Below are 144,179 nucleotides of genomic sequence, written 5' to 3'. Positions count from 1 at the left end.
GCCTCTTTATTAATGACCACCAGGATGACTGGGTCGATCTACTGCCGTTCGCTGAATTTGCGAGGAACAATACGCTCCAGGAGGCTACCAGGATCTCTCCGTTTTTCTGCCTTTATGGCCTCCACCCGCAGTCTCTCCCAGGGACTTTACCGGTTTCAGGTTTCACCTGTTCCAGATCTGGAGGAGAGACTCGCTTCCATCCGTGCCACCTGGGCCTCTGTTCATTCCGCTCTGGAACGTGCTGCTCAGCTGCCGAAGAGACAGGCCAACAAGAAGCGGTCTCCCAATCCCTCGTACCAACCCGGTGACAGGGCTTGCTTGTCTACGCGGTTCCTGAGACTCCGGGTTCCTTCTATGAAATTGGCTCCGCCTTTTATTGGGCCCTTTCCTGTTCTACGTCGGATTAATCCGGTGGTTTACGAACTCTCGCTCCCCAGAACGCTTCGTATTCCTCGGGTGTTTCACGCCTCCTTGCTGAAACCTTTAGTCTGCAACCAGTTTATCCGAGGTGCGCAGTCTACTGCTGAGACTTCCAGGAGGGGTTTGGAGAGTCATATCCCTCAGGCCATTCTCGATTCCCGGCGGCAACAAGGCAGTCTACAGTACCTCGTACAGTGGAGAGGACTCGGTCCCTAGGAACGTTTCTGGGTACCAGCGGCACGCCTTTCAGTACCACGATTGATACGTGCCTTCCACGCCAGACGCCCTCCTCGTCCTGGTGGTCGCCCTGAGGGCGCCCTTTTGAGAAGGGGGTACTGTTACCTGTCCTCGGCTCCCACGTTGCCGCAACAGCTGCCGCGGAGGAGAGGGAGACCCCCCTCCAACGCACGGCCACCTCCACAGCAGCCGCCACGGAGGAGAGGGAGACCCCCCTCCAACGCACGGCCACCTCCACAGCAGCATACACGGAGGAGAGGGAGACCCCCTCCAACGCACGGCCACCTTCACAGCAGCCGCCACGAAGGAGGGAGACCCCCCTCCAACGCACGGCCACCTCCACAGCAGCCGCCACGAGGGAGAGGGAGACCCCCCTCCACCGCACGGCCACTTCCGCTGACGTCCTCCGAGGTGCCGCCGCTGTCTGATCTCAGATATTCCTGCCGCCGTCTGATCTCCAATGGCATGAAAGCCTCCTTTATTGTAATACTAGAAGCTCTCAAATTCCTATCACTTTCCACAGAAACAGATCGAAATATCTGACTCATTTGATCAGTTTTGGATATATCCTGTTTTGTATCCATTATTATAGAAACATATTGTGCTTGTTTGATTTCAGTAATAATTTAATAATGCACTTTGTTTGACAGAATTTCTATTACTTAATTTTGAATTTTAGAACTTCCCTTGAGACTGGGGTAACTGGAGAAGTTCCTTTAAAATTGGGTCATGCTCTGCAAGCAGTTCTATAATGGTCAGAAAGTTGCCATTGTTCACCTCCCCCAAACGCTCTCTGTGACCTCGGAAGGCCAGATTAGCCATTGCATTGTTAAAGTCACATTAACAATTCTACTTAAAACTTGCCTCCAAAAGTTTTTTCCTGTCTTATCTGGTTTTCATTTTCCTCATCTACAGTTTTATGGCGCCTCCACTGATCATTTACTACACAAGCTTCAATATGAGTTTGTGAATATTCATATTTCTGAATTTTTTTTTTTATCCATTCTCTGTTTATTAAATAAACATAATAAAAGAACAGTCCAGTGCGTTACAGAAAGATGTGAGGCATAGTACATGTATGCGGGAAGTACAAAGTACAAGCATATTGTCTGCATAGATATAAGGATTCCGTAGGTAGACAATATCAGATGAAGCAAAGAGGTATACTCACATAAAGGATTGACCGGGATCACCCTACAAATTATAGAGTGGCGACACTAGTTATAAACCACTTGAGAGTACATCGACAAGGAATCGTAGAGAAAACAGAGATACATATGAACCTCCATACACAAAAAGAGAGACCGATTAACAGAGAACAAGTTGGACATATTGCCTCAGGTCAGTGGTATGAGACATAGAATAACAGTTATTAGTATGGAGGAGTCAAATAAGGATAACCGGACAGGCTCATGGGTAGGATACAATAACTCCCAGGTCAGGGGAGGCGATGAAAGAAGCCCATGGCAGCCACATCCGGGATATCATATTGACCCTGGCAAGCCATGCCTCCACTGGGGGGGCTAATGGGCGCTTTCCAAAATTTTGGAATTATAGCCTTTGCAGCATTTATCAAGTGAATCGCTAAGGCCCTCTTGTAGCGTGCAAAAGAGAAGTGTGAAAGATGAAGTAGCAACGGCGAAGGACTGAAATCTGGGTCATCCACCCTTCTGATAACTCTTGTTACCATATCCCAGAGAGGCTGGATCTTAGAGCAAGACCACCAAAGGTGGAGATATGTACCCTCCCCGCTACCACACCTCCAGCACATAGGCGGAACATTGGGTAAAAAGTGGTGTAGTTCAGAAGGGACCTTATACCATCTTGTGAGTACTTTGAAGGAGCACTCCTGGATCCTGCTCGATATTACTCCCTTTGTGTGTTGCCAGCAGTATTTTACTCCAATCCTCTTCCGAAAAGGAGCAAGCTAGGTCCCTTTCCCATAAACCAAAATAAGGTTTAGTGTCACCAGGAGGGGAAATTAAGATTGCATAGATCTTAGATAAGAGGTGGGCTGGTTCGGAAGTGCCACTACAAAGCTGCTCAAATAATGTCAGAGGTCTGGACACCTTAGAGATTGGGAAACGTTTAAGTAGGAAGCTTTTTAATTGGTGGTACAAAAATGTGTCACTGTGTCGGGGGTGCGAGCCTGGAAAAAAGGATTGCAGTGACAGCAAAGTAGCCTTATCAATAACGCGAAGGACCCTTTTGTGACGCAAGGAGCTGAGAGAGCCTGTTATGAGAGAGGTTTGAGGGGATAGTAGGGTTATAGGATAAAGGGTAAAGGGGAGTAGGAAGGGAGGTAACAACGTGTCTATTGAGGACTTTCCTCCAAATTTTAAGTGTGGGCGAGATAAGCGGGTTAAAGGGAATAGTGATAGATCTAAAGTGATCTTCCAGCCACGGGAATGCAGAAATGTGGTGTGTCAGAAAGGAGTTTTCAATATGTAACCATTGCTTTGGTGCATTAACAGACCATTCCACAATTCTGCGAAGGTTGGATGCCCACCAGTAATATTCAATATTTGGCAGCCCCATACCTCCATTAGACTTATGGCGCGTAAGGTGACGCATAGAGAGGCGAGGGGAGCGGTCACCCCACACAAACCTGGAAAAGACCCGATGACACGTCTGGAAAAAGGATCTAGGGATAAAAATAGGGAGGGATTGTAACAGATGAAGAAAACTGGGCAGTACATTCATCTTTATTACGCTAATACGACCGAACCAAGTGTGGGACTGCCCATCTGCGGAGGTCCTCCGAGATTACTGAAAGTAGAGCCGAGTAATTCAAGCTAAACAACTGGGACACATCTGGAGAAATCCAGAGTCCCAAATACTTCAGGGCTTTATCGCACCATCGGAATTTAAACATACGGGATATAAGGGTTTTATCGTGTGCTGGAATATTAACACCTAATATTTCAGACTTCTGAAGGTTAATTTTATAGTGAGATAGCGCAGAAAATAATTAGAGTTCTCCAACAAGCGGAGCCATTGACACTATTGGGTTTGAGGACATGCAGAGCATATCATCAGCAAATATGGCTAATTTGTGACATTGCCCATGAATGAATATTCCCTCAATGGCGGGGTTGGCTCTTATCGCTGAAGCAAGTGGCTCCATTGCCAGAATAAACAGGAGGGGGGAGAGGGGGCAACCCTGACGCGTGCCGTTGTGAAGGGGAAATCGATCCGACAGGGTACCATTTACCTTTATTTGGGCCGAGGGCATCGTGTAAAGCGCTAAGATTTGACTCATAAATTTATCTCCTATTCCTAATTTAGCAAGGACTCTGAACAAATAGGGCCAGGCCACCCTATCAAATGCCTTTTCAGCATCCATGGAAATGAGAGTCAGCTGTAAGTTGTTGTGATTAACGTAAGTTAAAATATTAACGATTCTTATGGTATTGTCCCTTATGGTATAGCCTCCCTACCTGGGACAAATCCCACTTGATCTCTGTGTATTAAACGGGGGACGTAAGATTGGAGACGCAGCGCCATAACCTTAGCTAGCAGTTTGAGGTCCGAATTAATTAGAGATATAGGTCGAAAGCTCGCACATAGTTCTGGGTCCTTGCCTGGTTTAGGAACCACGGAGATGCAAGAACCGTTTATAATATGTGGCAGTGAAGCCGTCAGGGCCAGGGCATTAACCCGTAGGGGTAAATTTTAGCGCATATTCAATCTCCTCTAACGTAACCGGAGCATCCAAGACCTCCTTCGCATCAGAGTCCAGTCTCTGTGAAATGTGGGCCGAGAGGTACGAGTCTCATCTAGTAAAATAGTCCGAATCAGGGCTACCGGGGGAGGGTAAATTATAAAGAACGTGATAAAATTTGTAGAAACACTGAGCAATTTCCTTTGAGTCATAATGTAAGTGGCCACTGGAGTCCCTAATTTTCGGGATAAAGGTCGCTGATTGTAACGGATTCACCAAGAGAGCTGTAGTAACTCCCAGAGATCACCCACATATATCCTCCTCTTGTCCCCGGAATCACTTCCAGCACCAGCCAGCATGCGCACCTTGGAACCCTGCTATGTGTACCCAATAAGTAGACACACAACTACTTTGAATTGAGTACAGCAGGAATGAACAGTTTATTGTTGTAAAACATAGACTGATATAGCCACAGACCTTCATTAACATAAATCAACATTGATAAACAGGTACATGTAGACAACCCAACCTTTAATCCCCTTTAGCTACTGAATATCCCCCTGGTAGCCATCCTGTTAATGGGATTAGTTTTAACAATGGAGTTCCTGCCTGTTTGGCAGCCAGGCTGGAGCCATCTCTGAGTACCTTGGGGCCCTGTATGACAGGTCATTCTGTCACACTGATCTTTTAGCTCTAAGCACCCCTTGCCATTAATTTGCCAGGCTTGTCACCTAACTCATAGAAAAGTTTTTTAGTAAACAAAAAATTACATTGAGCATTAGAATCTAAAAGAGCCGCCAGGCGGTCCCTCAGAGACTGGATCTGAGATAGAGCTTCTGGGGCTAACGTCGCTTTATGCGTTCTAACCTATAGATTTGTTGGGTAAGGGAGATTGCTTGGGAAGCGGTACGTTTCTTAACGACAGATCCCAATTTAATTAGGTGTCCTCTGATAACCGATTTATGGGCTTCCCAAATTACAGGGAAGGAAAGGTCTTGAGTGGTATTGTCTGAGAAATAGTCTCGGAGTGACAATTCGTCAAAGAAGATAGGGTCATCTAAGATGTTCTCATTGAGTCTCCAACACCAGGGTTTAGTGGGAGTACAGGACAGTTTGATAACGGCAATAACAGGGGAGTGATCACTAAGGAGCTTAATGCCGATATCCGAGGAGTGGAGTTGTGAGAGATGGTGGTGCGAGAGAAATATAGCATCTATCCTAGTGTATTTATTGTGCACTATTGAGGAGAAATAAGTGTAATCTCGTGTAGTTGGATGCGTGGCCCTCCATATGTCCACCAATTGGTTAAAGTGAAGGGAGCGTTAATGTTAGAATAGGGCAAGTGAGAGGATTGGGAGGAAGAGTCAAGTGTAGGGTCAAAGATCATATTAAAGTCTCCTCTGAATAACACAAGGCCTTCCTGAAAATCTGCCAACCTAGTTAGTATGCGTGTGAGAAAAGTAGTCTCAGTGACCAGGTGTCAGAGCTGTCTAGAAGCTTGTTCGGTAGTGTGAAAGTGGGTTCCCAGTCGTCCACCTCGATCACGGGGAGACCCAATGCCTGAGTGAATGCTGGGATGTCAGAAACCTGTTTGACTGTATAAATGGTGGAGTCTTTCTTTACAATAAGGGCAAATGGGAATGGCCATTGATATGGGATGCGAGCGGCACGTAGAGCTTGTGTGAGTGGCTTGAGTGCTCTTCTAGTTTGCAGGGTGGTGGGAGAGAGATCTTGGAAAATCGATATGGGATGAGAGTCCCATTTCACAGGATCCATGTCTCTATATTTCTGCAATATGGCCGTTTTCGTGGGATAATCCTGTAGACGGCAAATAATATCCCTAGGAGGGATGGAGTCCTTGGGTTTCTGCCTCAGAGCTCGGTGCGCTCTATCAAATAGGATAGGGCTGGAGTCCTCCGTCGAGCGTTGTAGTATCTCGTTAAAGATAGTCTGTAATGTCGGAACGATATCTACGTGGGAAACCGACTCAGGAACCCCTCTAATACGCAGGTTGTTCCAATTTTACGCTGTAGTTGAGTTAGAAGATCAGCTCGCTGAAGCATCTGAGAGGAGAGGGAGTCGATGGTGGAGCAGACTTGTGGATGTTTGTCCTCCAATGTGCCACGCGGTCCCCAGTATGGCGGATATCTGATCGTAGTTCCATGAGACTAGTCTGAATGCCATGTGTCGCTTTCTCAATAATAGCGACCAGATCTTCCTTGGTAGGTAAAGCATTGATTTTGTCTTGCCATAGGAGATCAGCGGTAGGAACAAGGGGGGGATCCGAAACACTCTCCTCTGATACGGCTGCCACGTGGCCAGGCTGAGGACAGGACTGGTCCGTGAAGGAGTCACGGGAGTCCTGGTCAAATATGCCGTGGAAATACGAGCGTACTGAGGCATGTAGCGTTTTTTTCCTTGGTCACCGGAGTTTTAGAGGTACCAACGGGTTTGTTGTGTTTGCCCATTTTCTTTTAGAGAGGAGAAGAAGCTTATGTTTCAGGCGAGGTGCATGGGAGCTCAGGGACTAAGCATCCATCCATTTTAGCAGGCAGCCTCTGCCACTTTCGCCCATGTTCCCTTTCGCCCATGCAGGTTCAAACCCCACCTTTTTATGGTCTGCAAATAACCAGCATGGTTCACAATAAACTGCATTGCGTTTTGGAGAGTAACACAGCCACATTACTGATAGTTTAAGCCCTGTCTTTGTCACTCGCTCTTAATAGTGCTCAGAAAAGCACCTTTTCATTGAATCATTATCCCGCGAGAGGTCCTGGAGGTCTGCATGGGCCATGAACCAATATAAATTTTTTAACATTTGCATCTGTGAACGTGACTTGGTAATACCCCCGATCAGTCACATATTTCTCACCTACAATACTACTTTCTATACCACCACTTGAAGCTGCTCTATTGCTCTCTAAATCTGAATCAATGTCTGTATTGGTGGTGATGCCTAATGGTTGGTCTTGCATTGTGCTACAGCCTTCAGCTGGATTGTCGTCTTCCATCAGTGGAGATTCAGTAGAGTGAGTGTCCTCACTGACTCCTGTCTCACTGATGACATTTGCCCTTTCCTCCTGCACAGGTTTTTCACTTTGCTCACTACTAGCTATAGCATTCTCAGACACAGTTTTTGGGGTGGAAATGAAGTGGCTTATTTTGGGGAGTTTCAGAATTTTCATTTGCTCCTCTTGCCTTTTTACGTTTCTGAGCACCACTTTTGGACTGATTGGATAACATGATTGTTGGAAAGTAGTTTTTATCTGTAAGTAAAGTATATGGCAGATAAAGTATACAAGCCCTTCAGGCAAGGAACCCTATGCACAGATTATAGGGTTAACGCTTATAGGTTGAGTTGGACAGATACACATTTTATAGTGCAGCAGGGTGAAATAAAAAAAAGAAAATTTTTGGATTTTAAGGATTTAATTTGTTAAATGGGTGTGACATTCCGGTTTTATATAAAATGATTAGAGGTTTGTTTGTCTATGGGTTAAGGCAGTCAGAAGTTAAGCAGAGGTGAGTCAATTGGTCTCCTCTGCTCTGCTTCACACAGGGCAAGTTAATCACCTCTTCCTGTGATTGGTTTATGCAGGGAAAGTTTAGTTTCATTGGTTTTGAGACACTCATCATGTTCTTCTTTTAGTCATGAGGAGAAAAGGTGATGAGTGACTAAAAACAAATGTAACTAAACTTCCCCTGCATGATTGCTGCATTAACCAATCATAAGCAGGTGTGGACATTTGACCCAAGAGTGACTCACCTCTGCTTGTAGACCCCAGAGGAGTATAGCAGTAGGCGGAGACCAACAGGAGGCGGGGTTATCACAGCTGAGCCTGAACCTGTGAGAAGAGGGACAAGCAGCTTTTCAGGCTTCCAGGCTGGCTGAAAGTAAAGGTAGGAGGAGCAGGGCCTGTTTCTGACTGACTTTGAGCCCACATATTTGGATAATTTCACGTGTACTTTAAATCCATTTATTTATTTAAAGCTCGGTAGCGGAAATAGGTAACCTATATTTAGCATCTGAGTTTTTGTGATATTTTGAATAATTTTGGATATATATTTTTTCTACATCATATTTTTACATATATGGGATAAAGCATCCAAATAAAATATATTTTTTATATTATACGTTTATTTCATTACTTCTGTCTTCACAGAGTGCCAGTGTTCCTTTTTCTGATTGATATCAGTGTTGGAGTGGATGCTCCTTCCTGCTTGAGCACCCATGTGGGGTAGTTGCTTTCGCCTTGCTTTTTACTGATATGGTCTGAGCTGGCGCTTTGTTTGAACAAAACTCTTCCGTATTGTGCAAACCACTGCATCAAAGCTGGTAAGGAAGATTCTGGGTTTGTGTTGACTGACAGAATATCCCTATTCCCATATGAATCCTACTTGAACTTTATAAAGCAACTTCAGCAAGATAGGAGTCAGTCTGTTTTCCCATACTTTTGTATATATCATTATGCACTGGTGCTGGGTCAGGTAGGAGTCCCTGTGCAGCGGCAGTATCGGGCTCTGAACTTAGCTAGGGTGCTATGTCAAATTGCAGAAGACTGTCTGCTTTAGCCTTTTGCATTTCCTTTGGCACCGCTTGTAGACACAACTGGAAAATACCAGTAGTGTAAGAACAGGCTCACAGCAACAGGTTCTGTAGCGCACACAGGTATGGGCAGACAGCAATGGGGTCTGTAGCACAAGCAGACAGCAAGGAGGTCTGTAGCCCAAGCATTCGGCAAGGGAGTCTGTAGCACAAGCAGATGGTAATGGGGTCTGTAGCTCAATCAGATAGCAAGGAGATCCGTAGCACAAGTAGGCAGAAAGGAGGTCTGTAGCACAAGAAGACTGTAGCATGGAACCAAGGGATTATCCACACCAACAAGTCAAAGTCTTGATGATTCATCTAATTAGCAATACAAAGGAGCAAACCAGGTGCAATGTCAAATTCCACTCAAGGTTCAAAATAAGCAAAAACATGCAATCTACAGAATGTAAACAGGGCAAGGAGTTAGGCGTATACCCTGGAATTTATAGAACAAAAGTGAAAACAGAGTATCGAAGATATATGGATTAAACAAAATCAGGTCACAGAAATTTAACCAAAAGTTTGGCATATATTTCAGTTATTCCACTTCAAACCACTGGTAATAATGCTTTAAGCAATGCACAATTGATCCTACAGAAATAAATACAGTGATGCAATTAACCCTTTCCGCATAATATCTAAATAGAAACATTTTACTAACTGCAGACAGAGTGAGATTCGTGATCCGTGAAGTTTTCTAGTTGTTCTTCCAATATATTGTTTCTCACATTGCAATAGAACAGGGGTGTCCAAGTTTTTTCTGCAGTGGGCCACTTCATCAGAAATGTATGTGTGCGTGGGCTGCACTAATTTTTCACTGAAATAAAATATGGCCTTTTAGCTTTGTAATGCATATTAATAACACCGTGAATAAACCAAAAATTACGTGCTACTATAGTGAAGTGTGGTGAATAATAAATAGATCAATATACAAAATAATACTTCCCAAAAATTGACCGCAGCTGCCCAAACGACACTCTTCCTCAAAGTGTAAAGATATAAACGAACCAAAAATGTATGGGGCACAGGTACATATAAGGGGAAAAAAGAAACAACACAATATAGTGTAGATGGTATGTAAAATATAGTGATGAAGTGGTATGTTGCACTCACAAATAAAGAAGGTGATTCGAACCCATCAGCATGGACTATGTAAAATTCTTTAATGTTCTTCATATAAAAATCTAGAAAACAAACTAAAAATGGTGCAATATCTCAAGGTAAAATACAAGTGTACCAATAAGAATGCACTCACAATTTTTCATGCACAAAAGTGCATATGCAGACGTTTGGTATAAAAGTCCACCAAAAGGTAGGATGTAATGAAGTCCAATTGGATCTTTCAACGCGTTTCGCCCCTTGGGCTTCTTCAGGAGATCAATTGGTGAAATAATCAGCAATCCGTAAGTGGTTCCGTTCCCTCTGTCTGTTCTGTTATAGCCGTTTCCGTGTGTGTCGTCGCGTGTTGACCTTTTCCCTTGATGTCATCGCGTATCGTCTGTATTCTTTGATATTCTTGTTCTCTCGCTTGTTGTGGGTAAAAAACGAAGGCTGTCTCGCCTGTATACGGGAGGATCTTCAAAATGAGCCTCCCGATAATCAAGGAGAGAGAATAAGTCATTAAGAGAAGAAGATAACAAGAAGAATCCGCCTCGAGGGAGTGATTGCATACAATTAATATACTGGAGAGGAGAAAAAGAAGAAGAAGAAAAAGAAGAGGAGAGACCAAGAAGAGAACCGGAGAAAAGGACAGGAATATCCACCGTATGTTCTACAGTCGTGTGTATTTGTGTCTGCAAGAAAACATCGATCGTACCAGATATTGAACCAGAAAGTGTAACCTACAAGTATATTGTGTATAGCTGCAACGGACTCAACAAATGTAAAGTCCGTTAAATACGTGTAATGATTATGTAGGTGACTGTAATTAAAATAGCTATAACGGATGCAATATCCGCTGGAATATATCCATTAAAATAATTGAGAGTTTATTACTTATGTGAGATCAAGATGTATACAAAATTGATTGGATTCTGTAAATAAATATTTTAATAAATATACTAAAATGTGCATGTGATACCAAAGTGGTGATAAGTGTGCCTATGTGTAAAATGATAATTGTCCTGAATTAATGTGTTAAAATGATATTGAATGAATGAATATATATTGATCATGTAGTAATGAAATAATGAATTAATTGTGTTAATATGAATACATTGATTAAATTGTGTGTTGATGGTAATGATGGATAATAAATATCCTAAAGTGCTATGTGAGTGAAAAAATTATACATTTGACATGCTGCATATATATGTATATATTGGATTATACATGCTACATATATATTAAATTGTACAATGACATGCTGCATATATATGCAGATTAGTAAATCAGTGACTACATAGTGCCTAAATTATATTTAAACTATCATTAGAAAAAATGATATATAATCCATGCGTCTATATATATATGTGTGAAAACATTTTATACGTCTAGAAATGGTAATAAATATCCTAAAAATAATAAATATATAAACAATGTGTAAGATATAAATATATATAAAAATATGTAAATATATAAATATATGTATATATATAAATAAAATCTAAAATACTTTAAAATATTTAAAATTAGAATAAAAACTGTCTAATCCATAAAGGCTAAAATGTCTAATTCCATATTTAATCCCCCTTTTTTGTGCGTTTGAAATTTATATATCCATTCCGTCTCTCGCTTGGCTAATTGTTCTTTAATGTTTACCCATAATTTTAAAACTATCAAAAGAGAATACTTTACAGCTGTTTGCATGCCTCGGGACGCTATGTTTGGGATTTTTATTTCTGATTCCTCCAATGTGTTCTAATGCTCTCGTTTTCAATTTTCTGGAAGTCCGTCCTATGTATTGTGCACCGCACTTGCATTCTAATAAGTATATTACATTAGTCGTGTCACAATTAATAAAGTGCTTAACCTTAAACTCCTTCCCCGTATTTGTGCATCTGAAGTTCGTGCTTCCTGGGGTTTTTATTGTAAGAAAGTTTAAGTTGTTTTTCTTTCCTATTTCAGGTAGTGCACTGGGTGCCAGTAAGGACTTTAAATTATCTGTTTTTTTGTATATGACATTGGGGTGTTCAGGTATAATTTCTCTCAAAATGTTGTCCTGTCTTAGGATGGGCCAACATTTTTTAATTGCTCTTTTAATTTCAAATGCGTTGTCATTATATTTAGTAAAAAAGGCAAATTCAAAGTTCTTATTTGGCTGTTGTTGGTTCTTTTTAAAAAATTCTTCTCTTTTTCTTTGTTTGATGGATATAAAGCTTTTTTCTAGTAGATCTTGTGGGTAATTCTTGTCTTCAAATTTCATTATCAGCTTTTTACTTTGGGCTCTGAATTCCTTTTCTTCTGTACAGTTTCTTCGAATCCGGGCAATTTGTCCTTTGGGGATATTTTGTAGCCAATTCGGGTGATGACAGCTGTTAAAATTAATATAGCCATTTCTGTCCGTTGGTTTAAAAAAAGTATTTGTGTAAATGTCTTCTCCACATGTATATAGAGTGAGATCCAAAAAATGTATTTCTTTCTCATTTATACAGGAAGTCAATTTAAGATTGTAGTCGTTTTGATTGACGTATGTGATAAAGGAGTTTAGACGATCCCTAGAACCTTCCCAAATTATTAAAACATCATCTATATAGCATCGCCAGAGGACCAGATTTGCATCAAAGGGGTTGTTGGACCAAATGTGTTCTTGCTCCCAGTCTGCCACGTAAAGATTGGCATAACTGGGCGCAAATCTGGTCCCCATGGTGGTCCCGCACAATTGCAGAAAGTAGTTAGATTGAAACCAAAAATAATTGTGTGTAAGAATGAACTTAATGCATTTTAAAATGAATTGTTGTAAGGGGTCCATTTTTGCATCCTTTCTTAATACTCTTTCAATAGTTTGTATTCCCTTATCATGAGGGATTACTGTGTATAATGATGAGACATCAATTGTGGCCCATATGTAATTTGGTAGCCACTTTATCTCATTTAAAGTTTCTATTATGTGTTTAGTGTCTCTAATGTAAGAAGGTGAAAGAGTGACATATTTTTGCAAAAAGAAATCCACATACTGAGATGTGTTACTAGTTAGGGAATGTATTCCACTAATAATGGGTCTTCCTGGAGGATATACAAGAAATTACCAACAGACCCCACAAAGTCTTTCCAAATAGAGTTTAATGACTTATTACTAGAAGGAAAAAATAACGGAGTCTTAAAGAACCAGGAATTTTGTTTTTTAAATATAGAATTCCCCAAGGTGGCTGTCTTTTATTTTTTACCCAAGATACACAAGAAATGTGTATCTTGGGTAAAAAATAAAAGACAGCCACCTTGGGGAATTCTATATTTAAAAAACAAAATTCCTGGTTCTTTAAGACTCCGTTATTTTTTCCTTCTAGTAATAAGTCATTAAACTCTATTTGGAAAGACTTTGTGGGGTCTGTTGGTAATTTCTTGTATGTGATTTCATCATTTAAAATTCGATATGCCTCTTCTAAGTAATAAGACCTATCCATAATAACAGTGGACCCACCTTTATCCGCAGCCTTTACCACTATTTCTTTATTATCCTTTAATATTTTTAAACTTTCTTGTTCTTGTTTTGTGAGATTGTGTTTGCGTTTTTTGTTTTGTTCAATTTTTTCGAACTCATGGAGTAACATATCCGTAAAAACTTGTATGTGTTCACTTTTCTCCTGGTGTGGAAAAAAGTGAGATTTGGGTCTAAAGGCTGTGTGTAAAAAGGTGTCTGTTATAAGTTCATTATTCATATTTGGTTCTTTTTTCGTGAAAAATCTTTTAATAGTTAATTTCCGCAGAAATTTTTGTGCGTCCATAAATAGGTCAAATCCGCTTGGACCTTTATTTGGAGCGAATTTAAGACCTTTGGAAAGTAGTTTAAGTTCTGTGGGATTAAGAGTTACCTTTGAGATGTTTATAATGTCCTCATTTGTATCTATTTTAGATTTAGTTCCCTGTCCTTTATGTCCTCTGTGTCTTTGAAAATGTTCTTTCTTTTTATAGGCGACTGGGAGAATAACTGGAACCTGTTCTGTGTTTCCCTTATTGGGAGATTCCATCTCTGTTCTCTTCCAGAGTCCTCTTTTTGGGATCGCTCCTTGTCTAAAAAAGACTGCCTAGAGTCTTCCGTTATATTATGTTTTGTAAAGTTGTCTTGATTCCTGTCTGATAATGATGTTTTATTTGTTTGGTCTCTATCTTTATTTGATTGATTGTAAGGTCTAAACTCTCTCCTGTGATGTTCTTTCCTATTTTCTCTTGGAGTGTATGTCTCTTTAAAAATATTAAAAGAATTAGTTCATGCATAGTTAATGCATATTAATACAAGGTTAATTTGGCAATAATTAATATTTTAAATCAATATATAATTCTATCAATACTAAATTACTTAAACAGTAAAACAGAGGCAGTCCACAAACCATTTAAAACAGGTTGTTTTTTTTTGAGAAGTAATTTTATTTTAAGATATAACAGAAAAACAAGGCAGGATTTCCAATGCAGCTATAGTCAGGAGCATAACGTTGAGATGACATAAGTACATCCAAACATGTTACAAGGATGGTGAACAATCATGTGCCAAATGGCGAGATCAGACCCAGCACACACTGTGACAATCCCGCATCGGTGAAACACAAAATACATGAACAGTGAGTGCAGACGCTTGGACTGAAACAGGAGGGCCAATAGAATGCTTATCACGTCTGGCACCTGCACAAACCGTAACATAGCAACAGAAATCCGCAGAGACAGAAAGAAGGAAGAAAAGAAAGAGGGATAGAGAAAGAGAAGGGAGGAAGGAAGGGGGGGGAGAGGAATAACGACTCTCACAGCCATGATACAGCGACGTGGGGCGGCGCGAACCTCTCCAGCCAGGGGTCCTACGTGAGGTTGAAGAGGTGTGACGTTCCATGCAGATATGCTGTAATTTTTTCCAACTTGAGGACGTCCCAAATTTTTGCTTCAATAAAAGGGATGGCGGGGGCGTCTGACTTCCAAATCTTAGCGATAGCCAGACGGACTGCAGTGCAAATACGAAAGATTAAACGGTGAGCCGGTTTGGCCAGCGTGTCAAGCGGATAGTTTCGGCAGAGGAGGGCTGTCCAAGGGTCAGGATTCAGGCGGATACCTAGAGCTGCACTCAAGCTGTCGAAGAAGTAGGACCAAAGAGACGCAACCTGAGGGCAGGTCCACCATGTGTGCAAAAAGGTCCCCTCCTCGTCGCAACCTCGGAAGCAGAGAGGTGAGAGTGCAGGAAACATTCGATGGAGTCTGGATGGCGTAAGATGCCAGCGCGAGAGGACTTTATAGCAGTTCTCCTGAACCAGAGTGCATGCAGTAACCTTCCAGACGTTGACGTAGATCTCCCCCCGTTCCGCGGACTCAAGGGATTGGCCCAGGTCCACCTCCCAGCGCTGTTCGAACAAAGGTGAGGACGGAAACTTGATCCCCAACATGTGGTTGTAAAGATGAGAAATCGCACCACGCGGTTTGTGTGAGAGCCGGGTGGCTTGTTCATAAAACGTGGGAACGTAATCTGGGTGGCGCTGCAGAAAAAGGCGGACAAAATGCGAGCGCTGATGAAACCGGAAAATTTCTGTAGCCGGGAGTTCATAGCGAGAAATGAGGTGTTGGTAGGAGCAGGGTTTATTGTTCAGGGGCAAATCACCCACCGTGACTACACCTTTCGCGACCCACCAATGGAATGGGCGGAGATGACACCCAGCGGGAAAGTCTCGATTCTGAAAAAGCGGCGTCAATCGGGAGCCTTGGCTGGTAAGTCGAAGTCTATACCGCAGGCGGTACCACAGGAGGAGAGAGTGCGATAGATTTGGACTGGCAGAGATCATAAGCCAACCCAGACGAGCTCCGGAGCAAAGATCCGATTCCAGTTGGACCCAGCGGGGGGGGGAGTGGATCACTGAGAGAGACAGCAGCATCGCTAATTGTGCAGCGACGTAGTAGTCATAGAGCAGAGGGGCAGACAGCCCGCCAGCAGACTTCGGCTTGTAGAGAGTGGCTTTAGCGAGTCGGCTCCTGCGGCCCTGCCAGACAAACTGTATAATCGCCCTCTGGAGACTAGTGACGTCTTTCCTCCGTATTGGCAATGAGATAGAACGAAATAGATACAGAAGTCTGGGTATCAGTGTCATCTTTACCGCGTAAATCTGTCCCATGAAAGACAGGGCATAGGACGACCATGTCGCTAGATCACGCCTCAGGCGCAAGATGAGAGGCGGGTAGTTGATCTCATACATCTGTGAATGGGAAGGGGTAATATGTATGCCGAGAGAGCGGATTGAGGTCCATTGCCGTTTCAAATCGAAGTTAAGGGATAAGAGCTTTACTGTAGGGGCGGGGAGGGTAATATTCAAAACTTCACATTTATCTGAATTAATTTTATAACCGGATAATTTGCCGAACCTCTCTAACAGTCGGTACAAGTTTGGCAGGGAAGTAAGAGGAGACGTCAAGGATAGCAAGACGTCATCCGCAAATAAGCTAAGTTTATAAACATTGTGGCCCACCGAAAGACCCCTTATATCTGGATGCAGGCGAACAGCTTGGGCTAAAGGCTCTATGGCCAAAGCAAATAAAAGGGGCGACAAGGGGCATCCCTGGCGTGTCCCGCCCAGAATCGAGAAGGGCCTAGACCGGAAGGTACCAATGTCGACGACAGCAGAGGGGTGGGAGTAGAGGGCCTGTACGCCCTGCAGAAAGGCACCCGCGAAGCCGAAGGCACGCATAGTAGACCACAGATAACCCCAGTCCACTCGGTCGAAGGCCTTCTCAGCGTCTAGGGACAAGAGCATTAGCGGGGTCACAGTCCTACGACTCGAGTGGAGCAAATTCAACGTCCTACGGATATTATCAGGGGCCTCCCTACCAGGGATGAAGCCCACTTGGTCGGGATGAACCAGGCTAGGGAGAAGGACATTCAATCGAAGGGCAAGGATTTTAGCAAAGATTTTTAGATCGACATTAATAAGGGAGATCAGCCTATAGCTCGTACAGAGAGAAGGGTCTTTCCCTTCCTTAGGGATCATCACAATCTTGGCCCTCTGCATGTCCGGAGATGGCCGCCCCTCACCCGTGAGGAAAGAATTAAACAAGGACGTCAGGTGAGGGAGGAGAGACACGGCAAAGGATTTGTAGTATTTGGCCGTCAAGCCATCAGGACTCGGGGCTTTCGAATTTTTAAACAGCTTCAGAGCCGCCGAGACCTCATCCAAGGTAATGGGCGCCTTAACGCTTTCAAGCTTTGCAGCGGAAATTGAGGGGAGCTGACAGGTCGCAAGAAATTGTTGAGTATCTGAGGAGAGGGACGGGGAACAAGAGGTTTTCTTGCCATCATAGAGGTAGGAATAATATTCAGCAAACCGGTCAGCTATGACTTCTGGATCGGACGACAGGGAGCCCGCCCTGGTCTTGATGGCCCTCACAGTCCTGGAGCAGGTAAGGTCCCGGAGCCTACGCGCCATCATAGTATCCGACTTGTTTGCTTTTTAGAAAAATTTCTCTAATGGAGTCAGTGGATAACAACATGTTCAAGTGTCCCTGAGTCGCAACAATATCGCGGAGGAGACCCTGATCACCAGATCGTTTATGGTCTGTTTGTAGTTTGGCCAGCTTATCCTGGAGAGTCGTAATCTGTGATAGGTGGTGTTTCCGCTTGGCGGAGGCGATCGCTATGAATTGGCCCCGAAGGACCGCTTTGTGTGCATCCCAGACGGTGCCCAGGGAGACATCAGGGGTCAGGTTCTCTAGAAAGTATCGGAAAGAGATTGTGTGATAGTCCCTCGAATCTCCGGGTCAAGGAGCAGAGCATCGTTCAAACGCCAAAGAGGTCGCAGGTTGGGGGGTTGAAAGGCCGACAGGGTGATGGCATGGTCAGACCAGGAGATCTCGTGAATGGATGAGCTCAGGAGTGACGGGAGCAAGCGTTGGTTAAGGAAAAAATAATCGAGCCTCGAGTACATTGCATGTGGATGAGAATAAAAAGAATAGTCCCTGTCCGATGGATGAAGAAGGCGCCAGGCATCCCATTGATTTGACAAAATGTTGTAGAGGTTTAAAAAGATTTCTCGGGCAAGTACGTGCCACCGACAGGGTACAGTCCAAATACGGATCCATCACAGAGTTGCAGTCCCCACCGATGATAAGGCCCCCCGGTGGTGCAGTGAGGAGTGACCGAGCTAATTCATCGAAAAACGTCGGAGTTGGTGGGGTTGGAGCTTACACATTCACAATCGTGACCGGCTGGTCATGAATCAAAACATCCAGGCGGAGGAAGCGGCCTTCAGAATCCGAGAAGGAATGAAGAGCTCGGAAGTGCAGACGCTTATGTATTAGGATGGACACACCATTGTGCTTGTCAGGCGCAGCAGAGTGGAAATGCAAAGGGAACCATGGATCCCAATACTTGGGAACATTTGCTTTACGAAAATTAGTTTCTTGCAGAAGGACAATATCGGCTATGGATCTAAGATAATGTCGAAGCGCCAACCTACGTTTCTGCAGAGATAGCAGGCCTAAAGAGTAGTGTGTGCATACCAAGGTGCGGGTCCCCAATTGAAATGTGAGGCAAAGCGGCAGGAGAGAAAAAAAAAAAAAGGGAGGGGGGGTCTGAAATGCATGTGTAGGAGTACCGGGCCAGATGACCAACCTGTATAAAGGCATGGCCCACGAAAGTGTACTTGAGGTAAGTACCATGTAGGCAATGCTCATGTGTGCAAAGCGGCTAGCCCATCATGGAGAAAGTGACCACCACTGCCCCATATAGGGGAGGCAGGCGCAGCAGTAGTAGCTCAAGAGTCCCGGCACACAGGACACGGAGCCCTGCGCACATATGAAAACATAAAGTAAGGGTAGACAAACTAAAAAAAAAGGGGGGGGGGTGGCCCAAGATGCGAGTGTGTGAGTACTGGGCCAGAAGAGCAACATGTGTAAGGGCATGGCCCACGAAGGTGTACGTGAAGTGAGTGGCAGGCAGACAGCAACCATGTGTGCAATGCGGTCAGCCCATCAGGGAGAAAGTGACCACCACTGCCCCATGTAGGGGAGGCAGGCGCAGCATTCGCAACTCAAGAGACCCGTCACACAGGACACGGACCCACAGAGAGAGCCCCGCGCATAGAAAAACATAAAATAAATAAAAAGAAAAATAAATAATAAAAAAAAAATAAAAGTGTGGTAAACAAAAGTTTATGTGTGTGTAAGTATAAATGGCCTCACGACCAGTATGCGTATGTACGGGAATCGCAGGGCTGTGTGCATGTAAATATAGACCAGTGAGTGCACATGGGTGGTTCGCGGGGGAGCCAACGTATAGTAACGTGGAAAACACATCGGCATGGGGTAGGTACCAGCCCCACACCGGTCAGCAATGAAATAACACATAGCCCCCAAAATCAATGTAAAACACAGCAAAAATAACTGAAAAAAAATATGCACAATATAAGCCCTGAAAAGAGCTAAATAAAACCAGGGCACTTAGCTGTCCATCAAGCAGAGCACAGTCAATGGCATGGACGAGGGTCAGCCGTTCCCGAGCAAGGGGGAAAGTTCCACGGCCCGAGGAATCCAGCGAAGGCAGCAGCTTCAGGCAACGTCCGGAGACGCTGCAGGGCCAGCCTCCGCCCGGGGCGATGATCTAGGGGAGTCCAGACAGTGCGGAGATCGATCCCGAGGTCTCGAAGATCGCGTGGTCTCGCGGAGCGGTGGGTCCAGGGTGCGGGGTACTTGTAGTCCCAAACGCCGTAGGAAAGGAGCGGCGCCATCCAAGCCATTTAGCGTGAGGAGTGAACCACCATCCTGGACCAGGAGTTTAAAGGGAAAACCTCAGCTGTAGGAGGTCCCTTTCTCCTGGAGGAGATCCGTCACCGGTTTCAGGGCTCGTCGTTTGCGGAGGGTAGAGGGAGCGATGTCGGCATTCCAGATGGGGGTAATGCCCTCCATGGCAGGTAAGGCGTTACGCGTCGCTCGTAGGATGGCATCCTTGGTGGTGAAGTAGTGGCACTTCAAGACGATGTCCCTGGGAGGGTCACCATTACCCGGCCTCGGGCGAAGAGCCCTATGTTTCCGCTCAAGATGGAGTTTGGCCTCAGGTAACTCCGGAAGGAGCTGCCGCAGGTAACGGTGGAAAAAAGATCTCAGGTCGACCAGAGATTCCGGGACGCCTCGAACTCTCAGGTTAGACCGGTGGGAACGGTTGTCAAGGTCTTCCACAGCCTCCAGGAGAGCAGCGCACGTGGCCTCCAGCCGCACCATGTCCACATCTCGCTCACGCTGAACGGTGGTAAGTTCGTCGACCGCTTGTTCCAGATGAACCGTCCTGGTAGCCAGTGCCGTGAGGTCCGCTGATATCGCGGAAAGGCCCGTCTTGAGGTCTGACTGTAGTTCTTGTTTAACGGAGAGAATACAAGCTTTAAGGTCGGCGATGTCACTCCGCGTGCAAGGCCCCGCTTCATCTGCCCCCTCCAGGCCGTCGCCTCGTGGGGTCTCTTTTTTTCTTAAAATAATCCGGCACCTCGGAGGTAAGGCCCGGTTTGCCGCCCCTACGGGTTGACATCTCGCCGGTCGCCTGAAAAGAGCCACCAGAGTGCAGGTAGAACGGCTGTGAAAGCTGAGGTTGCCAGGGATTGAGCAGGAGCTAGCTCAAACTGCGTCCATCTTCAACAAATACCAGGTCACGCCCCCCATTTAAAACAGGTTTAATCAAATAAAACTGCACAATAAGGTTAAAAAATCTATTGAGATGACTGGTAACTAACTGACTGAACAATTTTTGAGAACTCTGGAGTGTATTCAGTCAGGCCACTTCTTAATGTGGCTCTCAGCTTGGATATGAGCAGCTTCATAAATGAGAACATGCTTTCACAGAGCAAAGTCGACCCAAACATTGCCCAGAGCTTGGCAACGTAGGTCAAAATTTCTGAATAGTTTTCTGATTTATATCGCTGACTCCAAAAGTCCAGAGACACTGGGTCTTCTTGGAGGGCATAGTTTGATTTCAGTTCAGTCAGTTCCTCATGAAATTTTGCCATGCTGATAATGCCTATTCATGACAATTCAGACACATCCTGAGTTTTGCATGACATGGGCATGTCTCTTCACTTCTGTATAACTTTGTAAAACTGAAAGGAAATCCCCCCTGTGCAGAAATAAATACCTCTTAGGGGTAACAGATAACATTAACATAATCCTTATCAGAGGGTCGCTATATGTCCCCTGCGTGTATGTCCCCCCTTCAGGCCTTCAATACTTGTCAAAAGGATGCAAAGAAAGTGAAAACATGAATTAAACTCATCAAAGTCCTTGAAACTTTTTTGAAATTGGGATTTTGTTTCAAGCAAATAGCGCTCCAGTTGTTTAAAATCTGGGATTCCATTGAGCTCAGGGGAGTTTAGCAATGGGAAATGAGTGCAATCTCCCATTGCCATTTGCTCGATCCACATGTCCAGTTTCAGACTCACTGTCTGGATTTCTTTGTACAAATCTACAATGCTTTTGTTTCTTCCCTGCAGTTTCAATTTCAGTGTATCTTGTAAATTCTGAAAGGAAGTACAGATTTGTCAGCCACTAAGGATCGGAAAGGTTGGGTCTCTGGGAGCCTTTTAATTCCAAAAAATCCATTTTCTGTGGAAGCAGCTCCTTAAACCATTTCAACACATTCCTGCGACTTAACCATATGACTACATTAAAATATTAATCTCCATACTCTGCTTCAACTTCTTCCAGGTATCTCATAAATTACAGATGGTTGAAGGCACAAGCACGGATAAAATGTACAATCTTTATTACTTCTTCCAAGAATGCAATGCAACGCACCTGACTTAAACAGTTCACAACACAAATTCTCCTGATGTATGATGCAGTGGAAGCTGTGAACACAAACCTTCTCCTTTGATTTGAACAAGCTGCTGAAACCTTAATGTTTCCTTAAAGGTGCCCCCTCTGTGGCAAGTGAAGTCAGTTTTTGCATGTTTAATACACATTTTTCAAACTCCTTACTGACAGCTTGAAGTATATCGCATCGTCTTGTTTGGTCATTATTTGGGGACTAGTAGTTAGGCTAGTAGTTCTTCCTTCACTTCAAAATCTTTGGTAACCAGTCTTATCCAACTGCGCAGTGTCTCTCATATTGGTGGATTCATCAAGTTTAATACTAAATGGAAGACAGGAATTCAGCTATTTTTTCAGTTGACCTTCAATATTCGACAAATTGACGATTCGGCCACCTGTCGTTTGTCGGTTTAACAGCATCATCTTGACTCTGCTAGCAGAGTTTCTTTTAGCATTTCTGCCTCTGCAAAAGATTTCTTCCGCATAGCCAAAATCCAAGCGCATCTTGGGCATGGCAATTTGAATCTTGTCCAGGGCAGGATTAAGACATTGTAGGCCCCTGGGCTACAGGTACTGTGAGGCCCCCAGAAATATCAGATTGGGCATAATTCGCTTGACAAATGTTCATTTTAATATACCTACTACGTCTTTATATATACGCGGAGCATCTGGAAATATATTTGTATATTTGGCCCGCTTCCCAGAGTCCCCACCCCACTGCAAAAAAAATACAGTTTTTTGTATTGCCGATTTGCAAGGCCGGACTGGGAATGAAAAGCAGCCCTGGAAACATTTGGACAGCAGCCCCATTGTCACGAACTGGGTCCATACAGACGACTGTAATGACCCAGAGCGCACAAAAATTGTGTTCAGGAGTTCAGGATGCAGAACCGGAGCCACAGGACCTGGTGCAGGGTGACTGCACTCACCCGGGTGTTGAGCACCTAGGGTTCTGCAGCCACTTACCAGCGTCCTGACATAGCAGCAGATGTTGTCCAGAACGAAGCAAAACTTAGTGATATCCTGCAGGCACCCTGAAAAAGGCATGAGACATAGCACTAGAATCATGTGCAGGATGCTGCAGGCTGGGAGAATGGAAGCTAAGCAGAGTAACAGCTGAAGCATAGCAAGCAAGGGACAGGGAGACCAAGCAAGAAACATAGCCAGACAAGACATACATGATACAGGACACCCCTCTACCGGGGATACAGGACAGGACACCCCTCTACCGGGGCTTCAGGACAGGACACCCCTCTACCGGGGCTTCAGGACACAACAAAGGACAGGGAACAAAGCAAGGAACACAGGGGATAAAGTAAGGAGCCGAGATCCTCAGACGCTTTTCCTTTAAGCAAGGATAGGAAATATTAACGGGGACATGGGGAGAGTAGAAAGGAACTGAGATCCTTAGGTGATTCAGGGAATAGAGAGCAAAGGTACATAAGAGACAAACAAACATGGATACAGGAACTAGCCTAGGACTATGTGATAATAATTGGAGATTCCGTCACATCATATGGCCATAGTATGCTTAGCTCCAATTTTCGGTGGGTCCTAGCACTAAACCCTGACTACTGAATAACTAATAAACTAAACATTGAATCCAAACACATATCAGAGAGACATAGCTGTGGACTGCAGACTGAGACAAACATAACAAACGGGTGGGGTACACTTTATACAGGAAACAGGAGCTGAAGCAAAGAGCAGAGCCGGAATCAAGGAATCAGAAGCACGGAACAGAGCACAAGGAAATCCAGGGACAGATTGTAACGAAAAAGGGAAAACCAGAGATATGCAGCTCCGCAGCCTAGATGCGGCATGACACCCATATATTTTATGTCGAGGTCGAGCTCTTGTACCCACATACATACATACCTGAGTCACACTATTTGCCATCCAAATAACTATAAATCATTCATTTTTATCACATTATTTGTATTAAAATCCCAGAAACCAAAAATGTTAAAAGGCTCAAATTAGTTACAGAGATTAGACATAATGGAATCAAAACATTTGCTACTGCACTGGAACTGGAAAAAGTTCCAGTTCTGCCAGTGGGTATGTAAAAGGTTCTCCCTTAAGGAGGAAAGTCAGGGAATTGTCCTCTGTAGTGCAGAATGAAATCAGGCCGTACAATTAAATTGGGTTTCACAGACTCTGAAAATCCCAACCACCATCCAAGTTCCTGCGACTATACCTTTGTGATAAAATATGCAGATTGAAACAGAGTAAATAACACAATACCTTTACTTTTTCTCTCACTGATTTCTGAGCCTTGAAAGTTTTTTCCTCTCAAGTGATTACAAATTCAGGAGGGCATTTTATCTCTATTCCTACAAAAAGTTAAGTGCCAGGAAATAGATGACCAAAGACACACCAGGATGGGCTCTACCACACCGACACCCAAGCACACACACCAGAACGGGCTGTGTCACACCGACACCCAAACACATACACCAGGACAGGCTCTGCCATACCGACACACAAACACACACACCAGTACAGGCACTGCCACACCAAACCCACACACACAAGGACAGGTTCTGCCACACCGACATCCACACAGACCAAGACAGTTTCTGCCACGACACCCAAACATACATATCAGGACAGGCTCTGCCACACCGACTCACCAAACACACACACCAGGACAGGTTCTGCCACACTGACACCCAAACACACACACCAAGACAGTTTCTGCCACTCCGACACCCAAACACACATCAGGACAGGCTCTGCCACACCGACTCACCAAACACACACACATCAGGACAGGTTCTGCCACACCGACAGCTGGACACACACACCAAGACAGTTTCTGCCACACCGACACCCAAACACACACATCAAGACAGGCTCTGACACACCAAACACACACACACACACACCAGGACAGGCTCTGCCACACCGATACACAAACAAACACACCAGGACAGGCTCGGCCACACCAACACCCAAACACACATGCCACAATTAAGCATAAAAAAAATATTGTCTACACTGCTTTGTCATTAACCCTTTTAAATTTTTGCCCCTTGTGTATCAATGCCCCAGCCAGGCCTCCCTTTTGTATTGATGAATGTGTTCTCCCCACAACCTTGTGTATTGCCCCCTTTGTGCATTTATGCCCCCACACCCTTGTGTATTGATCTATGTGATGCCCCCCCATCTAGACCCCTCTTAGTATTGATTTATGTGATGCCTACCAGCCAACCTCCCTCCCTTGTGTATTGATGCCCCACCCCTTTAGTATTGGTTAATGTGATGCCCCCCATATCCTTGTGTATTGCCCCCAGCCAGCCACCCCTTTAGTATTGATGTAGTGATGCCCAACCACCCTCTTGTCTATTGATGCCCCCCACTGCTATGTATATTAAACCCCAGCCACCCACCCACCCTGTTTATATTGATTTTATAATGCCAAAACCATGCCCCCTTTAGTATTATTTCATTTTTAAGGCAACCCCCCCTTGAATATGGGTGCCCTTTCCTCTAACCCCTAACTATTTTTTTTGGAAATACTTACTTTTTGCTTTTCTTTTTTCCGCTCTCCTCCAATGTGAGGATCCTCTCCTTGACACGAGGAACTCTTCTGTGAGCCCGCCCCCTTGAGTGTCACGTCTTCAAAGGGGCGAGACGAAGAGCCTCACTGCCACTGGGCAGCACAGTTTGTGTGCACCCCAGCCGCTTTAATTTTATTACGTGGCTGGTGCTCCCGGCCACGTGGCGGCGGCTCTGAACCTCGCAGCCCATGCCTTAATCCGCCCCTGATCATGTCACCTATGAATTCATTGCTACTACTGGCACATTCCTCAGTCATGCAGAAGTCCTGTGGTTGTGATTTTCAATAGACTTGTGCATTCGTATTCGGGCGAAGGGTGCATTTTCGTTGTTCAGCCCGAATACGGAACATACGAACATGGTGGGGGCAAAACGTAAATAAAGACACACAACACGAAGAATCTTCGTCTTCGTTTACTAATCTCCCTGGTCCCTTCCCCATCTAGCCTACCTTATCTACGCAGCATCGCAGGGGAGGAGGCCCCTGAACCTGCAGATTTTCGCTCCCATTATCTACGTAGCATCGCAGGGGTTAACTGGTAACGGAAATCCGTGGGTTTGCCATCAATTGGTTGATACCATTGGAGGCCCCTGCAGGGGACCAATAGACTCACTCGCACCGCCCTTTGACTCCTGACGGCGAACCTACAGACAAATATTAACCACTGCAATGCCGCATGGCCACTGCAATGCCGCAATACACATTATGGAGCCATCTTGGTTTCCATGTGTGTGATGTGCTCTCCCAAGTTCCTGCAGCTCTCACGTAATGGTTGTGGATATGTTTGGTTTGGTAATAATTAGCTGACATTCCCATCAGGTGCCTGGTATATGATGGGCTCCCAATGGCCCATGCTCTTACCACATTTTCATTTTTGAGTCCAGTTTTCTCACTATCACCTTCCTAGTTCATAACAGCGTAGCCCTTACTCACTGCAGAATGCGTAAAGTTATGGTACACAGGAGCAGACATCCTTTGAGGAGAGTAGGCATAGTGTAGGGCTTTTTACTTTTGTGTTAGGGGATTTGAGAGGTGGGCTTCTTCTGATGGGAGTTATCAACACATCACATCATGAGGCTTTCTCACTTTCTTAGACTGCTTGAAGATGTATTGGGAACCTAGCTGACTCTTCTGTGGCTATTTCAGAAAGTATTTAAATTAGCATGCTGTAACTCCGGGGTTATTGTTTATTCTCTTTATGATTGAAGGCTGAATAAAGGTTGCTCTCCAGGCTTGGTACAGACTTATGATGACCTAAATTGATTAAAACAACTAGGAGCATTTTTTACCTCTGTGGGGTAATTGCAGTAGGTACAACACACATAAAGCAGGATTCCCTGTAATAATGTAGCCTTTTATTAAGTATTCATTCAGTATACATATGTAAACACTTCAGATACATAGGCTGTATTTTACAAAGCAAAATAAACACATAAATAAAAACCACTTGTAGAACTACTCTGACGATTGCCAAGCTGTTTACATGCCTGCAGGTCCCTGACTAACCACAGGTACCCAGTTATACCAGGCCCATGAACAGAGCCGGCCTTAGGCGTTCTGGCGCCCTGTGCGGACTACTCCTCTGGCGCCCCCCTCACTACCCCCCCTCTCTGCCCCTTCAAACTACCCGCCCTCTCTGCCCCTTCAAACTACCCCCCCATGCCCCTTCAAACTACCGCCCCTCAAACCACCCCTTCAAACTACCCCTCCCCTCTGCCCCCTCAAACTACCCCCCCTGCCCATTCAAACTACACCCCCCCGTCCCTTCAAACTACACCCCCCTCCCTCTGCCCCCCCTCACTACCCCCCCTCTCTGCCCCTTCAAACTACCCGCCCTCTCTGCCCCTTCAAACTACCCCCCCATGCCCCTTCAAACTACCGCCCCTCAAACCACCCCTTCAAACTACCCCTCCCCTCTGCCCCCTCAAACTACCCCCCCTGCCCATTCAAACTACACCCCCCCATCCCTTCAAACTACACCCCCCTCCCTCTGCCCCTTCAAACTACACCCCCCTCCCTCTGCCCCTTCAAACTACACCCCCCTCTGCCCCTTCAAACTACACCCCCCCTCTGCCCCTTCAAACTACACCTCCCCTCTGCCCCTTCAAACTACACCCCCCCCCTCTGCCCCTCCAAACTACACCCCCCCTCCAAACTACACCCCCCCTCTGCCCCTTCAAACTACACCCCCCCACACTTACCTTGTTGCCGGAGTCCTGCGGTGAGAGCGGGAGGCATCCGTCTTCTCGCTCTGCCGGCATTTCATGTTGAGAGCCGGAATAGTCCGGCGCTCAACATGAGATGCCGGCACAGCGACGGAGTCACGGAGAGTAAGGGGCGCCGAGCGGTTGCCGAGAACTTCACGAGCAACCGCTCGGCGCCCCTGACCGGGACATAGATTTAAGCATCGTTTTTTTTTTTTAACTTTATTTAACATGAATGATGTTAAATAAAGTTTAAAAAAAAAAAACCGATGCTTTAATCTAAGTCCCGGTCAGGCGCCCCTGCAACCATGGCGCCCTGTGCGGTCGCACAGGTCGCACACCCCTAAGGCCGGCCCTGCCCATGAAATATAACTTACACAGCTTTTAGTCTCTAGCAGCTTGGAGCACCATTCACCAACATGCTGTCAGATCTCTCTCCCTGACTAGACTGGGAGCTACATTTTTAACCTTCCAGGAACATCAACCCTGTTGCAAATTTTTGTGTCGTCAGCAAAAATACCTTAAAATCAAGACCTTCTGCAATATCACTAATAAAAATATTAAAGAGAATGGATCCAAGTACAGATTCCTGAGGTACCCCACTGGTAACAAGACCTTGCTCTGAATATACACCATTGACTACAACCCTGTTTTCTGTCCCTCAGCCACTCCCTAATCCACTCAACAACATTGGGATCTAAACTCAGAGATTGCAGTTTAATGATAAGCCTTTTATGTGGGAGAGTGTCAAAGGCCTTCTTGAAATCCAGATACACAGTGTCAATGCCACGTGACCCTGCTGCGTTCCTACTTCCCCTGGGTGGTAAAAGTGACGTTCGCACGGTGTGCAAGCATCGCAGAGGTAAGCTGTGAGCCTGTGTGGAAGTTTGAGAGTGCCACAGACAAATATGCAGTTTAGGTTAGGGGGTGGGGGCGAGAGTATGACTATACAGTATGTGTGAATGTGCAAGTGAGTGAATGGATGAGCTTACACTGGCACCCAGAAAATGCAAATGCTTGTGAGTTGAAAAAACGCTCATTTACCTGTGACTTTAAATAGAAGTGTAACTTTTATTTCATCCCGCAACACCAGAAGATTACAAGATGGCTTGTGAGTCCCTCTCCTGCCACATTATATTAAACAATAATAGATAAAACAAAGTGTGGTCCTCAGGAGCCATGGATGCCCCCTCTGTAATATCACTAAAAAGAATGTTAAAAAGTACAGGTGCCAATATTGATCCCTGAGGTACCACATAAGTAACAAGACCTTCCTCTGAATATACCCCATTAACTACAATGATCTGTCTCTGTTCACTCAACCATTGCCTTATTCATTCAACTATTTTGACATCCAAACCCAGGCTGCAACTTATTTATAATTTTTTTATTTTTTTTTATCTTTATTTTTTTTTTTCTTGTCAAAAAAAAAGCAAACTTAAAACATATAACATTCTTAAATTTAGTTACAATACAGTATGTACATCGACATTTATCAAACTTAGGAGAAACACAAAAGGAACATTTTTACAACATCCTTTGTATATAAAAAAGAATCAACAAAAAAATAAATATAAATACATGAATACAATTAATGTAATTCGTATATCTGACGATACCGTATTTCTCTACCATTCATACTACAACATACTCACATAGAGGGGAGCTGAGAGATCTCTTCCGGGGAAGCTATTTATTCCCATATATAAGTGTTATAGAAGAAGATGGCTGCTTAAGTTGTTAGCTCTGCTAGCCGTCCACCTAATTTTACGCTTCGTTCCGCTCTAACCCTCTCATGGGTAAAACTAATCGCACCGGGGGTCCCTACCCTACCACTACCCTCCGAGCGCGATTAGCATTTCTGCTGGACACAAGTATTAAGCGCAACTTCCTGCTGACGCGTCATAAATTTAACGAATTCGGGGACAAGCCTGGTAAATTACTGGCTAGAGCCTTGAGGGCAAAGAGGGCCCAAGGCTATTTTCTCAGGATCCGTGATAGACACAATCGACTGCACTTCCATTCCCACAAGATCGCTGAATGTTTTCAGCACTATTACTCCTCTCTTTACAATCTTCCCCCTGGCTCGGGTCCCTCGGCGGATACCTCTCGGGCCACGGCGGATTTCCTTGGCGCGTATCTCCGGAGGGTCCTGGCCTCGGAGGACAGTAGGGTACTTGAGGACCCGATTACGCTTTCTGAGATTGAGTCGGCGGTCAGGAGCTCGCCCTCGGGCAAGAGTCCTGGTCCAGATGGTTTCTCAGCCATCTACTACAAAAAATTCCTTCCCCTCCTGGGCCCCCGCTTGGTCTCTCATTTTAACGCTATCGCTAAGGGGGAGCCCTTCGATCCTCGAGCGCTTGATGCTAGTATTGTGGTTATCCCCAAGCCTGATAAAAACCTCGACCTTTGCAGTAGCTACAGGCCGATTTCGTTGATAAATGTCGATGTTAAGATTTTTGCCAAGGTACTGGCTAATCGCCTCCGTCTCCTTTTGCCGGGGCTGATCCATCCGGATCAGGCGGGTTTTGTGCCAGGGAGGGAGGCACGGGACAACACCATTAAGGTCATTGACATTATTGCGCATGGTCAACACTTCCGGACCCCTATGGTCCTGGCCTCTATGGATGCCGAAAAGGCATTTGACCGAGTCTCCTGGTCCTTTCTTTTTAGGGTCCTGGAGGGGATTGGTCTGGGTATGCGCTTTCTCACCTGTATCTGGGCCCTATACAGCTCCCCTGTGGCCCGCGTTACTGTCAATGGTATTCAGTCTGGTGGGGTGACCCTGTCCAACGTGACACGCCAGGGCTGTCTGCTATCCCCTCTCCTGTTCCTCCTGGCGGTTGAACCTCTTGCCGAGGCGGTCCGTTCACATTCGGAGATTACAGGAATTGACATTGCGGGTCGCTCCCATGTGATTTCGTTGTTTGCCGATGACATCCTTGTGACGCTCTCTGACCCGACCAGGTCTCTCCCTGCTCTGTTGTCCCTTCTTGAGCACTTTCATTACCTTTCCAATTATAAGATCAACTTGTCCAAGTCCGAGGTGATGGGGTTTCACCTTCCACCAGATGTCTCCCATCATATCCGCACAACAATGCCCTTCCGTTGGAAGGAGGATTGTATCAAATATCTTGGCGTCCTGATTCCCTCAGACTTGTTTAAAATGAAGGCCCTGAATTTCGACCCCCTTTTAGCTACTCTCCATACTGACCTGGCCAAGTGGGCATTCCCTCATGTGTCCTGGTTTGGTAGGGTTAGTGTTCTTAAAATGAACATCCTCCCTCGCTTCCTCTATCTTTTTCAGACGCTGCCCATCTTCTCCGCTATATCTGGAAGGGTAAGCCCTCCCGACTCTCCTTCTCTTACCTGACACGGCCAAAGGCGTCCGGGGGGATGGGTCTTCCCAACCTGGAGTTGTACTGGAGGGCTGCTCATCTTCGACGCGTAGTCGAGTGGACGGTCGGCTCTGATCGACCCTGGCTCCAAGTTGAGGCTGCGGCTGTCTCCTGCCCCCACGCGGTTCTCCCTTGGATCACTCATCCAATGCGTTGTCTCACTCAGGCGCCCCACCCATTAATTACGCCCACCCTTAAAGCATTTAAGGGGGCTGTCTGTGCTGGAGGTATCTCGTCGGATCCCTCTCCCTTGTTTCCTATTTCTGGGCATTCGGATTTCACGCCGGGAGGAGTGGCCAGTCGTATGTCGTCCCTTCACTCGCTCTCTGTCTCTGTCCTTAGGGTATGCCATGTGTCTCAAGGAACCACCTTTCGATCGCTGGCGGAGTTGACGGGCCTCACGACCAACCCTTTTCAGGTTGTCTTTCTCTATCACCAGATTAAACATTTCCTCACCTCCTCCGGTGCTCATGCTGGTGGGGCTCGTGCCCCCACCGCGTTTGAACGACTGTGTCTGGCGGATAGGGTGCCTTCGCACCTTCTCTCTGCCCTCTATGCCATACAGCTCGCACCGGTGATGCTCACCAAGCCGTATTATTTTAGTCTCTGGGAGGGGGACCTTGGGATCTCTTTTTCCCTCGAGGAGTGGGAGCGGATGCTTCGGATTGTTCACGGGGGAACGGTGTCCAGCAGAGTGCAGGAAACCCTTTTTAAATTTATTACCCGATGGTACAAAGTTCCGATTGACCTTCACAGATTCCTCCCCCAAATTCCCTCGATGTGCTGGCGCTGTAACGAATCCCCGGGTTCCTTTTACCATATCTGGTGGTTGTGTTCGGCAGTTCAGCCTTTTTGGGATAAAGTGGCCTCAGTCATTCGTAGGGTGGCGGATCCGACCTTTGTAGCGACACCAGCTTCTGTACTATTGCACCATACCACTGTCCCGTACAGGTCCTACAAGGGTTCCCTCAAATTTCACCTAATTAATGCGGCCCTCACCACCCTTCCTAGATCCTGGAAGTCTACCAGCCCACCTTCTATGTCTACTTGGTTTCGACGGGTTGAATTCATCTATCAGATGGAGGTCCTCACGGGGGCAGCCAGGGGCGAGGATCACTCGATCGAACTCCAGTGGTATCACTGGCGCACATATGTCTCCTCCCTTACCGATTGCCCTGACTCTTTGGGGCCTTGAGCTACTACATGCTTTTCTCCCTCACCTAGGGTCTCTCCTTTCAGTCCATTTTATTTTATTTCATTTTGTTTTATTTCCATTGTTCTTCATATTCACGTTATGTTTGTATCCACATGATATGCCTTTGTACCTTCTTTACCTGGGGCCTGAGGCACGTTGGTGTTCCGACCAGGCCTCTTTGTTTTACTTCACAAGTAGGTACCCTCCAGGCACGTTTGCTGTGGTTGTTGTTATTAGTGGTGATCTGCTTTTACCCACTGTTTATCTGATGCGACTGTCATGTAGCACATATGTCTGTTGTCCTACTGTGGAACATGTTTTTATATGTCGGAGGTTTCAGACTCTCACCTTGTGTTGGGTGGGAGTTGATTTACCACTTAACACTTACCAAGTACATTGTATACTCCGACTGTATAGTGCTAATGCTGTGATTTTGTGCTGTGTCATACCTTACCTGCAATAAACGGTGAATTGAAAAAGTGGAAAAAAAAATAAAAAGTGTTATATACTATGTCGCCCAGGGGCTATACGTTAGGAGGGTATTCATTAATTAGAGAGGTCTACATTCTCTACACGAGCGTCTCGAAATATTTTCCACGGTTGCCAGATTTTTTCAAATTTATAATTCTTGCCAAGTTTAGAATAATAGCCTCTTTCCATTATATACTGGTAATGAATTTGATTAGCGATTATCTCCCAGTTAATTATGCCAAAGTTTCTCCAATTTCTAGCGATATATATCTTTGCAGCAAGACAGATATGCATAATGAGAATCCTTTGGTTTATGGTGAATTTCTCTAGGCCCATATGGAACAAAAACATCTGTGGATTAAGTTGATCTTGTGAGTGGAGACGTGAAGCCAACATCTGTGAGATGTTATTCTTAATATTTAATCATTGGGAACACTCTCACCACACGTGGAAGAAGGTGCCGATATTAGCACAACAGCGCCAGCATCGAGGTGAATTTGACTTGTTAATTTTATTAAGTCTAGATGGGACTAGGTACCATCTGTATGTCACCTTAATTTAGGTCTGTATTAACTTTACCGAATGGACATATTTTTTTGTCATTATAAGAGCTTAACGCCATTGATCCAAACGGAACTCCGTGCCCGGGTCTCTCTCCCATCTCAAGATTGGTGAGTCCTTCTCATCCCCAGAGAAGCTTTGAGTGTATTTGTACCCGAAATTTGTTTCTTTTTTTTGTGTAATGTCAACCAATGCTCCATAGCCAAGTTTTTCTGTATTCCTATTCGATTAATAAAATTCTTAATTCTTAAATATGTAAATAGTTCCGAGGATGGTAAGGAGTAAATCTCTCTAATCTGGCAGAATCTTGGATTAAAATATTACCAATGTAATGTACCACTCATGTACCAATTGGACAGATCTATGTCTCTTATAAAATAGTGAATAGCCTCGAGAGGAGTACAAGAAAAGAGAGATCTGTTTATCTTTACTTTCCATTTGAATTTAAGCATTGTTGTGAACGTATCATATATTATAGGGTTCGGATTAATTATATTTTTTAGTCGGGTTACATCAACCCAAAATAATGAATATAATTCTCCTTTCCTAATATCTGCTCCCTCTATTTGTAGCTATCTTGGTAGATTATTAGATCTTTTGTCTAAAGAACTGTCTAAGAACTGGGTCAGCATTGTTGCTTCATGGAGATTGTTAATGTTTGGATAGGATATTCCCCCCTTTCTGTTTTTTTCATTAAGATATTATATGTTATTCTTGGTCTCTTTTGCTGCCATATAAATCGATCAATAATTTGTTGATACTGTTTTAAAATATAGGAGTGCACTCTCAAAGGAATTGTTCTAAAGGAATAAAGTATTTTTGGAAGTAAGTATCCATTTATAAGGTTTATGCGACCTAACCATGAGATTTCTAAGTTCCTCCATCGAGTTGCATCTTTATTTTTTCCAGTAATTTTTTATTATTATACTGAATTAATAAAGATACATCATTTATAATACTAATTCCCAAATATTCTATGGCATGTCGGTTCCAAATTCATCCTTATCTTTTTGATTAAGACAGGTCGTAATGACCTGTGTTTTCCCTATGTTAATTTTGTAATTAGAGAATGAACCAAATTGATCTATTTGCGTAAAAGGAGCGGGAATAGAAGAAGTGAGGTTTGTCAAAGACAGAAATACGTCATCTGCATAAGGAGATATTTTGTACATATCTGATTTAATATGAACCCCAAGAATATTATGTGATTGTATTTATAAGTTTTCTATGAAGGATAGTGTTGAGTGCTCACTGAAATCTAGATAGATTTCTTATCACTGGTTTATTATTTTAGTTACCCAGTCAAAAAAAAATCTTCCTGTAGTAAGCCTTTACTTCCAGATATTTAACAATCCTATCCTTTAGCATGGTTTCCATTAATTTGCCAACCATTGACATAAGGCTTACTAGTCTGTAGTTCACTGAGATGTCACTGCTACCTTTATGTGACTTAGTACTACTATTGCCAACATCTAGTGTTCTGGAACAACTCCTACCAATAGTTACTGGTTAAATAAGTCCATTGTCACCCTATTTCTCTTTGTAAAAGTGTAACTAAAGTATTTATTTCAGGAGTCCGCTCCTCCAATACATTTACCACATCTGTGTACCATAGTGGCTTCCATTTTATTTGAGTCTTACTAACAAGGTGAACTGAGGGCAATATGGCAGCACTTGTGCTGAAAAGTGAATGGTGGGGAGGAATAAAGAGGGTTATGTATTAATTACCATTGTTCGGCTTACTGAGGTGAATATTTTGTCAAGCTTATTATGATGATGTTATGTCCATAATAGGTTGCTGTCCATCTTCTGTCTGACACAGACACACACAAAGGTGTAATGCACGTACACGCACACACAGGGGTCGGTTATCAAGGTTTTCGTGAATACCAAGAAAAACTGCATGGATGGTAACCTACCCCTACGAGACTTCATCTAATGTTTCCCTCTATACCTCTAGGGACAGAAGAGCTATGTTTTACATTTGGTGGAAGTATCCAAGGTGGTTTATTTATGGAGACAAACCTTTGTTTTGGTTACCAGTTTCTTACAAACCTCAGTTCCATTCTCACAAAGATTCTCTTGTTTTACATGTTCCACACCCAGGTTGGAATAAACTACTCGACATTATGCAATATGTTAAACAAATGGAATTCCTGATGTATTCAATCTCACACCGTATTGGGCACCGTATGGTCTACTGGAGTAGCAATAGGGGCATGATTGACAATTTTAAAAAATGAAGGCCAGTTTTAGGTAGATTAACCACATGTATACAATTAAAGTGGTAAGATCAATAGAACGGACCAAGATGGAGGGATGTTTCTGTTAGTTTGAAATAAAAAAATCTCTTGTTTCTCTCTTTGTTCTTAATTTACATGTTGTTTCTGTATGAACTTTGGAAAAACCAAATGTATCAATGCAGGTGCAAAATTGCATCGATGGTATTTATGACCTAAGTGGTTCTATGAGAAGATACCATTGTCATGGTGGGTTTTTTATGCTAATAAGAAGGGTGGAAAACATGGACTACTACTTTTCCAAATTTCTATTCATGGATTGTATTTGTAATGCTGTAATGCTGTAAGTATGTAACACAATTGCATATACTTTGTTCACGGATCCGAAAAATTACAATAAAAAAGTGGTGATAGCGTAAAATTGTTTTCTTACAGAAGCTTTTTGGATCGTTTAATTATGTAGGGTCCCAATACTTTCTAGAATTACTCGTTTTTTGTTTGCAAAACAAGGGCTGTACCTTGCTATAAATAAAGGGTTTGGATCGCTTGCTTTATCACAAACTCTAGGCAGGACTGCCCCCTGACTTACTTTTTAAATTCAAATACAATGCAGTAATTCTGGTTTGATTTAAATTTTTATTACTGTACCCTGTAAGCTTAGTACAATTATTTAGAAATTTCACCTTTTAATCATTCACAGCATTGACAGTTCTGGTCAAAAAATAGTCCCGCTGGACAGTTTTGCTGGTAGGTGACACTATTCCAGCAGTTCCAATAAGCATGAATGTTTCCAGTCACTGGATACAGCCCATTGGCTTTACCAACACAAAATCCTTTGTTACTTGAACTGTCTCCAGAGCTTTTACCTGTAGAGCTGGGAATATTAGCTGGTGGTGTTGAAGGTGAAAGAGGCTCACCTGTATAAAACAGCAAAGCAACTGTTTACTAAAACATAATGTAATTGTACTATTAAAAAGGTTTCTTGTTTTGTGTAATTTAGAATATTTGTATTTATTTTATTTAAGTGTATGACTTGTTAGTCTTAGTTGAATGAGGTGAAAAGTGGCAATACATACAATGAGATAAAAAAGATAATGATAAAATCATAACCTGTCTATGAAAAGTATAAGATTAAGTTAAGTGTAATGCTCGGGGTAACTGAAACGGATGCACACAATAAACACATACACAGACAGTATACACTGCACACACAGTACACACAATACATATTCCCATGGACTAAGCATATCCACATAGCACATACAAAGTACACACATAATATTTATGTTAAACCACTAGGCAAACAGAGATTATGACACTGGTCTTGTCTGGTTGCGCACTGCCACCTCGGCAGTTCCCTCAAGGGGCAGGCAGAAATGTCTGCCACTGGAGGAACAGTTCATTGATCACCCTTTAATAATTTTTTTTAAAAGCACTAATTAGATGTGTGGGACAGTCTCCCTAATGAAGGGGCTGTTTCACTAAAATCATGATAGGTGAAACCCACTCCTCATTTAAAAAAAAAAAGTTATAGCAACTTACAACAGATGGTGATTTTGATGATTATGCCATGCCACTTGCACAGTGCCAAAATACATAACATGCAGACATCGTTCAAATTAACTTACAGCATTGACAACTTTGATCAAAGACAAGTCCTGAGGGGCAATTTTGCTGGTATGTGAGACCTTTCCAACAGTTCCAGAATGCATTCTTGTTTCCCTTCACTGGGTACAGTCCACTGTTTTTTCCAACACAGAATCCAGTGCCACCAGACTTTCCATTGCTCGTTTTGGACGGCGAACTAGGAGAATTAATGCCTAAAATATACAAAAGTTTAGACACGCTTAAAAGTAGTAAAGTTTTACTGCTTCTCTATATTGTCTGATACCCATATAAGCAAGGTTAGCCTAACAACTTTCTCCTTCACAGGTCACAGATTTGGTGATTAATTCATAGCTTATCTTCAGAAGTATCATGGTTGACTTTCAACAAGGTTATTTTCAGTGGCAACATGACAAGGCTTGAATGACAATCATGTATGCTCCTCAGCATGGTTTTGTGATGTTTAGCTTAAATACACTTTCAATGTATTTGTCTAGATGCAGTTCAAAGCGGAACCCAACAGCATCCTCCGCATAATGACCTCTGTTAATTGCAGACAGACTAGCTGGTCATGTTGGTATCGCTAGCCTCAAACAGTCTTGAGTAGAAGGGAATGGGGGCAGGGAGTGGCTATGGAGTAATGCCACTCTGACCTCCCGTAAAAAGAGAAGACCCAGGAAAGCAGAGTTTCACCCAGAGACTCTGTGTTAAACCTGCACAGTTCCTAGGAATTCTAAGCACAGATTTTATACATGTATAACTATATATATATATATATATATGCATTTGTATTATCCCTTCTTAAGGACTCTATGCTGCATTTCATTGTACCACTTAGAACCATTGATTTGCATTTCTACTATACTAAGCAAATAAACCTTAGCATCATGTGTATGTACAGTGTTAGGGTCATCATGAATGTATGTGTAAGTATATAGTGTTTGAGTGTATATGTTGTATGTGTTAATGGAATTAGCATGCTTGTGTATGAGTGCATGGTGTTAGTGTGGGTGTTTCTGTAAGGTGTTATTGCTTGTGAGCATATGGTGAGTGTGCTTGTTACAGAATGGTGTTAGTGTGGCAAGTGTGAGTTGAGGGCATGTGGAGGGGTGGAAATGTCATTGCTGTGGTGGGTTGGCATGGGGGACCCTTAGAGCCTAATATTAGTGGCACCTGGGAGGAAGATCAGGAGGAAGAATGTGTGTGTGTGCATGTTTGCATACGTATATAGTGTTAGAGCAAGTTTATGTGTCCTTGCTTTACATGCATGTTGCTTTATTCTTTCCTCTGAAAACTTAATCACATAAAAATAAGCAATATAAGTTTCTACAGCAACAACCTATAATGCCCATTTTCGTGTTACATGACTACCAGCAAAGATTCTAAATGATGCAAAATCTCACTTTAATAAATAATTATTTATGATGAGGTTTGGGAATTGGCAACAGTAGTAGGAATGTTGTTTCTAATGACGCATTTAGTTACAAAAGTCTTGAATTCAGCAGAGTAGATGGTTATGGCAGTGCCATGCTATTTGGAAGTTTTAGTTTGTTATTCCTGTCAGCAGTGGTTCACTGCATTTTGGATTGAACCGAGGAATATGGTTAAGCTTTTATTTGACAGCATAATTGGATCAAAAGCCCTCTGCAGCCATACGAATTTTTCATACTAGCTAACACTGAGCAAACATAAACAACCTTAACATTTTTACAATGCTGTTTAGATTATTTGGGTGCTCAGAATTCATAAAGCATGGCTGCAACAGATAGCGATACATATTCAAGAATATAGAGGAATGTCCGGGAACTGTACGCCCCGTCCAACATACACAAGCATAATAAAGCACATATAATAACATTTAAAATTTTGTACTATTTGGGGGCAGACTGGAGGAAATTCTTTATGTCACCCTGTGGTAACAGCATGGCTGCTCGCACATTGTTCAACATAAGTTAAGGGTCTGATGTGTAAGGTGCCGTGATATGTGATCAGGGCTGCCATCATGGGGATACAACAATTACAGCTGGACCCAGCTATCCTCGTGGGCCCGCTCAAGAAGACAAACTCTCCCTCTTTGGAAAAAAAAGCTCTGCACTGGGCAGGAGGAGCACTCACTCAGGTAAAGGAAGTCTCAGCCAATCAGGAGAGAATTCTCAACTCTCACTATTGACTGAGAGTTCAGAAGCCTTTCCTTATTGGCTAAGTCTCCACACGGAGCTCAGTGTAAGCTGCAGCTAGCACTAGATAAGAAAAGTATTGTGAGTGTGATATTGTGTTTGTGTCTGTTTGTGTGTAATGACACATGATAAAAGAAGGGGTTACTAGTCTGAGACTGCTCATGTCTGATAATGGAGGGGTTAATTGTCTGAAAGTGCTCATGTCTGGTAATGTCTAAAATCAGCATGGTTCCCAAGGCTTCCTAGTATTTTATGTAATATAAAATGCAGTTTATGCGTATGTGACAGTGTGTGCAAATGTGAATCAGTATATATGTGAGATAAACTATATGGACATTTAATTATACATGTGACTGTGGCCCCTGCAGCTGCACTGGAGGCTGTGCTCATGGCCACATATATAATTACTCCCACTGCGTGTCTGCCAGTCAGTGCCGTACGGATAATGTGCTTCCATTAGGCCGGTCCAAAAATGTCACAAAGGACTGATCCGACCTCGACCAGGCCGGTCTAGGTTAGACTGGCCCTTTGTTAATAATCTTGGACCAGCACATGGAGGCAAGAGCGCAGCACCAGAGATGTAAGCTGTAGGCCCATGGCATGCAAGGAGCAGATAGAGAGAAAACTCCGGGTGAGGTATGGTGCAAGAGAGAGTATGTATGTATGTAAGAGAATTTACGTGTATTAAGTGTGAATTTGTAAGTATATGTAAGCATGAATGTGTATGTGTAGGGGTTTATGTGTGTGAGCATGTTGGGGGAAGAGGAAGTTCCCTGCGCTCCCAGGGCAAAGAGAGGCCCTGAAGAAGAAGACCATCCCTGAGCCAAGTGAGGCAATACCTGCCTGGACATTTTGTGTGCTGTCTGGGGGAGGTTTTCCAGAGCCTGGCGTAGCTGGGTCTGGTTGGGAGGTCGAGTTAGTGGGTGATTAGGCTGGTCAGTCTGGACCAGCATAGTTTAGGTAGAGAGGGCTCCAATTGGGAGCTAGGTTTTCTTTTTATGATTTGGTTTTGGGGTTTGAGCAGTTAAAGTGCTATTTTGTTACAAGCTGGTGTTGCCCTACAGGACTGTGCTTAGGACCCCTAAATGTGACATATATGGTCCTCATGCTACGGGGTTTGTCACAATATATATGTGTATGTGTGTATACTTACAGCACTGACAACTTTGATTGAAGATAAGGCCAAGTGGACAATTCTGCTGATAGGTGATTCCTTTCCAACAGTTCCAGAAGGCATTCTTTCTACCAGAGACTGGGTACAGGCCATTGGGTTTTCCAACACAAAATCCAGTTCCACCAGAACTACCCCCAGATTGTTTGCCTGAGTGACTGTTCTTATGACCAGAATCCTTGCTGTTAGGGTGTTCACTAGAGCTATTTGATCCAGAGTCAGTACTTTTAGAACCGTTGCCAGAATTACCTGTCTTGGGACTATTTTTACTCTCTGTGCTTTTGGAACCAGTATTAGAGTCATTGCTTTTGTGGTCAATTCCAGAGCTAGTGCTCTTGGGGCTGCTGCCTGAATCAGTGCTCTTGGAGCTTCTTCCAGTAGTACTACCCATGTGGCCAGTTCCACTGCCAGTGCTCTTGGGGCTACCCTCAGAGCCAGGGCTTTTAGGGCTTCCAGAACCATTGCTCTTGGGGCTGCTTCCAGTGCCACTACTCTTATGCCCAGTTCCAGAGTCAGTGCTGTTAGAGGTGGTGCCACTGGGACTGTTGTGACCAGTTGTAGAGCCAGTGTTCTTTGGGTTGCTGCCTGAATCAGTACTTTTGGAGTTACTTCCAGAGGTACTACTCGTGTGGCTTGTTCCAGAGCCAGCGCTCTTAGGGTTGCTATTGTTCTTGGGGCTACTGCTCTTAGGGCTGCTTCCAGTTGTACTACTCTTATGCTCAGTTCCAGAGTCAGTTCCCTTGGGGCTGCTGCCAGAGCCAGAGCTTTTAGGAACATTACTCTTGTGGCTAGTTCCAGAGCCAGTGGTCTTGGGGCTGCTGCCTGAATTAGTGCTCTTAGAGCTACTTCCATTGGTACTATGCTCGTGGCCAGTTCCAGAGCCAGTAATTCTGGGGCTACCGTCAGAGGCAGGACCTTTAGGGCTGCTGCCAGAGACAGTTTTTTGGGGACTGCCACCAGAACCATTGTCCTTGGGGCTATTTCCAGTGGCACTACTTTTGTGCCCAGTTCCAGAGTCAGTGCTCTTGGGGCTGGCGCCAGAGCCAGTTCTACTGGGAATATTTCCAGGGGAATTACTCTCATGGCTTGTTCCAGAGCCAGTGCTCTTGGGGCTACTGTCAGAGCCAGTGCTCCTAGGGCTGCCAGTGTTCTTGGGGCTACTGCCGGTGCTACTGCTCTTAGGGCTGCTCCCAGTTGTACTACTCTTATGCTCAGTTCCAGAGCCAGTGCTCTTGGGGCTACCCTCAGAGCCAGGGCTTTTAGGGCTGCCGCCAGAGAGAGTTTTTTGGGGGTTTCTGCCAGAACCATTGCTCTTGGGGCTGCTTCCAGTGCTACTACTCTTGTGCCCAGTCCCAGAGTCAGTGCCGTTAGGGGTAGTGCCAGAGCCAGTGCTACTGGGACTGCTTCCAGTGCCACTACTCTTGTGCCCAGTTCCAGAGTCAGTGCTCTTAGAGGTGGTGCCAGAGCTAGTGCCACTGGGACTCTTTCCAGAGCCATTACTGTTGTGGCCAGTTGTAGAGCCAGTGGTCTTTGGGTTGCTGCCTGAATCAGTACTCTTGGAGTTACTTCCAGAGGTACTATTCGTGTGGCTTGTTCCAGAGCCAGTGCTCTTGGGGCTACCATCAGAGCCAGCGCTCTTAGGGCTGCCATTGTTCTTGGGGCTACTGCTCTTAGGGCTGCTTCCAGTTGTACTACTCTTATGCTCAGTTCCAGAGTCAGTTCTCTTGGGGCTGCTGCCAGAGCCAGAGCTTTTAGGAACATTACTCTTGTGGCTAGTTCCAGAGCCAGTGGTCTTGGGGCTGCTGCCTGAATTAGTGCTCTTAGAGCTACTTCCATTGGTACTACGCTCGTGGCCATTTCCAGAGCCAGTGCTCTTGGGGCTGGCGCCAGAGCCAGTTCTACTGGGAATATTTCCAGGGGAATTACTCTCATGGCTTGTTCCAGAGCCAGCACTGTCACTAGTTCCTGAGTTGCTGCCTTTGGGACTACTACCAGAATCACTGCTTCTAGGGGAGCTGCCAGAATCACTGAGTTTATGGTTTCTGTTTGAGTCATGGCTGTTTTTGTGACTGTTGCCAGAGTCAGTGCTGTTGTCATTGTGTATTTTGGTTGGAGCAGCTGTTACTGGAGGTTTTGGAGATTGAGAAGTAAGTGTACCTGTAAATAAAGGTAAGGCAAAAAGGTCAAAACAGTAAACTCTATTTGATTAACTTTAAATTCAACATTATTTGAAGACTGTTTCTTAGGTTCCTTATCTGACTTGTGTTGTAATCTAGGTTTATAAGGGTTAAGTAACTGTTTAATAACTTTACCACTAGGTTTAAGGCAACTTACAGCATTGGCAGCTTTGATCAAATATGAGTGCACTGGGACATTTTTGTTGGTAAGTGAGCCCTTTCCAACAATTCCAGAAAGCATTTTTGTTCCCTTTAACTGGATAAAGTCCAGTAGTTTTTCCAACACAGAATCCACTTGAGCTGCCGCCTGATCTGGATGTGGAATTAGGAGAAAAATTACCTGTAAAATAATTAAAATAATATTGTAGAAATGCATTATTCCCAGGGTTCATGATTGACAAATATTTCATAACAGGGTAGGTAACATCTCACACCTATCATTTAAAATGAAGATGTCTCCTTTTGTATGGCAAGAAATGAAATCAATGCACTGAATCTCAGAATTCAGTGCATACAAAGTTTAGATAGTATTATGGGTTTCTTCTAGTAAATACAACATTCTAGCTTTGTAGGAAACTTTAAATAAGTCTGTTATTTTACTTATATACAGTATGCGCTGGCAATTTCAATGAATCCACACATTTGTGAATGACAGGTAAGTTTTATAAGGTGTTATTTGCAAAAATAAAATGTTTATATGGTAACTTACAGCACTGACAACTTTGGTTGAAGATGAGGCCACTAGGGCAGTCTTCTTGGTAAGTAATCCCTTTCCAACAATTCCAAAATGCATTTCTGTTTCCTGATACAGGGTACAGGCCACTAGCTCTGCCAGCACAAAACCCAATGGTCTTTTCATGCCGGCTGCCAGTGTCATTGCTCTTAGAACCAGTTCCAGAATCGCTGCTTTTGGGGCTACTACCAGAATGTTTTGGGCCAGAATTGCTGCTTTTGGAGCTGTTACTTGAATCAGAGCCCTTAGAAACAGTCCCAGGATGTCCTGTGTTGGGAACAGAGCCAGAGTTTGGCTTTTTATCAGAATCATTGCTTTTATGACCACTTCCAGATTCACTGTTATTAGGTTTAGTACCAGAATCAGGATGATTGGGTCTAGTGTCAGAAGTTCTGTTTTTAGGACTGCTACCTGAGGGAATATTCTTGGAGCCAGAGCCTGTATTTTTAGGGCCAGTGCTTCTAGGGCTGTTGCTACCAGAAACACCACTGTTATGACTGGTCCCATGTGTAATGTTTTTAGAGTGAATGTCATGGCTGTTGGATCCAGCATGAGACTTACTACCTGTTTGACTGCTGCCAGAGTCTCTACTTTTGGGACTACTAGAGTCCCTCCCTTTAGGCCTGTTGTTAGTGTTGTGGCCTTCAGTTCCAGGACTAGAGCTACTACTTTTAGGGTTAATATTAGAGGTACTGCTCTTGGGTCTGGATTCATTACCCTTGGGACCTTCTCCAGAGTTGTTCTTGCTTTTAGTGTGGATGGTAGAATCATGACTCTTAGATCCATGAGTGATTCCAGAATCATGACTTTTATGATTACTGTCTGTGGTATTATTATTATTGGACCTAATGTGAGACTCGTTGCCCGTATGACAGGTACCAGATGCATCTTTTTTGGGGCTGCTCCCAGACTTATGTTTCTGACATGCAGTACCTGAATCACTGCTCTTTGGACTATTGCCAGAATCAGTGCTTTCATGACTGTTTCTAGAGTTATGTCTCTTAGGACTGCAACCAGTATCACTGCTTCTGGGACTATTGCCAGGGGCTATACTCTTGTGGCTAGTTCCAGAGTCAGTGGTATTAGGGCTGCTGCTAGTGTCATGGCTTTTTGATCCAGTACCAGGCGCACTGCTCTTATGACTGGTTCCAGAGTCATGGCTCTCACTAGTGCTGCCTTTGTCATCTTTTTTAGGGCTGTTGCTGGTATCACTGCTCTTTGGACTTTTATCAGAGGGGCTGCCCTTGGGGCCAGGTCCCACATGTGTGCTTTGAGGACCAGAATCATCTCCATTATGGCTAATGCCAGAATCACTGCCCCTGGGATGCTTATCAGAGTTTTTGCTGTCGGTTCTATTTCTGTGACTAATGCTATGGATCTTTACTGGAGCAGCTGTGATAGGTGTAACCGAAGAGGTAGATGATATGCATCCTGGAATAGAAGAGGACATATTTTAAAATAAAAAAAAATGTTGGTTTACTGATGGCAGATGGATATCATGTAACACTTATATTTGAATAATGCAAACATGGCAGGCCTCTGATGGCTCTGATAGCTCAAAGACACAGTGCTATGAATGCAAAACTTTACAGACAGTAAAACTTAAACTATTCCTATCACAGACAACAAATAGAAGCAAATGTAGTGTTCTGTATGAAGGATAGCAGAGTGTGATTCACCTACCCACCTTTTAATCCATCAAATGCATTTTAATGCCCTAATAACAAATATTCTCAGAAGTGGCCTTAAAAACTGTTTGTTCCTAAACTAAAGACCTGAGGTTTTTTTTGTTATTTATACCAAATGTTCTTTAACCCCTTAACGACAAAGCCTGTACATGTACGGGCTTGCAGTGCAATGCAATAACGACAAAGCCCGTATCGATTGGCAGCTTTTGCAGCATCCACGGAAGCCTTGGGGTGTTGTTTGACACGGACATATACCAGCAGGGGTAAATTTATACCTGAAGTACTGCAAAAAAGATTTAAAACCATTAAGGCTGGTGGTAAAATTAAGGCATGGAAAGGGTTAAAATACCAGCTTTTGAAATACCTTGGGGTGTCCAGTTTTTAAAAATATATGGTTTGATAGGGTAAATTGTATTGGCCGGCTTCAAAGATTCCCGAAATAGGATATGTGGGCAGAATTTTTAACATGTCAAAATTCCAATTAGAAAAATGCACAACTCTCAAACCCATGCATGTTGGTTATCACTGCGCTCAGGAGATGTTGCTGAACACATATTGGGGTGTTGTTTGGCAGTGACATATACCAGGAGCGAATAATTTATACCTGGAGTACAATGTGTGTGAAAAAAATTCAAAATTTTTTTACTACCATAAAGTTTGACAAAGGCTGGTGGTAGAATTAGTGCATGGAAAGGGTTAAATACCAGCATTTGAAATACCTTGGGGTTTTTAGTTTTCAAAAATATATGGTTTGATGGGGTAAATTTAATTGGCCGGCTTCAAAGATACCCAAAATAGCACATGGCGCAGAATGACCAGCTTTGAGGAAAAAATGGTTTTGAAATAGCAAAACGCTACTGCTACTTATTGCCCCATAACGTGCAGAAAAAAGCAAAAAAACATAAAAAAACATTGGGTATTTCTAAACTCAGGACTAATAGTAGAATCTATTTAGCAGGTTTTTTCATTCGTTTTTGCAGATTTGTTTTATAGTAAATTAGAAGATATGATAAAAATAATGGTAATAATGACTAAAGAAATTTTTTTAAAAGAGCCATTGTCCCAAAGTGTACTAGGAGTAAGAAACGGTCTTGTCAATAAGGGGTTAAACCACTCATTGTTTTGTTCAGGACAAGAAAAGCTTTCTTTTGAAATCATTCTTTGAAACATATAATGCATAGTAATTATTAGGGCTAAAAAAAACCTGTACTATAGTATCCCAATATTTTTTTGCAATTTTGCTTACAATAACTTCGACACAGTAGCTGCCACTGCCTTATACCCCCTGATATGCCCCTGTGCCCCCTGATATGCCTTATACCCTGGTATGCGTTATACCCCCAGATATGTCACTCCATCCTCCCCAGATATGCTGTATACCCCCAGATATCCCATAGTGCCCTCATAGGGTTAATCTTCACTGCCCCCAGGATTTAGATTACCCTTAGTTTGCCCCCCTTTACCTCTAACTGCACCTTAAGTTAACCTTATTAAATTAATTAAATTAACCCTCAGTCCTCAGCATTAAATTAACCCTAAAGACCCCATTAACCACAACTGCCCCTAAATTAACCCTGAAAACCCAATCAACCACAACTGCCCCAAATTAATCCTAAACATCCCATCAACCACAACTACCCCTAAATTAACCCTAAACACCCCATTAACCACAACTGCCCCTAAATTAACCCCACCTCCCCTAACTTTCAGCAGCCCAAATATTAATTTTATACTCACAGTTAGATGAGTGTCTTAGCCATGTGGGACTGGGAGAAAGGAAGGGGCGGGGTCAATTGTCAGAGTGACTGCAGGGAGGGACTGTAAGTAGTAACTGCTGCTATGAGTCACACTGAATGAATAGATTATAAAACGAGGGGTATTTTTTCCAAGAGCATTTGCTCTGAAAAAACCCTCATTTTATAATCGATAAAAATCGATTCAACTAATCGATAATGAAATTCATTGGCAATGATTTTCATTATCGATTATTATCGATTTTATCGATTAGTTGTTGCAGCCCTAACGGCAACATTCCTTCATTAGAGTAATATCCCACATTGATCCCTTACATATACCCTACATTGTATTTTCTAATGATACTGGCCCAACTGGTTTTGGTGTAGTGAAGGTTTTCTTATAATGTTTAATTATATTGGGGCACTTAAAAAAAAACGTTTTTTTTTAAATTTGCGCTGTCCCCAGTGCAATATGGACAGAGATCCCTTTGTGGATTCTATATAAATTAGATATTTCCGAAATCAGGGCACCTAAATTGATGAAGTTGGATGGGATTTTCTGGTACTTTACTTCATTTTGTGAGGATTCATCGAGGAAAATATATTTAAAAAAATTAGTTTTTTTTTCAAATTGTCACTAGTCTTTACTAAATTTCTCATTCTACATTTTCAGCTAAATATCTAACTATGGTATTAAAAGAAAGCCCTCTATTTCCTTGAAAAAACAAATGTATACTTTACATGGGTACACTATTTGCAGGAAAGGAGAATAATCACTGAAATCAGAGGATTTCCAGTAAAGAATGAAGAGTTAAAAATCTCATTGTATGCAGATGACATCATAATGACTTTAACAGATCCATTAACATCTACAGAAAGGTTAATGCAAGCAGTAACAGAATACAGTAAAGTGTCAAATTACAAACTAAATATTCAAAAATCAATAGTTCAATTCAAGAATATCAACAAGTTGCTATTTTGGTATTAAGATTCCAAAAACGATTAATAAGATTATGGAAGTTAACTTGCTGAATCTATTGAGAGAAACAAATAAAACCTTAAAAGAATGGAACTAAAAAGGCCTCTCATGGTGGGGGAGAATAAATGCTATAACATCATATCTATTACCAAAATGGATATATCTATTTTCGATTAATACCATTAGCAATTCCTTCTAGTTGGCTCGAAATGGTTCAAAGCATTTTTAACCAGTTTTAATAACTTCGTATGGAAAGGAAAAAAAACAGAATAAATATAGATTTATTAGCAAAAAAGGTATCACAAGGAGGGATGGGTGTCTCACAAGTTAAATATATATGTATATGAAGCATATATTCTGCTACATATTCTTAGAACGCACATAGAAGCTCCTAAACAAGAAGGTTGGTACAAAATAGAAAAAGATTTCTGTGATCTAAGGGATTTAAATTTTATCATCTGGGGTAAAAATTTAAGTTTATTTGGAAGGTGGGAGTATGATTCTAAAACAAATAATTCCAATTTGGTTGAAATTAAAAGCAAGATTGGGTCTAAAGAACAAAATAATAGGATCAGTAGATGTTAACATTAGAACAAAGCATAGAAGACTTATCAATCAGAGAATGGAAAATAAAAGGTATTAAACTTATAAAAGATATATGTCATAAGAATGTAGTTAAACCCTTTGCTCAACTGAAACAGGAATACAATCTTTCAGATGATACTATCTTTAACTACCTTAGAGTAAAAAGAATGTTAAAAGATCATGCTACTTTTGAAATAAACAATATCAACTCAAAAGTAACTGACATATTTAGCCATGAGAAAATAAAAAAGGGGCGTCCAAATTCCTAAACTGTTTCTGGGATTGGAATAAGGATAAAAAATCAAAAATTATAAAAAAATGGGAAACAATGCTAGCAGTAAAGATAGATCAAATGGAATGGAATAAAGCTATAAACAAAGTTAATAAGGCCACACAAGATTTATCCCTTTTAGAAATCCAATATAAACTCTGTAATAAGTGGTATCTAACTCCAACAAGATTATCATATATCTATCCTCATCAAACTAAAATATGCTGGAGATGTAATCAAGCTGAGGGCAACTACCTTCATATGTGGTGGTATTTCAGTAAAATCAAAAAAATATGGGATATTGCTTTTGTTTTGACTAAACAGTTTACAAAAATAGAAATTAAAAAAAAGACCCTGTCTCAGCCTTATTACATCAAGGATGGCCCTCTCTTGATCCAACGCAAAAACCTTACGATACGTTGTTTATTAGCTACGAACAAGTTAATTGGCAGACAATGGATTCAACTATCGCCCAACAAAAATTAGAACTTCAATTAAAATACCAGATATATATGGAAAAAGGCGTAAACTGGATTCATGATTCATCTCTAAAAACCAGAGAGATGTGGGAGAAAATATCGAACAATTTTATAGTACATAGTAACAACCCTGATCATATCACTTAGAACTTAAAGGAAATATACATATCTTTCTTTTACGATCCTGCTCTCAACTTCCCTCTTGCAATTCCCTCAACTTTTTTTTTTTTACCGGTACATATTTGTCTTTTATTGTTATTATTGTTCTATGTTATTTTTGTATACTATATAGGTAGCAATGTTGTGCATAGGGCAAATATCAACTTATTTCTAAAATATGCACTGTTGTATGATAGTATTATATATAACTAGATTTTGTTTCGAGTGTCACATACATAAAATTAAAAAATAAGGTTGTCTTTACTCTTCTTTGAGCAGGAAATGCAAATTAAAGATTGTGCCACAATTTGTCAGACCAAAAAAGATATTGACTTGTAGTTTACATCTGCGGACACTGCTGCTGTCAATAAGCAATGTATCCATAATGCAGAAGAAAAATAAAAGATGTTAAGATAAACTATTTACATAAGAACTCACCAGAGGTGTTGATATGAAGGGTACTTTTTAATGTGGAAATCAGAGGGAACTTTCCCTGGTTACAGAATGTACCAGTAAAATCATCCAGATCAATAGCCCAAACCATAGCACCTCCAAAGTTATACTTCATAAGCCACTCTGCCTATAAAACATGAAAGACCAGGCTTCAGACTGATAATAGCAGTGCATAAGTTTCATTTAATAAACCATTGGGATGCCTCAAAATACCTTGATCTTAAAGCTGATGACATCGTCATAACCTATCCACTGACTTTGATGATACGCATATGGGACATCTTCAGGAAAAGACCACTCATTTGTGGCTCCACTTTTCAGGAATGTGCAAATCTGTGAAAATAATATCTCTTAAAAATGATGAATTTTCAGTATGCTATTCTAATATGTATTTTATTTTAGATTATTTTGTGCTACTTGGTCCTAGTTGATGCAGTAGTCCTGAGTTTCTGCTCTTTTAGTCCATCACTATACCAGGGAACTCTTGATATTTGATCCAGAGTTTCAGGATGTTGGTCCCAATCTCAGAATCATATAGTCTAAACATATATAAGACTAACAGCTGCTGCTTTTGTTATCAGTATGATAGGGTTGATAACCCTGCTTAAATAAACACCAAAACCTATTACAAGGAGAGCACGTAAGGAAAAAAGGTATATACAAAGTAAATCTTTATTAAACAATATGATTTAAATACATAAAAAATATATATAATAAAAAAGCATCTTGGCACCAAGACACATATAGGAAGGTACATTTCTCCACTCATGTGGAGACCAAAGAACCCTGTCTCCCTGTCCCTGAAGCTGCCTCTGGCAGCTGGGACACAATCTCCCATAGACTGGAGATTGTAGGGGAGGAGTCTCTTTGATCAGTCCTACAGGACTGATCAAAGGACTTCTGGGGGCTCGTTTTTGCTGTTGGTGGTCTGCCTGGGCTTCCAGGCAGACCACCAGCAGCAAAGCCCCCTACAAAACGGGAATTAACCCCTTCAATGCCGCGATCGCGGCATTGAAGGGGTTAACGCTGCACTGACGCTCTCATGGAGCGATCAGGCAGCAGGGGGTGTTGGGTCAGGTCCCCACACTTGTGTGGGGACCCATTCAACACACCACCCCCTTCCCTGAAGCTGCCTGTGGCAGCTGAAAACGCGATTGCAGATTTTTCTGCAATCGCGGTTTCTGCCTAGAGAATCACTCCGTGGGAGTGATCGTGGGCTTGGGGGCGGGTTTAGAGAGGCTGTGCTGTCTGCCCAGACTCCTGGGCAGACAGCAGCAGCAGCGCCCCCACGATCACCACGATTGTGGCGATGTGGGGGCAGTTTTTGGAGGAGACGTCCCGGTCTACTGGTGACCGGTAACCAGGAAGTACCAGGTACGTCCCGGACCTGAAGGGGTTAATAAAGATTTACTTTGTATATACCTTTTTTCCTTACGTGCTCGCCTTGTAATAGGTTTTGGTGTTTATATATGTACAGTGCACGTATCTCTACCATTATTGGTAGTTTGTTCGTTTTTGGTGATTATTAACCCTGCTTAAATGCAGTATATCTTCAACTAATGACAAGATTTCCATGAGGACTGGTATTAGAACCATTTCCTTAACATATTTGGTGAATCACTACATAGAATCTTCATGACAGGCTTTTAAGAGTTAATATTTCATGATTAATCAATTGATTTACAAAGTTTCCAAGTATCGCAGTACCCATCCTGTGCTTGCTGTATGCACAGCACTATGAAAAGTGGGAAATCATGGAAGCAGCCATATTGAATTCACCTGCTATAAGTTGAAAAAAACATTTTCACCAATATTTGCCCTTTACACATTGTAACCTCACCTGCAAAGGATCACACATTATTATAATATGGGCACAATAGAGTTTGTTTTGTGAAAATAAAACATTTAATTGGAAACATGTAGTGAAAATCAAAAGGTGTATTTCCAAATACACCTAGTACTAAGCAGACATTATGTCCCAGTAATATTATTTTTAGGGAGTCTTATCTCTCTCTTTAAGAAAAGATCAACAAACTAGACTGTGAGAGAGCTGCAACCTCTTCTCATAAAGTGCTATGGAAGGGATATCCACATTTCTTTTTTACAGCTTTACAAATTTTGCACTAAATAAGTTAAAATTACATAATAAGTTAAAAAAGCAAAGAAAGTAGAAACAAATAAAAATATAGTTAATATAATAATTTAGAAATAATTGCCTCGTAGTAAGCCAGTAACCCTGGTTGCTTGGTATAAGGCCCAGCAGGTCCAGGACCAGATGTAGGGGCACCAATTCCATTATTAGATGGATCACTAAGGACAAACGTGCGACCATATGATGGAAACCCAACAATGAGCTTTGAAGCAGAGGCACCGTTGTTCAGCCAGTAGTTCATGACATAATCCTAAAGGAAAAGAAATCAAAACATTTACATGTACATATTTTGTTTATATTAGTGTTTTCATTATCTTAACTAAATTAGAACGGAAAGAGTTCCGGCTGATAGAAAAGGGGACATGACTGCTGGCCTGTGTACATATCAGCATCCCGCTTTCCAATTGGAAGAACTTGCAACAATGTTGCAAGCTTGAAGGGATAAAGGAAAGTGAGAGAAGGGGTCTGAAAAAAAGCCTGAATATAAGACTACCTTATAGGAAAAAAAGTTTTACTAGTAAATATTAATTCATGTAAAAAAAAATTCATATTTTATAAAAGCTATGATTGAGAAAAATATATATTTTTATATGTCCTTTTATTTGCCAACCTGCACCCCCAGTTATGCACATCTGCCCCCAGGGTTGCCACTCTGCCCCCAGAAATGCCTTATACCCCCTATTTGCCACTCTGCCCCATGATGTGTCTTTTAACCCTCTATATGCCACTCTGCCTCCAGAAATATCTTATACCCTCCTATATGCCACTCTGCCCCATGATATGCCTTTTAACCCCCTATATGTCAGAGTGGCATATAGGGGATTAAAAGGCATATCATGGGGCAGAGTGGGATATAGGGGGTTAAAAGGCATATATATATATATATATATAAACTGCTAACAGCAATCACACTCCTATCAAGCCAAGGCAGCCAGTACATGCTGGAACCTGGGGATGATAGGAGTGTGAGTACAGCCTCCCTATGCCATGCTACCACCACCACCCCCCTTACACATCCATGCTATCACACACACACTCATGCACAAACATTTAAATAATCATTCATGCCATTAATCACACATACTTGCTCAAAAACCCTCCCCCACCCCCTTACCTGAACTGCAGATCCCTCACTCGAAGACTTCTGCAGGGGCCCGGCTGTGCGAGCAACTTCTCTGGCCCCGCCCCCAAAGGAAGGAGGGGGAGGCAGAGTTATGTGACACTCTTCTAGCTTCCTGTTCTCCTGCTGCTAATAGAAGAGGCGCTGCTCGCGACCAAAGCACCGGTAAGCAGCCTGGCCCCAGCGGACATTTTTTTGAGGTCTGATTAGAAGACGACCTCGATTATAAGACGAGGGGTATTTTTCAGAGCATTTGCTCTGAAAAAAACCTCGTCTTATAATTGAGCAAATACGGTTAAATATTTTGGTATGTTTGGGTGTGTGATCTTTGCCCATGTGTTTCTCTTTTGTGTTGTCACAGCGACAGAGGCCAGCACTTATCCAGTTTGTGATTCTGGTAATCACCCAAATGGCTTAGGGTAGCGTGTCTTGGAGGCGGCTTATGGCATTGGATGGACAAGAACTCTTGGTGCACTTGGGGGAGTAACCGCCTAGCGGGAATATACTCGCAGCAGCTGGCAAGTTGTTTAATGGCTAATGTTTATGATACGCTGGTCAGGGGGTTATCAATAAAGCTGAGGCCCTACCCACAATATTTTGTTGTGTCCTTATTGGCTTGTTGGGGCCTGTTTTTCCTTAGGCTATAGGCAGTCATGTAATTTTTTTTTTTAACAATAATGATTACATCGATGAGGTCATCGATGCTGTATTAGCATACTAGCTAATATTAAATGCTATTCAAAATCATAGCAGGATTCTAGTTATACACTTCACTTGGTTATGAAGACTTCTGGACTTGGACCAAAAATGGACCTAGACATTTGAAACACAACAGTCCACAGTATAAGGGCGTATTATATTCATGTCATTTAAAAACATGCACAAGACATTAGGCTCATCACATACTTGTCCTGTGTGCCCTATGGTCAGTCCAACCCAAATTTGCATCTGATTTGTAAGCATAACATAGTGTAACCATTACTATAAAGGTTTGGGGGCATTTGATACCAAGGACCCTGACAAAATAGAGAGTGAAAACACCCTGCTAAAATGCTGCATTCTATTTTCTCCTCTGTTGTCAGCAATTGGTTCTAGTTTTGGCAACATAAAATGGTTGAGCAGGGGGGAGGAAACTTGGAAGAAACTTGGGTTGGACCTTCATGATGCATAGTAAATCAAGGACTCAATGCTTGTGCCAACTCTCCCTTTTGCGAATAGAATAGTAATTCCTGGGGTGTCCTTTGTATATATGAGTCTAGTATGTATAATCCTTGTGATATTTATTGAACCCACATTTTAGTAAAAGCAGGAGTTGTGGTATACAAACTACATTACCTCTGTAGGCCTCAGTCCACTTTAGAGACTCTGAATGAAAGAATGATATTCTGTTTGGAGCTATTTGGCAACCTCTAGATTTCAGGTCTTGTATATATTTCTTAATGTAGTCTATACATTATAGTTTAAACAACATTGTAGTATTTCTTGGAGCCTTTTCTGCCCTGCCCTGCAGAAACTGTAAGCTAGTACGATCCAGGATCTGAATTCCATCCTGATGGTCAAATAAAATAGTGTTGGCAAACAACTGGATTGAACAGATGTGTACAACATGACCTCACCATTGTTTAAAAGACTGCTACTGTTGGTTGACTACATTTTCGCACGTGAAGTCCAAGTGATACTTACAACATTTAGATAGGAACTATGTTCTGTGTAAGCAGGAACGGGAAATAATGGACTGTTTTCTCCTGTGTATCCCTCCCATGATCCATGCATGTCATAAGTCATAACATGGATGTAATCTAAAGCACTGGGTGGTAAAAACACAAGTGTCGTTAAGAAAACTTTGTTGATATTAAAAAATATAAAACATTTACAAATCTACATGAGAATTAGAACCAGTCTCTAAGCAGCAGGTTTTGTGGCAGACATTTCAATCATTCACAGTGACCACCATTTTCTTTCTTTTATGCATTTTTTTTAATTTAGTATGTTCCATCTAACATGTGCAACATGTTTAATGAATCTGCCAGTTGCCTAGTTTTTTCAACCCACATCAACTTGCATATACCTGAATTTCTCAAAGTTAAGTGTATGCGAGTTGAGAGTAATTTTTGAAAGTGGAAATGTCAGAGGCTTTAGCAAATTTGCACATTTTATCCAACTCGAGTAAGTTTGCTGCTACAAACTTCCATTTGTCACAAGAACTCACAGTTTGATCTGATCAGAATAGTCTATGAAAAAAATTACATACTCAAAGCTTTGCAGAGACCTTTACTAACTATATGGCTCATACCAGAATGTATGCGTGTCAGGTCTATGTTATGTTACCATGGTAAATCTTCTAGCACCATACAATAAGTCCGTTAAGTTCAACCATTCTATTTATCCTTCCTGCTTTTGATCCAAAAATGTGTTAGTGTACAGTACTACAATTAGTGTATGTGTGTTGGTGTACAATGCAAACTGTGTTTAATGTTAGTGTAAGTGTGTAGGCTATCAGTGTTCAGTGGCAGACTGAGTGTGTGTTAGTGTATGGTGTTGTACTGAGTGTGTATGGGGATGCCAGTGTATAGTGTATCGGATGTCAGTGTTAAAGTGAATGTGAGTTTGAGGGTGTCAGTAAACATTGTTAGACCAGGTGGAGTGTCCATGTACACTGTGTATGGTGTTAGACAGTGTGCGTTGTATTTAGTGTGAGAGCTAGGAAGGTGGTGCACAGAGTGACATGCAGGGAGTAGGGGGAGCAATTATTTTCCCCCTACTCCCTGCATGTCACTCTGTGCACCACCTACTATGTGTACCTGGCTCAGCTGCTCCTGCACCCTACTCTGTATAGCTTTGATCGTGCAAGACTTTAATAATATTGCCATCTATATAAACACATGGGGGTATTCTTGCCAGGTGACAGATCCATGTAAGTTTGACGGCTTATGATGTATGTAAAAATAAACATATTCATTATGTGTGTGTATATATAATTAAATGAATTGTTTAAGTTAGATAGGCATTCCCAAAATACAAGAAATGTATATTTTGTATATACTGTGGTAAATGAGATGTGTCAGTGATGAAGCTTTACTTACTCAGAAAGCTGAGGAATCTGGAAACCAGATTTTATACTAGAGATACTTGAACCCACTGCTGCAGTCACCATGAGCCTCGACTTTTTGGTTTTCAAAGCTTCCATTTCAAAAGCAGCTCTTATTTCCTATAGGAAAATTAGTTACATAGTTAATTAGGTTGAAAAAACACATATAGTCCATCAAGTTCAACCATTCTACAAACTCATACTAGTTGATCCAGAGAAGACAACCCCCCCAGCCCCCACTAACACAGTAATGTAATTTAAAAAATACTTGACTTCAAGGCAGTTGGACTCAGCCTGGATCAACATTTCTTTTACTTTCAATCGGGATAACCCTGTAATGCATTTCTTATATAGAAAAACATCCAAACTTCAGATGGCAGTCTATTCCACAATTTAACCCACTCTAATACTAAAGAAACCTTCTCTATGGTGCTCAAAACTCCACTGCATATTTAAGATGTGACCTTACCAATGTTTGAAAGTTATGTCAAATATAAATTTTTTTATTCTGTAAAATATGAATCCTTGTGGCAATTCATTTTCACGTGGCATTTTACGTCACATTTTTGCTTAATATTTATTCATTTCTGTTTTCCGTCTTACAAATAATTCACATTTTAAAGTTAAGACACCATGTTAGGATAGGATAACTATATTAAACACACAAAAAATGTATATGCACCAAAATCATCAGATAAATACTAAAAACATCTGAATTCTTCACCTGAACCAAGATGGTAAACAGCTGTTTGTCTTGAGGTGGGCTGCCTCTAGAGCCGGGATACTCCCAGTCTATGTCCAGCCCATCAAAACTGTACTCACGCAGGAATTTGATTACAGAGGAGATGAATATTTGGCGGTTTTGAGCAGTAGAGACCATTTCACTGAATCTACAAAAAGATTAGTAAGATCTTGCGTCAATGTAGATTTATCTTTCTACATGCTACAAATAGTTTGGGAATGTTTCATACTCACGGAGCAGTTCCAAAGTTCCAACCTCCAATGGAAAGAAGGGTTTTCAAGTTACTGTTACTAAAAAGGAACAATAATTTGTTACGTTTTAGCTGTTTACTTGGCTGTATAGTGATTTTATTTCAAGACACGGAGGCTCATATTGTGCATGAACCCTTTCTTTACTCCAAACAGCAGCAAAGAAAAAATACATTGATGAAGGAAAAACAACCAATAAACATGGTATAAAGTAAGCCCCTCCCACATATTAATCATAGCAATAACACTATAAAAGGACTAACACAGCCCCTAATCTTCCTCTTTCTTTGCTGCTCCAGACAGCAGATAAGTATATTCCCTACATTATTACACAACAGTCTAATCATTAAAAACTTTCTATACATATTATTGTTTTTTCTGTGCTGAAATTGTACTTTTACTTTTTCGCCGTTTACTGTGGTTTCTCCTTCCCTTCGGGGAACGTCCGTTAATTAATTATTTTGTTTTGCCTATTTTTCTACTTTTTCTTATCTCATTTATCGTTTCTATATATTTTATTATTTTTATTATCTTTATTGGTTTTTTCATTCCTACCGCATCGCTTACCAGGCTCCGTCCCTCTTCACCATCCTGACTCGGCTCCCGCCCCTCTTTCCATCCCTAACCCGGCTCCCGTTCCTCGTTACCATCCCTGACCCGGCTCCCGCTCACGCGTCTATTGTCTTGCGTTCGCGGGAGCTTTATCTGTTTTCCTCCTTGCGGCCGTTTGCCGCTACTTACAATTTCTTCTCCCGGTCGGCTTCATCTTCGGGGACGCCGCGATCGCGGCTTCGATCCCCCTTCTTCTCTGCCGTTTTGCCGCACTTGCACTCCTCGTCATTATCAGACGTTGGTGTGTTCGCGGGCTTTCTCCTCTTCGGCTCCTCCCTCTCGCGTAGCGGGACACCATTCTGTCCGGCCGTGCGAGAGGAGTAGAGCCTTGGAGAATAACAGGTGCTTTCCCCGGTTGATAGCCACCTTTGATGTTGTTTTTTCCGGTCCCCTCCATTTAAACTTCTGTCCCACTTGCCGTTTTTTGTTTATATTCCTACCTTTTGGTGCCGTTTTTTTCCGTTTAAAACTTTTAATTTGCTAGTGTGTTTTAGGGGTTGATCCCTATTCATACTTAATCACTTTCATGTCTGACCCTCAATCTCCTCCTATGGAGCTGTCAGACCAGGAACCCTCAGCTAGAGGGGATCGGGATTCTCATTTTCAGGACGTTGATCCTATTAAAGAACTCAATAACTCCGTCACTCAGGCTATTGCTTCAGCCATGAGTTCCATGACATCTGCCTTATCAGTGTCTCTGGCCCAGGCCCTTAATAAATCTATGCCTGTTCATGAAAACCCTTCTGGCTCTGTCCCTAGGACATCCGGGGGTAGGAAAGCTACGTGTAAATCGCGTCATACGCGCCTACCAGCCTCCAGAACAAACATGACTGATGGTGACATTCCCATCCATGACAGCGTAAAATTAAAACGCAAAAGAGCCCTTACTCGCCGGGCAGAACGGGCGAGAAAATGGAAATCGGCCAAGACGCAATCTTCCAGTGCGTCTGATTCTGATGTGGGGTCCCTTGAGGAGGCTTGGGATTCGTCTGATTCGAATTCCCATTTATCAGAGCAGTCCGCCGACGACTCGGCTCACCCACCTGAGACCTCGGCACAGGCGGAGGGCTCTCAGGGTATCCCCCCTTCTAAGACCTCAGAACCTTTGGTCCTGGACCAATTTGGGGAGCCTTTCTTCGATCCAGAGGGGCTTCACCACCCCCGGTCGGCTGAGTGGCTGCCTTCTGAACCTGTGGCACGTTATTTGCAGGCTAGGGTCCGTAAACCCCTTAGCAAGAGCTCACGCAGTAAACTGCGAGCAGAGTGTCCCCGGCCTATTGTTCCGGGTAAAGTGTGCGAGACACCTACTGTGGATCCTAAGGTGATCCAATTCCTCTCAAAGTCGGGATGGAATCCCCGCAAGGGTTTAGAATCCGCCCTAAGGGCTACCCAGGACAAGCACCTGGACATCTTTGGTCCCTTGACCAAGATGTTTCAGCTAATTGAGGATTGGGTGGAGTCAGGTTCTCCACCAGATCCTATGGTTCTCCGAGGGTGGATGCAGAGAGCCATCTGCATAGCAGGAAACACCAACACGTCCCTCTCCATTGAACGCCGCAAGGCTATTCTTTTTAAGATCGAGCCCAAATTGGCCAATCTTGCCTTAACTGAAATGGGGAGCGAAGCCCAGGGGCTTCTTTTTGGAGACTCTTTTATTAAAGACTTAGGTCGCTACGTTGGGGCCTTTACCGCTCTTGATAAGGCGCAGTCCTCCATGCGCAAGGTGTTCCACCAACGGGTCTCTCCCCGGGCCGGCAGATTCCGGGGCCGTCTGTCCGGCCGTTCTTCCCAAGGCTCCTCCCGCACGGGCAGAGGTTCGTTCTCGTATTACTCCTCTCACCGCCCAACATACCAAGATTCCTACGCCGCGAGGTCTCCTTTCTTCCCCCAACGCGGGCGTCCCTGGAGGGCTAGAGGACAACGCGGATCGCAGTTCACACGCAGACCCACAGGTAAGCAGCTTTTATGTTCCCCATTCTTCCCCATGTCCTGTAGGGGGCAGACTCATCCATTTTTTGCAGGTCTGGCAGTCCATAACCTCAGACAGTTGGATTCTTCAGACGGTTCAGGGTTACGTCATCGAATTGATTGGGCGGCCTCCTCTGAACTCCCCTCCGCCGCTTTTCCGTTTCTCTCTGCAGAATCAAAACCTTGTAGATCAAGAGCTATCCGATTTAATGACGAAACGGGCCATAGAACGCGTTCCTCCACGCATCCCAGGTTTCACCAGCAACATTTTCCTGGTGCACAAAAAGGGAGGCGGTCTCCGCCCGGTTATCAACCTTCGCCTTCTCAACCATTATGTGCGCTACCGGCACTTCAAAATGGAGGGCATCCATCTTCTCAGGGACCTCCTCTTATTGAACGATTGGTTGATCAAAATAGACCTCAAGGACGCGTATCTCACGGTTCCGGTGGTGGAGGAGTCCAGAAATCTGCTCCACTTCCGTTGGCGCAATGTGACCTGGCGTTTTACTTGTCTGCCTTTCGGTCTTTCCTCGGCTCCGTGGTGTTTCACCAAGTTACTCAAGCCGGTGGTTGCCCTTCTTCGTTCCCGCGGGGTTCGTCTAATTATATATCTGGACGACATGCTCATCATGGCTCAAGACAAGGGTTTGGTGAAGCTTCACACCCAGTGGACGCTGGACCTTCTTCAACACCTGGGGTTTTTGATCAACATGGAGAAATCTCATCTCACCCCGACCAGACGGTTGGAATTCCTGGGGTTCGTCATAGACTCCACGAAGGGCATGCTCAGCCTGCCGCAGTCCAAACTCCATTCCATCAAGAAGGAGATTCGCCGCGTCCTTCGATTGCGTTCGATTTCCATTCGGCATCTGGCCAGGATCATCGGCTTGTTGGCGGCTTCCATCCAGGCGATCTTCCCTGCTCCACTGCACTACAGGGCTCTTCAGCGCCTCAAGATCTCTCATCTTCGCCAGGGCGCATCTTACGCGGATCTCATCGATCTCGATTCGGAAACGTTAGACGAGCTACGATGGTGGCTAGCCAATATGACCGCGTGGAATGGCAGAGCTATCTTCGGCCTCCAACCCGAACTGTCCATCGAGTCGGATGCCAGCCTGCAGGGTTGGGGCGCCAGATGCGGAGAGACGTCCACGGGAGGTCCCTGGTCGCAGGCGGAGGCACGTCTCCACATCAATTGCCTGGAGCTTCTCGCGGGGTCGTTTGCCATCAGGAGTTTCTCCAAAACGTGTGTCAATTCTTGCCTCAGATTGCGCATGGACAATGTCTCTGCGGTACGTTACATCAACCGTTTGGGGGGTACCCAGTCGGCTGTCTTAGCGGATCTGGCCAAGGATCTCTGGTCTTACTGTTTGGACCGCAATATTATGGTTCAGGCGGAGTACATTCCTGGCCTCTCCAACACGGTGGCGGACTGGAACTCTCGTTATCTGTCGGACGCCAGCGATTGGACTCTAGCGGCTTCGGTTTTTTCGTCTATCATGGTACTTTGGGGTCCGCTCCACATCGATTTGTTTGCCTCTCGTCTCAATTCCCGTCTCCCTATCTTTTACAGTTGGAGACCGGATCCAGACGCCCTCGCGGTGGACGCTTTCCTCCAAGATTGGTCCGACGGGCGTCATTGCGCGTTTCCACCATTCGCCATGATCTCCAGGACGCTCCTCCAGATTCGTCGACAACGGGCGATGGTCGTGCTCGTGGTGCCATTCTGGCCATCCCAGCCGTGGTTCCCCAACCTTCTGGATCTGCTTGTGGAGGTCCCTCGGTTGCTCCACTGTCACTCTCCACTGCTTCTGGACCCCGGCGGCTCCCCTCATCCTCTGATTCAGGACGGCAGCCTTTCGCTCCTGGCATGTTTGGTTTCCGGGTTTCCGGGCAGATCTCTGGAATTTCGGACTCGGCTCGGCGACTCTTGGCAGGAGCTTGGGCACCAGGCACTCACAGATCTTACTGTGCAGCCTGGCAGGCTTGGGCTTCTTGGTGCATGGGGCGGCGTTTGGATCCCTTTTCAGCCCCTGTGAATTCGGTCATTCTTTTTCTTTCTTCCCTTTTTGATATGGGTCGGGCTTACAGGACTATCAATCTCTACCGTTCTGCCATCTCTGCTGCTCATCTCGGATTTGGCGGCGTTCCTGTAGGTAAGCACCCGCTGATTTGTCGCCTGCTTAAAGGCATCCGTCTCTCGAGACCTCCTCAACCGAGATATTCTTTCACCTGGGATGTCAATGTGGTGCTCAATCTCTTCCTCTCGTGGCCTTCTAACTGCGATCTCTCTTTGCGCCAGCTGTCGGCGAAACTGGTCATGTTGTTTTGCCTTATCTCCTGTAAACGGGTTTCAGACGTCCGTGCTCTGGATTGGAACGCTAGATCTTTCGTTCCAGTGGGAGTTCGTTTCGATATATCTCGACGAACTAAGACTGCTATTAAGTCTGTCGTCTATCCTGCTTTCCCAGCTCAACCAGCGTTATGTCCGGTTCTTTGCCTCAAAGAATACGAGGCTCGCACCTCCCGATTCCGTAGCATGTCTGCTCCTCAGCTGTTCTTATCTTTCAGGCATCCTCATCTCCCTATTTCCTCGGCTACATTGTCCCGTTGGGTCAAGTGGGTTATGAATCTGGCTGGTCTGAATGTTTCTAGGTTTGGGGCTCATTCCACAAGAAGCGCAGCGGCTTCCAAGTCTATCGCACTGGGTGGTCGTTTGGAGGATCTCCTCCGTTCGGCGGATTGGTCCAGGGAGTCCACTTTTCGTGAGTTCTATTTTAAACCGATTGAGCATGTTTTTTCTTCTGTGGTTTCTCAGCTTTGAACTTGCACAATATGAGCCTCCGTGTCTTGAAATAAAATTACCAGATTTTACTAAAACATGACGTAAAGTCATGATTTTATGAAAGACACGGACGCGAATATTGTCCCACCTCTTCTAAATTGTTTCTTTCCTTACTTACCTTTTACAACAATTTTTTCCCTCCCATTGGTTGTTTTATGTACCTCGCTGTTTCCGCAGGTTTCGTTGGATCCGCGGTGACCGGGTTTGAGGTTATGTGTTTTTTCTTGGGTCGTCCTCATGCCATGTTTCTGATATTTTCCTATGAGTTTTATTCGTGTCTAAGTGGTTTTTTCGTGTATTTACCTCAGTGCCGGTCTTTTGGGACTAATCGATTCCATATCCTGTACCTTTTTCTGTTTTGCAGGTTGAGTTTTCTGCAGTTGTTTCCGTCTTCGGTGTTTTCTTGCGGACGAGTTTTCCGTTCTTCCGGACTTGGCGGTGTTGAGTTTTCGTTGGATTTGTTCCAGTTGTGTTTCCTTTGTTTCCGGAGTTGCTGGGCTGTGTCGTATCCCAGTCAAAGAAAGAGGAAGATTAGGGGCTGTGTTAGTCCTTTTATAGTGTTATTGCTATGATTAATATGTGGGAGGGGCTTACTTTATACCATGTTTATTGGTTGTTTTTCCTTCATCAATGTATTTTTTCTTTGCTGCTGTTTGGAGTAAAGAAAGGGTTCATGCACAATATTCGCCTCCGTGTCTTTCATAAAATCATGACTTTACGTCATGTTTTAGTAAAATCTGGTAATTTTCTAAATTAATCTCATGAGGACAGCTAACTTAACAAGTACAGCGATAGTCTACATCTACCAGTGTTGATAAACTTAAAATACATCCAGAATGAACATATCACAAAAAATAAAGCATATACATGCTATAATATATTTGCTTTTAAAAGGTAAGACATTTCTTATTTTCTTTCCACATACACTGAAGTATTTCAACTCCTTTATGTTTTTCCTTTGACTGTTACAGAAAAGGCAATTTTACCCCTGTTCTTATACATTCTCCCCAGTATTTTCAATCCTATACCATCAAATATCTTCAGTTGCTTAATTCTAAAATGGTTCTGACCCTATTTTTTTTCTGTTCACCCTTTCTGCTGGTTCATTCCTGAGCTCTAGAGCACCAGTGTTTATCCCCTGTGTAGAAATATAAGGTTTTTAACCCCTTCGTGACAAAGGCTGATTTTACTTTTTGTACCCTTCGTGACAATGGCCGTTTTAACATTTCTGCGCTGCTCGTGTTTAGCTGTAATTTTCTTCTTTCCCAATTACTGAACCCACACACATTAGATATTGTTTTTTTCAGGACAAGAAGGGCTTTCTTTAGATGACATTGTTTTGATTGTATCGTATTATTTACTATTAAAAAAAGTATAAAATATGGTGAAAAATTTAGAAAAAAATGACTGTTTCTAACTTTTAGTTGAAAAATCTTTTACTCATCTATAAAAGGTAATAAAAAAAACCTGCTAAATAGATTCTACTATTTGTCCTGAGTTTAGAAATACCCAATGTTTTTATGTTTTTTTGCTTTTTTCTGCACGTTATGGAGCAATAAGTACAGGTACCGTTTTGCTATTTCAAAGCCATTTTTTCCAAATCTGGTAATTCTTCCCCCCATGTGCCATTTCGGGTATCTTTGAAGCCGGCCAATGCAATTTACCCCATCAAGTCATATATTTTTGAAAACTAGACAGCCCAGGGTATTCCAAATGCTGGTATTTTAACCCTTTCCAAGCACTTATTCTACCATCAGCCTTTGTCAAACTTTATGGTAGTAATTTTTTTGCATTTGTTTTTTCACACACATTTTACTTTAGGTATAAATAAACAGGTTCTGGTATATGTCACTATCAAAAAACACCAATATGTGTTTAGCAACATCTCCTGAGTACAGCGATACCTCACATGAATGATTTTGCCTGGCTGTTTGGGGGCAAAAGGGCCACATTTGGGGCATGCACATTTTTCAATGTTGCACTTTGGCATTTGGGGATCCACTGCCCATGCCCTATTTGGTACATCTTTGAGCCGGGCCATTTCAGTATGCCCAACAAAACCATATATTTTTGAAAACTAGACACCCCAGGGTATTTTAAATGCTGGTATTTTAACTCTTTGCATGCACACATTTTACCACCAGCATTTTTTTAAAGTTTGCAGTAGTATTTTTGTGTGTGTATTTTTCCCACACAAACCTACTTTATGTATGAATTTACAGCTCCTGGTATATGCCGCTGTCACACGACACCCCAATATGTGTTCAGCAACATCTCCTGAGTACAGTGATACCCCACATGCATGGGTTTGTCATTTTTGGGGGGAACTAAAAGGCCACATTTGGTACGTGTGCATTTTTCTAATTGGAAATTAGATGTGTGGCCATCCTTCCCCCCGTGTTAATTGGGACCTTGTTGAACCCGGCCAATTCAATTTACCCCATCAAATCATACATTTTTTAAAAGTAGACACCCCATGGGCATTTAATATGCCAGTATTTTAACTCTTTCCATGCGAGAATTGTTTTAAGCTAATATGCTAATTTTAGGACTTGCTCACAAAAATATATTTTTTATATATATATATATTTTTTTGCCTTTTTTTTTATTTTTTTAACATTTTTTTTCAACTTGAAGGTTCCCCTGATAGTGACATCAGTGGGAAATTATTTTTACATTTTACTGTTTTTTTACTATTTTTTTTCTAATTATTATTAATTTTATTTTATTTTTAATTTATTTTTTCTAATCACACTGTGATTAGAAAGCTGAGCTCCATTGACTTGCATGGTTGAATGCAGTACCTATATTCAACCTGCAAGTGGAGCCAGAGTTCTCTAGAGGGTCTGGAGACCGTCTAGCGAACTTTTTAGACTTTATTGTTTCTTTATTGAATTTTCCCGGACCGCCGCCATCTTGCAGATGGCGAAGATCACCGGCAGCTGCGGCTGTGACCGCTCTCCGGAGCAGTCACAGCCCATCCAAAGGTAAGTGTTTGGTGTCGCTGGATGCCTCCTGATCGAGGCATTCCAGCGACACCATTTAAGTTTAGGAGGCGATCGTTGATCGCCTCCTAAACGCTTTTAAAACGGGCGTCCGCCGCCATACAAAGTATGGCGGATGTTGACGCCCCGGGGAGGGGCCAGAGATGGCCCCTTTGTGCCGATAATGGCGTTGCTGAATGCCTCGAGGTCGAGGCATTTCAGCAACGCCGTTTCGGTGCAGAAAGCGAAAATAGATCGCTTTCTGCACCCGTTTAATGACGTGCCGGTCCTGGCACGTCATTTGTCGTTATCGACATGAATTTCCGTGACGTGCCCGGACCGGCAATTGTCATCAAGGGGTTAAAGCCAGTGCAATTCAGTAATCCAAAACAGATGATGAGTTATTCAATAGAGCTAGATCATAGAATAATGCTGGCAGTCTGCAACTAGCTACTTGGCTTTTTAATTAGACTATAAAGCTTTTGTTTACCCATAAAATTTTGAACTCAATGGACTTTATTTTCTAAATTTTGTTTGTTATGCTGCTATATATTGGTGGACGGTTGTTAAAAACCTTCACAACCAAGGCAAGTCCAACTAGAACAACATTATTAAAAGTGTTCAAGAAGGTGAAGTACAAGAACATTCTTGCTAACAGTCTCGGAATGTGGGAGCTTGTCCCAGTACTATGTCGGCAGTTGTTAGTCTAGATTCAGGGCTGGTTAGGGGATCTTCTTCTAACTGGCCCAAAATGAAGGGAGGACAAGGTCTGTTTCTTCAGATCTTTGGTTCAGCGCTCACTAATTCTGAGCACCAGGATGTGACATCATATACTGGTGCTTAGCATGAATGTCGCGCATACAGCATGGGATTGCTGAAGCAGAAGTCTGAAGAAACAGACCATGTGCTGCCACCACAGAAGAAAAAGATAGCAGGTGGAGAAGGATAAGAGATGGGGAGAAGGGGGGCAGTGAAGGAAAGGAAAGAGATGGGGAAAAATGGGTACAGAGGGAGAAAGATAAGACAAGGATGGCAGAGAAAGAAATGAAAGAGATGAGGGGCAGATAGAGAAAGGAAACAGATGGAGAGAATGGGGCAGAGGGAAAAAGAAATGGATGGGTAAAAGGGGGGCACAATGAGAAAGGAAAGAGATTGGGATGATGGTGAGCAAAGGGAGAAAGGGAAGAGATGGGGAGACGGGACAGAGGGAAAAAGGAAAGAGAAAGGGGAGTGTATACGTGTGTATGGGTAGTGCATATGTATGTGTCTAGGGGCAGATATGTGTAAGGGCACTGTATATATGTGCATATGGGCAGTGTATATGTGTGTGTGTATGGACAGTGTATGTGTGTATATATCGGCAGTATATATATGTGTGTGTATGAGCAGTGTATATGCATATGTATGAGCAGTGTATATGTGTGTGTGTTAATGGGCAGGCTTGTGTAAGGGCATTGTATATGTGTGTGTATAAATGGCAGTGCATGTGTGTATATGGGCAGTGTATATGCGTGTATGAGCAGTGTATATGTGTGTGTAAGGGCAATGTATATGTGTACAGGCAGCTATGTGTAAGAGACAGTGTATATGTGTGTATGGGAACTGTATATGTGTGTGTATGGGCAGTGTATATGCATGTATATGGGCAGTGAATGTGTGTGGGCAGTGTATAGGTGTGTAAGGTCAGTGTATAAGCGTGTGTAAGCAGGCATGTGTTAGGGAAGTGTATAGGTGTGTATGTGCATTGTATATATATGTGTATGGGAAGTGTATATGTGTGTAAATGGGTAGGGTATGTGTGTGTTTGTGGACAGGCATGTTTAAGGACAGTGTAATAACGCAATGAATGTGTTTGTTTTATGGCTTATCAAAAAGTATGTTTTATATTTGTTTTGTGATTTGGTAATATAGCTACTGTGTGTATATATCTATATAATGCGTGGGTTAAACAAGAGGGCTGACCAAGGATTTGGCTGTAAAGCAAAAATCTATTTATTGTAACATTGTAAAAAAGAGTCTTTCTTGGGCTTTTTGGCACTGAGGTTTAATCCTAGGTAAATTCTCAAGCAAGTAGTTGTGCTGGAAAGTATCCCCAGAACTTTTTGGCAAATGTTGGTAACTATGCAATAATTTAAGGCCACCATTAAATTATTGCATAGTTACCAACATTTGCCAAAAAGTTCCGGGGATACTTCTCCTGTCTCTGTCTATGATTACTTTTAACAATCTCTGCATACTTTCTGTCCCTCTCACTTTCTGTGCCAGTTCAGCCGGGGCACCTGGAATGTAAATCTATCCTACATAGAGCATATATAACTTGTATATGTTTTATAACTGTTACTTACTATTTTTTCAGGTTCTGGAAAGAGCTATACATGGTGACATCATTCCATTCAATGGTGGTGATCTGGTTTTTGGACATTCCAGCAAAAGCATAGACCAAGTGAGTACAAAGGCATGGGTCAATATTGTCTGGCATGAACCTCCCCAAACCATTTCTGTATTGGGCCCAGTTGGTGAAGTAACATGTAAGCTGGTAGGCAGAGCCTGAGTGGCAAAAATAAAAGATAATGATGATAATTGCAATGATCATGATGAAAAAATATTATTTATGAAACAAGAATATCTAGAGATAACAGAAAATATTAAAATCATGAACAATATCTCTGCCACTGTGCAAATTTGAAGTACTAAAATATTTACTAACAACTAATTTGTCTGTTTTATTTACATCTATGCATGATCCAGAATAAAGTCACCCTTTCCTCTATTTGAAGTTTACAATTACAGGGCCCTTAACAGTATGCATAATGTATACTCCTCACATGTTGTTTCGGTAAGTCAGATTGTTATGTTATATACGATTTGTTATGTCCTGTCTACCCATTGTACAGAGCTGGATGGATTGTATGGATGGCACTATATAATAATAGTAATAATAATAGGTGATTTGAAATGTTTGAACTCTCTTCTACTCTCTTTTACTCACCAGAAAACTACAATGAATAACCCCTAATGAGTATATGTTGCATACCGTACATAAAAAATGCAAGTTTTACTACTTGTTTACTTATTATACATAGTCAAGCGTGATGGAAGCTGTAATCCACAAAAGCCTTTGACTGAGGATGATGAGGCAACGTTTGTTATCGTCATACTTTCTTAACTTACCGAACTGAGCACCCAACAGGGCCACCAACCCTAAAAAACAAAGTATTTATAAATATTACAAATATTTTTATACCAACATTAGAGGCAAATTAGATCTAAAGTATATGTACATCCGATTAAGCAAAGAAAGTCTCAGACCATGGCTGTCTGCATGATTTTTTTCCAGGGGGCAAAATATCCTTCCCACCTTGCCATCTCAATACCCCCTCCCCATTGCCTACCTTGGTTGGCTCAGGAAAAGGGTGTCCTGGTGGGAACCAAATGTTAGTTACCCATTAATAGGAAATTATATATATATATATATATATATATAACCATAGTAGTAGCAGCTAACAGACCAGCATGTACCCACGCAACTGTTCAGCCATTAATGGCTGGCTGTATATCATGGGAGCTCCAGTCAACAACAGAAAAATTAATGTGTAGTTAGGCCATACAACCCCAGTCTATAACTACAATTCCCATGAAGTTCAGGCAGCAATATGCCTGCAATACATAAACTACTAGAGGGAGCGGACAAGAGCAGACGAAACTCGGACAGCAGGGGATGTACAAAATTAAATTTACCAACCAACAAGTGTTTGTTTCTGCCACTATGTCTATTTAACCTACACCAGCCTATTGTTTCTATCTCCCATGCTGCTGTTGCAGTGGCCCACTGGGGGGGGGGGGAGTGACCCCTTTTGTCCCCCCAGACGCCTAGTGCAAGTGCTAAAGTAGTTCTGAAAATGTGAAATGTATATAGATATACTCTTTTAATATACTATTTGGTGCATCTTATGGCTTGTACAACAATCTTATTTTCCCTTATCTTCACACTTCCATTAACTTTACAATAACATAGGGCTGTTGCTGGTGTTCAGTAGAAAAATAAAACACATTATTTATCTCTCTCTTCAGTGTAATTCATAATTAAAGCCAACGTTACCCTTGTAAATCTTATTCTTTTTACAACAACCTGTATATACGGTATATATACTGTATATATATATATATATATATATATATACACACAAAATGAAAAATTCATACAGTATTGATGTGGTGTAAATGTTAATATGTGAAGTAAACTAGCATTCTTACTTTAGAGCAAGACACCTGTCTTTTGTAGAGTACTGGATATATCTATATCTATATATATCTATATATATATATATATCCTTTTGTAATAGAACATGATCAGAGTGCTTCAAACATTTTAGTTCACCTATTTTTGCTCTCAAGTGGTTTATTTCCTTCTATGAACCACTTGATAATGACTCTATAAACAGTTCCATTGGCCACGGATGTTCTCTTTCAAACTTACCCTTGCTAAAAGAACTGAATGGAAGCAGTCAGCAGTTTTGTATAAGGCAATCATTGACAATAAGATTATTAAAACGAAGGGTGCAATATTAAGAGCACAAAAGAGATGTTATATTCATCTTCATAGACTTAGACACGTAATTAGGCCTTAAACGCCCCCCTTATGAAGGTGCAGGTATTCTAAATCACTAGGTCATTTTAAAGACTTTTAAAATGCTTATTGTATCCAAAGCATGACACATTTTAAAACACACTTTGGAGGATATTGACACTATCTTATTATATTGCAGCCAGTAAATATCTTCTTCTGAAGCACACTGAAATCGCCATCAGCTCCTAACAAAGACTCCCAAGGACATACTTCTCAGCTTTTTGGGTTTCAAGAATTACACCAGTCAATGTTCCGGATTTGACTTCTCTGCTTTCTCATACTCACCCTCCTTTCTTCTTTTAGTATGTTTTCCACCACATAAAATCTTTTTCATCCTGTCACTGGCTTATTTATTTCTGTGGTCCCTCTGTGACCTGCCTCTGCGGCATTCTCCTATACAATCCATTCAGCTGCGGCATATTTACTGTATTCTGTTTTGTCCCATTTTCAGTTTTCCTCTGTGCACTTCATTGCTTGCATGCCTTTTATTGATATATAGTTCCATGTCACCCATTTCTCCCTTTCCCTTGCTATCTTCTTTTATATGCCCCCCTAAAGGTTAATTATATTCAGCATCTTAAAATCCTGTTTTTTTATCTGAGTTTTGATTAATTAGATTTCATCATGTAATGATATATTATTCTGGTTATTTTGTTATACGCTATATTATGAAATACAATTTTGTTTACAGACGCTGTTAAATATATGTTGACCATTGCAATATATAACATTATCCTCATTATATTTTGTTAAAATTTCAGAAATGCATACTACTTGTTATGTCCTGTCCACTCATTGTACAGCGCTACAGAATTGGATGGCGCTATATAAAACAATAAATAATAATAAGTATCAGTAGAAATGTGCTCAACCTGCAACTAATTGTAATGGTGTTGGGTTTATTTACTAAAGGGAGAGTTGTCAGCAGAGTTATGGTTTCAAATCACTTTACTATTTGTTTTGTAGGGGCAACACTGGCAGGTCCCTTCAACATAAAGCGCTGAGCAGGCCCTGTATAATGTGAAAAGAGACATTGAAGAAATCTCACTTATTTAACAATATGCTATACAAGGCCAGCCAAGATTTTCAAGCCAAGATAGTTAAATGAAGGAGCTGAAACTCTCCTGCAAACCCAACCTTTTAATATATGGAGATAAAATTAAACACATTTTTGAATTTTTATAAAAGAAACTGCAATGCAGCTACTTTACTAAATATGTCTACTTACCTGCGAGGAGGATAACCTTAGCCATCACTGCCTCTGTACTAACACAAATTAGCAAACTTTGTGGTTTTATACCAAACACTTGAAACAGAATACGCAATCAACATGTTCATTATGTAGGAGGTGCTTCCCCAAAGACACATATCTCAAAAAGTTAGTGATATCAAATGATTATGCATACACACTGTTGCTCTGTGCATTGGGACTTTTCCATTAAATTACATGTTGTGAAGCATGACATACAAAAAAGTTGGTTTTCTGATGCACTAGATGACCTTCAGCCAACATTCAACTTGTTTTGACTACAGAGATATTTCCAGCATGGTGTGGGTTGTGTGACCTATCCAATACTGATAATATCTAATAATAAGGGTGACATTTTTATTGTTTATTCTGAATTGATTAGTCCACTTTGTATCTTTTTTGGCTAACTGTGATTCAGTTTTAGAAATGGAAATTAAATAAGCAAATTAAGGAGAACTGATAAGTACAGTGAGTTGCCAACATATGAAGGTCAATATGAGCATTGGAATGCAGAAAGATCACAGGCAAAAAACATTCATACCAACCTCAGGTCTAATATGGCACTCAATCTAATATTTAACATTAGAGAGGATACATCATCTAAGAATTTTTACGAAGTAGCAAAATTGACATGATAAGATACATAGAGATGCTTCTGTGAAAAGAGACACACAACCTCCAGATAACCACAAGGAACATATGCTGAGGAAATGTTCCTATGCTTAATTTCTGTACAGTCTTACATTTCACAAGAAAATTTATTATACCTAGGAACTTCCCATGGTAGGTGATCCAGAGTTCTCCCTCTGCTGGGCAAGTTGCTTTGTGAAGGGCTCGGGCTAACCATACACCAGGGACACAAATACTAGAACGGAACGGAAGGCCCCATACAGCCTTTAATGGGAGGGAAGTAGGCAGGGAGTAACGTATAGAAATAATTCTGGAGTAAAAGCAGAATCTTTAATTTTGTTTCTCTGTTATCAGAGGCTATGTAGTTTCTGTGAAGGCAGTCAATTAACTAGGAAATTGTGCAGAATTTGTGAATTGTGGCCTTTACATAATTGTAAATTGTCCCTTTTTAGCATTATGTATTATTATATATTATTAAATAGACCCAGAGACAAATCTTTGCTAAGTGCTGTCCTAGGCCTGACCTTGGGCAGTGTCATAGTTGCCTCATATGACTCACCTCTGTGGCCACCACTATCTATGCTTAGCGTGTAACAGGGTCTATCGTAACCAAGGCTGGGTTAGGGTACCCCTGTTTTGTGCTGAGGAGTCCCCAGTCAAACTCCCATAGGGATAGCTCCAGCTACCCAAGGATGAGTCACACCAAAATTTGTGCAGTAAAACAAGAAATACGTTTATTAAAAACACATAGGACTTAAATAGTGCCTTACTTCTATTAACATTACTTTAACAGACGCACGTTCTCAATGTACACAGAACCCAAACCCATATCCCATTATAGATCAGGTAAGGGGATTAAGTGATACAATGGGTTTTCCCCACCTGTGTTATCCCCCCTGTAGTGATGCTAAGCAAGCAATAAAGAACTGGAAAAAACAAGCAGAGGGCTGGGTTGTATAGCTAGATGCACTAGTAGCATAATGAAACAGATGGCTCGACCACTTTACAGATCTCTGGTCAGACCTCACCAGACAGTACAGTTCTAGAGACAACAAATCCATAGAAGAATACTGCCATATTGGAAAAAAGTTCAGGTGAGGACTGAAAATATTTTTTTCCTGAAAAAGCAGTTCCATAATTTTAAATCCGGTACCCAGCAAGCCCTGCCTCCAGCCACACATCACCGGTGAGCCTCCTGGCACGCCTGCAGTCTTTTTCAGCCTCACCTGGGTACATACTGCTTGGGACATCTGTGCTGTCTCCTGGCGATGTGACATTACCCCTTGAGGCTGGCCAAAAGCCAAAACTTCCCTGCTTTGTCTGGATGGTCTGCATGGAATTTCTTCAGTAGAGCTGAGTCATGCAGATCACCTTGTGACAGAACCCTCCATCACTGGGGTCCCTGGAGAGGCCTGAGAGCCAGCCTCCTCCCTATCGACTATGGGCCCAGGCCTTGTAGAGACTTCTGTGTGTGGATACAGGGGTTCAGTTTCTGCTGATGTACCCCATGTTTTAGCACTCAGAGTCTCAGAACTGTAACGTCAGCTGGACATCCTGTGGTAGGAAGAAGGCTGATTGTCTGTGCATTGTTAATTGTATAGGTGTGAAGTGTCTCCCCTGTTATTGTGTGAGTTAGCCCTTGTCTTAAGACACCCTGTAGGTATGACTATGTGTCACTGCTGCATACCTAATTATCAATTACATAACAGGTAGCTGTTAATCCTGTGAGCTCCTGTTATCCCTGTGTCCTGGCCATTGTCTGTCTTAAGCCAATTATATGTCTATCGTCATTCCACGTCTACGTCCCCAATTAATGTAATTATTTATGTCTTATGTCATTCTGTCCTTCACCCGGATATTGTGTTGCAGGATTTGATCTAATTACTTCCTTCCTGCCATGGTAATTAGATCATGTGATATTTGTCTTGCCCCTTTTCTTACTTGTGTATATATAGCTCTGTATTTGGTTTTAATAAATGAGTCCTGTTTTCACCTCAACATGAGTGTTGCCTGATGTTTGGGGTGGGCTGTAGCCTCGCTGTGTAGCTAAGCTTCGGATAGCCACAGTGCCAATGCAGCTACGGTGCAGCGACGTCCCCCCTTCTATCTACAATGCTGGTTCTGCCCGGCGCTGAAGGGGTTACTTGTTGGTGTCCTGTGGCGGGAGTACCCAGTCGGGGTACAGGTCGGTCCCGTCACACACCTTTCTTCAGGACCATATCCCTTCAAGTGTACTAGGTAGGTTATGATCTTCCTGACATGGCTTGCACCTCATATTCCAAATCGGGTTTTTTTGTGAATCTATCACTGTTGATGGGATTAAGCAAAGAAAAATGAAACACACAAGGTATCTGGAGGAAGGAAGAAGCGGTTCATAAATCACAGGATTAATCCGACGAAGGATAATAAAGGGACAAATATACAGTGTCTATGGTGACGAATAAACCTGCAGGTTCCTTGAACAGCAAGGAAAAGGGTTTGTAACTGTTATTGCAGAAGAAGGTAGAGGTTTTGGAAGCTTCATGAGAATGATATTCCTTGCAAATTCTGCCCATTGAAGGAGTCACATGACCTCCCGGTGCTCAGTCATAGAAGCCCCAGCAGAAGTGCCGGGCGGTATCAGAAGTTGTCTATGTGAGTGGCATATGAGTGCCACAGGGGATATAAGGCATATCTGGGGGGTTGAGTGGCATATAAGGGGCAGAGTAGCATATAGGGGGTATAAGGCAAATCAGTGAGGCAGAATGGCAAATAGGGGGATAAAAGACATATCAGGGAGGCAGAGTGGCAAAACAGGGGTATCTGGGGCAGATGTGTATAACTGGGGGACAGATGTGCATAACTAGGGGGCAGGTTGGCAAATAAAAGGAAATAAAAACAAGAAATGCATTTTTCTCAATCATAGTTTTTATTAAATATGCTAGTAAAACTTTTTTCCTAAATTCAGGCTTTTTCTTTTTTTCATAAATTATTTAAATTTTTGGGGGTCGTCATTAAGCAAATACGGTAATTTACCTACCCTATTACTATTATAGTACAGCTTTTGCTTATGGAAGAGTATTGGTTTATTTATTCTTGTGGTTTTATTAAAAATTTCTGTTTTAAGTTTATGTAGTGTGTGACAGAATGACCTGTCATACAGGGTCCCAAGGTACTCAGAGATGGCTCCACCCTGGCTTTCAAACAAAGATAGCATGGGTAGGAACTCCATTGTTTAATTGGAGGTTGGGTTGTCTACATGCACCTATTTATCAATGTTAATTTATGTTAATGAAGTTCTGTAGATATATGAGTCTATGTTTTACAACAATAAACTGTTCATTCCTGCTGTACTCAATTCAAGGTAGTTGTGTCTACTTATTGGGTACACATAGCAGGGATCTATGGTGTGCATGCTGACTGGTGCTGGAAGTTATTCCGGGGACAACACGAGGATACTAGGTGATCACTGGGAGTTACTACAGCTCTCTTGGTGAACCTGTTACATAGTGTTTATTGGATCTTCTTTATTTAACCTTTCATTTTTAGCCAATGAGATATGTAAATCTGCAAAATTTTGGACTCTTTGAGAGTGAGCCTATTTTTATAATAAAACCACGCATAACACATTTTAATATGTTCCATAGTGATTCGTAACTGTGGCATCATCATTTATTTCTAGGAACTTTCCGTTTGTTTAACGAGATCCTTCCGATTGTGTTCGGTTTCTAAGAGGGATTCATTTGATCCCCATCTAGGATTATTTTTAAATTCCTAAAATATTGAAACATGATCCAACCAAGTAATTGGGCCAATACACAAACTCTTAAATAAATTTAAGTACTTGGATTCAGCTAATAAGTAAAGGAAGATACATTAAAATATTTGAATAAAAGGAAATAAAAGATACAATCTTAAATCTCGAGAAAAATAAAGCTCCTGGCTCAGACGTATTCTCTGCAGGGTTGTATACAACATTTGAAAAGATAATATCACCTTTATTATTAAGAACCTTCAACAAAATAGCAGCAGTGAAAGCGATACCCTCTGAAATGTTAAGAGCTACCATCATTCCCATAGTAAATACCCTAGTTTTACTGCTAATTATAAACCAATTTCATAAATAAATTTGGATATTATTTTTTTTTCTAAAATCTTGGCAGAAAGATTAAAAAAGATTTTACCATATTTAATACATGAAAATCAAGTAGGATTTGTAACAGGGAGCTACGCTACCTATAATACCCGGAAGATTGTTAATATAATTAGTAACATTAACCATAGCAAATTGCACTTGGTGATCCTCGCATTAGTTGCAGAAAAAGCATGCAACTGTGTAAACTGGCCACATATGTCTAAAACATTAAAAAAAATTGTGGGCCCCTTGTTAGATTCTCACTGATTTGCTATTAATGCCCCACTAATATATGCTCTTTCTATAGAGCCCTTGGCGGTCTTGATTAGGAATACTCCTGATATTTACAGTCAAAATAAATTTACAAGATATCATCATATGCAGACTGTCAAGGTAACCCCCTGAGGCTGAGGACACATCAGGCAGATTTCAGTTTGGGAGGGGGATACTGATGGATTTCTGGGGAGACTCCTTGCCTGCCTGCCCAGCCCCCTCTTTGCTCTAAGTCCCCCTGTGCTCATTGGGGGGCACAGAGTGAACAGGAAATCTCATCTGGTCTGCCGGAACCAGACCCCCATGAACTAGCCAGCTATGGCCTACATGGCCTGAAATGCTCCATATGCCTGATCGGGACCTAGCCGCAAATCCGTGGAGCTGTGCAGCGGCTAGGAACCGCAGAGATGCCAGCTGACATTTAGAACTGCGCCGCTAAGGATACCTGTTGTCCCACCACGTCGCTCTTTTGGGGTTACACTATGCTCATGGTAGACAACACTTAGTGGTGGTTACGGAGAGGGAGCGAGATTTACCCAGTCGAGGCTATGGAACTCTGGCCCAGCTACTGTGCGAACTATTCCCAGGGGAGTTTCCGCTGCTGTCACTCAGGGTCCTGAGGTCGGATCAAGTTTCTTTTTGGACCATAACATCCTCGGACCCTAAGCTCACCATTGGTACCATGATATTGAAGCCACTCCCTCAGGATCACCCCAAAATAGTGAATCATTGTCAGGTGGGCATTGCTGGCCTTAGAACTGTATGGAGGTGCCGGACTGTCTGGTAGTTCTGTCCTGTTTTCACCTCATCATGAGTGCTGTCTGATGCTTGGGGTGGGCTGCTATGATCATTTATTGTCCTTTTTAAGACATTAGTCACAGTGCCAACCAAGCTCTGAGGCAGCGTCATCCCCCCTTCTCTCTACAACGCTGGTTCTGTGTGGTGCTGAAGGGTTAATCACTGGAGTCCCTGCAGGAGTGTCAGGATTCCATCCTACTAGCCAGGACCATGCACAATTTATTTTGCTGTCATGTGTGTCTGCACACACTAGTGGCCGCTCTTCCTTCTCTGGAGCACCAGTATTGATTGTTTGGGACAGCTGAGCCTGATTACCTGAGTGGAATCCTGCCTATATAAACCTGCCCTGCCCTTCAGTCAGGGCCTTTGCATTAACGTGTTTGGACCGCTCTACTTTGGCCCTGTACCTGACCCTGTGTTATTCCTACCCGTCTGCCCTGCCAGTGGGTTCTGCCTGTGCTGTGTTTCATTGCGCCTGTCTGTACCATCCCTCTAGCCATCATGCATCGTGGGGAACAGACAGAACCCCTTGTATCCCCTGCGACTGGGCTCCTACCCGACCTGCTTACCAGGGTCATGACAAGGAGGAAGCAACGTTTGGCGGGAGTACCCAGCTGGTGTACAGGGCGTCCCGTCATAGTTGACTATTGGGAAATACCATAAGTTCTATGCACAAAAATGAATAAAATGAAGCATATGGGCAAAATACAGAAATAACTTCACACAACGTCGCATTTCTTAGATTGTTGCAATTACTAGCCATAAATAACTAGTCATGTAGAGCTAACATACTAAGATGTAACATAATATTATCATCACCCCATAAAAAGTTACAGTGAAAAAGCCGTCACTTAAAATACGCATGGAGACAGATCTCCAAACAAAGATTCAATATCCTATTAAATTAACTAATCAGACAACTGCTAAGTTATTATTATCGCTGTGCAGTATGTAGTAATATGGAGATGAATAAAATAAAAATAAATAGGCTGTGATGGATATCCTTATTCTAGTGCAGATCAGGTGCTACAGTGTGTGGTCACCAGCTAGAAATGCCTGGCAGGTTCTGTCCAAACCTTATGGTTAAGCACCCCACCTACCACACAGGTGGCCTAAATTGCATGAGATTCTCAGTGGTTTAAAAGGCAGTGCAGTCCCACTGATTCAGCTCCTGGAGAAGTTTAGATATTCAAGACAAAGAATAATCTAACAGGGAGTCCCCATATTTATACATACACTATATAAACAAAAGTTAGTGGACACATTGCCATAGGCAAACATTGGCAGTAGAAGAGCTCAGGGTCGACCATGCAACAATGAGTACAATATTACAGTCACTGGTATGGTAGACGGCTCACATTGAATCTACACAGTTTCCTTGGTGAGGCACTGCACCCCCCTCTTACACAACCGTGTGATTGGCAGGCATGAGCAAACACAGTCCAAGGACAAATAGTAGAACCCTTCACAATAGGTCAGTGACTTGAAACGTGGAGCTGTCATAGGATGTCTCATTTGCCACACGTCAAGTGATATTATTGTGAAATTAAAAGATGTAGGAATAAAAGCAGCTCAGCTCCAACAGTATTGTATGTGAAAAAGAAGTAGACCATGAACACTCACAGAGTCCCTGCAGGAGTGTCAGGATTCCACCCTACTAGCCAGGACCATGCACAACTTATTTTGCTGTCATGTGTGTCTGCACACACTAGTGGCCGCTCTTCCTTCTCTGGAGCACCGGTATTGATTGCTTGGGACAGCTGAGCCTGATTGTTGAGCAGCTGCACACAAGCTGAAGATCACTATGCACAATACGAAGCGTTGGCTGAAGTGGAGTAAATTGGAGTCTGAAGAAGTGGAAACGTGTTCTCTAGCGTTATAAATCATGCTTCTGTCTGATGGATGCTTCTGGGTTTGGTGGATGCCAGAAGAATGTTGTAATGTTTGGTGGACTATACCCATGTGTAATGTTAATGCTACAGCATACAATGCCAATTTAGACAGTTTTATGCTTCCAACTTTATGGCACTAGTTAGGAGAAGACCCTTTCCAGTCTTAGCATCACTGTGCCTTTATGCACAAAGCAAGGCATGTATAGAATATATACCTTAGCCCTACTGAACACCTTTGGGATGAATTGTAACACTGACTGTGAACCTGGTCATGGAGTGACTCCTTACCTGCCTCCCCAATCCCCTCCTATGTCTAAATCACCCTGTGAAACCCTGTCTGGTTTGGCCTAACTAGACTCCAATGGACTAGCCGGTTATGGGGCCTGACGCAAATCCATTGAACTGTTCACATCTCTCTTGTGGGGTTATACTGTGCTCGTGGTGGGCAACAATCAGAGGTGGTGACGGAGATTATTTGGAAAACCTGATTTAATTACCCATGTTTAGAACCAGGGTTTACCCAGCCACAGCTCTGGAACTCTGGCCCAGCTATCATGCAGACTATTCCCGGGGACCCTTCCAGTGCTGTCACTCAGGATCCCCCAATGACGGAGTTCTCCATAGGTTCTCTGGGATTGAGGCTACTCCTTCGGTATCACCCCAAAATAGTGACTCCTTGTCGTGTGGCCATAGAACTGTTTGTAGGTGCCAGGCTGTCTGGTAGGGAGGGGATTATACTACTGATCTAATTATGTTTGTGTGTATTAATATCTGTGCTGTTCGTGTTTTCCACCTCAATATTAGTGGGCTGCTATGACAACTTAGCACTGTGTAGCTGGAGTCACAGTGCCAGCACGGATCCATTAACTTGCTGTGCTGCTTTGTCATGCCAGCACTAGACTCATCCAGTGTCGAATGGGTTAACCGCTGGTGTCAGAAGGAAGCACGATTTAGTGGGTGTACCCAGTCAGGGTACAGATCGTCCCATCACAGGCTAAATGGGCACAAATTCCCACTGACATATGCCACTCTTGTGGCATATGTCAGTGGCATATGCCACTCTTGTGGAGAGCCTTCCTAGAAAAGTGGAAGGGGGCAACTCCATATTAATACCCATGTATATGTCCAACAAGATCATATAGATGTTATCGTCAGGTGCCAACATACTTTTGGTCATACAATGTGTAATATATATATATATATATATATATATATATATATGCACACAGTATATTTTAAAATTATCTAATAATTTTATAAATATTTATTTTTATGGAAGATAATATAATCATAATTAGACACCAATGCCATTTCCTTCTGTTTTTTTTATTAACATTTGAATTAACATTCTTCTTCAAGCCCAATTACAGCAGTTGCAGCTGGAATCAAATACTAGGCCTGTTTGACAGGACTCCTGGTACGTGTGCCCATTAAGGCAGTTAAAGAAGCCACTTTTATTTTTGGGATTTGGGTAAAGACCATTTCCCTTTCCAACACAGAACCCACTGTTGCCGTCACTTCCACTGGCAGTTGGAGCTGCTGCAGTTGCTGGTTGTGCAGTGTTTGGCGCTACAGTTATAGTTGGGGTCTTACAGTCTGCAAGAAAATAATAAACAGAATAATTTGTACAATGGGTACAATGGGTCAGGGTTTGGTTGGTGCATTTATCATGTTAACCTTATATTATTGGTGCTATTTTGGTGCATATTTTTTTTACCCATTTTAAATAGTAAACATGGTTAGGTTTAAAGGCTAGTTTCACCATAGTGGTCTTGTGACCCTTTTTGCCATTTCATTATTAATTAATGTATAGGGCTCATGAAACAACTCCTCATCTGCTCCTGGATTCCAAGAAACACAAAAGATTGTTGGTGGTATCTGCTGACATATGTATTAATAAAACTCACTTGGAAAGGAGATACCCAGTGTAGATTTCAGAGTGTTCATCAGTGGGTATTTGCCCTGTCCACAGAATTTCCCACTGAAATCATCCAAAGGAAGAGCCCAGACCATGGCACCTCCAAAGTTGTTCTTCATAAGCCACTCTGCCTGTTAAAAGAAAAAAAAATGCAACATCACATGACATTATGAAGTATACACACACATCACATCTCACATCATACATTTCAAAACAGTACTTACCTTGATCTGGAAACTCTTTTGGTTATCATATCCAATCCATTGACTTCCTTTATAGGCATAGGGAACTGCTTGAGGGCTGTTCCATACCACAGTAGCACCTTGTTTTAAGAAATCGCAAATCTGTGAAAAATTAAGAAGACACATAAAAATAGAAACTTTTTAGATGCAGTCATAACTCCTATATTAAAAACCTGTATTACTGTCTACTGTTTACTCACATGACAATCATGCGTTAATAAAAAGGAAGAGTTAGTCACAATTTTTCATGAATGAATAATTATTTCTAGGAAACGTTTGGGTATTCAACAGAATTAACAATGATACTTACAAACATTCATTTAGGTAATTGTTAAATTTAGCTGAGTAAAACAACTGAGGGAAACAACAACTTTAAATCAAATATCTCCTAAGCACTTGCATCGATTTACAAACTCAAGCTATGTCAGTTATCCTGGATAGTAATACCTCAAAGTATGCCATAAATCCAGCCTCCTGTGTGTACGGGGCAGCTGGACCTGCACCTGAAACTGGGGCACCAAGACCATTGTTGGCGGGGTTACTCAGTGTAAAAGTGCGTCCATAGGCAGGGAACCCAACCATAAGCTTCTCGGCTGCAGCTCCATTATCTTTCCAAAAGTTCATAGCATAGTCCTATAATGATACATCACAGTCATTTTTAAGGTTACTCAAACAGGTCACTCAGCATTTTTGCATTAGCTATATCCATATTTGACTTTAAATAACAGCAAACACGAGAACCCAGGAACGTACCACATTGAAGTAAATGTAACCACCCTGATCAGCTGGTCCCTGGAACAGAGGACTGTCCTCTCCTGTAAAACCTTCCCAAGAGCCACGAAGGTCGTATGTCATAACGTTAATAAGATCCAGGTACCTTTGATTTAGTTATTGTTAAACGAAAAAGAAGTTAAAGATTTAAGTGTTATTTAGTGACACTGAATAGTAAAAGATGGATCACATATTTTGAGTTTTCAAAATACACACATTTTGAATGACCTCTGGTAAGCATGGTCCTTTTTGTGTACCACGTACTCATGCATTCCTTTTTAGAACTGTATAAAAGATTTATAGAAACAAATGTGTAACTGGGTAATGTATCTTTTTTTTAATAAAAAGTCTCACTTAGACAACTGTGGAATCTGGTATCCTGCTTGTATGGTTGACTTGCCAGCCGATACAGCAGCAGACATGAGTAGCCGAGGTTTGTTGCTCTGACTAGCTTCTTGGACAAATGCCTCATGCATTTCCTGCAATATAATAAGAATGGGGTTATTTTTTTAGCATATATTATATATATTAAATGCAACTAAATTAATGCATGGTGGTATTTATCCTATAATAGTGTATACATATTTATATTATGTCTCCATAATTTGGATGACATACTTCAGTCAAGAGGTACCTAAATTAGAGATTAATTCCTATTATAGTAGTAATACAAAATCTTCACTTGCTTGGCAATGATGGCAGGTCAGCTCATCATGTCAACATCAATTTACAGCTTATATCTGATGTGTAAAAAAAAACTGTAGAATATATATTCCTAGTTGAATATGTTTCAGGAAAAGAAAACAGGAAAAGACACAAGTCAGTTATTCCCCAATGTATTTATTGTTAGTCGATCAAGTGGTAAAGTAAGTCTTAGTTTATCACCTGAAGCAGGACAGAAAACTGCTGTTGGGTCTGTGGAGGGCTTCCTCTGTCTGAATCACCAGGATATTCCCAGTCAATATCCAATCCATCAAAATCATACTGTCTCAGGAACTTGATAACAGAGTTAATAAATGTTTGCCGGTTTTCGGAGGAGGATACCATTGTGTTGAACCTAAGGAAAACATTTACATTTTCTGAGTAAAACTGTAAAAGGTGGATTTTGAAAGACTGAGGGGTAATGGGCCTAGACTGCATAAATAACACTAGATATTGGCAATATATTTGCAATAAAATGGCATACATACACCTGACCAGTAGTCGTCTGATCTTAACAAACACAAAGCACATGAATAGCAGTATCGGGTTTACCCAGATGTTCCATAATTCCATCCTCCAACAGACAGGAGTGTTTTCAATTCACTGTTACTGTAAATAATTAATAAAAATCTATTTCACAAAATAGTTTTGTCATACATTTTTACTTAAATTTTAAAATAAAGAAAAAGTGAAAAATAAAAGTTTGTATGCTTTTGTGACAATATTGCTTGTCTACAAATGGTTAAAAAACTGGATTGACTAAATGAAAATCAAGAAAATGTATGTAATGTAATTAGAACTTCCACTCATAATAGTATACAAAAATCACCCAGATGTAGATTTTTGGTTTATATTGAAAATACCAGGATTAGATTAACAACTTCTTTCCTTTTTATCAGGGAATATCATTAGATTTTTTTGGTAAAAAAAGAGACATCAGAAAGTTGGATTTCATAAAAACTTACTAATTCTTTAGGGCATTAAAGGAAGCATAGAGGGTTGGATCATTCCATTCAAAAGGTGCTATCTGGTTGTTGTTCATGGTAGCAAAAGCATAGATCAGGTGAGTACACATGCAAGGATCAACATTATCAGGCATGTAAGTGGCCGGTGCAGGGTAATACTGAGCCCAGTTGGTAAAATAGCATACCAGTTTAAAGGAAGAACCTATTGAAAAAGACACAGTTGTTGTGATATGCTCAAGCGGAAGGAGCATTTCTCATCATATGAATCATTTAGATAAAATTGCCAAAATAACAACATAACCTTTCATCATGGTTGTTTCTAACCACGGTTATTTCATTATTCTACTTATTTCCATGAAATGCTTTTTTGCAAATGAATGGAGGGATTTTGCAGAATGCACCCAAATGCATTTCCCCTTTCTCCACTCTTTATTAGTTGTTGTGAAGGAGATGTGTTTACATGAACGTATCTCCCTGCACGTCATGTAGTAACATGTCAGTCAACTCCATTGTTGGCTCTGTGAATGCTACAGAGGGGGCCTGTTTGGAGCACTATTCAAATGTGCAGAAAGCGCTCTCATTGATTTTAATTAAGATGCTTTCCTTGTCAGTTGCAATAATCATCAGACCACAAAGTACGAGGGCTGCAGCAGGGCACATATATGGGTTAGGAGTAAGGCTATTTGGAACATGTCCTGTCCAAGGGCCATATACCTCATATATACTTGCTCTCATATGCCTACTCAACCTCTCCATGTTAATTGACCCACTGTGCCAGTCCCTTCACCAATTTCCAGTAGCCTTCAGCTTAAGATCCCCTCATACCTTCTCATTTTCTGTTATCATTCAACCTTACGAGAGAAGAGCCCATTCTCTTGCATGCTTGCAATCGACCAATTTTTATTGCCATTTGTAAGACCCTTTAATAGTGCGTGTACACTATTTTACAGTAATGCTGAACAGTGGCGACTCTAGGAACAATATATGGGGGGGCACATAAGATACCACAGTCAAAACAGTAGTACTAAATAGTGCAACTGAAAAATAAATAAATAAATATATATATATAAGCAAGATGGCAAAATGCTAGAGTATCGCAGTGTGCAATGATACCTTTTTTATTGGATTAACATAATAGTTAAAAAAAGACAAGCTTTCAAAAGCTTCCCTTCTCTTCCTCAGGTATTGCTTCAGACCTGAGAAAGAGAGGAACACTATTGAACGTTTTTCTTTTAGTTTACAAATAAGTGCAGAGACAGAGAGACAACCTCTCACGCTGCCTGGTTGTTGTGAGCAGAACTGTAGCTAGTGCTCCCTCATCACTATGCGCTGGCTATCGATGCAGAGCGCCGGGATAAGACGTCATATCCCGGCGCTCGGCATCAATTGCCAGTGCATAGTGATTACGCATGGAAGTGACAGACCTTGCGCTCCCTAATGTTGGGCTGCTTAAAGCGGGATTGTGATCTCCCCAACCAGCCCTGCTCAGCGGATTCCTGCTGAGCAGGGTTGGTTGGGGAGATCACAATCTTTTAGCTGCCTCGGCGCGGCCCTGAAGACCGGCCCTGGGGAGGTGGCCTCCCGCTCGTCCTTCCCCTATAGATACGCTACATTTTTAGGGGTAGCAATGTGATTCACCACAGGGCCCCAGAACTATGTTTAGATGGCACTGTGCCATTTGGTACTGCAGCTGGGGGGTTTCCAAACTCGGTTGGGGGGGCAAAAGGGGGCCCAAGGAATTATCTAGGGGGGCAGTTGTACCCCTGTACCAATGCCTGTGCTGCTGAATGTATTTTTGTTAGGCAGCAGAATGTTTAATTTGTCCTGTTTTCAGTACTGTGCAATATATATAGTCCTACAACATAAAAAGTTCCTCTATACAATATTTAACAAAGTTAGTTGTAAAACATCAGGAAAATACATCGCAGTGATGTATATCATTAGACTGGAACAAGTATGGTGTTTGAGCTGTCTTTTACTCAAAAAGTTAGTTTCAGAAACATTTTAAAACGTTGAACTGTGCTCTTACCTAGCTGCATTTGCAGCAACAGGACAAGACCTGAGGAAGATGGAAAGGGGATCATGTTATTTACAAAACTACATATATATATGTTATAAAATGAAGAAAACTAATTTTATTATGTAAAAAACTAACCTGTGAGAAGTAGCAGCTTGTTCATGTTGCTCTGTTCTAGTAGGAATGGAAACATTACTGCCTGGCTTATATAGATCGCTATCTAACCTCTAACTGTCAATGATACATGCACTGTAAACAAAACCTTTACTGATACAAGAAGTTTTACCTTTTTGGAATCTGTGGTAACTATTTTTTATTTGAGGTCATTATACCAATGACCTCAAATAAAAAATAGTTACCACAGATTCCAAAAAGGTGTACAGAACAATTTTTGGATTTCTCCCAAAGCAAATTACACTGAGGATTTGCTAAATAGGACATAAAAACAAATAGTTGCGCCAGCCGACACCAGCATCACACAAGGGTATCCATGAATGTATAAAATTAATTTATGAAACGTCCGTGGACAATAAAATCAAAAGGAACAACAGAACGAAAAACAAAAAGGCTAAACCGCTTGATGCGTTTTGCACAAACTGGATATCCTTGTGTGATGCTGGTGTCGGCTGGCGCAACTATTTGTTTTTGTGTCGCACTTTGAGTCCTTTTGCCTCTGCAGCACCCAGCTATACTTGGATTTATTATTTGAAACTATATGGGATTGTACCCTCTCTATTTGTTTCTTTTTGCTAGATAGGACCTTGTAGAATATTTTTTTAATTGCTTCTGCTGATTCTTCCAATAAATAGTAATATTATTATATTCATTTTTGTATTCAAATGAGAATAAACTCAAACATGATAACTGAACTAGAAGGAAAAATAATTTTATTGATAATCAATACAAAGTATGTGCAAAAAGACACTATACTACAATAATTAAAGAAGTGCATTAGAGGCATTACTAGCAAAACCCTCATTATATAAATTAGAACCATGCTTTGGTTCAGCCTATGGTGTTTAGCCAGTAATGGATGACTGTATATCACAGGAGCTGCCGTTAACATCAATGCCATACAATTCCCATGAAGTTCAGCCAACAGTATGGCTGCTGAACATTATTGTAGATGCATTCAACAAAAGTTAGTTATTTGAGGTCTGATTATATGACGGCCTCGAATATAAGACGAGGTATTTTTCAGAGCATTTGCTCTGAAAAAAACCTTGTCTTATAATCGAGCAAATATGGTATGTTGACATGAGTTGCAGGAAAAGGCATCAAAGTTGAATGACAACATGTCATTGCATTTCCTAAGGAAATTTGTAAATTTGTAACATTTGTAACTGAGGTCAATATATCTGTCACTATTCTAGTGTATGTTAGGTGGCTGTAAGTTATAAAAAAGTAAGTTAGTCGTAATTTTTTTGTTTGTGAATCAATTTGTTGTTTAGTGAAAACAGCAGTATGCTTTTTTACTTTCATAAACTAAATACTTGGGATAGCAGATACGTCTCATTTGAGCCCACGCAAACATTTGAGGGCAACTTTATAACAATATAATGTTAAAATAAACAGACAAAACTAGTGTAGGACACATTCTCAATACATACATATTTATATACAGTATATACACTCACTGGTCACTTTATTAGGTACACCTTGCTAGTACTGGGTTGGACCCTCTTTTGCCTTCGGAACTGGCTTCGTTTTTCATGGCATACTTTCTACAAGGTGCTGGAAACATTCCTCAGAGATTTTGGTCCGTATGGACTTGTTGGCATCACGCAGTTGCTGCAGATTTGTCAGCTGCACATCCATGATGCGAATCTCCCGTTCCACTACATCCCAAAGGTGCTCTATTGGATTGAGATCTAGTGACATTGGAGTATAGTAAACTCATTGTCATGTTCAGAAAATAAGTTTGAGATGAAGTAATGTTTGTGACATGGTCCATTATCCTGCTGGAAGTAGCCACCAGAAGATGGGTACACTGTGGTCATAAAGGGATGGACATTGTCAACAACAATACTCAGGTAGGCGGTCGCATTTAAACAATGCTCATTTGGTACTAAGGGGCCAAAAGTGTGCCAAGAAAATGTCCCCCACACCATTACACCACCACCAGCAGACTGAACCGTTGAGACAAGGCAGGATGGATCCATGCTTTCATGTTGTTTACGCCAAAGTCATCTGCCATCTGAATGTCGCATCCACGGCTCAACATGGCTCTGAAATTGTGGATGTCTTTTTTGGAATGCAGGTCAGTGTTTTAAAGTAAAGCAGGACCTCTGTGTGATATCCATTGTTTAAATATAATGGAAGATCCAAACCTTCATGAAAACACTTAACACTTCATTTTATACTAAGATTAAGAGGATTATATTAGCACCACAGTATCTCTTAAATTTGATATCACTTGGAAATCTCTACAATTATAGTACAATCTTGTACAAAATCACTAATAAAAAAGGTTGATCACTTATTTTTCAGTACTGCAACATTAATATAAGAATTGTGAAAATAAAGAAACAGAGCGATCCTCACAACTTTATAATAGAAATTTATAATAAATTTATAAACTTTAATTAATAAACTTTATAATAGAAATTGTGAGTTGCTCAGAAGCCTATCACAGGTTATTATATGTGTGAGTTATTTGGATTTTTTACTATTTACAACAACACCATAGTCTACTGTATGTCAGGTGGCTGTTTATTTAAGTTAAAGAAAAAGTGAGTTAGTCTAAGGTATAAGATAGAAAAATATATCTCCACAAATGAAAATGTATCATTAAGTATGTAGCAGTGTCACCCTACCCCTGAAATAACAACAACAAATCTTATAATTAACCCCTTAAGGACTGGGCTCATTTTTTCTTTTTGTACCCTGTGGGACCGAGGCTGTTTTAATACTTTTGTGGTGCTTGTGTTCAGCTGTAATTTTCTCCTCACCCATTTAGTGTACCCACATAAGTTATATATTGTTTTTTTCAGGACAAGATGGGCTTTCTTCAGATACCATATTTTGATCATATCATCTTATTTACTATAAAAAAAAAAATAAAGAAAAACATGGTAGAAATCGAGAAAGCAGAACAAAACATCCGGATTAATGTGTGTTAAGTTATTGTTAAAGCAGTATTCTATTTGGTATTATTATTATTATTATTATGTATGCCATTTAATAATAAGAATACATGCTTTTTGTATAACCAGAAAATAAAATATATAAAAAAGGGTCAGTTTTTTTGTTTGTGAATTAATTTTTTGCTTAGCGAGAAACAGTAGTATGCTTTTTTAATTTCATAAAACAAATACTTGAGGGTTTGATACTTTTTGATTGACATACTAGGCACCTTTAGACCATACTCCTGTAAATACTCGCATATTAGAGAGTAGAGACATAGAAACTAGGCATCCCACCATGGATCACTTCCTGATCATTATGCATGGCAAACATTAACTCATGAGCAGGAATATTTCAGCAATTGCAACACAGCAAATATATCTCAAAAAATGTCACTGAATGGTGCCTTCTAATGTCAGCAATTGAGAGTACCTTTCTCACAATGTAATATTAAAAAATATCTACCAAGTTCCCTGTTTATAAAATAAACAGACAAAACTAGTGTAGGACACATTCCCTGTACATGCATGTTTTTGTGTGTTTTATGGACCTTTAGCTCCATTCTCACATGATGTTTAACAAATTGAGTATCACAGATTTGTTATGCGTTGAACCTCACAAATGTCCCATGCATGGAACATTACAATGCATGGAACATCTGTGATGTCACAGTTGTCTGCCTTTTAGTCCAAGCTAGGACAGCAGTTCACATTGCACTGAGTGATTTCACGAAGTGAGGTCTGATATATTTTATCTTGAAAACTTGCTAATGCTTGACAGGAAGGGTTTGGTTTAGTCTGGGTCTCATTTAGTATCACACGTTTGTATTCGTTTAGGATTTACCTTTTTCTCATCAGTTTAGTTTATTGGAAACTGACAGATAAGGGGTAGCAAAACCTTGATAGAACCGCAATTTCTATGTTGGCCAAATAGCACTGGGCATTTAGCATTTTAGGCCTGGTTATTCCACATTGTGACTGTTATAGTGGTTAATCAGGCCCTATTCAAAGAACTTACTGGGATCAATAAACTAGCACAATGTTTTGATGCTAAAAGCATAGCAACATCATTTTTCTAACACTATCCTTTCAGATTTGCTTTTCATGATAATATTGTTTTTAAAATAATTTGTATAGTATGTTTTATTGGCACTGAAAGGAACATAAAAAATATTTTAGGAACATCCATATATTTCTCCCATAGGTCCTCTAAGATGTGACCCCTCGCCCCACTTTATATGATTACTCCCCTTTCATACCGTTTACTTTTTAGAAAGTTCTTTCTTTAGAATTTGACATTCTAAAAATGTCAAATGATTTTGGTCAAAAGCTATTACTAAAACATAGGTTCTGCTTAAATGTTGTCTTCCAGAAAAAAATTGTGAGATGATGGAGGTGAAAAAAAGAGCCAGCAAGAGGTCTTTTTCAGAATGCAGGTCAGTGTTTTATTGTGAAGCAGGTCCTTTATAGAGACGCAGGACTTCTGTGTGATGCCCATTGTTTAAATATAATCTATGATCCAAAATTGCATGAAAATATCAAACACATTATTTTATACTGTCATATTAAGAGGATTATATTAGCACCACAATGTCTCTAACTTTGATATCACTTGGAAATCAAAAATTACAGTACAATCTTGTACAAAATTACTAAATAAAAAGCTGATAAATTATTAATCAGTACTGCAACATTAATATAAAATCTTGTGTAAATAAAAAACAGATCTACGCAACTTTAAAAGAATAATTATGATTTAGAATAAAGGCTCATAATGTGAAATGGTTTAAAAAAATGAATGGTGGTATGATACATTCCTGATTTCTACGCTATAGAAGGTGCTATAAAAATGATTTCTAAATCAATGATCATTTAAATCCCTGTGTTTCTGTTGCAACACTCTTAATCTTAACTGTATTATTTTAACATATAATATATATACAAACGTCTTTATCTATGTTTCATCCCCTTCAGCATGACCATGAAGCAGGTAACATCTGAAGTGGAACCTTTTTCCAAAAACAGCAAAATAGGCTTTGGGAAAAAGAGCATGTGGAGACAACGTGAGTTTCAAACTTTATATTATAACTGATAAAACACAAACCAGAAAATGTCACTCTTTTCATAGTAACAATTGTAATGGTTAATATTGATGTTAACCTGTTTTAGTTCTTAAACAGATGTTATTTACATTCATTCTACCTTCTACCTCTAAATTGAATTGTATTTAATCCTATTCCCTTATTTCTCTCATCCAGTTCGGCAAACAGTGGAGCTGAAGCAAGCCACTAAATGGTTTGGCAGGTGGAAGTTTGACCACCAGGTGAGCCCTAATAATTTCTCATCACAAGTTGAGCATACATCAAAATCTGACTTATTAAAAAAGCCAGTATTTCAAAAACAAGTCCTTTGTGCAGTAGATTTACTTATATTAGGTTTGGAAATTAGTGTCAGGAACTGTATTATTTTCCCTTTGTGATAAAGGTAATTGTTTGAAAGTTTTATCTACAAGAATAAGTTAACAACTCCTAAATATTAAGTAAGGTGTGTTGATTTTATAGAGGATTACAGGAGTACACTATAATTGTCAAATGTTTAGTTTACATAAAGATGAATTTATAATAATGCTTTATTTTTGTATAAGATCAGAGAGTGCCTGTTTGTTTGTGCAAACCTCTTTTGCCATTTAATATATATATATATATATATATTATAATAATTAGTAGTTAATAATGCTAAAACATGTTGAATCATTGCAACTTTCTGTGTTTATTTTATTTCAGTAAAAGGATCTGGGGAGCCATGTACCTAAAAAAGAAAATGATGATGTTGCGGAAGAACTGGATTGTGGGGGATAAGCCTACATGTTGCAAATAAAAATTTTAAAAATCCTTTGCTCACCACTATTTATTGTAGCCTTCAGTATATAAAAAAAGAAAATCAGAGGGCAGAGCTTAAATCCCGGATGTTTGAGCCAGCTACACTAGCAGAAAGCAAACAAAAGTAGCTTTTCTCCTTGGAATTTTAGTTCTGAACAACGTTCAAAGATTATGTCATCTGAAGTGACACTACTAATATTCTACTAATGGGATACACTTTAATATAGGACCTACCAGTACATTGCTAAGGCTGGAGGGCAGAAAGTAGATACAAGACTGATTCATGCTTTAGGATTCTGCTTATTGAAGCTACCATAAGGAAACATGGATTATTTGATTTTTAACTTTCTTTAATTCTCTAATAGATTTTTTGCACGTATAAAAATAATTTATTTACATTATCTAAACATTCATAGTATAAACATTAGAAATTCAGAATATACATTACTAAAATCACAATGCATAAATTCACACAGTTTTTTAGAGTAAATATTTCATCCAGTTTCTCTAAAGGTGGCACTATGAAAGACTCTTAGGAGTGATCAAAAGGGTCCCCTGACTTTTTCGTGTTGCTGAATGCATCTATATAGAGGTTCCACACAGAGATCAGCAACACTGGCTAAGCTTGATTATTGATCGACCCCTAAGTACCTTTTTATTAGCTGCCGGGCTCTGTCATAATTAAAAGGCATATAACCTTTCAATATGGTAAATACACTGCTCATAGGAGTAATAGTATGTGGTTCCCTACATTAAAGCAATGGTTGATTTAACCCAATTGTTGTTAACGGGATGTATTTCTGTGACGTGCCTGGTGTCTGATTGTACGCACACTGTACCAACTTTTATCTTTATTTTATTTCAAATTGTTAGCTTTTTCTTTGCACACCTAATACCTGCTTCTTTTTTATCCTGGGAATTTAAACTACCAATAAAATTTGATTTATTAAAAAAAATATCTGTCTTTTTGGTTTGCTTGTTAGACATGGAGTCATGGGTGGACTGGGGATATCTAAATGACTGGCACTTTAAGGGCAGTGGACACCCAGTAATATATATATGCAGCATCCAACTAGATATGCGTAGCCACACATCTTGATTTCTTACTCAAAGTATGGCCGTGTGTAATCAAGTGGTGAACACACACTACAGGACTCGATCTGCTGCTGGAGTGGCATTTTACACAGGTATATAATAAATGGAATCCCATAGAAGTACCTGTATACTCGTTGGGGGTTGAGGGAGTTAATATCAGTTGAGTTAACTTGGTAGATCAGACTCAACTACAGTCACATACCAAACTTTATACACCCTAATATTATTATAAGAAAGCAACTTTAAAATACAGTATTTGCTGAAATATAAGACGACCCCCCAAAATGTGAATATTAATTTAGGAAAAAAAAGAGAAAGTCTGAATATAAGACTACCTTATAGGAAAAATATTTTACTAGTAAACATTAGTTCACATATAAACTATAAAAACTATGATTGAAAAAAATGTTTTTTTGTTTTTATTTCCTTTTTATTTGCCAACCTGACCCCAGTTATGCACATCTGCCCTATGGCTTGCTACTCTGCCCCCCAGATATGCCTTATATCCCCCCCCATATGCCATTCTGCCCCTCCACTCCCGAGTTACCAATGATTCCCCAGACTTGTTCCTCGTACTTCAGACTCCCTGGTGTCTAGTGGGGGCAGCCGGTGGACGTCTGCGGAATGTGCGTAGACAACCTCCGCTGCTGCTGGCACTTCCGCCGGGGCTTCTATGATGGAGCACCGGAAGGTCACGTCACGCATGCTCTCCTTTATAGAAGCCCCCAGAGGAAGTGCCAGCAGCAACAGAGGTTACCAGAGAGGAGGATCCAGGTCCCCTGTAGTGCTGCGGGGGATCTGGATCTTAGTCTTATAGTCAGACCTCTATTTGAGGTCTGATTATATGACGGCCTTGAATATAGGACAAGGGGTATTTTTCAGAGCATTTGCTCTGAAAAAACCTCAAGCAAATATGGTATGTTGAAAAGAGTTGCAGGAAAAGGCATCAAAGTTGAACGACAACAGGTTATTGCATTTCCTAAGGAAATTTGTAAATTTGTAACTGAGGTCAATATATCTGTCAAGAAACACACATCAACACACTATTCTAGTGTATGTCAGGTGGCTGTTTATTTAAGTTATAAAAAAGTAAGTTAGTCGTCATTTTTTTGTTTTGGAATCAATTTGTTGTTTAGTGAAAACAGCAGTATGATTTTTTACTTTCATAAAATAAATATTTGGGATAGCAGATACGTCTCATTTGAGCCCACGCCAACATTTGAGAGCAACTTTACAACAATGGGTCGGACCCCCTTTTGCCTTCGGAACTGGCTTCATTTTTCATGGCATACTTTCTACAAGGTGCTGGAAACATTCCTCACAAATTTTGGTCCATATGGACATGTTGGCATCACGCAGTTGCTGCAGATTTGTCAGATGCACATCCATGATGCGAATCTCCCTTTCCACCACATCCCAAAGGTGCTCTATTTTTTTATTTTTTTTTATTTATATTATTATACGTTTACTCACTTATTTCATATAATCATTTATATCACATTTCATTTTATTACATTACTATGTACTTCATTACACTTAATACATATGACACTGTTCTTTCACTTCCCAAATAGAATGCTGTAATATTTTACACTGCTCTCTTTTTTAATTTATTTATTTAATGTTAAATTTTTCCCTTTTTTTTTTAATGATAATATAATTGATTGTACGTATGAATTAGTCTTCAACAGAGAAAAATAGTGATGCAATACGTACCTATATAAAATAAGCTATTGGCTTTACCAATTACTGCTGACACGAATATACTGATATAATATAGATGATTATATGTATGAATTAGTGCTTAACAGAGAACAGTGATGAAATACGTATTTATATAAAATAAGCTATTGGTTTTACTAATTACTGTTGACATGAATATACTGAAGTTATTTTTATATATATATATATATATATATATATATATTTATTTATTTTTTTAAATTTTTTTTTTACATTTTTTTATAGAAATTAACATGACACATATGATATAATATAGATGATCATACGCACGAATTAGTCCTTAACAGAGAAGAATAGTGATGAAATACGTATTTATATAAAAGCAGCTGTTGGCTTTACTAATTAATGTTGACATGAATATATTGAAGTTATTTCGTTTTGTTTTTTGGTTTCTTTTTGTCTCGCCCGCGAACTCCAAAGAGGCGATCTCCGGTTTATGACATGCCACATAGATTTGGTATATATATGTGGCTTAGTTTAAGTAGGTCTAGGAAGAGGGGAAAGACCTCAAGGTTCTCTCCAAACTGGATGTTTGGGAGGAACCTGAAGACGAATGTAGAATCTTTATATCCTGTCTATTTGTGTTTTTTATATAATGTCTATGTATTAGTTTTTTTATATTATATGTTACATGTGTTGCTCGATTTTGTGGAGTCAGGAATATGAGTCGTTAAGGTTTAAAACAGAATGGTACGATTCTTATCTCTAAATGTACAAGGGGCAAACAGTCCATATAAGAAATTCAGAATAATGAGGCTTATAAAAAAGTAGAAAATTGATATTTGTTTCCTCCAAGAAACTCATTGGCTTAATAATGACGATAATTATATAAAAGGAAGACATATAGTGAAAGCTATAACTGCCTCCTTAGCAGAAAGAAAAAAAAAGGGGAGTTGCTGTGATAATTACATCTAATATAACGGTAGAAATTATATTACAAGAAAGCGACCCAGAGGCTAGATATGTAATTATTATTTGTAGAATACAAAATGAATTTTTCACTCTAGTTAATTTATATGCTCCAAATACTAATTCCGTGAAATTTGTGGAAAATGTATTTGCTAAAATAGAAAACTTTGCTAAAGGGACAGGAGATTTTAACTGTATTTTAGACGTAAAGTGGGACAAGATGTTATCTAGAGGAAAAGTAGTTGATACAAAAGTGGTTAAAACCGCTAAATCATTGACAAATTTTGTTAAAAAAACCCAAAATTATTCGATATTTGGAGAATCTTTAATCCCTCGAATAAGGAATATACACATTTCTCTGCCCCACACGCGTCATATGCGCGAATAGATTTCATTCTGGGAAATAAAATACTGGTGGATAGGATTAAGAAAGTGTTAATTAAAGATTGTGTGGTCAGACCACAATGCCATCATTTGGGAAATATATTCAAATAAAACATTCTATATCCAGAGAATGGAGAATAAATCCAAATCTTTTGAAAGCGCAGAAATATGTAGAACAAATAAAAAATATCACTAACCTTTATTTCCAAGAGAATGATGACGAACAAATATCACGCTCAATGTTATGGTGTGCATATAAGTGTGTAATCCAGGGACATCTGATTAAAATTGGTAGTATAGAAACTAAAAAAAAGGGGTAAAGATTTACCCAATCTATACTTAAATTTACATGAATTGAAAGCACAAGCTGCCTAAGCGGCGCGCTAATTGTCCATTGCTGGACATTAGTTATATAATAAGGGTCACTAAAAGGTCAGGATAGTTAAGGCATAAAGTTTTGGTGGGCTAGGCTAGCTAAATCTAATTCTAGGTTACTGGGCAGGCAGTTTATTTAGCGCAGCTGATTGGTTTATCAGCTGTGCTGTAGCACGTGGTTTGATTGGGCTTTCTGTGCGGCGGGAAAAATAAGCACAGCTGATTGGTACAGTCAGCTGTGCTTACAGCGTGAGGCAACTGTAAAATAAATAAATAGCTGCTCGCAGGGTGATTAAATTCACCTCAAGAAAAATCTTCAAGGAGCTGTTGCTGAGCAAGCGTCCCACCCCCCCTCCCTTTTGTTTTAAATGTAAGGTATGTAATATGTTATATTGTCGTAGTTTTATAAGGGGTAAAGGTCGCCTCTGTGTTGAGGTGGACAGAGGCTTGGTGTTACACAATCTGGCTGAGAAAAGGGGCGGATTGTATTTGGTGTATTATTTATAAGAAGTTATTTGGTTATTACGTTAAATGGTTTGTGTTGTTAATGCCTCTTATACCCTTTTAAATAAAGCTACGGCCAATTTTATCCAATTTACAATTCTGTGTCTGTGGTTATTTTATTGATTTGTTAGAGGTTAATATGTACATGCAATGGACATTGGATACGATAAATAAAAGATCGCCAACCAAATTTAGATCTAGTATAATATTACAAATAAAGAAAAAAATAAATGAACTAGAAACCTAAAAAATTAATACAAATTTAGAGAGATTAAAGCAGAGTTGGTACTATAAAAGTAACAGAGTGGATAAGATTCTAACAAAGCAAAAGATCGTATCTATAAGATAATTGAAGATAATAAGTGTTATATGTCACCAGAGGGTATTGGCAAAACATTTAATCAGTATTATAGAGCACTATATAATTTAAACCCCAGTGCAAATACAGAAGAAATAAAAAAATATTTAGAGGGGGCTACCTATCCCAAAGATCAGTAAAAATCAGTTAACTGTATTAAATAGACCTATTGAGGAAATAGAAGTGAAGACAGCTATACAAAATCTTAAAAATCATAAAAGCCCAGGTCCAGATGGCTTCAGTGGGGAGTTTTATAAATGTTTAAATGAGAATATTTATAAAATATTAACAGCTATGTTCAATGAAATTAGTAAACAAGGGGAAGCCCCGGAAGAATTGCTGAGAGCAAATATACTCCCAATACTTAAAGCTAATAAAAATGCAAAGGATGTTAGAAATTATAGACCTATTTCGCTTATCAATGTAGATATGAAGATATTTGCAACGATTTTGGACGAAAGATTGAAATTAGTGATAACAACCATAATACATTCCGATCAAATAGGCTTTGTCCCTCAAAGATATACATACGATAACATTAGACAAGCCATTGATGTTTTGGATTGTGCACAACTAGAAAAAAAATAATTGTGCTTAATGGCACTTGATGCAGAAAAAGCCTTCGATCGAGTAAACTGGGATTTTATGTTTCAATCAATTAAGGCTTTTGGGATTAATGGCCAATTTTTGTTAGCGACTCAGGCATTGTACTCTAAGCCGTCAGCAAGAACAATTGGGCAAAATATTAAGGCTAATTGGTTTAAATTGAAAAATGGTACACGGCAAGGTTGCCCTCTATCACCTCTACTATATATAATATCTATGGAGGTCCTAGCTATTGATATAAGAAATAATGGGAATTAAAAGTGAGCATGTATGCCGATGATGTTCTTATAACGGTAGAGGACCCTGAAAAATCAATTGAGACCCTTATGTCAACAATAAAACAATACTCAAATGTTTCAAATTATAAATTGAATATAGGAAAATCGGAAATTATATCATTAAATATTACAACCCAAACTAAAATAATAATACACCAGGAATATAATTTCATATGGAAATCAGAGTTAAACTATTTAGGAATAAAAATTACATCAAAATTAGAAGATATGGCAGAAAGAAATTTTATAACCCTCCTATCCACATCTAATTATACATTGAATAAATGGAAGAATATACAATTATCATGGATAGGCAGAATAAATGTAGTCAATGCATATATACTTCCTAAATGGACTTATTTGTTTCGCCATATGCCTCTAAAAATTCCGAAACCTTGGCTGAACATGTTACAATTAAGTATAAATAAATTTTTTAACAAAGGGAAACGGATGAGGTTGGGAATTAAATACTTGACAAAAAAAATGGATAGGGGAGGCTTAAATTACCCTAGGATAGAAACTATATACGAAGCTAGCCTTTTATTACATACGTATAACTTGCAACTCCACTCAAATTTAGATCAACCTTAGTATAAACTGGAGAAATATATGACAGACATTGAATACTTATCAGCACATATGTGGCAATCTGATTTTAATGTAGTCCGTAAAGTTAGCGAAATAAAAAGATAACACAGGTGAATGGAGAAAGTTTAAAAAAAAAATTAATCTCTGTAATAAGATCTTAGACAATGCAGAATTATATTTAATAGAAATGAATGTCCCAGATATAAACCTAAAGATTTGGAAAAATTCAGGGATAATAGAAATGAAAGATATTATATACGAGGATAAAATAAAAACATTCAACCAGTTAACTTTAGAATACAAATTGCCTAACTCGGAAATATTTACATATTTAAGAATACAATCATATTTAAAATATGCATGATATAAGACAGATAAAGGGATTTATGAAAAACTTGAAAGAATATTTAATAAGAGAAGTATAAAGAAAGTTATGACCAAATTATATGCATTGAATAGACGAGATTACACCAGAAAAGTTCTTAGTAAAATGGGCTAAAGATATAAGGTTTCAAATCACAGAAGAAGAATGGTACACAGCAATAAACATCACATATAACACCTTACACTCTATAACAATTAGAGAAAACTATTTTTAAGTAATACATCGATGGTATCTGACCCCAATGATGCTGAGAAATATGTATGCTAACACATCGGATGTGTGCTAGAGATGTCATGTAGATAAGGGAGACTATAAACATATCTGGTGGGGATGCAAAGAAATTAAATCTCTTTGGGAGTATACCTATGAGTTAAGAAAACTGGATAATATCCAAATTGAGAAAAAAAGATTGCTCTTCTTCATACTCTCCCAAAGAATATATCTATAGAAAGAAAAATAATAATAATACATGTGCTAGCGGCAACCAAGATATTAACTGCTAGAGCCTGGAAAGAATCTAAACCAATATTTAAGATACTGTTGGTAAAACAAATAATGTTCCAATTGCAAATGGAAAGAGGTTTAAACTGGGTCAGTCTATCATATAGAAGAAAGTCAGAAATTTGTGAAGACTGGATTAAAAAACTAACGAAATTTATGAATTAGTAATTGGGTAAATAATTCTATTCCTGACTCCATGTTCGTTTTATTTTTTATTTTTTTCCCCCGTTTGTTTTATGTTCTTTGGCGCTTACTATGATATGACCATAAAGAGGTCTAATGATATGAGACTATGAACGATTTAATTCGGTTAAGGTGCCATGAATTTGTATGCATATTTATGTTGTTTCTTTTTTGTTATGTGTTGTATGAGCTGTAAAAAAACAATAAATATGATTAAAACGCAGAAATTGTGAGTTGCTCAGAAGCCTATCACAGGTTATTATATCTGAGTTATTTGGATTTGTTACTATTTACAACAACACAATAGTCTAGTGTATGTCAGCTGGCTGTTCATTTAAGTTAGAGAAAAAGTGAGTTAGTCTAAGGTATAAGATAGAAAAATATATCTCCACAAATAAGAATTTATCATTAAGTATGTGGCAGTGTCGCCCTACCCCAGAAATAAAAACAACAAATCTTATAATTAAAACACACTCTCCAAGAATGGAAGAAAAAAAACAAGGGATTCAATAATAAAGTATTAGACAACTCTGGCTTAGATACTAGGGAATATAACATACCAAATAGTTATTGAAATGACTGGAGGAATGCAGGAATCCAGGAAATACAATTTATTATTATTATTATCTTTTATGTATATAGCGCCAACACTTTACGCAGTGCTTAATACAATACATATATTCAATGGTTATGACAAGATGAGAATTGACAGACTAAGACAAACCCATACATTAGGTAGAGACAGCCCTGCTCGCAAGCTAACGATTTTGAGGGAATGGGGTGACAAACATAAGCCACGGAGAAAGGGTGAGAAGTAGTGTGGTGGTTGCATCAATGACAAGGAAGTTCTAGCAGCTAAGATGGTATGCTTCTCTAATGAAGTGGGTTTTTAGATGTTTCTTGAATGTTGTGAGGGAGGGCAGGGTTGTAGGTGTGAAGCATGAATTTATAGTGATTAGGATTTTCTGAAGTAGCGATCAGCCGTGCGGCAGCACTTCTGAAGAAACCGTGTGGTTTTGGTATGCCACGGTTGGTGTTTCAATTGTCGGGGGTAACATATAGTAATTGGAGCTATGCTGTCAAGGGATGAGGCTTTAGATATTAGTATTACACCATTCGAACAATTGGTAATAGAATTCAAATTACCTAGATAAGAAATCTTCTCATATATGAGGATAAAAGCTTTTGGCTAATATAACATTCAACAGCAAAAAAAAAACCTCTAAAAAGAATAATGTCTAAATCATATGAAATAATTAAAAAAGGGGAGACTGAGCCTACTATGATGATGACTATATCATCTAGAGATCTTAAAGTACAGATGACGAAGAAAGAGTGGTATAAAGCAACAGAAACAACTTATAATATAATTCATTGTATAACAATAATAAAAAATTAATTCAAGGTCATCAAACTAAATGCAATGTTTCCAGAAGTATCAGACACTTGTTGGAGGTGTAACGTAAAGAAAGGAGATTTTAAACATATGCGGGGGACATGTATAGAAGTGAAGAAACTATAGAATATGGAGAAAGGCCTAGGTTGGATAACCCGTGTGTCTCAAACTAAAAAAAAATAGGAATAGATGAGGTTTGGATCAGTAGACTGAGGAATATGGAATAATATGTGTGTGTTAAGTTATTGTTAACCCCTTCAATCCCCTATAGATGTACCGGGACGTCCAAAAAAAGCCCACTAAGAAACCCCTATGGACGTACCGGTACGTCTAGCCCTTCATGCAGCGTCAGGGACACATCCCTGCCGCTGCACGGGAGACCAGGCTGTCGTTTGACAGCCTGGACTCCCCCCTGGCAGCAGAAGCCAGCGTTGCTGGCTTTCTGCTGCCCGATCTCCTGTAACAGCTTCCGGTGCGAAGCCGGAAAGCTGTTAGACAGAAATGCTCGATCGCGCTTTCCCTTCCAGGTCACGTCACTACTGACGTGAGCTGGAAGTTCACGGGAGGATCGGGTAGCCCAGCAGGGTCTCTTTAGTGCCACACATCCGGCAGCAATGTTACACGATCGCTGTGATGAGTAATCACAGCGATCGTGTGACCGTTACTGCAAATGCTCTGCCTCTCTCCTCCATCTGAGAGAGAGAGAGAGACAGAGCATCGTGCAGAAAAAAAAAAAATCAAAAAAAAAAAATCAGTACATAACCACCCATAACTTACCCTAAATTAACCCTTTACTCCCCACGATCTTAAAAAAAAAACACAAAAACACATTTTTTTTTTAATTTTGGTTTAGTTGGTGGGTGCCCTGTAATGTCCAGAAAACCACAAAAAACTAGGCATGTGGGGTATTTCCGTAATCAGGAGAGGCGGCTGTACACTTTAGGCTGTATTTCTCTGCCGTAACACATACCCTGTGCCAAAAATCCTCAGCAACACAGAAGTGTTGGTGAAAAAAGTGCACGAAATTAGAGCAACGGCTGACTTTGGCAGTGTTTTGCGGCCAAATGGTTGCATGAAAATTGTCCAAAGGCTCCTGGTGAAAGACTCTGGTAGACCGCTTTCCAAAAATGTGTACTTTTATGGGAACATGTTCTCCTGTGGGACTGCCAAGCTGCTTCATAGATAGCATTGGCTTAGCACACACCGTGATCCAGTTTGCCGGCACGTTACAACTTATGCCCTGTAATGTCCAGAAAACCACAAAAAACTAGGCATGTGGGGTATTTCCGTAATCAGGAGAGGTGGCTGTACACTTTAGGCTGTATTTCTCTGCCGTAACACATACCCTGTGCCAAAAATCCTCAGCAACACAGAAGTGTTGGTGGAAAAAGTGCACAAAATTAGAGCAACGGCTGACTTTGGCAGTGATTAGCGGCCAAATGGTTGCATGAAAATTGTCCAAATGCTCTTGATGAGATACTCTGGGTTGTCTGCTTCACAGAAATATATACTTTTATGGGGGTATTTATAATTAGGGGGTGCTAAGCAGCCCCAAATGAAACATAGATCTACTAAAGCAAACTGAAAATTTCACGTTTGGAATCTATAACGCGCATGGTCCCGTTTGTGCCCTGTAATGTCCAGAAAACTACAAAAAAACTAGGCATGTGGGGTATTTCCGTAATCAGGAGAGGCGGCTGTATACTTTAGGCTGTATTTCTCTGCCGTAACACATACCCTGTACAAAATATGCTCAGAAACACAGAAGTGTTGGTGAAAAAAGTACACGAAATTAGAGCAACGGCTGACTTTGGCAGTGATTAGCGGCCAAATGGTTGCATGAAAATTGTCCAAATGCTCTTGATGAGATACTCTGGGTTGTCTGCTTCACAGAAATATATACTTTTATGGGGGTATTTATAATTAGGGGGGTGCTAAGCAGCCCCAAATGAAACATAGGTCTACTAAAGCAAAATGTGAAAATTTCACGTTTGGAATCTATAACGCACATGGTCCCGTTTGTGCCCTGTAAAGTCCAGAAAACCACAAAAAAACTAGGCATGTGGGGTATTTCCGTAATCAGGAGAGGCAGCTGCCGTAACACATACCCTGTACAAAAAATCCTAAAAAACTACAAAATACTAAGAAGCGTTGGTGAAAAAAAGTGCAGGAACTAATTTCTGTGGCCACCTTTGACAGTGATTGGTGGCCAAATACCTGCATGTAGAGTGCCCAAATACCCCTGATAGGATAGCCTGGATTGTCTGCTTTACAGAAATATATACCTTTGTGGGTGTTTTTGTTTTATTTGTTTAAAATTAGAGTCGCAGTCCCATCATACCTAATGTAAAAATTTAACGGCTTTGTATAAAGTAATGTACACCTTATAGTATGTTGCCTATATGTGCTGGGAAAATATGGGAAATCTATATAAAATAGGTATTTCTGAAATCAGGATACCTGAATTTTTTTCTAATTTTTGCTAGTTTTTACAAAATTTCTAATTCAAAATTTTCAGCTAAAAATCCAACTATGGTATCAAAAGAAAGCTCTATCTCTCCTTGAAAAAACAATATATAGTTTATATATTATAAATTAATTTATTCACAGGAGAAGAGAATCATCGCTGAACCGACATTACGCAAAAATTGTAAAATTGCTCTGGGCTTTGAGGTACCATTGAAGGGGTTAAAGCAGTTTTGTATTTGGTATTATTATGTATGGCATTTATTAATAAGAATATATGCTTTTTGTATAACCAGAAAATAAAAGATTATATAAAAAAAAAAAAAAAAAAGGTCAGTCAATTTTTTTGTTTGTGAATTAATTTACTGTTTAGTGCAGGGGTGGGCAATTAATTTTCCCATGGGGCCACATGAGAAATTGGAATGGTTTTAGAGGGCCAGACCTCTACAAACTACAAACTCCGAAGCCTTGTCCATTTTGTTAACTTATGTGCTGTTTAATAAAGTTATTCAAGCCTACGTCATTGGTAGAGGTGCTTGAATAAGTAAGGCCTGAATAACTATTAGCACAGCACAGAAGTGAACAAAATGAACAAGGCTTCGGAGTGCATACCGTATTTTTCGCTCTATAAGACGCACCTGCTGATAAGACGCACCTAGATTTTAGAGGAGAAAAAAAAGGAAAAAATATTTTGAGCTAAAAAATGGGCTAAAATATTTATTACAATAACTGAATAAGCTATGAACACAGTAAGACACACGCAGTAAGACACACACAGACACAGTAAGACACACACAGACACAGTAAGACACACACAGACACAGTGAGACACACACAGACACAGTAAGACACACACAGACACAGTAAGACACACACAGACACAGTGAGACACACACAGACACAGTGAGACACACACAGACACAGTGAGACACACACAGACACAGTAAGACACACACAGACACAGTAAGACACACACAGACACAGTAAGACACACACAGACACAGTAAGACACACACAGACACAGTGAGACACACACAGACACAGTAAGACACACACAGACACAGTGAGACACACACAGACACAGTAAGACACACACAGACACAGTAAGACACACACAGACACAGTGAGATACACACACACACAGTAAGACACACACACACAAACACAGTAAGACACACACACACAGTAAGACCTCCCTCCCTAACCCCCCTTCTCAGTATCTCCCCTCTAACTCCCTAACCCCCCCTTCTCAGTATCTCCCCTCTAACTCCCTAACCCCCCCTTCTCAGTATCTCCCCTCTAACTCCCTAACCCCCCCTTCTCAGGATCTCCCCCCCCCCGCCCCGGTCACTTACCTTAAACTCCTGTGTTGGAAGCGTGAGGCGTTTGTCTCGGGTGCCGGCGCTTCACTGCTGATCGCCGGCGTCTGACGTCATATGCCGGCGCCCAGCGTAAAGCGCCGGCACCCGAGACAAACGCTTCCAACACAGGAGTTTAAGGTAAGTGACCGGGGCGGGGGGGACACCGGACTCATTGGTGAGTCACCAGGACACTCTTTGCGGGCCGGTCCGAGCTATTCAGCGGGCCGGATGTGGCCCGCGGGCCGTGCTTTGCCCAGGTCTGGTTTAGTGGAAACAGTAGTATGCTTTTTTACTTTCATAAAACAAATACTTGAGGTTTTGATTGACATACTTGGCACCTTTAGATCATACTCAAGTAAATACTGGCGTATTAGAGAGTAGAGACATAGAAACTAGGAATCCCACCATGGATCACTTCCTGATCATTATGCATGACAAACATTAACTCATGAGCAGGAATATTTCAGCAATTGCAACACAGCAAATACATCTCAAAAAATGTCACTGAATGGTGCCTTCAAATGTCAGCATTTGAGAGTACCTTTCTCACAATGTAATATTAAAAAATATCTACCAAGTTCCCTGTTTTTTAAAAAATAAACAGACAAAACTAGTGTAGGACACATTCCCTATATATGCATGTTTTTGTGTGTTTAATTGAACTTTAGCTCCATTCTCACATGACGTTTCACAAATTGAATATCACAGATTTTTTATGCACTGGGCCTCACAAATGTCCCATGCATGGAACATCTGTGATGTCACAGTTGTCTGCTTTTTAATCCAAGCTAGGACAGCAGTTCATATGGCCAGGGGCGTAACTAGAAGCCTCAGGGCCCCGGTGCGAGAATCTGTTAAGGGCCCCCCCACCCCCAACCCGTCTACCCACTTCCCAGGCTATCTACCCTCTCCCTAGCCCCCCTTTGTAGGTCACTTACCGTGCAGTCCTGCGGTGGGGATGCAAGGCCTCTGTCTCGCTGCTCTGCCGCGGTGTGCACGGCTTCACTGCTGAACGCCGGCATATGACGTCATATGCCGGCGCTCAGCGTGAAGCGCCGGCACTCGAGACAGACGCCTCACGCTCCCACCACTGCAGTCAGGGCAGCGCTGAGGTAGGCGGCGGTGGCAGGGAGCAGATGAGACAGAAGCAGTGGCGACTCTACAAACAATATATAGGGGGGGCACACAAGATACCACAGTCAAACTGGGGGGGCATTCATAATTTCCAAAAGTAATGTGCTATGGAATTATACTTTTGTTATTGGGCTAAAATAATACTTGATCATGGGAAGCCTGAAGCCACAATTGAGTGCGACTAATCCTTGAAATAAATATTATAACACAATAAAAAAAACTTTTCCACTAAATGATTTCAGGGCCTTGAACGTTTTGTCCCCTTAAGTCACTACAACTTCAGGAGGGCATTTTATCTCTGGATAAATATAAATTAAATAATTCCTACTGTAAGTTAAGTGCCAGGAAACAGATGACCAAACACACACACCAACACAGGCTCTGTCACACCGACACCCAGACACACACACCAGGACAGGCTCTGCCACACCGACAACCAAACACACACACAGACAGGCTCTGCCAAGCAGACACCCACACACATCAGGACAGGCTCTGCCACACCCACATCAAAACACACACACACCAGGATAGGCTCTGACACACCAACACCCAAACACACACCAGGACAGGCTCTGCCACACCAACACCTATACACACACACACCCGGGGACAGGCTCTGCTACACTGATAACCAAAAATACACAAACAGCAGGACACAATCTATGTCACAGACGTCTACATCAGGATGGATTTTTCACACTGCATTGTCGTTTATACCCCCCTTAGTATTTTTGCCCCTTGTGTATTGATGCCCTTGCTGCCCATATATATTATTAGCCCCAGTTGACGATAGCAGGTATAGATCAACACATTAACACACAAACCAAGCTTTGCATGTATAGATCAACTGAAACTCACTTGTGATCTCAGCACTGAAGGTATATATCAAATAAACAGAATCAGACATACAAATCCTGTATTTGCAGGTATACAATAGTATATGAAAAGTAGCATTGCAGGTATAGATCAAATAAATACATGGAAACAGCATTGCAGGTATTTATCAACTGAATAAGACATACAAACACTGTATTTTCAGGTATACATAAATGTATGGAAAACCAGCTTTGCAGGTATAGATCAAATGGAATTCACATAAAAACACGTCATTAAAAAGGTATATTTTAAACCCCCTAAATTACAGGCATAGATCACAGGTTGCACACCCCAAAGCCAGCCCTGGCGTCCACACTGCCCACACAGCAATCACACTCCTATCATACCCAGGCAACCAGTAAATGCTGGTACCTAGGCATGATGGGATTGTGCTTGCTGTGATTGCTGTTAGCAATCACACTCCTATCATGCCAGGTCAGCCAATACATGCTGGTACAGAGTGGCTGTAAGTGATGTGTAGACCCCATACTGCTGGCAGCATCAATACACAAGGGGGCACCTATCTAGGTTTCAGCATGTACTGGATGACTGGGCATGATAGGAGTGTGATTGCTAACAGCAATCACAGTCCCATCATGCCTAGGTTCCAGCACTTGCACACCCATGCTATCACACACACACTCATTCATTCATTCATATACTCATTTATTCACAGATTAATTCCCTCAATCACGCATACTCATTCAAACACCCTCCCCACCCTCTTACCTGCACTGCAGCTCCTCGATGCCGCTCACCGACTTCAGCAGAGGGCGCGGCCTCCCTCTGCATTCTCTGGTACTGCACAGAGGAAGCAGGACTGGAGCAGAGTCATGTGATGTCACGTGAACTCTGCTAGGTTCCGCTTCCTCTATGCAGTACAGAAGACCCTCCCACAAGTAAGTAGCCTGGCTCGAGGTGCGGCCCGCGTAAGATCGGTTGCCCTGGCTGCCGATCCTACGCGGGCCGCACCCTCTCTCTCCTCCGCATAAAAAAAAAAAAAAAAAAAAAAAAAGGACGGGATTTAAAGTCGCATTGCGACTTTATTCCAAATTCGGCAGGGGGCAACAGGGGGGGCAAGGATTAAACTTGCCCCCCAGTAGCGACGCCACTGGACAGAAGGGTGCCGAGCGGTTGCTGAAAACGACCGCTCGGCACCCCTTGGGCCCCCCTGACTGGCAGAACTCCCGGGCCCGGTCGCGACCCCGGTAGTTCCGCCACTGCATATAGCACTGAGTGATTTCACGAAGTGAGGTCTGATATATTTTATCATGGAAACTTGCTAATGCTTGACAGGAAGGGTTTGGTTTAGTCTGGGTCTTATTTAGTAACACGTTTGTATTCATTTAGGATTTACCTTTTTCTCACCAGTTCCGTTTGTTGGAAACTGTGACAGATAAAGGGTAGCAAAGCTTTGGTGGAATCGCAATTTCTATGTTGTCCAAATAGCACTGGGCATTTAGCAATTTTGGCCTGGTTGTTACAGTGTGACTGTTATAGTTGTTAATCAGGCCCTATTCAAAGAACTTACGTTTTCATGCTTAAAGCATAGCAACATTTTTCTAACACTAACCTTTCAGATTTGCTTTTCATGATAACATTGTTTTTAAAATAATTTGTATAGTATGTTTTATTGGCACTGAAAGGAACATAAAAAATATTTGAAGGAACATCCATATATTTCTCCCATAGGTAATCTAAGATGTGACCCCTCCCCCCACTGTATATGGTATTATTGAAACAGGTTCTGCTTAAATGTTGTCTTCCAGAAAAAAATTGTGAGATGATGGAGGTGAAAAAAAGAGCCAGCAAGAGGTATTTTTCAGAATACAGGTCAGTGTTTTATAGTGAAGCAGGTCCTTTATAGAGAGGCAGGACTTCTGTGTGATGCCCATTGTTTAAATATAATCTATGATCCAAACCTACATGAAAATACTAAACACCTTATTTTATACTGTCATATTAAGAGGATTATATTAGCACCACAATATCTCTAACGTTGATATCACTTGGAAATCTAAAATTACAGTACAATCTTGTACAAAATCACTAACTAAAAAACTGATAAATTATTTTTCACTACTGCAACATTAATATACAAAAATTGTGAAAATAAAGAAACTGATCTAAACAACTTATAATAACAAATAATAACTGTAACAATAGAGGCTCATTGGTATTATAATTTGGTGTTTTCATTAAGTGAAAGGGTTTAAAAAAATGAATGGTGGTATGATACATTCCTGATTTCTATGCTATAGAAGGTGCTATAAAAATTATTTCTCAATCAATGATCATTTAAATCCCTGTGTTTCTGTTGCAACACTCTTAACTGTATTTTTTTAACATATACATACACATATATACATAGACACACACATACACATACATCCTCATCTATGTTTCATCCCCTTCAGCATGACCATGAAGCAGGTAACATCTGATGTGGAACCTCTTTCAAAGAGAAACAAAACCGGCTTCGGGAAAAAAGAGCATGTGGAGACAACGTGAATTCCATGCTTTATATTATAACTGATAAAACACAAACCTGAAAATGTCACTCTGTTCGTAATAAAAATTGTAAGGATTAATATTGATGTGTACCTGTGTTTTAGTTCTTAAACAGATGTTGTTTACATTGTTTCTTTTCATTCTACCTTCTACCTCTAAATTTTAATTTATTTAATCCTATTCCCTTATTTCTCTCATCCAGTTCGGCAAAAAGTGGAACTGAAGCAAGCCACTAAATGGTTTGGCAGATGGAAGTTTGACCACCAGGTGAGCCCTAATAATTTCTCATCACAAGTTAAGCATACATCAAAATCTGACTTATTAAAAAAGCCAGTATTTCAAAAACAAGTCTTTTGTGCAGTATATTAGGTTTGGAAATTAGTGTCAGGAACTTTATTATTTTTCCTTTGTAATAAAAGGTAATTGCAATAAAAGTTTTATCTCCAAGAATAAGTTAAGAACCCTTAAATATTAAGGAAGGTGCATAGATTTTATAGAGGATTAAGTACAGTATAATTCTCAAATCTTTAGTTTTGATAAAGATGAATTTATAAAATAATTAGTAGTTAACCCCTTCAATTCCAGGGATTTTTGTTACCTCAAGTCCCGGAGCAATTTTGCCATTTTTGCTCTACGTCGGTTCAGCAATTATTCTCTTTTCCTGTGAATAGTGTACCCATGTAAACTATATATTGTTTTTTCAAGGAGAAATAGAGCTTTCTTATGATACCATAGTTAGATGACTAGCTGAAAATTTAAAATTAGAAATTTAGAAAAACTAGCAAAAATTAGAAAAAAATCAATTCAGGTGTCCTGATTTCAAAAATATCTAGTTTATATAGATTTTCCATACTTTCCCAGCACTTATAGGCAATGTTTCCTCTAATTTTTCTTAGGTGGTGTGCACAGAAAATTTTGTGCACACTATGCTTCTGGAAATGGTAAATTTAAATTGTTATTCTAGATTTTTGGTACAGCTCGCTCATGGTTAATTACGCTACATAATAGTGTGATAATATAGTATTATTTACACAACAGTATTACTTACTGTAATGTCAGCCTGACAGACAAGCCTCTCTCCTAATGTCCATTTTGCTCTGACACACAGTCCATGTAAAGCGAAGTTGGTGGAGCTGAAAAAATTCACATTGCAAGGGGGTGGGGCTAAATATTTCCACCCCTTTTGACTCCACTTCCATGGTTTATTTTAAAGGTGATTTTTATTATTATTATTATTATTAGGAAAAACTGTTGTGTGCAGAGGCATACCTAGAGTATTTGGCACCCCCACACATAACAGGAGGGTTATAATGTTTAGATGTGTTAGGGCAATAGGATGTAAGGGTTTTTTCATTATACATATATATATATATACATATATATATATACATATATATATATATATATATATATATATATATATATATATATTTTTTAAATTTTTAAATTTTATTTTCTGTATTGTCTTGTATTTTTGTATATATATTTTTAAAAAAATGGTTAGAGGTCCTCTTAGGGACGTCTTGAACATGTTACTAATGCCAGTGATATCACAATGACATCACGTAGCTCACTTTTTTTTTTTTAGAATTATTATTGTATTATTTTAGTGATTTTATTTTTTTTTTTTTAATCACTAACCATGTTTTTTCTTCGTTTTGTGTTTCAGCATGGGAGGAGGGTAAGAAACATGGTTTCTCACTCTCCTCCCTGCGATCCCCCTACACCAATCACACTGTGATCTCTATGCAGGTCCCCACAGACTTGCATAGAGATCACAGTGTCTGTGCCTCATCGGAGCGATCGGATATCGCTGCAGGGGATGTCCTATCCTCCCATGACCTTCCGGGTGACGTCAGCAGTGACATGACCCAGAAGAGAACGCACGATTGCGCGATCGGGGTTTAAAAATGTAACAGTTTACGTAAGCTGTTACATGAGATTGGGCAGCAGAAAGCCAGCAATGGCTTCTGCTGTCAGGGGGAGTTCAGGCTGTCAAACAACAGCCTGATCTCCCGTGTAGTGGCAGGGATGCGTCCCTGGCGCTGCAAGAAGGGCAGGACGTATTGGTACGTCCATAGGGGATTCTTGGGATGCGTTTTTTGGATGTACCGGTACGTCCATAGGGGGCTGAAGGGGTTAATAATGCTATAAGATGTTGAATCATGTCCACTTTCTGTGTTTATTTTATTTCAGTAAAAGGATCGTAATTCTGGGGAGCCGTGTACTAAAAAAAGAAAATTATGCTGTTAGAGAAGAACTGGATTGTGGTGGACAGGCCCGCTCATTGTAGTTGTTATATAGACTACATGTTGCAAATAAATTTTAAAAAAATCCCTTGCTTACCACAATTTATTATAGCCTTCAGTATAAAAAAAGAAAAGAAATCAGAGGGCAGAGCTTAAATCGCGGATGTTTGAGCTAGCTGTACTTGCAGAAAGCAAACAAAAGCAACACTACTAATATTCTACTAATGGGATAAGCTTTAATATAGGACCTACCAGTACATTGCTAAGGCTGGAGGGCAAGAAGTAGATACAAGACTGATTCATGCTTTAGGATTCTGCTTATTGAAGCTACCATAAGGAAACATGGATTATTTGATTTTTAACTTTAATTCAATTCTAATAAATTTTTGGCACCTATAAAAATAATTTAATTTACATTATCTAAATATTCATAGTATAAAAATTAGAAATTCAGAATATACTAAAAAGTTACTAAAATCATGATGCATACATTCACACAGGTTTTACAAGTAAATATTTGACCCAGTGTCTCTAGGTAGCACTTTGAAAGGCTCCTAGGAGTGATCAAAAGGGTCCCCTGACTTTTTCGTGTTGCTGAATGCATCTATATAGAGGTTCCACACAGAGATCAGCAACACTGGCTAAGCTTGATCATTGATCACCCCCTAAGTACCTTTTTATTAGCTGCCAGGCTCTATCATAATTAAAAGTCATATAGCCTTTCAATACGGTGAACACACCGCTCCTAGGAATAATCATATGTGATTCACTATTTTTTTTGGTATTGCTGAGCAAAGAAAGCAATAGTTAATTGCTTTCTAAGCTTGTTTAACCCCATTACGTCAATTGTTGTAACCCCTTAAGGACCAGGCTTATTCTTTTTTTGTACCCTTTGGGGCCGAGGCTGTTTTAACATGTCTGTGTTGCTTGTGTTCAGCTGTAATTTTCTCCTTACCCATTTAGTGTACCCACACAAGTTATATATTGTTTTTTTTCAGGACAAGATGGGCTTTCTTCAGATACCATTATTTTGATCATCTCTTATTTACTGTAAAAATAGTAAAAAACATGGTGAAAATTTGAAGAAAAAAAAAAATGAAAATGCAAGTAAAAAAAATTACCTTAATAGATTCTACTATTTGTCCTGAGTTTAGAAATACCCAAAAGTGTTTTTTTGCAGTTTTTTGTAAGTTATAGGGCAATAAGTACAAGTAGTATTTTATGATTTCCAAACCTTTTTTCCCAAATCTGGTCATTCTGCCTCCATCTCATCTTCAGAACATATTTGAAGCCGTTAACTCAATTTATCCCCATGCAGGTGTTGTAAGAAACATAAAAGGCAAAGAGAGGCATCATAGTGCAAAAAAAAAATAAATCACTGTATAAAATGAAAATGTTAAAACCTATACACAGTCTGCTCACCGTATTCAGAGTCAAATTAAAAATGTAGGCTCAGAAAAGACACATATGGACACTCTTAAGGCGGTGTCCCAGCCTCTTTCTGAGAATAATGACTCAAGATGTTTTGTATTAATTTAAACGTTTTTAAACAATTTATTGATACTTCAAATAATTATTTAAAAAAAAAATAACATTTAAAATAAATAAGATAAATTGTGATAAAAAGTGCTCAATACGTTTACTGGGACACATTTCGTCAGTCCATGACTTCCTCAGCCAGTGCAATGAGCTTCCATCATAAATATTGCCTTTTTATACTAAAATCCAGTCCAAACTTTTAAAATTTTCAATAGTCCACAGCTGTTTGGTTCCTGTGTCCATATATGTACATATGTACATATATGTATTATTACACAATGTTATATTAAAAAATATATATTTTTTCCTCCTCAAACACCTTTCGTTGTTAAAGTTTAAAAGAGTTTTTCATTTTTTTAGTATTTGGAACGGTAGCCGATATTCAATAATCACATTTTCATCAAGAGTAGATCTGGAAATAGTAATTTAAAAAGCATTATCCTTTTTAAAAGATATTAAACAAATAGTTGAAGTATATATTATAAAATTTAAGTACACTACAATAGAAACAGATATATAAAAGTACCATTTAAATGTAGTAGAGGATTTCATAAACTAGCATTTTCGTCACTTAAATATAAACATTTTTTAAAACCATAAATAGCTAAAAATCCAATAATTAAACATTTTTTCATAGAATCCATTATTAGATTAAAATCTCCACCTCTTATTTTGTTTGACCTTTTTTAAGGCTAAAAAGGTCAAACCCTTGGGATCACACTTATGTTTAATTTTAAAATGCAATGACACCAAGTCCATGGTTTCTAGTGAGATGGACACTTTTGACAATATGATTTTAAAAGAGCTGGAAAAAGTAAATATAAATTTAAAAAGGAATAATATGACGAAGACAGAAAGAGAAGCACTAAAACAGTTGAAAGAAGATGCTGACATCGTCATCAAACCAGCAGACAAAGCTGGAGGACTGGTGATTATGTCCACTTCCCAATATGAGAAAGAAGCAAGGAGACTTGGGAGATGCAAATACGTACGAGATACAGCATTACTGCTACCATTATATACTGAGTCAGACATTGACGGTGGTACAGCATAACACCTATCACTATATACTGAGGCAGACATTGACGGTGGTACAGTGTAATCCCTATCACTATATACTGAGGCAGTCATTGACGGTGGTACAGTGTAATCCCTATCACTATATACTGAGGCAGACATTGACGGTGGTACAGCAAAAACCTATCACTATATACTGAGACAGACATTGACGGTGGTACAGCGTAATCCCTATCACTATACACTGAGCCAGACATTGACAATAGTGCAGCATAACCCCCATCACTATATACTAAGCCAAACATTGATGTGGTGTAGGCCTACCGCTTCAGTGTCTATCTTAGCAGTAGGGATGCACCGAAATCTCAAACTTTTATTTAAAGTAAGTAACACACCAAAATTGAAAAAAAAAATCAAATATATATGAGAAGTTCAGTTTTGGAGAGATTGAGTTTCAGGAAACTTGCAAACATTCAGGTATACAAAAAACAAAAAATACTGTCTGCGCTTCTCACCCTAATAAAGTTGGCAACAAATATATTAATTATGCTTTGGCCAATTCATATAACCAAAACCTCTCATTTATATTATGTTTATATATTTGTTGCCAACTTTATTAGGGTGAGAAGCGCAGACAGTATTTTGTTTTTTGTATACATTGTACAGCCAACACACTGTATTTGCAGCATGCTCACACTGTTTGGTAGGCCTCATATTATACATTTGTATTATTTGAGCCTGAGACTAGCTTAGCGCACCGACATTTTTTCTTTTCCCTGTTTAAACATTCAGGTATAGACAGAAGCGAGACAGTTAGTTACACTAAGGCAGAAGGAGAGTAATCAGGAGAGGATAGAGAGATCTGAGTATCATCAGCATACAGGTGGTATTGAAAGCCAAAGGATGCGATCAGTTTGCCAAGTAAGGAAGTGTAGAGAGAGAACAGAAAGGGTCCTAGAACTCATCCTTGGAGTACCGCCACTGAGAGGGGGAGGGAAGGGGAAGTGTTACTGGAGACAGAGACACTGGAGGTATGATCAGAGAGAGGGAGGAAGTAAACCAGAGACACTGAAGGTATGATCAGAGAGGGAGGAAGTAAACCAGGAGAGAGCAGTGTCACGGAGACCAAGAGCATGAAGAGTTTGAAGGAGAAGAGGGTGGTCCACAGTGTCAGAAGCAGCAGAGAGGTCAAGTAGGATTAGCATGGAGTAGTGGCCCTTGGATTTGGCAGCTAGTAGGTGATTTGTAACTTTAGTAAAGGCAATCTCAGTAGGATGTCGAGGGTGAAAACAAGATTAAAGAGGGTCAAGTAGGGAGTTGGAGTCAAGAAACGTAGTTAATTGGGTATAAACAATTCTTTCAAGAAGCTTAGAGGTGAGAGGAAGTAGAGAGATTGGATGGTAATTGGACAGATAAGTCGGGTCAAGGGAGGACTTTTTCAAGAATGGAGTAATGGTAGCATGCCTGAAGAAGGATGGGACAGATCCAGTAGTGAGGGAGAGGTTGAAGATGTGAGCTAGAGTAGGGACAAGAGTAGAAGAGGAGAACGTAGGTTTCATAGACTACAAAGAAAGGGATTCTTCACAGTGAGGACAATTAAGGTATGGAATTCACTTCCAAGGGAGGTAGTGTTATCCAATACATTAGATAACTTCAAAAGGGGCCTCGATATTTTCTTAGAAAGGCACGATATACAGGGATATAAATAGAATAATATTAATATTTTAGAGCTTCTTGATCCAAGGAGAAATCCGATTGCCTCTTGGAGTCAAGAAGGAATTTTTTCCCCTGATGGCAGAATTCGAAGTAGCCTAATTAGGGTTTTTTTGCCTTCTTTTGGATCAAGAATAGAAAGGTCAGGTAGAAGGGTTGAACTTGATGGACTTAGGTCTTTTTTCAACCTTATGAACTATGTAACTATGTAACGTACCTCCTCTTCAGTGACAGCAGAGAACTGATGTAATGTAGTGAAGGAAGAAGAAGTCAGTGGGTAGGGGGGCGCGTAGTCAGACAGAGGGTGAGGTTAGGGCGGTGACTATACAGATATGTAATATCTGATAGTATCGATTTTAGTATTGAAGTATGCGGCACAGTCAGAGGGATTAAGGTTAGTGGAAGGGGTGGTAGGGATAGGTCAAAGAAGGGAATTGAAAGTGTTAGAATCGTGTAGGGTTATGAGATAGGGAGGAGATGAGGGAGGTGAAGTAGGTTTCTTTAGCATGGTTGAGAGTGGCATAGTATGAACACAGCATAAATTTGTAGTGCAGAAAGTCAGCCGTGGAATGAGACTTTCGCCAACTTCGCTCAGCAGTGCGGGAACAACGTCTTAGGTGTTGGGTTACAGTCGTGTGTTACAGGGTTGGAAGTGTGAGCGTCGTGAAGCGCGAGTAGTAACTGGGGCTACAGCCTCAAGAGCAGATGTGAGAGTGGAGTTATAGAGACCGGTAGTGTTGTTAGGGCACGACATGTCTGAGATAGAAGAGGGAGTAAATTGGTTGTGAACTTCTGAAAGTCAATAGAGCTGAGGTCTCTGGTTAGAGAAGTTATTGAGAGAGCACATGTAGGGGAGTTAATATTTTGTGTGAGATCAAAAGAGGAGGTAATAACATTTTGAAGCCATAGGACTTAATGGGGTGTCAACTGGGATGTTAAAGTCTGAAAGGATAACAGAGGGAATATCAGAAGAGAGAAAGAGGAGCAGCCATGAGGTGAAGTGGTCAAGAAAGATGTTATATACCATCCCCCTGGACCAGCTAACAGCTATGTTTAAGGATATGGGATTAAATAGTCGGATAGCATGGACTTCAAAAGAGGAGAAAAAGAGTAATACAGCAGAGGGAATAGGTTGAAAAGTACCCCACCACCCTTCCTGTCATCAGATCGAGGAGTGTGAGTGAGGTGGAAGCCATCATAGGAAAGAGCAGCAGGAGAGCAGTGTTACAAGAGGTTAACCAGGTTTCAGTTAAAGCGAGAAACTAGAGGCAAAGTGGTTGTGTAAGGCTGTTAGTTTGTTACAGACAGAACATGCATTCCAGAGCGCAAAGGAAAATGGGAGGGGGGGTAGGAGGTGCGGCAGGATATATGGACAAGATTATTGACGTTCCTGGAATGTTGACTGGGAGAGGATGAGGAAGAGAAAACCTGTGAGAGAAGGTGGGAACAGGACCTTTGTGAGCGGAGAGATTGCTGGGGTGAGGGGATGTGAGGGAAAGGGAGGAGGTAATGTTGAAAAGTGCTTGGGATGAGAGAAGGGGAGAAGAAAGTAAGGATAGTACAATACAGACATAATGTGGAGGTACTGGTGGCTGGAGAGATAACTGTTTTACTAACAATAGAGGAAATAGAGAAAGGAGGAACAAGAGGACTGTGAACATGGTATTAGGAGAAAAAAAAGAGACTCCTCCCTGCAATGGCAGGTCTATAGACCAGCAATTGTGCCCCAGCTGCCAGAGGCAGCTTCAGGGACAGGGGGGAGGGTTCTTCGGTCTCCACATGAGTGTGGAGACCAGCCCCAACCCTCCCCTGCTGCCTGATCGCCCCAAGAGAGCGACAGTGCAGCGTTAACGCCTTCAATTGCAGGGGTTAACATTTGTTCCAACAAGCTTGTGGGGACTAAATATCAGTCAATGCTGAGCATCAGCATTGAAAGATTTAAAAAAAAAAAAAAAATAACAGCACTGACCTGAAAGTCCAGGGTGCTTCCAGGTCAAATGCTGTGAGTTTAGTAAGTTGACTGATGATGCTCAGATCACTCCTGGCCAATAGGAGTGATCTGAGCATTATGGCAGCCCCTAGATGACCCTGCCTTAGAAAGAGAGGAGGGGTCATCTAGGGTAATTGTGGAAAAAAAAAATAAAAAAATACATAATTATTACCTGATCACTTGTCGGTGACATTTTAAGTCACTGATTATTGATAGGTCTCCCTGATCAATGTCAGTGGCCTAAACTTGTCACTAACAAGCCTGAAAACTGTCAAAATTACCCTAGTTTAACACCTTGACTTGTCTACTGTTCATAAATATATACTTTTATGGGGCAATTTAAATTGGGGGGCTTCCAAAATGTCCCAAGTGAGATATGGGCCCAGCAAACCAATTTCTAACAATGTACGCATGTTCCAGTTATGGCCTCATAGCTTTTTCTGTAGTTGCACATATTCTATACAAAGTCTTATATGAAATCTAAGGCAACATTGCAACATATGGAAAAAAAACCCACAAAAATGTAGAAATACCTCAAAATTTGGCAGCAATTGGCGAAAAAATACCTGCTTGAAAAGTGTCAAAATTACCCTAGTTGAACACCTTGAATTGTCTACTGTTCATAAACATATAATTTTTGGGGGGTAATCAGTATCTGTGACAACTATTGAGGTTTTTAGCCTACCATGCCAAATTTGAAAAAAAAAATCAATTTTAAAAACGTGATGCATGCCTTGCAATATTTACCCTATACTGGTCAAAATAGATGAAAATCCTGGCCATATTGGGTGGTTTCCAAATCAGGACAAGTTAATGAATATATTTTGGATAATTTTTCCCATTGGTTCAATGTGTGTACAATTTGTATGTATACAAAACTGTTAAAAAATTAATTTTTTTCATTCGCCCCCCTCCCCCAACTTTTCATGTTTATTTCAAACAAAACAATGTACTACCCAGCTTAATATGGTTTCAAACGAAAGCCCTACTTGTGCTGGGGAAAAAAAACCAATATATGATTTGTGTGGGTACATTAATTGAAAAGAGAAATTACAGTTGAAGAAAGACATAGTAAAAACTAGACTTGGGCACCAGGGGGCTCTTCGTGTTCGTCTTCGTGCTCGTCTTCAGGGGAAAAAAAACCTTCGTATTGCGCGAATATTCGCCCGTTCCTGTCTTCTCTTTGGGCGAATATTCGCGGACATTCTTCGTGCTCGTTTAATCTTCGTTTCCTTCCCGGTTGCCTAGCAGGGGTTAATACGGGGTTAACAACACATCGGAGCAGCAGCAGTACTGAGGTGTACTGTACACAAAATGACCTAGAGACAAATGCTCCAAGGAACTTGGCCTCCGTTTATCATACACAATCACACATCCATAGATGTTTAATAAAAGAATAGGGATTATTTTACATTTTTAAATTGATTTTGGACCACTTGTAATACATGCCTAACATTTGCTACCTATTCACAATGGCATACTTTGCAACAACCCAACTTTTACTGGACAGGACTGGAAAAAAGCAGGACTGTCCACCAAAATCTTGGGTGTGTTGGCAGGTATGCGGATGGAAAAATGTTGGACAAGAACTAAAAAATAGCTTAGGGTTAATGTACGGTTATGTTTAAGATTAGTAGCAGTGCACTGGTTTGGTTAAAGATGTATTATGTCTAAATAATAATTTAATTTTAATGGGTCTTAAAAAAAAAAAAATAGGGGTTTATTTAAATGTATTTTAAAGTTAGATTTATTATTTAGTACTTTATTATATTTATTTAATGTTTATACTAGTGCTACCTACCGAGCTATAACTACCAACGTGTATTTGCATACCTAGATAGCTAAATTAGATGGGACAGGACTGGAAAAAAGCAGGACTGTCCCTGAAAAAGTTGGGTCTGTTGGCAGGTATGTGGATGGAAAAATGTTATAGTATGAAGTGTGAGTTATAGCGTTAATGCTAGTGAGTGTAGAAGTGAAGGCCAGGACAAATAACAAGAGGAAAGGTCCTTGTGATTTGTGCGTGTATGTGTTGTGTGTTATGTGTGTTGTCACTGTGTGTTATATGTGTTGTGTGTTATGTGTTATGTCACTGTGTTATTGTGTGTGTTATGTTTGGTTGGTTGGTTGTGTATCAGAAGGAAAATAATGAAATGGAAATGGAAATGGAAAAGGCGAATGAGTGGGCAATTGGCGACCCACTCACCTGTTTCACCCCAGGGCAAAGCACCCAAACACTGTCAGTCCTAGACGTTTGGCAGCGGACTTCCAGAGCTCAGACACAAGGCCCTAGCGTAAGCTGGCCACTCCGGCGGAGGTAGCAGGTGTTGCCACACCGCAAACAGACGCAGCCAGGGGGGAGAAACTGCCCTTACCATTAGGGACATTTTGGGCATGACTCTAGCCAGGAAGCGAACTGGCACAGAAGAGATGCTGGCACCACCACCACAACCACCACCACCAGCAGCAGCATTGAAAAATGGGAAAGGCGAATGAGTGGGCAATTGGCGACCCACTCACCTGTTTCACCCCAGGGCAAAGCACCCAAACACTGTCAGTCTTAGACGTTTGGCAGCAGACTTCCAGAGCTCAGACACAAGGCCCTAGCGTAAGCTGGCTACACCGGCGGAGGTAGCAGGCGTTGCCACACCGCAAACAGACGCAGCCAGGGGGGAGAAACTACCCTCTCCATTAGGGACATTTAAGGCATGACACTAGCCAGGAAGCGAACTGGCAGAGAAGAGCCGCTGGCACCACCACCACCACCAGCAGCAGCATTGGAAAAGGCGAATGAGTGGCAATTGGCGACCCGCTCACCTGTTTCACCCCAGGGCAAAGCACCCAAACACTGTCAGTCTTTGAGTTCTGGAAGTCTGCTGCCAAACGTCTGACACTAGGCCCTAGCGTAAATTGGCTACACCGGCGGAGGTAGCAGGCATTGCCACACCGCAGCAAGTGCAACCAGGGGCAGAAACTACCCTCTCCATTAGGGACATTTGAGGCATGATTTCAGCCAGGAAGCGAACTGGCAAAAGATACTGGCACCACCACCAGCAGCAGCGTCGGAAACGGAAAAAGGTGAATGAGTGGGCAATTGACGACCCGCTCACCTGTTTCATCCCAGGGCAAAGCATCAAAGTCTGTCAGTCCATGGCGTTTGGGAGCGGACTTCCAGAACTCAGACACTAGGCCCTAGCGTAAATTGGCTACACCGGCGGAGGTAGCAGACGTTGCCACACCACAAACACGTGCAACCAGGGGGAGAAACTACCTTAAACATTACAGAGAAAAAAAAATTAACTTTCCAAGCTAAGAGCTGGGTAACCCAACTTGGGCAGATTGAATTTAAGAAAGGCAATCTGCTCCATCAGATGAGGTGCCATGCGTGAGCGCTGTGGACTCAGTATGTTTCCAGTCATAGAAAACACGCGCTCACTTTGAACAGTGGTTGGCGGACATGATAGTAGCTGCTGCGCAACCCATGAGAGTGCAGGCCACACACTCTTCTTTTCACTCTTCTTTAGCTAAGAGGATCAACATTAGGCGCAGAAGGAACTTCACAGAGGTAAAGTTTGACCATTTCAGCAGCACTACTCTCCTTTCTGCTGCTAGCTCTGTCAGATGGTCCAACTATACTCCCAAGTGCCTCTTCCCAAAACGCAGCTGCTCCACTCAGCTGTGTTGTGCTGCTTGTGGCACTGCTGCTGATGCTGCTGCTAGGAGTAGCAGACCACATCATCTCTTCCTCCTCCTGCACCTCTCCCTCCTCGGACAGCATTCCCATTTTACGCTGCCAGTCACGCACCTTGTTGACCAATTGCTCCCGGTAGCTACTGAGAACATTACATTTCAAAGCTAGCTTTCCCTTAATTCTTGGATCGCAAAGGCACGCTAGCATCATTTCGGGACTCTCTTCCATTCATTTGCGAAGGTGTACTTTTAGCAGATCCTTCAGCTTCCTGACTATGGCTGCTACGTCAGGATGTAGAGTGCCACCTTGAACAGCCTCACGGTTTCCAAGGAACACATCCATCTTGCTGCCTAGATGGGAGAACACTGGGATTACCTGGGCCAGACTGGCAGTGTTTGAGCTTAAATTTTCTGTGGCATCCCTGAATGGTTTAAGGACTGCCACTAGCTGGGCGATCACTGTCCAATCCTCCCTATTCAATGGAGAGGTAATCCCAATATTGTGCTCTGAGGCAAGATTATGGATTGCCCTCTGCTGCTCCAAAATCCTCTCCAGCATGTCTAACGTGGAGTTCCACCGTGTACTGACATCCTGACGTAGGCAGTGTACGGGAAGACCTGACCTCTCTTGCTCTTCCCTCAAAAGTTGGCTAGCCTTAACACTATGGTGAAAGTGCCCAGCGATCTTTCTGCAGCGGGACAGAACTACTGCTGCCACATTAGTTCCTTCTGACATTGCTGCCTTCACTACAAGATGGATGATGTGGGCTGCACAGCGCACACCAACAATATGACCATCTCGCAGCGCTTTCACCATATTGGCACCTCCGTCAGTTACCACAAAACCAACTTCAACATTGGTGCCCGCCTCTGCTCCCACCCAAAGGCTAAACATTTTCCTCATTGCATGCAGAATATTTTGGGAAGTGTGCTTTTCATCCATCACTTCTGCATGGAGAAGGAAAGATCGGTAGCCTGCTGCAGCAGCTTCCTTAGACACACCGGGCTGCCACCAGTGTGCTGTCAAAGAAAGAAAGGCATGCTGGTCGCTAGGTGCACTCCACAAATCTGTAGTGAAATGAACAGACTGACCAGTGTAAGAAATGAAGGGTGCCTTTAAAATGGGACATTACATTTATTGCATAATGTTTTGGGGACGATTTGGGTTTCTATAAGGTGAGATATCTGGTTTTACAATGTAAGGTAACTTGCATAGTAATGCATTACAAAGGGTTTGGAACAAAGGCTCCAACAGAGGTGGGATACCCCACAGGGGGTCAGACAACTGAATCCGATGTATATTAACATAACTGTGTGCATGTTTGCATAGACTACCTGTCTCCTCCATAATTGGGTCATACAGGAAATGTCTGAAAAGAGGGGTTGGGTGAACCACTTTCTGGGAGGTACAAGGAATTCTGGGATGACTAGTTAGGGGCTGCAGGAGAAAGAGCAGTCTGAGAAAAGGAGAGTCTGAGAGAAAGAAGAGGCGGAGAAAGAAGAGTAAGAGAGAAAGAAGAGGGAGAAAAGAGAGTCTGAGAAAGGAGAGCGCAGCAAACAGAAGTGTCCTGGGTCAGGAGACTCAGAACGAAGCTGCGCAAGATGGCGTTCGGGAGAAGCCTGTGAGCTGAGAGAGGTTTCCCAAGAATGTGCTTAAGTATCCCTTTTGTTTTGTATTATTATCAAATGTTTTCTGTATGTTATATGTTTTATAACCTGTAACAGTAGCCTAGTTCAATATCAATATACATTTTTCTATGCGCTTGTATTTGTGCTTTATTCGTCACACATTCCCTAAAAGAATAACCCTGTAAGAGGGTCATAATTTCTTACACCAGCAGCCTTGGAAAGCTCCTCTTTCACTGCTGCAACACAGGACCGATACAATGAGGAGACAATGTTCCTGCTGAAAGTGGAACGTGACGGAACTGTATATTGTGGAGCCACAGCCGCCATCAATTGTTTGAAAGGCTCCCCTTCGATCATAGAGAAGGATGCCCCTCCAACAGCAATGAACTGACCAATCAGTCGCGTTACTTTATTGGCCTGCTGTTTGGGCATTGACCTTTTGGATTGGAATGCCACAAATTGTTCCAGGGTGGGCTGGACATGCAGTGCTCCAACCTGCCTTGGTCTCTGGCTGCCAGCACTAGCTGCTGCTGCTGCTGCTGCTGCTATTGGCTCAGAAGAAGAAGCTGTTGGGGTTTTTCCACGGCCACCAGCTATGCTGCCTGCACTAAGTTTTACTTCTGCATCTTTCCCCACTTTCCATAGCGCCCTTCTTCAACATTTTCAAAGTGCTCCCAAATTGGGGCGCGCATAGCCTTGGAGTGTGCCTTGGGTGCTGCTCCTACTGCTCGGGGTGGATGAACAGAGGCAGAACTAGTGGTGGTGGGACTGGTGGTAACAGTACTGGCCATAGTGGGACTGCTAATTGCTTTAGATTTGCTAGGTTTTGCTGCTGCTGCTGCTGGTGGTGGTGATGATGATCGTAGCGGAGAAGGTGGAGGCTCAGGGGAAAATTGTGCACTAGTCATTTGGACACTGCTCCTTGAGGAATCTGATTCCTGACCACTCATCTCCTCTACTTCCTCTGGCTCATAGTCTAGCTCTTCATTAGCCAGATTGAATGGAATTCCTGCTAGGCTGGAGCTAAGACTGATATCGTCGTGAGACTCGTGACTAGTAGTAGTGCGAGCAGGAAGAATAGACTCTGCACTTGGCCTCTCAGTCTCAGGCTCCTCTGCTACCTCGCCAGGTGAAGTTCCACTATGTGTAGCCCTCTCTCTAACTGTCTTTACAAAAATTTTGTAAGGACTTGGTGGCTTGCTAGAGGTACTAGGAGGACATGGCGTGGTGGTACCAGTGGGAACAGTAGGCGCAGCACTAGTGGTGGTAGAGGCGGTGGGGGTGGTGGTGGTGGTTTTCCCTACAAAGGAATGAGATTGCTTTGGTTTGGGACCCCTCTGAGTCTTGCTGCTAATTTGGCTCTGCTTGGTACCTTGCATGCTGCTTGTGGATGGGGAAGATGCTGCTTGGGGCAAAAGGCACTTCTTTTTAGTCACTGGGCTGGTACTACTTGTGCTACCCTTTAACTTTGAACGTGCTTCTGGTGCTTTAGGCTTTCCGTAAAAAACCATAGAGCTTGTGGGCCTAGCCACACTACTACTGCCTGCTTTTGGTGCCTTTCCTTTACTTGATGATCCTTCAAGCAATGCTTCCCCAAATGATAAGCGAGAGCTTGGCCTACTTGACTGACGCAAAGGCTGCATCTTAGAACTGGTGGTGGTGGTAGATGGAGTTTGTCCCTCCTTAGTCCCAAAAGGAGGATCCATTTCAAATTTTGTGTTGTGTGTGTAGTGTAGTGTAGTGTTTAAAAAAACTATAAAAAAAAAAAAAATAAAAAAAAAAAAAAAAGGAAAAACTTTAGAGGAAGTTCTCTTCAGTGCTACTGCTTAAAAAGTAAAACTATGCACTACTGCACTGTGCTGTTGTGTGCAATCTGCCAAAGTGCTAAAGTTATTTAAATTATTAACTCAAGATTAACTATTTAATAACTAGCAGTATTTTATTTTTAATTTGAATTTACACGGGCCTAAGAGCTTAGCCTACTACTATGCTAGCCTAAAGCTATATTTCCTTACTATAAGTCTACCTCTAGGCAGACGCTCTCAAACCCACTAAACTAAAGTGAGGTTAAATCAGATTCAGTATATGATTTATTAATTAATATTAAGTTATATAATATTAATAGATTAGAAATAATTTACTTATATATTATGTATTATAGATAGAAGAATATAGATTATGAATTAGAATTTAGAATTACTTATATTATAGATTATGAATTAGAATTTATATTGTTATATATTATTTATAATATATTATAGATTAAGATTAAAGAAGATTAGAATTATTTTAGTACTACAGCTAGTAGCTTGAAGCTTTGCTTAGTACAGCTCGTCACAGTCAATTTTTCTTGAAAAGAATTAGAAATAAAATAAAATGTCACAGCAAAACAGTTAGCTTCCCTGCTTGCTGAACAAAAACACACAGCACTTATGCGGCTGCACTCACTAGCCCAACAAGTTCACTTCACTGATGGACTGAGGTGAGCAAAACACTAAGGGTACTTTTAATAAAATTGAAATAAAATGTAAAATAAATGAGAAAATCTTTGCAAAACAGTTAACGTCACTGCTTGCTGATCAAAAAAAAAACCACAGCACTTATGCGGCTGCACTCACTAGCCCAACAAGTTCACTTCACTGATGGACTGAGGTGAGCAAAACAAATGAAATAAAATGAAAGATTATTAATTAAGAAAAATTGACTTGGTCTCTTGCTGTTGCTAACACAAAGCACAAACTATAGAGCTGCAGCACCAGTACTAATAAGATTATCTGAACTATACGCTAGTAGTAATTAATTAATATTATTACTTTTATTTATAGCTAATTTAATTAACTATTAAGATAAGAAAGAATTATAGAATTATTGATATTACTGATTTTAGATTAGACACTAGTAGATGTCTTGAATGTCTACAGTACACTCTACACTAGTATACTATTACTAACTATAACTGACAAATATATATATAATTTTATAATGAATTCAATTATTAATTATATTAATTAATATTACTGATTTTAAATTAGACACTAGTAGATGAATGTCTACAGTACACTCTACACTAGTATACATATATATATATATATATATATATATATAAATAACTGACAAATATATATATATATATATAATATTATAATGAACTATTAAATTATAGATTCTATTAAATTATTATTTATAAATTCTATTTAATTTATTTAAGCAGAACAGGCAGTAGGCACTAGTGCCAGCCCAGGGCAAGGGCACCCCAGTGCCACTGAGGCACTGGGTGCACTGTCAACTCAATAGCACTTACACTACAGTTGATGACAAATTAAATAAAAAAAAAATTAAATTAATCAAATTATTATTATTAATTATATTAAGTAGCACTGAAGTGAGGATGAAGTACACTGTGAGAAATGGCAGGCTAAGGCTTACCAGTCTCACACAGAACAGAACAATCTCTCTGTAACGCTCGGATGCAGCACAGCAGTGTTGCCAAAGCAGTCACAGCGAAAAATGAATGGATCTCTCAGGCAAGCTCTGGTCTTATAAAGGCGCCTTCAGAATTCAAAAAACAGCAGCACAGGCATTGGACGAGACCCTTAGCGTGACGTCACAAGAGTGAGCTGATTGGACAGACGAGATCAGCTCACTCCTGTTTGAAATTTTGGCGGCTGCGCGGCAAAAACGAAGACGATCTTCGATTCTTCGTGGTTGTGAGTCTTCGTCTTCACCTACGTTTTGCCGGCACTGTATTCTCTTCGGCGTGTCTTCGGAACGAACAAAAAAACGGCCTCTTCATGCTCGTTTTCATGTTCGCCCGAAGACGAATGCGCAAGTCTAGTAAAAACACAAAAACGGCTCTGGCCTTTTAGCGCAACCTTAGTAACAAAATCCTGGTCCTGAAGGGGTTAAACAGTATTTAAAGGTTTTACATTTATGGATTTTTTTAATAAAGAAATAACACAGCATTTGGTACATAACTGCAGTGGCCAATTCACAATTGTGTATTTTTCTGTTATTGTCAATTATTTCTAACACGTTGTTAGGAAGGTTTGGTGGGGGTTAACACTTGTCATGGGCAGGGCAAGGGTTATGTTAAAGCAATCACTGCTCCTACCAATGTACCAATTAATTGAGACCCTCTCTAAAAAAGATTTTTTTCTATGAACCACTCTGGTCAATTGTCATCTAGGAGTGGTTTGCATTTTTGACTTACTCCCCAGCACCTTTTATTGGACCTAATAGAGGAAAGCTGTAACTGACTTTGTGGGTAGAACATTATGGTATACTTTAACCACTGCCTATACCATCACACCCTTTGTCACAATTAGCCATGGACTTTATAGTTAATTTGCAGCAAGTTACCAACTTAAAAGTTTGCTTCTATATTTATTTGGAAAAAATAGTATGCCTGTATGGGCTACCTACTGAAATTGTTTCAGATCGAGGAACCTAGTTTGTATTTTGATTTTGGAGAACATTCTATGAAAAGATGGTCATTGTGGAATCAGTACCCAGGCCCACCACAGCTACTCTCTCTTGCGCTTTCTGCATGTCTCATAGAATAAGTTAGGGTGTGTAAATGGAAAATCAATAACTGGCATACACATTCAGATCCCCAGGTTGCTGTTTGAATAATAATGACCATACCTGGGAACTTCCGGGCTCCAGCTACCCGGAGCCTTCCCTTGCGGGACGCAGCCAGAACTGCACACTGATGGCAGTGGGCGGTCCCGCTGACGGAAGCGGGAAGCACCCCCATTTAAAGGAAAAATAGGTGGGGAGCGGGGTGTGCCAAGACCCACAAGTACACACACTCCTTATCTTACAGTGATTGTACCTCATGCACAAGCATTCTCGTTTAGCCACTCATGGTAATGTGCTTGATGCTTTACTTGCCCTCCAGGCCAATAGGTGGCAGCCATCCCCTTCTATCCATTACCATTTCATTCCAGGATCTAGGTTTTCACCCTTACACTGTATTCAACAGCCCCAGCTGTATATGTTGGTTACAGGCCCATTTAATTTATGTGTCTGCTATAAGCAAAATATTATTGTAGCATAGTGCAGACTTTTAAATGGCTCCTATTGAGTGTAATTTTCACTTCTACCACTAAGTGGCACTGCTCCCCTACAAACTAATTTTTGATTGAATGATACACCCACTCTTACAATGCCTTCATGGAGACCACTGGTTGCTATTAAATATGTGTTGCAGTAAAGTGAGTTGTACCATAGCATAACACTGACAATGCATTGATCTATTTAAGAGTTCTTCGTGTATCAAGAACACATAAGACACTTAGGTGTATCACACATCCTACAGTCCTGAAATTACAATCGTAGACAGATTTTTCTAGCACACACACTTTACAAATATATTGGTAAAATAAAGGGATTCATTCAATAAAGAGATGGTGGTGAGTAGAGTTTACAGCTGTAGTTTCAACTCCCACACTTCAGTATTCATTATGATGGGAAAACAAATCTCTCCAGCAAGAAGAGTTGAGCTGGCCCTGTGTAATGCATACTTCAATAATCAAAGTAGCTCCCAAAAAACTCTCACTAATCTAACTATATTTAATGTAGAACCCACCAAGCTCTTCAAAGCAAAGAAGCTCATATTTACCATCATAGTTTATAGCAGTGTTTGAGGAGACTAAAGAAAAGATTGAGTTTCTGGACTCCATAGTTGCCAAGATATGAAAAAAAATTCCAGGGACAATTTGAAGCACAGCTTAAAAATGTACTACTGCTACAAAAGCTCCACCTACTGGACACAGCCCACATAATTGGCATAATTCAGCCATGAGTATATCACCAAACTCTGACCAATACTACCAAACATTGTTAAGTGGTGGATACATTTACAGTGCAGCATCTATATCGCTTCTCTGCCTTTTGGCTAAGATCAAGCGTCTTATTTGAAGGTCTATGTCGACTGGTTGTTACACCTCGGCCTTTCTACTCATGTAGACGTGTCAGATGAGCCAGCTACCGAGACCGAGGCTCTGAGCCTCAACCAGCTGGATCTCCATGCCCAGGCCACTCTCCTCGAACAACTGCTAGACCAGGGCCATAGTGATGGGCGGGGACTTCAACTGTCTGATTGAAGAAGGAGGATGCACCTCCAGTCATGTGACAAGCCTGGACATGACTTTGAAACTGCTCAGAGAGATTGTCACAGAGACATCCTTAAGGGATCCATGGGGGCCGGCTCCGCGCACTATTCCTGTCGCACCGGTGCGGGGAACTCTGATCTCTGAGAGCCGGGGAAGCGATGGATGCTAGCCACACCTCCTAACCACACTGGGGCAGTGTGTAGATGTCTACGCGAATCGCGTAAAAAACCTCATCTTATAATCGAGCAAATACGGTATATATGTTTTTTCAGTAATATATAATGACTATGGTATCTTATGTGCCCCCCCCCCCCATTACATTTTTTCTAGAGTCGCCACTGGGCATATTGCAGTCCTGGGAGGCTGGTCATGGAGCTGCATACTTACCTGATGTCACATTGCGCCGCCTAGAGGATTGGCTGAGCGCGATGTGACAGGCTCAGTTGGGCTGCTCTGAGTTTCCTCCCTGCTATGCTGTAACTCACAGCACTGTAGGGAGGAAACTCAGACTTCAGATCAGGCCAACTGAGCCCGCCACATATGCAATCGTGCTGCGATCACATCCACGATTGCGGCGCTCAGTTGAGCTCAGTTGGGCCACCCAAACTGTAGACTTGGTCTGCATAAACAAACAAAAGTGATTTAGCTCCGAAATGGCAGACAATTGAAGTGAGACTGCCGGGACATGATCTATACACCAAAACGGCCTCATTAAGTTAAAGTTGTTTTGGTGCTTAGAAATATACAAGGCTTAGTTTCTAAGTGATAGTTTGTTTCTTACAAAGTTTCTACCTCTCTTTAAGTACCAACTAAATGGTCAAAGATTAGTTACTGTTTTGAATCTTTCATTAAAGATACACTTTATAAATTGCATGACTTTATGATTCATTTATTATATATTTATGTAATGCTAATCGATTACAGTGACAAAAGCATGCTGAAATATAACTAATAAACAAGAAATTGTATATTACATGTCAGTATTTGGTTTAACAAAACTAAAAAAAAATTGGCTGCTCAGTCTTAAATGCCCGGGCCTATTTTTTGTCCCAGTCCGGGCCTGACTGGGGCATTATATGAAGCAGACCCAGGGCAGGCGGCAGCTAGGGACAACTAACAGCATCAACGCCAGATGGTCTGGATAGACGGACACACTGCTCAAGGGTTAAGGGACACCGGAGCCACTCTCACCTTAGTCCAGCCACGTATGGTTTCCCCCACTAAATATACCGGCAGATCTGTGGCTTTAAAAGTGGCAGGCAGGCAGGCATGTGTTTAGGATTCTGCCCTCCCATGTAGACCTGGACTGGGAAGCCGGTGCTCCAGACCTGGAAGTCGGTCACATGAGAGACCATCTCTCGGAGGTACTGTTAGCCAACAGCTTGGGACAGCTTACTTCTCCTTTTACCCCGATACCGGAGGATGAAGCGCTCGTGGTTACCACATGATCCCAGGCTCGGAATGCCCTCCGCCACAATCAGGCGGGACCCAGGTAAGCCCGATACCCCATGACAAAGACCAGACTCTGATTACCCTGACTTGGGACTTCCCAGAAGACTTTGAGAGGAAGGGACAGCAGGATAAGTCTTTAGCTCAATGCTGTCAATAAAGGTTTTAGTGGGACCAGGGCAAGCTGTATCGCATCACTGAGGGTATGGGTAGGAGATCAGGGAAAAACGAAGCTTAGATCTTTATCTGTAATCCAAAACACATAGCACTGAGACATACCTTTAGACTGCAGACTGAGACAAACAGAACACACTGGTGGGGCACACCTTATAAAGGAAACAGAACTGAAGCAAAGAGCAGAACTAGAAACAAGGAATGGAAGATCAGAACAGAGCATAAGAAAATCCAGGAATGGATAGAAGCAAAACAGAGAAACTGAAGCAAGAGTGAGATATGCTGCTCCATAGCCTGGGTAGGACGTGACACGGGGAGATGATAGCACCATTAACATTAAGGGAGATTGATGGGGGAATCTTAGCATTGGAGGTAGGGAAGATGAGGAGTTCAGATTTGGAGAGGTTAAGTTTCAAGGAACGTGCAGACATCCAGGTAGAGACAGGTGCAAGGCAGTTAGTTACATGATCTAAGACAGAGGGAAAGAGATCAGGGGAGGATAGATAGAGCTGGGTGTCATCAGCATACAGGTGGTATTGAAAGCCAAAGGATGAGATCAGTTTGCAAAGGGAGGAAGTGTAACTAGAGAACAGAAGGGGTCCTAAAACTGAGCCTTTTAACCCCCTATATACCACTCTGCCTCCAGAAATGCCTATACCCCTATATGCCACTCTGGGCGTCTATAACCGAGCACTGGTGAACGTGCCAGCAGCAGTGGAGGTTGTCTATGTGCATCGCGCACCTTCCCCTGCTGCCAGAGAGGAGAATTCCCTGCAGCAGGGGGCCACTAACAGAGTATCTGTGTACTGAAAAGTCCAGTCCATATTTTTTAAGGACTATAACTCAGGTACCTGGTAAAGTTATTAGGACCACCTGTGGCCTATTAAGGCCTATAAAGTGGGGAGCTGAGTAATTTGTGAGCAGAGGAGGGGAACTATGTTGCAGACTGCATTTAAAGACATTTCATTTATTTAAATTGTTATGTGTACAAGCTGCTCAAGGATGGTGAGCAAAGCCACAGAGCATAGTAAGTGATCAAAAAAGTATTTATTAATTTTGTTCATGTGACCCTGCTGAGGAGTGTGCAAATAAAACATGCATTTGCATATTAATCCAGGTTATCCAAATGCCAGTCTTAGGGATTTGTCCCTATATATACACATATATTGGGAAGAGAGATCATATAACCATGCATTCTTAGAGATGGAAATACCACAGTTGTATTGGTTGTAGGGAACAGCTCACACATGGGGCGGCAATGACAGTATTCACACAGGTTTCAAACGTAAAGCGTGTTTATTTGGATGCTGTAGGAACAGAGCACATTGTAAACAAAACAAACTCTAAGCCTGTCCGGCTCTAACTAAACATCCGGATACCTCTCTACAAGCCTAAGGTCTGGCACAAAGCAAAGTAACAGGTTTTCCATAGGTAAAGCTTCATACCTGGTGGGCTGCAGCGCTGACTGTAGCTGCTCCTTCACTCAGTTTCTCCTCTCCCCTTCAAACCTAACAGCCCTCTCTTTTAAGGCTTCCTCCCCAGTAATGAGCTTAGGAAGCCTCACCTGAGGGCTCCTGGGTTTACTACCGTGCCTGGCTGAGGAAACCAGGTGAGATATATATCCCATCGGCCACTCTCCCATACACTTTACCACATGGTGTAGAAGTTATAGTCCTTATTATTAACCCCTTCATTCCCCTATAGACGTACCGGGACGTCCAAAAAACGCCTATGGACGTCCCGGTACGTCCAGCCCTGCCGCTGGACGCTGCACGGGAGACCAGCCTGGACTCCCCCCCCCCCCTTGCAGCAGAAGCCGGCATCGCCGGCTTTCTGCTGCCCGATCTCCCGTAACAGCTTCTGGCATGAAAGCCGGTAAGCTGTTACAGTTGAAAGTGCCCGATCGCGTAGTTGCAAACGCACGATCGGGCATTCCCTTCCCTGCGGGGATATCCTGCCCTCCGATGAGGCACAGAGACGCTGCGATCTCTATGCAGGTCTGTGAGGACCTGCATAGAGATCACAGTGTGATCGGTGCAGGGGGATCGCGGGGTGGGGAGTGAGAAACCATCTCTCTCACTCCCCCTCCCGTCCTGAAAGAGAAAAGCAAAAGAAAAAAAAAGTTAATTCATTTAAAAAATAATATTAAATAAATCATTATATAATATATATAATACAAAAAAATTATAATGTGAGCTGTGATGTCATTGTGACATCACTGGCATGTTCAGGAGGTCCCTAGGAGGACCTCTAACCATTTCTGTGTAAAAATATATAAAAAAAAAAATGTAAAAAAAATTAAAATTTTAAAAAAATTTTAAAAAAAAAATAATAAAAAAATTATTAAAAAACCTTACTTCCCATTGCCCTAGCATAACATCTAGCCAGTATAACCCTTCTGCCCCCGTTCACAACCCCCAAACCCATTAAGCCATAGGCATAAAAATTATACAAAATTGTACACCTTATAGTATGCTCCCTGGTGCTGGGAAAGTCTGGAAAATCTATATAAATTAGGTATTTCTGAAATCAGGACACCTGAATTAATAAACTTGGAGGGGATTTTCCATCACTTTACCTAATTTTGTAAAAAAAAATTAGTTTATTTTTCTAATCTTCGCTAGTTTTTACTAAATTTCTCATTCTAAATTTTCAGCTAATCATCCAACTATAGTATCAAACAAAAGCTCTATCTCTCCTTGAAAAAACAATATATAGTTTAAATGGGTACACTACTCACAGAAAAAGAGAATCATCGCTAAACCGACATACCCTAAAAATGGCAAAATTGCTCTGGGCTTTGAGCTATCAAAAACCCCTGGGATTGAAGGGGTTAAAGGGTCCTGCAAACAAAACATAAATATAAAACAAACAAAAGAAAAGCTTTGCTCTCTGAGCACTAACTAACAATTGAAGATGACTATAGTTGGACGGCTCACCCGCTGCCAACAAAAACAAAATGTAGCACAGACCTTTTCTTTTCAATATATATTCCTGTAAATGTTTGTGGAGATAAATGCAGTCTTACATACTGCTTGGATTTCTCTCTACCCCCCCCCCCCATATGAATCCCTCACAGGGAACTTTGAAGCTGCGTGTGTTCCATGAAACATAGGGCCACCACCATGCCCCTCTCCCTGTCACAATATGTATATATCTTTCCTAACTTTTTTTGGTTAGTCCAAATTGCTATGTAATGGACTACTTGTTATGTCCTGCTTAACCTTTGTACAGCACTGTGGAATATTATGTTGCTATTCAAATCAATAAAAATATCATGGCTGTGGAAACACTAAAAAAAAAAAAAACATGCCTAACAGATTATTAAAACCCTATAAACATGTCTAACACAGATTTAAAGTCCCTGTTGAATGTATGTGTATCACAGAGATTCAAAGCTCTGAAATAACCATTTGTAGAATGACTGTATCTGTCATTACATGCCCTGTGCAGCTGCTTGGTTAATATTGTCTCAAACTGTTCCTGTCTGTCTCGTGCTCCATGGCCCCATCTTTCCCTCGGTAGTTGCCCTCCTCCTTTTTAAGCTACGTCACATGTTTAGGACAGAATCTGGGAACACAATCTGCTGACGTGAAAAGAAGCAAGTCATCTGTTGACGGGAGGGGAAGCCCTGTCCTTTTATGGAAGCAGTTTGCATGGTTGGCTTGAGATAAAGGGAAGGGCAGCTATGTGTGTTTATAGATATAGAATGGTAGCCATGGCAATGTTCAGTAAAGCAGTGTTCTAGGTTTCTCGTAGAATGAATAAAGCTTTTGGATTTTTACCGTTTTTAAATGCAATTGTTCCAAAAAAAAATATGAAATACTTCTCCGGCTAATGCGTTATTAGGTTATTTTCATGTAACCTGTTTCTTCAATATGCATTTTTAAACATACTGGATCAAGTGCATACATTGGAGAAAATAAAATACAGGCTTTTCTTCCGCATAAACATGATTACAAATAAACACTTGCGTAAATACAATTAAAAAGTTCTAACTATTATAAGTGATTGTTGATTGATTATTTTTTAGAGGGTAAAAAAGCAGTTGTAAGCACATGGGCTGTATAGATAAAGTCATCAGGCTTTCCTATTAATGCTTGTTAATCAAAGAGACTGAGCACAGATGAGTAAAATGGTATTACAAAAAAAAAAAGGTATTAGGAACCTGAGCTCCACCGATATACTGGATTTTATCTAACCCACCTATTGCCAGAGAGCAATAAGTATTCGTCATGATTTGTTGTCTGGAACCAGAGACTGTGTGGTGTGCACTGTGTGACTGGTAATGGAATAATTATTTAAACTGGAATCTGTTGGTGCTATATAAATAAGTGTATAAGTGTCTATTTGCAGTGAGCTCATAAAAAGTAAAGGTTAAATGGGAAGACTCCTGCACAAAAACTGCCTCACCACAGAGATATGCATACTGACTTTATTTAATGTGCATTAAAACCACTGCATGTCCCTGGGGTAGGGGAGTATTGTTACTACCCCCACTGAAATCTTAAGCTAGCAAGTGCCTTAGGGGAGTATCCCTGTATAGGCACTGCTGAGCAGGGGACTCTTCAGATAGGGCAAGTAGCTGGGGGATGGGGAAACTGACCACATCCATAGACAAATAATCTCTCTATGCATTTAGATGAAAACAGTGTAAAATATAACATGACACTATCATATGCATAAAAAATATCCTAATTTTAGCGTTATGCATGTTTGGGAAAGAAATCCAAGATGAAAAGTCTTTTTTTTTTTTTTTTTACCAGTACAAGACAGTATGGGTCAATAAGCCCTTTTTAATGAAAGCACAAGAGCACTGGCCTAGCCAGCACTGTGTTAACTCTTTCCTTATTAGCGTATGAAGTGCGGGGGACCTGTTTGCTGATATCCGTTATCACCAAGTGTTTGTGAAACAATGAGGACTGAGTTGCTTCCTGTGTGTGTTTGGCATGCTCCTCCTTCAGTTCAATATAGAAGGCGCCACATCAGAGGCTTCTTAGCTAGGTCTTAAAACAGGAGATATAAATCTCGATTTACAGATGACTCAATGAAGACCTTACAAGAATAATGGCCCTTGTCACCAGAGGGCTTGTAGCTTTTCCCCCCAAACAATGTATAGAAAAGCATCTGGACTTGCATCAATCCTTAATTCTAGATTGTTAAAACAAGTAAGAATGTATGAGCAGAACCTCGATTACCCTAGTTATTTTATATGTCAACTGAAATATCATTTAGTTCGTACAATTTATTAAGTGCTTTAAGTACTGGGTGGTGTATGACATACTTGTGAAACATTGTCGAACTAACAGAGACAAACTGATACATAACGTAACAGTTTGCTGGCTGCTGGATACAAAAATACAAAATTTTGTATTTTACATTTAAATCCTGAACTTAATGTTCTGAGTACTTTTTGTGGCTCATGAAAGGCAGGCCATGCATAAGATATTCGACTCTTAAATATGCAAGAAACAGAATTAAGCGCCTCTTGGGACAAAACATGAGTCAGTTGGCATATCTGAGCAACCATAACTCATGTGCTTTTGAGTATTACTCCTTACTATTTTATGTTTGAAGGGAAATAAAGTTAACATTCTTATACTCTTAAGAAAAGATCCCATTGTTTTTCGGGGTTTTTTTCCCCATATTTTGGAGGAGATGTAAATGAAGGTTTCCAAATTCTAATGCTCCGTGGAGTATAGGAGCTGCATGTCATAACATTGGGAAGGGAGCTGTTTTTTCTAATTTTCTAGATATTTGCCTCTCATCAGGCCTGTACTGGCCATCTGGGACAACGGGCAATGCCTGGTAGGCCGCTAGTTGACATGCAAGCTAAAACGTATCAAAATATAATGTTTAAATAGTTCACGTTGCACATTTAGGAATTCTTACATTTCATGTATATACCATGGAAGAACGTATCTTAATTTTCTTTTCTTAAGATCTGTCTGATTATTCCTCCCAGTACTTCCCTTTGTCCTGTTAATAAGTTGCTGATTTGATATATAGGGAGTTTTTGTAAGGGTGGAAGAAGGGAGAGCTTCAGGACAGGAAACAGATTAGATTACACCGGCCCTGACACTCTCTGAGACACAGATCTCGTCTTGAAGCAAAATAGCCCCATACGAAATATCTCTAAAGCAATTGCAATTACCCAACAAAAAGCAAAAGTAGGTAGTTTTAGTTTAGTTGTAGGTAGTTTCATTTTGCTATGTTAAGAGCTGTGATTGTGCTTGATCCCATTTAAAATACACTTTAGTGAGTCTGCTTATCAAAATATGTTTTACAGATAATGGCTGTAAACTGTTAGGGCAATAATTACAATGCCTAATTAAAAAAATATATATAACTCCAGGACATTTTAAATGAAGCAAAAACATTCAAAGTGTGCTTGATGCATGCAAAATTATTCCATAACTCCCAAGGCTCTTTTTCTTTAATAAAAAAAAGGGCAGCTGGTACAAATTATTCTTGTATGACCTGTACTAGCGGTGAGAAAGTAGGAGTAAGAATGTGTGAGAGTGTGTGTACACATGAGGGGCCTAATATGCTTCACAAGGACTTCCATATGAAATTATTATATATCTGTTAAATTATATAGTGTCCTCCTATTCCATGGTGCTGTACAGTGGGTAAACAGGACATAACTAGTACAGTTGAGGGGGGGGGGGGGGCTGCTCAAACAAGCTGGCAAATCCAGAAGCAAAATTTTGTCAGGCTAACTGCAAATTTTATAACTGATTGTAATAAGAAAATGTGGGTTTTAAAATGTTTTCTCCACAGTTACTCTAATTTTGGTATGGTACCATAACATAATCTATAAACTTCTGGGGTAATAAACATGAAAAAGAAGTCAGGTATTAACTATTTCATTGCTTTCCCACAGGGGCTTCAAAACAAACATCTAGAAACACATATCACTAACCCTGCTGTAGACCCATCCCCCACAAGTAGTCCACTCCATGGACATGCCAGGACAGATTCCTTAACACATATACAAAGCTTTAGAAAAGTAGGACAATAGTCTGAGGGCAATGTAAATCACAAGCGCCAAATGCATTTAGTGTTTTTTTTTTTTTCTCTTCAGGGGGGTGGTTTAATATGAACGTAATGTTCAAATGCAAGATGCAAAGCTGAGCAAAAAATATCTACGTACACATTATGTGGATTTATACATATGTTAGTTTACAATTACCCAAATCTCATAAAAAAAAATAAAAATTCTTAAAACTTTATCATTTTGCCTTCTCTCTTGTTTCTATTGTGATTTACCACACTGTCAGAAGAGCAAAAACACAGTAAATGATAATAGTGTTCGGCAGGCTGTGTAATTGTGGATCAAACCCTATATGTACACTATATGCCCAAAGGTTATGTGCCCATCACATCTATATGAGCTTGTTGAAAACCCCATTACAAAACCAGGGGCATTAATATGGAATTGCCCCTCCCCTTTGCGGCTATAACAGCCTCTATACTTCTGGGAAGGCTTTCTATGGGAATTTGTGCGATTCGGCCAAAAGAGCATTTGTGAGCTGAGGCGCTGATTTTGGACGAGAAGGCCTGGCTTGGCATCCCAGTTCAATGTGGTTAAGGGCAGGGATTTGTGCAGTACTGTACTAGGTTGTGAAGCACCGAAGAAAGGTGTGTTATATATCGTATTGCTCCAATAAACATCCTTTAACTGCAGACCAAGTGTTAATAAATGAAAACAAGAAAATTATTGGGGAAGAACAAAAAAAGTTGTCTCCTATTTTTTGGGGGGGCTCTTTGATCCAAACCAAATTTGTCGACCCCGGCCTTATCTGTCTTCTCTGATGTAAAACCAAACTAAATTGGTAAGATGCACTGACATTAGAGAGGTAGTCTCTTGCACAACCTATAAAGGTGCATGTTGATAAAGGAGATATTCTTTGAGATTAAGAAAAATTTAAAGTTGAGTTAATGAATTTCTTTTGCCAGAGTAATAAGAAGACACTGAAGACAGACAGTTTTGCTCTCTTTAACAAAATAATGCTATACGCTCATGTTTGTTGTTGATCTAGTCATTATTGTGGATTTTAGGGCTGTAGAACACTGATGCACAGGCATTATAGTCTCAACAGGGTATCCAAAACAGGGTGATCTGCCTGCAGCAAATAGGCCCAGGGGCAGACACCACTGGAGACCTAAACAGAACATGCAGCTGCCCAGTGCCGCCATGTGTTAGGCACCCCAGGCAGCCGCCTGCTGCTAACACCGGCCCTGCTTGGTTCAAATAAGAGAAAATAATGTAGTTATAAGGATGCCCATAGGTTACTCAGGAGGGTGACACTGTCATTAATAGGTGCATGCAGGCATATGGCCCGCCAAGTTATTTGCTATAGGCACAGTGGTTGTTACTGCTGGTTATGGTTCTGTTTTTGCAGAGAATACAATGTAGGGGCAGCATGGCTTAGACCATAAATGGATAGCAAATTTAATACAAAGCATAAATATGATCAAATGAAATGCATCTCTGTGATAAACTGGTATTTAAGCAAATGAATACTTCACCTGTGTGTCTACTAAAGGTTATATATCTAATGCTAGGCACTAAGCCAGTTTGTGGTATGCATTACTTTTCTATGGACTTAATACGTGGTTTCACTATTTATTGCATTCATGTGTTTCTTCAGTTACCCCAGAATACTCCTAGTAGCACACAAACAGTCTCTGTTTATATCTGGCACATAATATATTGAGAGGGGGGATGGGGTTTCCTCACGCATATTTCCTAGCAGTTACCCTGATCCTTTCGCGTCATAACCTCATTAAAATTCCAAGCCGTACGTTGCGTATGATTGGTCTGCGTGGCTTTAGCGTTTCAACGCGTCACTCCAAGGTACACATCGTGGGAGTATAAAAGCACAGGGTCAGGCAGTGCGTAGTTCGTTTCGCAGCAAGGCACTTAGATGAGGGTGTACGTACGGTAAAAACCATCAGAACGGGGGATTTTCAGCTTCCCAGAATACGTACACCCTCACGCTCCCCTCCACACAAGCTAGCGTAGGCCACGTGCTACCAGGCCGGTCCCGAAAAGCGTTATCTTCTCCACCACCATGTCGAACTTACCCGCAGCCGGGTATAACCTTGACACACTGCCGGAAATCGAAGCGGCCGTCAGCTTTCTTTCAGGTCTTCTGAAGATTCGACTAAGCGAGCACCTGGTGCAAGTTTTTGCTGCCGCCTTACGTTCTACACTAATAGGTGAGAAACCTGGGTTTTGCTTGTTTTTTATGCGATGGGGGAGGGGTGTAAAGATGGCCGCCAGCAGGAAATATACTTTTTTCGATCCACCGACAACGCACACTCCCAACTGAAAACCATAATAGGATTTGTAAAAGACTTGTCACGATAGTTGGGTAATCCGTTTAATCCTTATTCCGAACATCAAAGTCTCGTGAACTAACTTCCCGATTGTTGGGCCCGTAGTAATCCGGTACTTGAGGACCGTGTGTTTTGCGTAGCCTGTTTGCTCCTTAAGTAAGTCCTGTCTTAAGTGTATCTAGGTCGGCATTCTTCATCAAATTAAACGTCTTCCTAACTGGTACTTTTTTACGATATTGAATTATTCACCTTTGTAACAACAAAATGGTCTGGTGGGTGAATGTGTACTTGACCTTACCAAATGTCTTACATTATGGGGTGAAATAGATTTGCATTATTTGGGGACATTGGGTTAGACTTGCTTAGCTTCCCCTACTTTCTTTTAGGTGATATATTTGATTATTGTTAATAGCAGTTTTTCTAACTTCCTGCTGCTCTCTTCTATTGCTTTTAATAGATCACTACCAGCACCACTGGTTTCCTGACAAGCCTGCCAAGGGTTCTGGTTACCGTTGCATCAGAATAAACCATAAGATGGATCCCATTATCAGCAAAGTTGCCAGTCGAATCAACATAACCGGTCAACAGCTGCTTGGTCTCCTTCCTAAAGAGCTCACTCTATGGGTTGACCCCTATGAGGTTTCATACCGCATTGGTGAAGATGGTTCTATATGTGTCCTCTATGAGGCCCCAGTTCCTACTCCTCGGGGCCCCTTAAATTGCAAGAGGGAGCTGCTGAGCAGTTCCAGTTCTTCCAACCAATACCTGATGACCGTGGGAAGTTAAACATGGGGACTTCCCATCTGCTGCTTGTGTATGTGTAAATACCTCGCTCTGGGAGCCATGTTTTGTAATGAAGACCTATTTATATTTTTAAAGATTTTTTTTTTTGAGATATAAAGTTTTTAATTGACTTTTTGATGCCTAGAGGGTTTTTCTTAAATTCTCCTTTTGAGAAACACTAATGATGCACTAGTACAGCCCCTGGCAGTATCTGCAATAACATAATGAAATGCAGTTGTATTCAATACACATGGGTACTATAGAGGATGTGATTAATTGGAAAGTATTGCTAATTTTTGGGCGTTATAAACACTCCTAATCTGTCGGTTGAGGGGGGCAGGGTAATATGGTACAATTGAACTGCACTTAGCCACTCTAGTTGTAAATCATACTATAACTTGGTGTCTCCTGACATTTGTAATCATGCTTGATCCACACCATCAACGGCATGCTTTAATGCTTTAGTGATACTGCAGTTGTAAACGAGAAGAAATGTCATTTCGCAGTACTAATATTAGATGACTCCAATCCATGCTGAACCAGCTTGACTGCACTTTATTTTAGTGTAATCAAATAGAATTGTGCTTAATCCCATTTAAATTCCTGTATGAGACATAGGATGTTGCAGTGCAACACAGACCTCTGTGGATCAGAGTATTCTAGTCTGACACTTTTTTTTTTAAATGGGATATAAACACTTTGGGATGTCAAGATATTTGTACCTCCATATGTTTCAGTTTTCTACAAGCTAACATTTGTGATACGTTTGATACGATTCGCTGTTGGCTGCAGCTCAATGTCCTCCATGTCCAATGATGAAAAGCAGCCCTTTTCCAAAGCTAGTCCAACGCTGTACTGAGAGCTCGTGAAACTAATCTTGGATAAATTGAGATTGTCTAAAATAAAAGCATAATTGCTTCTAGTTCCCCTATGATCCTTTTAGTTAATATATTCACATTTCAATCCCTTTTCGCTATGTAGACAGTTGCTTGTGATTTCCCTCAAAACTGCAAACCAACACTTCCTGGGGGTATGTGAGCATTTTTATTTTTGGATGGAAGCTGCATATGTACCACTAGGTTGTTTACCTCCTTGTATTCCCACTTGAATGTTTATTCCTTTTGGCATTAACAATGGCGATGGCTCTAGTTAGCTCTGGATGGAATAAAGGAAAAGAACATACTCGTATAAAGTAAAAAAAAATAATTGGTTCCATATCACACTTACAATGGGGAGATGAAAGTAAAAACTCACACGATAACTGGCAAGTCGCAATTTATAAAGATTAACAGACATAGTACAGGGTCTTGCAAGCTTATGGCACGTTAGATCTTGCAGTTGCTCTTTAGAGTAACGAGTGCACTTATTAAAATGATAGCGTGGTTTCATCATGGGGCAAATGTTTTGCACAGTTGTAACTTCTACTCTAGTTCCTAATACTGCCTCAAAATATGTACCAAGTTCATGGTGAGATGTTCCATGAAGATTTGTCTACTGTTGAACATAAATGTATTTAATCTTCCAGTGCCTTCCTTGTATGTGTAATGGGAACTATGCTGCAGAACATGCCACACACAACACATGCAGTGTATTTTTCATTCTATGCCAGCACAATACTGTTCAATTTATTGTTTTGATACTCTGAATTGTTATGTATTGTACCACTGGATGCTGTACTTCTGTTTGTAATAAAAAATTCATATTCATAATTTTTATGTTCTGTTATATTTAAAGGCACGTTTTCAGGTTAACTTATTGTGCTGTATGAGCTTGGCAAGGCTCCCCCCTTTCTCTCTTCCAAAACAAAATGGGACAAGGCATTCCCATAGGAGTCACCTGTGGCCGTTTAACTCATTAAATTCTTTTACTTAAATGCTGAAACAAGGCTCTTGTGGAGGGGCTGAGTATTTGCTCCTCTGGATCAAGAAGTGTAGTGCTGGTGCTTCGAATAAACAAGTGGTTGCAAATTAAAATGTGAAGGTGCTGTTGTCAGGACATGGATGAGTATTCAACTACATATTCATATTTATGTATTTAGAATGCAATGTCATAAAAGTCCCTGTTGGTGTTAAGGTCAGGTGTCTCTATTTTTTTTACCAGTCAGCCTACTGGAAATTGTTAAAAAAATAAGAATTGAGTAATAGAAGCGATGGGTGTGCTGGTATACAGAGCAGAATGTGTATATTATAAAATACTGTTTGGCTTTCCATCTAATAATGGAGAGTTGTTTATCAGTTGGTGCTATAAAACAGTGGGGGTTCCCTGTTTTGAAATTGTCTTTCAGAGTTTCATTGTGCATATGTGTTAAAGGTACTTGTGTGATCGTATTATAAAACACACATGAGGGAAGTTTCTTCAAAAGATGAGAAATGTTAGCATAAGAGGTCATTATTTAAAATTAAAGGGCCAGAAATGTAATGGACCTTTACTCTGGTCTTGAGTCTTTATATCAGAGAAGAATGACCAGACTAGATAGGCTGAATGTTTATCTGTCATCAAATTCTGTTTTCTAAATAATTTGTATAAATGGCATGTGATGTTCTGCATCACTGTAAAATGGGTAAACAGGACATAGACAGTGCATAATATAACAGTTTGGATTTAAAGAAACACAAGATGAGGGCCCAGTTTTAATAAGCTTAAATTTATACGACCTTTGCACAAAAACAAACAATAGCTATAGATGATGCCTTTCACATGACTGTTTGCAGAAGCCACTAGCAGTGCAAATGTGTTCGGTTCAAGCTTTGTACCTTGAACCTGTGTCCAAAAAGCCTTTAGCTTTCCTGTACCATAGGGGTACATGTAGTGTATAATTGGTTGTGTTTGGTCATCTTGGGGGCAAAATTCACTAGGATGACTAAGAACATGATTGTATTAACACCATTAAAACGATATTAAAGAGTGGAAATACACAACAGGAGATGAATTTGCAGGGGCGCATCCTGCCAGAGGTCTTGAATTGCCCTTATTTTTTTCCCCATGCTTTCTTAAATAGTCATGACTAGCTATTTGAAGAGGCTCCTACAACTACTTTCTTGAAAATAATATTTATAACAAGCAGAGAAAGGGCGATAACATGTCAGTTGGTGTCCTTAAAGAACTGGGTCTTGAGGGATTTCTTTGAAGGACCAAAGGCAGGGCGAAAGGTGGATAAACCTGAGAAGAACATTCCAGAGGATTGCAGCAGCTTTTGAGAA

At 41.0% G+C, this 144,179-nt stretch overlaps 3 protein-coding genes across 3 annotated transcripts; 1 reads left to right on the top strand and 2 right to left on the bottom strand.

Annotated features, from left to right (window-relative positions):
- Nucleotides 1-36,142: 36,142 nt before the first annotated feature.
- Nucleotides 36,143-71,304, bottom strand: LOC149287924 (acidic mammalian chitinase-like). The gene is made up of 15 exons (XM_089492280.1): nt 71,280-71,304; nt 68,596-68,625; nt 67,770-67,971; nt 57,001-57,057; nt 56,750-56,915; nt 56,021-56,145; nt 54,621-54,744; nt 51,882-52,067; nt 49,879-49,998; nt 49,651-49,792; nt 44,700-44,746; nt 40,631-40,658; nt 40,388-40,555; nt 37,081-37,272; nt 36,143-36,369 (listed from the first exon to the last, which is right to left on the bottom strand). Exons 1-15 carry the CDS (start codon nt 71,302-71,304, stop codon nt 36,143-36,145), a joined length of 1,839 nt encoding a protein of 612 aa, XP_089348406.1.
- A 9,057-nt stretch (nt 71,305-80,361) lies between these two features.
- Nucleotides 80,362-85,785, bottom strand: LOC149287923 (acidic mammalian chitinase-like). Its single transcript, XM_089492249.1, has 11 exons — nt 85,761-85,785; nt 85,635-85,664; nt 83,606-83,807; nt 83,193-83,249; nt 82,824-82,995; nt 82,293-82,417; nt 81,921-82,044; nt 81,615-81,800; nt 81,150-81,269; nt 80,915-81,056; nt 80,362-80,603 (listed from the first exon to the last, which is right to left on the bottom strand). Exons 1-11 carry the CDS (start codon nt 85,783-85,785, stop codon nt 80,362-80,364), a joined length of 1,425 nt encoding a protein of 474 aa, XP_089348375.1.
- Nucleotides 85,786-139,928: 54,143 nt separating this feature from the next.
- On the top strand, nt 139,929-140,982 carry LOC149287922 (protein BTG2-like). The gene is made up of 2 exons (XM_089492279.1): nt 139,929-140,076; nt 140,654-140,982. Exons 1-2 carry the CDS (start codon nt 139,929-139,931, stop codon nt 140,980-140,982), a joined length of 477 nt encoding a protein of 158 aa, XP_089348405.1.
- Nucleotides 140,983-144,179: the final 3,197 nt, after the last annotated feature.

The sequence above is a fragment of the Sceloporus occidentalis genome, unplaced genomic scaffold (genome assembly GCF_023333645.1).
Source record: "Sceloporus occidentalis isolate IW3139 unplaced genomic scaffold, rSceOcc1.0.p SCAF_55, whole genome shotgun sequence".
Taxonomy (NCBI): domain Eukaryota; kingdom Metazoa; phylum Chordata; class Lepidosauria; order Squamata; family Phrynosomatidae; genus Sceloporus; species Sceloporus occidentalis.
The sequence above is the reverse complement of the archived record's forward strand: the minus strand, read 5'-3'. Positions and strand labels throughout refer to the sequence as shown.

Excerpts from the sequence above, each read along its gene's own strand:
- LOC149287924 (XM_089492280.1), bottom strand. The coding sequence starts at position 71,304 with ATGGCTAAGGTTATCCTCCTCGCAG. Across the intron at positions 52,068-54,620 it reads ATAGTTCCTATCTAAATGTT|GATTATGTCATGAACTACTG; the intron begins GTAAGTATCACT and ends CTTTTCCTTTAG. Across the intron at positions 44,747-49,650 it reads CCTTCATATCAACACCTCTG|GATGCATATCATCTACCTCT; the intron begins GTGAGTTCTTAT and ends CTTCTATTCCAG.
- LOC149287923 (XM_089492249.1), bottom strand. The coding sequence starts at position 85,785 with ATGAACAAGCTGCTACTTCTCACAG. Across the intron at positions 82,996-83,192 it reads TGGAATTATGGAACATCTGG|GTTCAACACAATGGTATCCT; the intron begins GTAAACCCGATA and ends TGTTTTCCTTAG. Across the intron at positions 82,418-82,823 it reads AGTTTTCTGTCCTGCTTCAG|GAAATGCATGAGGCATTTGT; the intron begins GTGATAAACTAA and ends ATTATATTGCAG.
- LOC149287922 (XM_089492279.1), top strand. The coding sequence starts at position 139,929 with ATGTCGAACTTACCCGCAGCCGGGTATAACCTTGACACACTGCCGGAA. Across the intron at positions 140,077-140,653 it reads CTTACGTTCTACACTAATAG|ATCACTACCAGCACCACTGG; the intron begins GTGAGAAACCTG and ends TGCTTTTAATAG.